General features: G+C 39.1%; 1 protein-coding gene and 2 long non-coding RNA genes across 4 annotated transcripts; 2 read left to right on the top strand and 1 right to left on the bottom strand.

Annotated features, from left to right (window-relative positions):
- The first annotated feature begins 43,383 nt into the window (after positions 1 to 43,383).
- Positions 43,384 to 48,164, top strand: LOC124868385. The gene is made up of 2 exons (XR_007038317.1): positions 43,384 to 43,458; positions 47,063 to 48,164. It is a non-coding gene; the product is annotated as an uncharacterized LOC124868385 (long non-coding RNA).
- Positions 48,165 to 51,467: 3,303 nt separating this feature from the next.
- On the bottom strand, positions 51,468 to 125,258 carry gcgrb (glucagon receptor b). Of its 2 annotated transcripts, none has more exons than XM_047365553.1 (14): positions 124,898 to 125,258; positions 76,177 to 76,324; positions 75,906 to 76,002; positions 75,708 to 75,815; positions 71,138 to 71,226; positions 70,837 to 70,943; positions 69,272 to 69,428; positions 65,980 to 66,139; positions 63,131 to 63,191; positions 62,920 to 62,989; positions 58,117 to 58,205; positions 56,948 to 57,092; positions 53,125 to 53,166; positions 51,468 to 52,837 (listed from the first exon to the last, which is right to left on the bottom strand). In XM_047365553.1, the coding sequence occupies exons 2-14, from the start codon at positions 76,228 to 76,230 to the stop codon at positions 52,418 to 52,420; spliced, it is 1,599 nt and encodes a 532-aa protein (XP_047221509.1). In that variant the 5' UTR covers positions 76,231 to 76,324; positions 124,898 to 125,258; the 3' UTR covers positions 51,468 to 52,417. The 2 variants fall into 2 exon arrangements, with proteins under 2 accessions (XP_047221509.1, XP_047221510.1); XM_047365554.1 differs by having other exon boundaries at positions 70,837 to 70,940.
- LOC124868382 lies at positions 87,641 to 112,707 on the top strand. The gene is made up of 4 exons (XR_007038315.1): positions 87,641 to 87,999; positions 110,851 to 110,989; positions 111,818 to 111,904; positions 112,583 to 112,707. It is a non-coding gene; the product is annotated as an uncharacterized LOC124868382 (long non-coding RNA).
- Positions 125,259 to 144,179: the final 18,921 nt, after the last annotated feature.

Here is a 144,179-nt window from a genome sequence, read left to right as displayed (position 1 = left end):
TTTCAAACCATAAAATTCAGTTTCAGTTTAGTGAAGTTAATTTTCAAACCAATGCATTTAATTTCAAATTACACAAATACAAATTCAGTCAGAGCAATTCAAATTCAGTTTCTGATGGCACAAGTTTCTTCCCATACAGAAGTCTGTCAAAAGCAGAAGTTCTGTCCATGTCTGTTTCCATTTTACCAATTCCAGAGGGAAAAATACGGCGACAGTGCTAGAAAGCTTCCTGCGAGAGGTGTTCAAAAAGGTCCCACCTATTTTATGTCCATATGTTGCATCAGAGATCAGTTACGTACATGCAGTTATTTAATTTGCTATACGTAAAAACGGAGTTATAGATAGGAAGAATGGCAATTATGGATATCCACAACTAAAATCTTCCTAGTAACGCTGCAGTGTAGCATTAATAACATTTTTACTAGTAAAAATATATTTTTTATGTTATTGTAGATATCTGGAATGTTTTCATTTTGATATCTGAAATGGTCATTTTGATTTTTATTAACTGGATTATGGAGATCTGAAATTAGAGTTAATCCTATTAAGAATTATATTCAAGACATCCGGAATCTTCATTTTAGATAGGAGGAATGTTGTAAAATGTTTAGAAGGCTTAATGAAATTGATTAACACAGAAATGAAGGGCATGTTATGTCTTATAATCTTAGTTTGTCTTACCCAGTTTTATAAACACACCGTACAGTTTCAGTCAACTATAAATTACACTTTGTATTTATTTCAAGTAACTAAAGTTTGTTTCAGTTAACTCAAGTTTTCTCCATTTCAGTCCAGTCCAGTAATTCTGTTAAGGAGCATTTCATCTTGTGTTAAATTTGAGTCTAATTTGATAATTCTGAACCTGACTGGAAAAAGTCCAAACATCTGTTAAAATCTTTTTGTTTCATCATAAAGAACTGACCTAATATTATTATAGTACTGTTGAGTATCAGACCTGCTCTTGTAGTCTTTAATTATTTTTGCGGCAACCCTTAGGTGGCATATAGATAATACCTTATTTAATAAATAACACTGAGAATCAGACAGTTTAACATGTTTTTACCTTTCAAGCAGGCGGTCCATGGCCAGGACTGCTTCCCCACCTCTTGTTTGAACTGTTTCCCCAGACCTAAAAACTCAAAATTAGTTTTGTATCAGAAAACAATTTAAATTAAATGTACCCTGCCACATATACCCTCATATTTACATAAAATGAAACAGACATTCATTTCACAAAAACAGACAGACAAAATGGACGGACATTGGCCACATAAAAGTTTGATTACCCTGTTTGTAAAAGAATTGTGAAAAATTGAAGACAGATCTATGAGCTTTCTTATGTTTATCAGTATTTTCAATACAATGAAGAACCATTGCTATCTTTGTATGATTTTGGAAAAATTCTGGAAACCTTATTGAGATAGAAGTTTGGCAATGATAATCAGAACATCAGACCTTTATTAGCACTTTTAAGGTCCCTGAAAGACACTCTACAATGAAATCAGTCCTTCCCATTCACATACATTCACACACTGACAACTTTTCCCAATGACTGTCATGAATATCCGCTTGATGGTTTTTATGATTTTGTGTGATGACTGATTTGCTGTGTACTTGATTTATATTTTTAATGATTTTATGTTTTTATACTGTAAAGCACTTTGAATTGCCTTGCCGCTGAAATGTGCTATACAAATACATTTTTACTTACTTACTTACTTCTCTGTCAGAGCAATTTGTATTTGCAAAAAATTGAATATAATTTACGTTTTATATTCTTATAATACACATAATTTACTCATAATCCTTTTTGTTTCCCCTAGGTCTCTTTTGAATGCTTCAACTCTTTTTTTATTCCACTAAGAATCAATAAGGTGGTCTTAGTGGGGTCCATCTTCTGAGATGGACCCCATGCATGTACGTAACTGATGGAACTGTTCAGAGCTTTACCTTCAGGCCGCCGCTACAGAGCACTGTTCACTAAAACCAGCTGCCACAGAGACAGTTTCTTCCCCCAGGCTTTTTCTCTGTTGAACATTCAATAGAGTACAAAACAACAGCATACAGATGTTGCAAATGCACCTTTTTATTATATATGTGTATATTGTACATTGTAAATATGTATATTCTGTAATATAAAAACAAAACCAAAGAGCAAAGTGTACCGGAGTCAAATTCCTTGTTTGTATGTACGAACTTCGCAATAAAGCTGATTCTGATTCTGATTCTGATCTTGAAGGAGTTGTATGTCCGGTTCGTCCAGTCTGGAGAAGTGTCATGTTATTACTGTCAGGTCAGTGAGGTTCACAGGTCAGTCAGAACCTTGGTCTTTTGGTCTAGGGTCGTTTGGTCATTTGGTCTGTGGTCATAATGTTTCATAGATCCAACCTATGATCAGTCAGCAAACCTTCCACACAGTGTGATGTTATTTCTGCGCTAGGTGAAGTTGTTAGTATATCATGTATACTGTTGCATTTGGAGAGTATCTCAGATTAAATAAACCTAGTTAGAGCTTCAATCCAGGTAAATTTTGTGTCTGCGGACTTTAGCCATTTTTTCTTTTTGTAGACATAGTTCTGTTAGCTCTCCATACTAACCCATGAGATGCTGGTTTGAAAACCTGCACCAATTAACGTTTTACTCCCATTCATCTTTCAACTTCCCCTGGATCTCTATTGGAGAAAATGAGTGCCATTGTCAGAACTCATGATTTTAGGCACTCCCATGGTGTGATTTTCTCCTCTTTCCCTTTTTAGAAGGAACCTTTTCCTTCAGTTTTGTGTTCTGCTCCCATGTTAGTGAAATTCATCATTATTTGCTTCCATGGAGCACTGTGGACTGGAATGCTGCCCAGTCCTGCTTTTAATGAAACCTTTTGATAAAACTAATTGCAGATTTGACAGGGTTGCACAATATATTTTTGACATTTTTCATATTATCCTTCAATTTATGACTTGAGAAATGTGACCTGTTGCTTTGAACCAGCACAGTGACTTCTGCTGTTTTCATACTTCCCCCTGTTGAGAGAGAAAAGGTTATCATGTCTAAGGTTCTACTTCTAGAGAATCACATAAACTTCTGGTGGGCTGGTTTTGGCCTGCAGGCACATGCAGGGTAGAGTTACAAACTTTATCAGAGCTCTCAGCAGACAGGATTCTGCAGACGTGTTATCTTTGTTTTCGGGCAGCTGCATGCCTGTCTCAAGGTCTAATGCTGCATTCAATTCACAGAGCTGAGGAGAGAATTTAACTTCTCTCAAACGAGGAAAAATCAAAAAAGCACACATTCTGTGTCAAATATGGAATTATTTCCCTGTAAAATGAATCTTCTGCATGTACTTTTCAACAGCCATTATGACTGTTAGTTAAAGGCTGCTCTTGCTGTTCTCTCTGTTCTTTAATTTTCAGTCTAGTCTGACACCATGCTTGAGTAGACTAGGTTTGTTTCGTGAGTTTTAACAGAAAGCGGGGGAGGCGCACACTGAGTTATAAAACGATTTTCTTCGCCTGTTGTTTATGAATTGCAGTGCCACAGCTGCTGTTGGACAGAGTGGGAGAAAATGATTTACCAATAAAATCTCCATGAATTTCCAAAACATTCCCACAACCTGCATGTATTTCCACCAGCTGTTAAGAGTCCAATTGTTGTTTTGTGGTTTTAGCTGGATTTATGATTTGCTGTTTGCCGTTTTCCAGCAGTGCCCCAAGGACGCTGGTGGATAGGGCTTATTACTCTCATTGATCCTCACTCAGTTTCTCATGGGGCCGCCCCCATAACTTACTTTTTATTCACAACACTCAGTTCTGGCCGACCAGGACGTATGACACGCTATGTTCCGAGCTCCCGGTCCAACTGAAAGCGCTCTAATCGACACCAGAACACTTTCACTCCATCAGAGGATGCATTCAGTGGCAGTCCTTGTTATCACCGCTAGGTTTCCAGACTACACACTTCCTCAATTCACCGATCTCTTTCACACAGTATGGCACAACAAGTTATGTAAAAACATTAATCATCATTCACAATACTACGCCGGAGTTTCAACCGATCTCCGATCATCCAAAACCAGTTCTCTGTCTTATTCAACCACTGTGAGAAATTTCCTGATTACTCTCAATCAACATCAATACTACTGTTTCACGTGAGGCGTGCCTGTAAAAAGAGGTGGAAACTTATTTTGTTTAACTTCGTACGCAAGTTTCTCGGAGTGTCAAGATCCTTGAGTCATCAATCAATTAATCAACCAATCCAAAGATTAAATCCATAGAGATCAATTCACCAATTAAATCAATCAATCAATCAATCAATCAATCAACCTTGAGGTCAACCGATCCGTGCTCCTCGAGCCGAACCCGCTATGTTATTCTAACCTTTCTTCGTTAACTCACTGATTAGTTTTTTTTTCTATCTCATTCATGAGTTTTCTATTTCTGACGTATTTTTACCTCTTCATCTTTTTCACCATTTTCCACAGCAATATAGACTAAGAATGTCACTCCATGGAAGTCCAGAAAAAGAGACGTGAGAGCCGAGCCCTGCAGCAAAAGCTCTGTACTGAAGGTCTGTACTGAAGGCCCGACCCCCCGCAGCCGCTGTCTGGGGTCTTCCTTGCAGGGTTGGTCTTGTTTGGAACCTGGACAGTCGGATGAGCCCCCACTGTTGTACCGGGCCCCCCTCAGCCCATCTTAGGTATGAACCGAGAGGAGCAAAGGATGGAGCGTGAGTCCTGCTTTTATCTATGTCTGTTCTTAACCCTCCTAAAGGGGGTCATCCGCTTGTATCAGTTTATCTTTTACTATGTGTTGCATCTTATGTGATATCAACAGTTATGTTGCGTAAGCTGTAGCATTGAGCGATGCAGCACATAAGCAACAAGGGCAGAGATATTTAATTAGGGCAGCAAAGAGATGATTAGAAAAGGCCACAGAATCATACATCCATAACAGGAAGTAATACCCCAATACACATGAATGTGAAAAGTGACGTTATTTGTGCTATTAATAATTATATTTAAAATATCAGGAATGTTAATTTTGCCTAGGAAGAATTATATTTAAGATATCTGAAATACATATTCAGTCAAGCTAATAAATGTCAAAACGGCCACTTAGAATTTTTAAAGATTTATAGGTATCTAAAACTTAATTCTTACCAGTACAGTTTTTATTTTTTGATATTCTGAAATTAAGTTTCTGCTTGTTAGGAATAACCTTTATTAATATGACTCATAGCTGTTTTTTCCATTTATACCATAGTAATATAAAGTATAAGTTCTAATGTATCCCTTTTGTTAGAATAGGATAAGAATGCTCATAGACACCCAGTACAAGGATAAATAACCCAAGGTTTGTCATGAACGGCCTGAAGCTGGGGCACTGGGTTTGATAGGGGAGCAGCTGGTATAACTGGTTTGATTAGAAAGCTACAACACACTTATTAAGGATGGACACCCGCTACTACACAACCTAACAGATAAACACCACAATGGTGACACATAGTCCACTGATAATCACTGAGGGAGGGAACATCCATTGCATTTGAGTGCCAGATATAAAACTACATGTGACCTTCTATCGAGGCTCTTCGTCATCCTTACACAGTCAGCGGCGGTCCGAGACGGGAGCCTCAGCGCTGATCTGTGTAATCATTCCTCTGCCTAATTTAGATTAAAGGAGCTAAAATTTAGAAACTGTTTGAGATTTGTTCATTTTAAGAGTCAGTGTTAGATAAAGTGTGTGATTGCTTCTGGGGACCAAGGACCGGAGGAATTCCGAGACGTCTGACCGCCAACAGGGTGCGGTAGCTCGGACATGCCGGCAAAATATTAATTGAGGACATCTATACTTACAGGTCTGACTAGTAGAAATTAAATTTTGAATCGGAAGAATACTATTTTAGTGATCTACAAATAGAACAACAGAGATGAGTGCGCTTTGAATAAATGTTAAAACGGCCTGCCATATCTTCAGTGTGCCGATGCTTCAGAGTACAGGTCCTTCTCAAAATATTAGCATATTGTGATAAAGTTCATTATTTTCCATAATGTCATGATGAAAATTTAACATTCATATATTTTAGATTCATTGCACACTAACTGAAATATTTCAGGTCTTTCATTGTCTTAATACGGATGATTTTGGCATACAGCTCATGAAAACCCAAAATTTCTATCTCACAAAATTAGCATATTACATCCGACCAATAAAAGAAAAGTGTTTTTAATACAAAAAACGTCAACCTTCAAATAATCATGTACAGTTATGCACTCAATACTTGGTCGGGAATCCTTTTGCAGAAATGACTGCTTCAATGCGGCGTGGCATGGAGGCAATCAGCCTGTGGCACTGCTGAGGTCTTATGGAGGCCCAGGATGCTTTGATAGCGGCCTTTAGCTCATCCAGAGTGTTGGGTCTTGAGTCTCTCAACGTTCTCTTCACAATATCCCACAGATTCTCTATGGGGTTCAGGTCAGGAGAGTTGGCAGGCCATTTGAGCACAGTGATACCATGGTCAGTAAACCATTTACCAGTGGTTTTGGCACTGTGAGCAGGTGCCAGGTTGTGCTGAAAATGAAATCTTCATCTCCATACAGCTTTTCAGCAGATGGAAGCATGAAGTGCTCCAAAATCTCCTGATAGCTAGCTGCATTGACCCTGCCCTTGATAAAACACAGTGGACCAACACCAGCAGCTGACACGGTACCCCAGACCATCACTGACTGTGGGTACTTGACACTGGACTTCTGGCATTTTGGCATTTCCTTCTCCCCAGTCTTCCTCCAGACTCTGGCACCTTGATTTCCGAATGACATGCAGAATTTGCTTTCGTCCGAAAAAGTACTTTGGACCACTGAGCAACAGTCCAGTGCTGCTTCTCTGTAGCCCAGGTCAGGCACTTCTGCCGCTGTTTCTGGTTCAAAAGTGGCTTGACCTGGGGAATGCGGCACCTGTAGCCCATTTCCTGCACACGCCTGTGCACGGTGGCTCTGGATGTTTCTACTCCAGACTCAGTCCACTGCTTCCGCAGGTCCCCCAAGGTCTGGAATCGGCCCTTCTCCACAATCTTCCTCAGGGTCCGGTCACCTCTTCTCGTTGTGCAGCGTTTTCTGCCACACTTTTTCCTTCCCACAGACTTCCCACTGAGGTGCCTTGATACAGCACTCTGGGAACAGCCTATTCGTTCAGAAATGTCTTTCTGTGTCTTACCCTCTTGCTTGAGGGTGTCAATAGTGGCCTTCTGGACAGCAGTCAGGTCGGCAGTCTTACCCATGATTGGGGTTTTGAGTGATGAACCAGGCTGGGAGTTTTAAAGGCCTCAGGAATCTTTTGCAGGTGTTTAGAGTTAACTCGTTGATTCAGATGATTAGGTTCATAGCTCGTTTAGAGACCCTTTTAATGATATGCTAATTTTGTGAGATAGGAATTTTGGGTTTTCATGAGCTGTATGCCAAAATCATCCATATTAAGACAATAAAAGACCTGAAATATTTCAGTTAGTGTGCAATGAATCTAAAATATATGAATGTTAAATTTTCATCATGACATTATGGAAAATAATTAACTTTATCACAATATGCTAATATTTTGAGAAGGACCTGTATATGTGAAGCGCGTATCGAGGTGTCCATGACGTACGTGGTGACGTTGGAGGCCTGATTGGAAGTATCAGGAACAGCACTATGCAGCTGATTCCCCAACACATTGGGTTCTCTTGGGATCATATTGTGCATTTGACATCTATCTGAGTGTATTTTTTCTCAACCACCAATCATGATTTGACGAACAAAATCAAGCGCAAATTAAGCGCAGCACCTGATTTGACGAGCATATTACTATGAGCGTGACTCAACCGCAACATATGATTGGATGATAACAGGAAGGGATTTTTTTAATTGACGTTTGCCACTGGAGTTTATTTTCTACGTATATTCTTCGATAAATAAAATAAGAAATTAAACCAAAATGTCTATCTACTGTTCTATTTTTTCATAATTTCAGTAGTTTATTCCCTGGCATCGGACTTTTATTTATTTGTTTATTTTCATAAAGTTGATCTTTTAATAAACAACGGTATTGATTTTTCAGAGATATTGTGAGGGCTAAAAGTACATATTGGGACAAAATGATTGATACCCTGCTATTATTTTCTAAAAGAATATCCGTTTTGGGTATGAAAATAATGTGAAACTTACAAAAGTAGTTTGAAACAAATCATAATGAAGACATAAAAATGTATCATTTAAAAAATAATAATTGTAACGAGAGTAGCTTGGAGACAAAGGATGGTACCAATGACTTCATTGTTCAACCTTTTAAAGCAGTCACCACTGATAAGTGATTACTGTCATTTCCAATTCAAATTCAATTAATTTCAAAAATATTTTATTAATCCCAAAGGGAAACTAAATGTTGTTGTAGCTCATATTATGCAGGTTTCTTCAAAGAGTCGTTGTAGATGCTGATGGCTGTGGGCAGGAAGGATCTCCTGTAGCGCTCCGTCTTACAGCAGATCTGAAGAATCCTCTGACTGAAGACACTGTTGTTGTACAACAGTCTCATGAAGAGGATGCTCAGGGTTCTCCATAATGTTCTTCATTTTATGAGGAATCCTTCTTTCCACAATGATCTCCAGAGGTTCCAGAGGAGTCCCCAGAACAGAGCCAGCTTTCTTTATCAGAATCAGAATCAGCTTTATTCCCAAGTTTGTACATACAAACAAGGAATTTGACTCTGGTACACTTTGCTCTTTGGGTTTTGTTTATGCATTACAGAATATACATATTGACAATGTACAAATATACACATATATATATATATAAAATAAAATAAAAAGGTGCATTTGCAACATCTGTATGCTGTTGTTTTGTATTCTATTGAAACTGTCTCTGTGGCGTCTAGTTTTAGTAAACAGTGCTCTGTAGCGGCGGCCTGAAGGTAAAACTCTAAACAGTTTATGTGCAGGGTGTGTGGGGTCGGCAGAGATTTTAGCAGCTCTTTTCTTGACCCTAGACCTGTATAAGTCCTGGATGGAGGGAAGGTCCGCCCTGATTATTCTCTCTGCAGTCCTGATTATTCGTTGCAGTCTGGACTTGTCCTGTTTTGTGGATGAGCCAAACCACACTGAGATGGATGAAGACAGGACAGAATGAATGATGGCAGTGTAGAAGATGACCAGCAGCATCTTGTCAGCTTGTTGAGCTTTTTTAAGTCCCTGGCTCTGATGCTGCTTCCCCAGCAGATGATGGCAGACAAGATCACACTCTCCACAACAGACTTATAGAAGATATGCAGCATCTTGCTGCAAACATGAGATTTCAGCAGCTGGAGCAGGTATTTTGGGTCACATCTCATTAGTAAACTGCTCTGGCTTTCTCGGGTTTGACAGGTCACTTCTTCCCACTCCATGTTTCAGCTAAAGCACGAGAGTAAGTTTAGTTTTAGCTTATTGTTCTGGGTCATTATCTTATGGAGGACTTATGACCTTTGACTGAGACCAGGCAGCACACTTTGCTTTAAATGCCATGATCTTTTATTGCACCCTTCACAGGTTCAAGCCAGCCTGTGCCAGATACATCCTACAAACCTATAACAGAAGTGAATCTTGTCATGTTCAACAAATAAGTTCTTTCTTGGAAAACTTCATTTGAACAAAGAGCTGGTGTAACTTGCCATAAGATCCAATGTTGTCTCACTTGTCCATATGATGATGTTTTAGCTCAGGAACCGCACCATCAGCATGAATATGAAAAAAAAAAGGCCTCCCCACCTAACTACACACACAACTCTGATTTTAACATTAGTCTACGATCTAATGCAAACAGGATGTGAAACAGTCTACATTTCTAGATTAGTGTGTAGTTGTCAAATATAAATATATATATTTACAAACAATCTGCATTTTCTTTAAAAGTTTTCATTGGTTGCTCACACAATTTTCTTTGCTGTCAGTCCGATTATTCTTTCATTAACATAAAACTATTTACTGCAGAAAAAATGCATTCCTGTGAACCTCTTGTAAATTTTGATAACTGTGCATAAACTATGTAAAAAACTTAATGTCAATCTGTTTTGTTCATTAATAAAAAATGTTTTTCACACGCATGCACTTAATGTACTTAGTTTTATGTCAGGGTAAAGGCAGATTATCTTTCAGATATATCTTCTAACAGTTATAATGACCATGCAGAACTGCCTCTTCATGTGCCAAAAATAAATATAGTGATAAAGCTATTTGCTCTACACTGAAAAACTGTAGTATATTATACACAAAGTCTAGAAATCATCACATTTCGACTCAATGACAGCCCACATCAAAGGCAGCAATAAGAGACAACATGAGGTTAAAGATGTTCTTTATTTTACATCAAAAAAATGTGCAGGCATCACTTGATACTTGGTGTACTTCTTAAGTATTTAACTTTTGAGGATATTCTGTCCCACATATCTTGGACATCTTCATAGCATCTATTATAAAAAAAAAAACAACAACATAGGATTAGGGTAATATACCTCAACTCAATACATAAAGACGTTTATGGTCCATGTCTCTCCAAAGAAAAGTATGAATGTCAAATGCCAGCTTATGTCTGTCTAAATGTTTGTCTAAATGTCTGTCCACATGTCTTTCCATCTGTCTGTCTATGTGTTCGTCTAAATGTTGACTCCTTCTATCATACATGTGGGATTATTTGTCACCAACATTTGTTTATTCAAAATTATTTTCCTTTTCTTTTTCTTTTTGACAATTTATTTACAAAAGAAAGACAGATTTTTAGTAACTTCTTGGGGTGTATGCCTCTTATGCTCACAAAGTCCACGGAGTGGTCTGCAGTTACCTTGGAGTATAAATTACCCCTAAAAATGCGCAAGAAAAACTAGAGTTTGGCAAGAGTTTGTTACCACTGGTGGTTAATACTCAGGTGTCAAAGTGCTGGCAGCTTCCTTCCTAAATACACCTCCAGGCAATTTTCAATGCGAAACACCTGTCACCTCTGCACCTGTGAGCTCCAACACCATCTAGTGACCAAGCAGAGTAAATAGCAGGCAAACACAAACAGCAAAAACTCACAGACCCCGACACATGTCCAACGTTGCCATGATCTTCTTTGAAACTGTCAACTATGAAACAACAACAGCAACACAGATGAATATTATGGGACCAGAGATGTTTCGTTGTGGAACAGATTCAGCCTCACTATTAGGTGACACAAACAGGCCCATGGTTTGATTGCATGAGTTGCATTTAAAATCTGATTAACAAATAACTAACTGTAATGCTTTTGAGTTATCTCCTGTTTTAGAAGCTGCTAATCCTTTGCATTATATCCACCTTGTTCCAATGGAAGACACCCAAATGTGCTCTGTTATTGGGGGTTAGGTAAAATCCAGAAACATTCATAACGTTGCTTCATGATTTATCTAATTGAAATTGGAGGTGGCCATAGGGATACCTTTAAGTAATTCCTACAATACAATCCATGTGTTGATTACATTTGAACAGTAAAGCATTCACATAGGCAGAAAAGTAAATGAAGGGACATTTTACAAACAATTTTCAGTTGCTGAGTAGACTAACTAGCAAACTAGGCATGGATCACTTGAAATATTTGACTTATTGTAAGCTTGAAGCATAGTTACCTTTACAAACGGAAAGCACATAATAGGGTAAACATAAATTAAAACGGGCTGCACGGTGGCGCAGTTGGTAGCACTGTTGCCTTGCAACAAAAAGGTCCTGGGTTCAATTCCCAGCCTGGGGTCTTTCTGCATGGAGTTTGCATGTTCTCCCCATGCATGCGTGGGTTCTCACTGGGTACTCTGGCTTCCTCCCACAGTCCAAAGACATGCCTGTTAGGTTAATTGGTCACTCTAAATTGCCCTTAGGTGTATAAATGAGTGTGTGCGTGGTTGTTTGTGTGTTGCCCTGTGATGGACTGGCGACCTGTCCAGGGTGTACCCTGCCTCTTGCCCATAGACTGCTGGAGATAGGCACCAGCTTCCCTGTGACCCACTATGGAATAAGCAGTAGAAAATGAATAAATTAAAACATCTTGGCATCGCAAGAACAGAACCTTTAATGGAAGTACGTCACTTTGGACATACATATTACTAGGTATATATTCAATAATTTAAATGTATTTCTTTTTTCCTTCCATTATTTAAAAAAAGGGGTTTCAAATACTATGGACCTACTTAACTTACACAATATGTTTGAGACAAAAAAAAACCAAAAAAAAACTCATTAAATATTTGTTGAGTTGCCAAAAAAAAAACTTTAACATACGTAACATAAGCAAATGCACATCACAACCATGGCCGTAGCTACCATTGAGGACACTGAGGTCTGGACCTCAATATTCTTCTGCTGTGTATATAATAAAAAAAATAATTAAAACAATGCTTTTGATCAAACTGGTTCTCTGAGTAGCTCCACCAGGTTACTGTAGGAGGCCATACAACTGCGTAAGGCAGCCAAACTTAATGTTGAAGAAGAAGAGTGCAGCTTTGCATAGCCTACCCAAAGACATTAATTCGTGGACACCCTATCAAATGCTGAACGACGTTCTAGAATTGCCGTCATATTTGTGGAGACAAGTTGGAGAGCCAAAATGCCTCTTACTTGTGCAGCATGGAATTGTTCGAACCGTTTAGTGTCAAAATCAAATCACGGAAAGCTTCACTTTTTTGTAAGAGTTCTCAGAAAAAATTCTGACTTTATTCTTGTAATTTCAACAAAGAAAATGTATCTTAGCCTGAGCCTGATTCTGCGTACTGATTCTTATTAATACGAACATAAGTGTGTATGAATAAATAAGGTGAGACATTAACGTAAATCTCTGTTAAAATGTGTTTTATGAAATATAGTCCCTTTACTTGTATTAGTTCACATTGCAGCCTTGCCACCAGCAATATGGCGGACACACAGTAATGTCTCAGCAGCGGGCCAACCCAGTCAAAGAGGCATCTACGTATTAATGTCTATGACCCTACCGCTAAAATAAAGACCTGAAGAAGAAGCGTGCAGCTGACGGTGAAACGTAACATTGGTAACTTGCTAAAAATATTCTGCTTGAATTTCGTTCTTCTCCAAATAACAGTTCACTAGTCTTCATCCTTCATAACAGTTAGAATAGTTACTGCCCATTGACGACGTTGCTTGATTTGTGTCATTTTTGTGAGCAGCTTTGACAGACTAATATTTCTATTTCAAGAGCTAATGTTTCCATCCATTAAATTAAGACATGATGTTTTTTTTTTCATTTTTCGTTTTTTTTAAGTTTGACAATTTTTTTTACTGGTTTTATAAATGAACACGGGTCCTTTGTTTATTTAACCCAAACGATAAAAAGAGATGAAATAGATGGCAGCTGTCCATCCGCTCCAGTCAGGATACATTGCTGAGACCCATGTCACTGTGTTGTTCAAAACAAACAAAAACTGACTGACCTTTATTATATTCATTCTAGACTACTATTGAGATAGATGTGTTAAGTTATTACAGTGATATCCAAGCTTAATTTGACTGCAAAGAATACAGTACAAAATTACAGTTCCTCTATTCCATGTGTGTTTTACTTAATAAAGCACACTTTATTTATGTTTGTGTTCTTTTAGAAAAAAATATTTGAGTGAGTCAAATTTAAAATGAATTCAGACATAAAGACAGACTAAGGCAGGTGGATAACTTTAGTCTATTTTTGATTTGTCAGGAGAGACAGGTGAGAGTGTGAGTACAGAGGTAAGAAGTATGCTCAAATCTTGTCTTTTGAATGTGTTTGTGCAGTCAACCTTCATATAAACTAATTCATGTTATTTCAGTGAGTCATCATGATTGTGTCCCGAGTCCCCGTTGCCTCAGATGATGTCGCTCCCCATACATTCACACGCACAACCACACACACACAATTGCATGTCGCATTCAAGTCACTCACCTATTTTTTAAATAAATGCTTCCATTTTAATTAAGTTTTGGTCTTCTTTATTACTGATGTGCAGGGGCATAATGAGTGGTGGACCTCAGTATTTTTTAAGTCTGGCTAGGGCTCTGATCACAACCCTCTCCCATATTTAATGACACCATATTCAGAATTGATTGGCGTCACACCATTCATTTATTTAGTCAATTTAAAGCTTTACACAACAAATTCATGTCATTATAATCACTGTCTGTTTTACATTTATGGTCCACCTGATGACACAGTAGAGCAAATGAAGCATCTTCATGCCTCGGCCCATGAGTCAAGCAATTAGATGGAAAGCCTCAGTGCTTCAAGAGGCTTCATCTCGCCACCACTAGTTGTTAGCTTCTCTTCAAATGTTCCTTTAATAGTTTCTGAACACTTAGAGCTCAGCTTTTGTCCAAACTCAGCAAAGCAGTTATATTACTTTATTCTTCCTCAAAGGGAGAAATAGCCTTCTGCATGCATCTTCTTCTTCTTCAGTTTTACTGGCGGTTGATAAATAACTTTTAGTGTGCATTGCCGCCACCTTCTGAATTGGGAGTGTGAATCTGAATGGATACACTATGTTCGACTAAAACATTTTGCTTTAATAAGGAACTGAAAAAAACGCTCTAACTAAATCATGATCAAACTTTAAACGAAGAAACGTAACTACATTAAAATGTATTTTCTGATACAGAAATCTATTTTGAAGAATATGTCATTTTTTGTGATATTGTATAAAAGGCTTGGACATTTCTGTTTTGTTGTTTTTTGTAGTATTGTTCAGCACAGCTAAGGGACATGATGTACAGGGGTTGGACAATGAAACTGAAACACCTGTCATTTTAGTGTGGGAGGTTTCATGGCTAAATTGGACCAGCCTGGTAGCCAGTCTTCATTGATTGCACATTGCACCAGTAAGAGCAGAGTGTGAAGGTTCAATTAGCAGGGTAAGAGCACAGTTTTGCTCAAAATATTGAAATGCACACAACATTATGGGTGACATACCAGAGTTCAAAAGAGGACAAATTGTTGGTGCACGTCTTGCTGGCGCATCTGTGACCAAGACAGCAAGTCTTTGTGATGTATCAAGAGCCACGGTATCCAGGGTAATGTCAGCATACCACCAAGAAGGACGAACCACATCCAACAGGATTAAATGTGGATGCAAGAGGAAGCTGTCTAAAAGGGATGTTCGGGTGCTAACCCGGATTGTATCCAAAAAACATAAAACCACGGCTGACTAAATCACGGCAGAATTAAATGTGCACCTCAACTCTCCTGTTTCCACCAGAACTGTCCGTCGGGAGCTCCACAGGGTCAATATACACGGCCGGACTGCTATATCCAGACCTTTGGTCACTCAGGCCAATGCCAAACGTTGGTTTCAATGGTGCAAGGAGCGCAAATCTTGGGCTGTGGACAATGTGATACATGTATTGTTCTCTGATGAGTCCACCTTTACTGTTTTCCCCACATCCAGGAGAGTTACAGTGTGGAGAAGCCCCAAAGAAGTGTACCACCCAGACTGTTGCATGCCCAGAGTGAAGCATGGGGGTGGATCAGTGATGGTTTGGGCTGCCATATCATGGCATTCCCTTGGCCCAATACTTGTGCTAGACGGGCGCATCACTGCCAAGGACTACTGAACCATTCTTGAGGACCATGTGCATCCAATGGTTCAAACATTGTATCCTGAAGGCGGTGCCGTGTATCAGGATGACAATGCACCAATACACACAGCAAGACTGGTGAAAGATTGGTTTGATGAACATGAAAGTGAAGTTGAACATCTCCCATGGCCTGCACAGTCACCAGATCTAAATATTATTGAGCCACTTTGGGGTGTTTTGGAGGAGCGAGTCAGGAAACGTTTTCCTCCACCAGTATCACGTAGTGACCTGGCCACTATCCTGCAAGAAGAATGGCTTAAAATCCCTCTGACCACTGTGCAGGACTTGTATATGTCATTACCAAGATGAATTGATGCTGTATTGGCCGCAAAAGGAGGCCCTACACCATACTAATAAATTATTGTGGTCTAAAACCAGGTGTTTCAGTTTCATTGTCCAACCCCTGTAGGTATAAGAGGGTGTTTTTTTTCTTAGTCAAGCTGCTTATTTAAGTGGTGATGTAGTACTCCCGGTTCAGATCATTCTCAACTCAACATGCAAGTTACGTTCCTGAATGCATTCCTAAATGGTGATGCTGTAGTGATGGCTAAATGAAGCCTCATGAAGCAATGAAGCTTTCCAGCACATTGCTTTGCCTAATGGTTCATTACTTGATGCTTCATTCATTTCTGACTAGTGACATCTGCTGCTGCTGCACAGACACTGTGTGTCATACTTCAAATATCAGAACATGGCAGTGTTTGTAATATTGTCACAATTAAGTTTTTTTTTCAAACCCATGTGTCATTTCTCCTTAGTTCTTAATATGATTTATATCCAAAGAATTGTGCTAATATGCTGACATCTGTGGTAATAGTTTTCTTTTATGAGATATGATTTTTATGTGGACTAATTTGACAATGAAGATGCACTGTATGCTTTGTGTTTGTGACTTCTTTCCTAAAAAACTTGAATTCCTTTTCTGGGACTTCTGGTTCAGGTCCTTTATAGTTAGCTGCACAAAGAATTTCACTCTTTCAATAACATTCAGTCTGTTTCTCTTGAGTGAGATTGATGTGTCCTTGCTGGTCAAACAACTAAATGTGAAATTGCTGGTGGATGGGTATTTGGGTGTGAATTATTTTTATTCAAGAACAAGACTTTTTCGCAGTTTGTGGTTGAAGGCGGTTTCTCTGTCGGTTGATGACCTACCCAGACTTGGAACACACTCTCTCGCATGGCACTGAGGATGCTGGTGAATATAGGAACCTCTGTGCCATGCGGTACAAGCAGGGATACACATATTTTTGGGTATGCCAGTACTCCAGGGGGTCCTAATGTCTCCTCAAGTTAACTTCTGCCAGGTATCGCTCCACCTTTACTATGGCAATTGCTGTGGCATTGGAGCTTCGTCTCTCCTGGTCCAGTGTTTCATCTAGCAGACACCACAGTTCACCTATAAATAGCAAAAAACATAAAATATAATCATACAACACCAACAGCTGAAATACAGCAGTACTAATATGTCATGGTCAAGGAAATTACAGCATAAATAAAAACTCGAGTTGATGGTGCCTTCTCCTGTATCTGATGGATGTCGAAGTGGAGCTTCAATGCTGCTAATAGCCAGCATTGAAGCAGTACATTTAGATTTTTGCCTCCTCTTGTGCCTTGTTTTGGCTGAGAAAGCCAAGAGTTTTAAACCTGGAGTCAAGTAATGTGGCCATTGTCATTATGTTTAGGGATTATATACTTGCAACATGTTCTCTGACACGCCTTAAAAGGTTGCTACTATATCTGCTGACGCGCGACCAAACCACTCCAACAACCCACGAAGCAACAAGTGTCATCACGCTTTTATTTTGAAATCCGACACGTAAAATGAAGCAGTGAGGGGTACTAAGTCATTTAGTACTAAGTACTAAATGACGAAATGTGAGTTTACTCGTTTATTGAGCTTTCTAAATACTTTCTAAATACACGAATGAGCTCTGTTAATCTAAATAAGTTTGCTTTTAAATCAGTTTGTTTGCAGCCTGGTTTACTTTCGCAGTGCCTTTAATGCAAGTAGCTGCGGCACATTTTCGAGTTGGTTTAAAGGTGTTTGCCACTGTCACTGTCTGCCGCCAAAGTGTAGTGATTTTATTTGACCACACGATGGCGCTAAATTCCCCTTTAATGACTCAGTCAAACTTTCCGTGTGCAGTTTAACACTGGGAACTAGCCAGACTTTAACAAATACTGAGACCCACCACTCATTATCCCCCTGCACATCAGTTACAATGAAGACCAAAACTTAATTAAAATGGAAGCATTTATTTAAAACGTAAGAGACTTGAATTCGACATGTAATTGTGGTTGTGTGTGTGATTCTATGGGGAGCTGAAATAACATGAAATAGTTTATATGAATGTTGATTGTTCATACTGCACAAACACATTCAAAACACAAGATTTGAGCATACTTCTTACCTCTGTACTCACACTTTCACCTGTCTCTCCTGGCAAATCGAATAGAGAATAAAGTTATCCACCTGCCTCAGTCTGTCCTTTAAGTCTGAATTCATTTTAGATTTGACTCACTGAAATATTTTTCTAAAAGAACACAAACATAAATAAAGTGTGCTTTATTAAGTAATACACACATTTAATAGAGAAACTGTAATTTTGTACTTTATTCTTTGCAGTCAAATTAAGCTTGGATATCACTGTAATAATACGTCTATCCGTGTCGAGTATTAGTCTAGAATGAATATAATAAAGGCCAGTCAGTTTTTGTTTGCTTTGAACAACACAGTGACATGGGTCTCAGCAATGTATCCTGGCTGGAGCGGATGGACAGCTGCCATCTATTTCATCTCTTGTTATCGTCTGGATTAAATAAACAAAAGAGCCATGTTTATTTATAAAGCCAGTAAAAAAAAAAGTCAAACTTAAAGAAAATGAAAAAAAGTCATGTCTCAATTTAATGGATGGAAACATTAGCTCTTGAAACTGAAATATTAGTGAACTAATACAAATAAAGGGACTATACAACATAACGCACATTTTTCAACCGTCAGGTCTTAATTTTAGCGATTGGCTATGCAAAGCTGCACTCTTCTTAGTAAACATTTAGTGTGGCTGCCTTACACAGTTGTAGTGCCTCCTACAGTGACCTGGTGGAGCTACTCGGAGAACCACTTTGTTTGAAAGCATTGTTTTGATTTTTTTTTTTTATTTTATACACAGCAGAAAAATACTGAGGTCTGGACCTCAGTATCCTCAATGGTAGCTACGGCCATGACTGGGACTGTTCAATTTGAATTATTTATGTTATGTTGAGCATCTGTTTATGCATACAAATGGATGTTTATGTATTGGTTAGATATGCTGTGTTTGTATCATTTATCCTGTGTTGCTGTAATGCATGTGGCCTAATGGAGTTTATTTATATTACAGACTGCTGGCAACACTGAGCGTTCACATGATAATAAACCAACTGACTTCATCAGTTCAGAAAAGAAGAAGCCTCATGTTACCCTTCCTGTATCCTGACCAATACACCATCTTGTTTGCTGTCAAAACATCAACTAGCCCTAATCTATAAGTTCTGAACAGATACAAAATAGCATACTCAACTGTCTCTTGTGATTGACCACACTTATAAACTCCTGTTGGGTGCTTTTCTATTCTTCTCAGATTAATATTCAGGCCTGTGTGGCCAAATCTGAGACTTTAAATTATTTTCTCTTACGTCTTTGTCATTGATGATTCCCTTATTTTACCCACTGTTTTTTGGATAGAATAAAAAAAATCTCCCTTTCCGATCTTTATTTCACTCTTCCTGCCATTTCTTTTTCACTTCCTTCTTCAAAATAAATTTTATTTCTGACTTACTGTAAGGTGACAGGCAGAGTGTTTTCTGTCTTTATAGCGTACCTATCCACAAGCTTATTGCCTACAACTCCTCTGTGAGCCCTGACCCATATAAGTTTTACTGAAACTCCTGCTCTTTTTATTGTCAGCATTTCCTGAAGGATTTCTATTATGACATCTGGGCCCGTATTCACAAAGATTCTCAGAGAGCTCCTATCTTAGCCTAAAAATTATTGGCTAGGACTCCTAACTTAAGACTGATTCACTTCGCTGCTCAGAGCGACTCTAAGCAAGGAGACGACATTAACTCCTATCTTAGTGAGGCGGTGTGGTTGACCCCGTTGCTAGGTGTGATGCTGTCTTCTAAGGACTGTGATTGGTTGTTAAAAGAAACAACAAAAAAATGCACTCCTAGAACTCAATGGAGAGAAATTAACTAATGATAGGATTTTGACTGGATTCAGAAATGTGAAAATCATGATGATAAAACTTAGCAAAATTTAATTATTTGTCACACAGCATCAAAATGATCATATGTAGCTTATTTTCATCCTCATCACTGTTCTAATTTGTTTATTATATGTTTTCTCGCCATACTGGTCATTTTCATTCTGCATCTATTTCATATTAATTAATTTAATGTTATCTCCTTGTATGAAGACATTTGATTTAATAAAATTACCAAAACAAAACGGATAAAAAAAGGTGGAGAAAACTGAACTGAACAGCGGAGCCGAGCCTGCTGTTGGAGGAGAACAGAGGAGTGTTGAAAGGTAGATTTGGTCCTAGGATCATGGTGCAAACAAACAGGCATTCCCATCAGATCAATGTGTTGTTCCCTCTGCTTTCAGCACCAGCCTGGAATATGAGCAGCTCTGGTACCTGCTGTAATCAGAAGCTACAGAGGAGATGGCGGCACACAAGCAAGCTTCTCCACACATGAAGAGCGTTGTAGATGACTATTTAGGCTTCGGCTACTGACATCGTCATGTGCAATACAGCAAATAGTTATTAACCTCATTTACATCTTCCTTCTATGTATAGAGTTCTTAGATTACTGCACTTTATCTTGTCTAGAGTTTATATTCATGTAAATACACTACTGGTCAAAAGTTTTAGAAAGATTTTCTCATTTAAAGGTTTTCTATATGTTTATGATCATTGACATTGTATGTAGATTCTCACTGAAGGCATCAAAACTGTGAATGAACACATTATGGAATTATGTAGCAAACGAAAAACTGTAAAAGAACTTTAATTATGTTTTATATTTTAGATTCCTTAAAGTAGCTGCCCTTTGCTGTGATAACTGAAGTATTAACCTTTGGCTGTCTCTCAGTGAACATCTGGGAAGTTCTTTCAAGACTCTTTGAAAAACCATTTCAGGTGACCACCTCATGAAGCTCATGGAGAGAACGCCAAGAGAGCAAAACAGTAATCAAAGAGTTAAGAGTTTTGTATACTACAGAGTTCCATGTGTGCTTGTTCACAGTTTAAATGCCTTTGGTGCTGTCCGAGCTACCGCACCCTGTTCGCGGACAGACGCCTCGGAGCTCCTCCGGTCCTTGGTCCCCAGAAGCGATCACAAACTCTGTCTAAAGACTTTTAAATGAATGATTCTCAAACAGTTTTTAACTATTTAGTTTATTTTAATCTAAATTAAGGCAGAGGAATGATTACAGAGATCAGCGCTGAGGCTCGCGTATGATTTAGAGAAAAGAGAGAGAAAGGATTTTATCTTATAGTGGGGGTTGATGTTTCGGGCACGGATCCTAAGGGGCTTATACGATTTAACTTAATGGACCCAGCTCAGCATAAAATGTTTTCTGCAGAACCCAAACAGGTGGGCCCAGTCCAGGCCTATGACATCGCTAAAATTTCACATCCAAAACAACTGCAACTGGAGACAGGGTACTCCCAGGTGAACACCTGGCTGAGCCTGGGACAGGAAGCGGCATACAAGGCGAAAAAGGGAAAAACAGCTATAAGTCATATTAATAAAGTTTATTCCTAACAGTGCCAATTTACAATGTAAATAGTCATGAAAATAAAGAAATCCATTAACTGAGAAAGTGTATCTAAAACCTTTGACCGGTAGTTTATATATATATTTTTTGAGTTTTTCCAATTTTTTCCAAATGTATTTTTTGAAAGCACTTTACAGTCTGTAAATATGTAAATAATTCTGTACTATATTGTTTGTAATTTTGCTCACTTTTTATTCATGGTTATTTATTATTGTTCTAGTATTTATTTATCTTTCCAAATATTACCTTACTAGAGGTGCAACTTTAAACTGTCATGCTGCTGAAAGTATTAAATTTTGCCCTAGGGGGATGATAAAAGTTTATCTTATCTCTATTTTAAGAATTGTATGGTTGTTATAGAAGTTTATGTGCTCATTTACTGTTAAGGGGCACTAGGTGGCACTGTTGAAAAGGGCACTGCAGGGTTTACAACCCACTGATCAGCTTTAAACTTGTTTGCTAATTCTGAAATTGTCCATCCAAAACCTCCGAACTGACCTCTTTTTCTTCTTGGCTTGGTTGCTCTATTGTCGTTGCAGGGTGGACATCCTGATGTCCCTTTAATTTGGCCCAATACACCAGTGCCAACTCTTCCCTTCTGAAGTGCAACAGCATCTCTCCCAACTCGACTTGTTGTGCAGTCACTGGTGTAGATTTAGCTGCACTAACAGAATCTCAATACTTGGTGCTGAATTACATCTAGTTTTTTAAGAAGGGAAAGGACTGCTGATTGATACACCAGACACCCATAGTCTAGAACTGATCTCACAAGAACTATGCACAGTGTCTTCATTGCACGCCTATCTGCACTGCGCTCTTAATTACTTTTTTAGATATATCAATTACTTTTCCAATATGAACTGCCCAGGTAAGCTTTTTATCAAATCAAATCCCAGGTATTTGAAAGACACTATTTCCAGCTGTTCCTCATACATTTTATGGTTTACTTCAATTGGTTTTATCATTTTAGTAAACACAACTGCTTTAGGTTTTGCCAGTGATAATTTCAACTCCCATTTCAAGGCCCATGTCTCCACCTCCATTAAAAGTTTTGTTGTTGGCACGCTGGGATTTTACACTGCCTGTTATGTTTGTGGAGGCGAAAATGAATGTTCATGTAAATCTAACTTAGTGGAGTATAAACACTATCATTTATCTTAGTTTTATGCAGACAGCTCTGCAGGGGGAGAGAACGCAGCTCCAGGTTTGGATGCCGTTTCCCAAAAGCTCCCAATGATCCTCTTCACCCCTGTGTCCTGCCATCTTCTGCTCCACTGTCTGTGCATCTTCTACTTTGTATAAATATTTAATTATGATTAGACAGTCAAGGTATCAATTCCCCGTATTCCTGGGCTGATTATCAATTTATGTTATAAATACATTTTTACTAAAAGCATTTTTCAGTTTGTGTTGTAGATATCTGAACGTAGTTTGCCTGATAGTAAAAGAAAACAAATTGTGTGTTAATCAGAGTTTAGTAGTTATTGTAATTGAATCACTTTGTTGAAAAGCAACAACCCTGGCCACATGCAGGTTGGTAAAAAATTAAATGTAAAATAATGGTTTAAACTTTTCCTACAAATGAATCCAGTGCATTTAGGGAAAAATGAAAGGACTGAATCAACTGTAAAACTCTGAAGCTACTCATCATCTATAATTTATCAATAAAAAACAAGTTTTATCAGCTAAGAGCTTTTAAAGCAAGTAAAGGAGTCATACACTGGACTTAAGGTGTTTTGCAATTTTCTTCCCAACTTTTGACAATTGTCAATAGGCTGATTAAAATAAATGGTCCATGGCCTTTTTGAGCAATGGAATCAAACACAAACAATTCCCTGGGATTCCTTTTACCCAGGCAAAACAAATCACGGGGCTTTAAATCCTGGGGCTTTCGGAGAGAAACGGGATCTTGTTCTTCTTCCCCCTCCTCCACTTGCCCCTTCTTTTCTTGTTTGGGTGGTTAGCAGAAATCTGTGCATTACTGCCATGTATTGGTTTGGAGTATGAATAGGACAAGTGTGGTAAAAAAAACAACAGTTTCCACCAAATAAAAATAATCTTACAGCTCACATCAAAATCAAGTTCTTAAGAGATTTATGAGATTGTACGGTTCTTTTTCCCTGTCCAAGACTCATTAATTCAGTTATCTCCTTTCTGGCATTTCCTAAAGTTAAACATGGTATTATTGTTGTCATATTGTTTAACAGCTTTGAAAGCAATCAGGAGACAGAGTTTGACGGCAAGGATTTTATTTACAATAATATTGAGGAATGCAGAGGTCTGGAACTAGGATGCAACTGTAAAATAAGTAGAATGGCAAGCAGGGGAAAATTCAAGAGTAATGTTCTAAACAATGATTTTATCTTACCGGGATGAAGGAGAGATCCGCCAGAGGAGGGTGGAGAGACCAAGAGGTTGTGTACCCGTATGACTGGAGATGGTGAATACTGGAATGCAAGGGACGGCAGTGGATCAGGAGCTTCTGGTGAAGGTGCTGTGGACAAAGGAGGGTGGACAGGGTTCGCTAGAGGTGGTCCGAGGAACGAAGGAATCAGGAGGCTGCCAGCTGATTTAATCCAATGAAGTAACAGGAAGCTTGAGTCTTTGTTCATGAAGCTGGAGAGCTCTTCTCCAGAGGTCAACAACCCAAACAGTGTTTGATGCTGAGGACAAAGTCAGGTTCAGGCAATATCCTGCGAGGTAGAAAAATCCAAAATTACAAGAAGGCAAAGACAAAGCAAAGTCAGTGCAAGGATAATTGTGGCTTGAGATATACCACTAAGGGCAACACTCTGGCAGTGAGTTGCTGGCAGCCTCCTCCTTAAATACTCCTCAGCAGATGATCAGGGAGATAGAGAACACCTGTCACCTCTCCTCCAGGTTCAAACACCATAGAGGCTAAGCACAGTAAACAGCACCAAACACACAGACATGGCACAGATAGTGACAATTGTTTCACTTTCCCTACAGAATTCATATCTTCCTGTTTCGTTTTTTCCCATTATGTGTAATGTTGAATTCAGTCCTGACCTTCCCAGCTATATTCTGTTTCTTCCAGTTCTTCTTCTAATTTCTCCAATCTTCCTTTGCATTCTTTAGAATCAACATTTTATATCACCTTCCCACTGTGTTTTTTTGCCATTTTCCATGTATGTGATTCTTATATCATTGCAATCATGGTTTATTACTTCTTTGGCTTTCTTATTTGCCATTTCATTTCCGTTTACCTCTATATGTGCAGGTGTGGTAGATAAAAAGTTTTACTGTTGTTGTTACTCTTTGTGAAAGGGAATTTGTAATAAATTGTTCTACCAGAATGATTCCTCAATTGTTGAAGTAAAATGCTTGCATAAAAAGAGCTCCTTGAGTAAAAGTGACTTTTATCCAAACATAACAAAGTTCTTGCCAGCATCCGGTAATTATAAAATACTGTATTGTATTTATTTTTAAACTTTATTGTTAGAGTTACTAGACATTCGGGGAAATGGTTGTTGCCGAGCCTTTTCTTTTCCTTTTCAGACTTGAAATTAGTGAAATGGTCTAATTTGTCTGTTTGGTTGTATATCTTTGTCTTTTCTCTCTTTATTAAAGCTGATAAACATCAGTCAACAGCTGGACAAGGCTTTGAAATCACAGATTTTATGAGTACAAAACGGGTAGGAAATGGCTTATGCAGTCTTACATGGATGCTGATGAGAAATAAATGCAAGCGTTTTTCAGCAGGTGCCGCACCAAACTTCCCTCCTCTTCAGCCTTTTTTGAAAAGACACATCGCAATGTTGTCAGCGGCGCTATATTGTTAAGCATAAACGGGTATTGTGTGATACCCTGTATGCGGTCGTAAAGATTGAGCTTTGTCCGGCGGACGTCATGTACTCGCGTCTATGTTTAGCCCTTAAATGTAGGAGGAGGAGGGAGAGGCAAGGCAGGGGCTTGTGCTTCTGTGATTGAGAATTGATTTGAGAGGGCCAGACATTTGTTTGAGGGGGCAGTGCCCCCTCTTGCCCCTGCGTAAATCCGGCCTCACTCCAACCTAATTATTGTGAACTGTGCGGGTCACTGGCAGACTTAATTCTGCTACAATTTCTGTAGTAACATCTGTTTACAACAGGGGTGATAGATATCTTTAGTTCCTCTGGTTTCTCTATATATATGCAAATAAAGAACATCACTAAGATCAGTTTACTGTAATCAAATTGTTAAAACTTAGTTCTGGTAAATTAGTTTTTCCAGTTTTAATTTTAAAATAAACCATTCATAAATCATTCATCTTTCTTCGCAACTCTAGTACAATTTCACATGATTTTTGAGGCTTGAAGATCTGAGTGATACTGTTATATAGGGATGTACAATCTCCAAGCCCACCTACAAACACCTTTATATTCTGACACATTAAGCATAAAAGGACAGGCCAAATATTTTCTTCTTTAAAAATGCTTCTGGATGTCATTAATTCAAAGCTCACATCTCCATTTAGAGTTAAAGTTATCCTATTTTCTCAGTCTTGCCTCCCACATTCCCATGGTGACCATTATTAACACTCCTCCTCCTCTGCCCTTCTTGGACTGTTTTCTGATTGGTAAAAACCTACACGGTTCCCCAAGTCTTTTTACTCCTCATAAATTTCATGGTTATTTATAATAAAAAGGTAACCGTGAGCTGAACGCTATTGCAGAACTTTGTCAATTTATGCCAGAAAAGGCATATTTGTTCCAGCCCATTAATGTGAGTCATAAAACCCAATGACCAGACCAGGACACTCTGCACTTTAAAGGACACATGCAAAAGTCACAATGAACACTCAAGAAAATGCAAGACAATCTTTTACAAGACAAATGGGACTGCAATTTTGATTTGTTGCTGCAAATAATTGTTTCTCTTTAAAGTTTATTTTAATGAACATGTCTGGAAACGAATAAAAGTTCAGTCTTGCAGAAATTAATAGAAATAATCCAGGAGCTTCCACTTCTTTAAATATATATTATATATATCTTCTTTAACTGTAATTTTGTATTCTTCAAACCAAAAATACAAGTTAAAAATGAACCTTTGCTACTGTTACCATTTTAAAGAGTGGGGAATTTTACTTTCATTGGTAATGCATTAATATTAAGTTTTACCAAACATGCTGGCAGACGTTTTTGTTTTTAAATGAAATGATTCGTGTTGTGCAAGGACAGTGACACAGAGCTTGTCCATTTGATGTCGTAAGCTCTGAAAGCATGTTACAGCCGCTATGGCCTATAATAATACAGGTCCTTCTCAAAATATTAGCATATTGTGATAAAGTTCATTATTTTCCATAATGTAATGATGAAAATTTAACATTCATATATTTTAGATTCATTGCACACTAACTGAAATATTTCAGGTCTTTTATTGTCTTAATACGGATGATTTTGGCATACAGCTCATGAAAACCCAAAATTCCTATCTCACAAAATTAGCATATCATTAAAAGGGTCTCTAAACGAGCTATGAACCTAATCATCTGAATCAACGAGTTAACTCTAAACATCTGCAAAAGATTCCTGAGGCCTTTAAAACTCCCAGCCTGGTTCATCACTCAAAACCCCAATCATGGGTAAGACTGCCGACCTGACTGCTGTCCAGAAGGCCACTATTGACACCCTCAAGCAAGAGGGTAAGACACAGAAAGACATTTCTGAACAAATAGGCTGTTCCCAGAGTGCTGTATCAAGGCACCTCAGTGGGAAGTCTGTGGGAAGAAAAAAGTGTGGCAGAAAACGCTGCACAACGAGAAGAGGTGACCGGACCCTGAGGAAGATTGTGGAGAAGGGCCGATTCCAGACCTTGGGGGACCTGCGGAAGCAGTGGACTGAGTCTGGAGTAGAAACATCCAGAGCCACCGTGCACAGGCGTGTGCAGGAAATGGGCTACAGGTGCCGCATTCCCCAGGTCAAGCCACTTTTGAACCAGAAACAGCGGCAGAAGCGCCTGACCTGGGCTACAGAGAAGCAGCACTGGACTGTTGTTCAGTGGTCCAAAGTACTTTTTTCGGATGAAAGCAAATTCTGCATGTCATTCGGAAATCAAGGTGCCAGAGTCTGGAGGAAGACTGGGGAGAAGGAAATGCCAAAATGTCAGAAGTCCAGTGTCAAGTACCCACAGTCAGTGATGGTCTGGTTGCCATGTCAGCTGCTGGTGTTGGTCCACTGTGTTTTATCAAGGGCAGGGTCAATGCAGCTAGCTATCAGGAGATTTTGGAGCACTTCATGCTTCCATCTGCTGAAAAGCTTTATGGAGATGAAGATTTAATTTTTCAGCACGACCTGGCACCTGCTCACAGTGCCAAAACCACTGGTAAATGGTTTACTGACCATGGTATCACAGTGCTCAATTGGCCTGCCAACTCTCCTGACCTGAACCCCATAGAGAATCTGTGGGATATTGTGAAGAGAACGTTGAGAGACTCAAGACCCAACACTCTGGATGAGCTAAAGGCCGCTATCGAAGCATCCTGGGCCTCCATAAGACCTCAGCAGTGCCACAGGCTGATTGCCTCCATGCCACGCTGCATTGAAGCAGTCATTTCTGCAAAAGGATTCCCGACCAAGTATTGAGTGCATAACTGTACATGATTATTTGAAGGTTGACGTTTTTTGTATTAAAAACACTTTTCTTTTATTGGTCGGATGAAATATGCTAATTTTGAGAGATAGGAATTTTGGGTTTTCATGAGCTGTATGCCAAAATCATCCGTATTAAGACAATAAAAGACCTGAAATATTTCAGTTAGTGTGCAATGAATCTAAAATAGATGAATGTTAAATTTTCATCATTACATTATGGAAAATAATGAACTTTATCACAATATGCTAATATTTTGAGAAGGACCTGTACATCCTTTTATAGCAATAAGGAATTTGCTGTAGTTTAGCCTGTAAGTTATGAGCCTTTGGTTTTCAGGACAGAAAAAATGTGTTCTATGTTTGTATTTTTGTATTCTTTCATACAAAAGTAGACAGAAAAATAAAAATTGAAGCACTGTGCAACTCTAAACTACACAAAACTGTTTCTTTAAATCTAAAGGGAAATAAACTGTGTTTTTGGACACTCCACCATGTCAGCTAACAAGTGTGTTTCATTCATCTAATCCTTTCGTGGTTTGAATGAGGAATTTTTTCAAGGTAAAGCTTTGTTTAAAGACACTAAAAAGAACCTATACTGTGGTTACCGAATGCTTTCACTGAAGGAAAAATCAAAGTTAAACAGTAATGACAATCTAAAGGCCTCCTACCTGCAGTGGAAGATTTATTAAGAAGCAGTGCAATTTTTCTTCAAAGGCTTGACAAAAATTAGTAGTTATTTTTAGGCCAGAGTTCTTTCCCCAAATCTTTCATAGTAACTTCGCAACTCACAACGCACAATTCCATAGATAGAAAAAGGGAAAATAATTATTTACAATTTATGCCCGATACCTAAACTGTTAACTTGGTCTTTTCAGTTTATAAAGGGACCTGTTTATTTGCTTTAAATCCAAATAAGCACATTTCCTGGACAGAGTATATTTTTCTTCTATTCTAATAAAAGTTTGCATTTTAATACAAATTGATATGAGGAAATCTGCAAAACCCTTCATTGTAGACATTTCAAACTGACAGCCCATCTACACCCATCACCGTTTGTTACTCAACCACAGCAGTAAAGATCTGCTAAGCCTGTAATTTCAGTTAGTTTTACAAACACTTTGCCTAACTAGACCACTATTTCTTGCTTGTGCAGACTGTTATGAATTATTTCTTCTAAGCCAGTGTTAGCTTTATGTTAATATTTTAGTTACAAAAGATTATAAAGCTGTTTTATTCTATTTTCAGTTCAAAATATTAATATGAGTTAAATTATTGGAAATAATGTCCCAAAACTGACAATTAAATTATTGAAATAAAAACTGACAGAAATTCAGAATGACACAACATCTCCTTTCTCTATAAGGATTAAACTGATTAGAACCCTAAGAACTGTCTTGTATGTCTCTCAGATGTCCTGAGGAAGATCATTATGGTGGTTTGGTTTCATGACCTAAGAGACAGAATGGCTGAAAGATGGGAAGAGCTGCGAAATAAAAAAATTATTGTTTTTTTTTCCACAAACACCAGTGAATCCACATTCCCCTCAGCATTCCCATCATGCCAGTTGGATCCAACATGTGCTTCAGTCTCTCCACAGATATTGGTTCCTCTTTCCATCATTTCTTTGGCTTAAAATGCACATTGATACCTTGTACTTTTTTTGTTTGACGTCTAGAGGTCCTGCAATTTCTCACAAAAATAAAATTTGTCTTGCGTAGAGGGATCAGTCCTGGTTGACAGGGACAGGTGGGAGTTCTGCTGCTTTGCATATTAAAGACATGTTAACAACATGCAATCATATCAGAAGATTAAAACTGTTTCGCATTCAAAATGTTTGACCCCCCACGCCACCCCTGGAAGGAAATGTCTTCACGTTTACTTGGCATAACAAAACAGAACATGCTCGTATAAAAGCATACAAAAGCTCAGAAAACACAAGGTAAATCATAAAGTTTGATGGACAAATGACTTAAAGCAAGTTCAGAAAGTCGGCTCAAGCTTTACTGCTACACACTCGTCATATGACACAGATTCCACATCATTGGCTCGGCGTGCCAAGATGAAACATTTGCCACGTTTCCTTATGTTCTGCCAGTGCTGCTGTTACTTTGCATCACCGCCCCGCCAATCACCTGCAGGCTTGGAATATTCACTCATCACTGTCCAATATATTATTGTACAAATGTATTCTGAGTGATCAAATTAGGGTGTTAGCAAAAAAAAACATCCTTTTTCTAGATTCTGCTTGGTAAAACTAGATATATTAAGCTTCAGTTAGGTTAAAGCTTTATCATGCATTTTAATAAACAAAATACTATAAATACTATAAATTTGTATAAACAAATGATACAAATATAGAATAAATTGCCTCTTTGTTTGGGGAGGGGGGTTGGTACTTCTACATCTCCAGTAGCTCGCAGCCATTTAGCTGTGTAAAATAATTTAAATTCAATGCAAGTTCATTGTCCAACAGGAACACCGCAGTGAACCTTGGTTTTGACTGTGTGTATTTTGATATTTTTCAATTTGATCAACAGAAAACAGTAAATTATTATGTAGTGGCTGTTTCTGGCAAAACAACAATGATTGCTCAAGGGAAATTGTGAAAGATTGAACAAAAAGAGAGATTATCTTTATATTTTCTAAATCCTTGTAAATCAGTTATCTTTTACTTGATGAAGTTAATGTCTTCACCAGAGTCTCCCTTCAGGGTCATTTTTGAACATATTTAGGGTAATGTTTCTGTTACTTTTTGTCTCTCCAGCAACAATATCCCTCTCTCCCACAGCATCCATTAAAATCACACGTGCATTGCTAAGTATGCAATGTAGAGGATTATGTTCCTTAGAGACTTTTGGCAACTTTTAGGATAGCGAAGTACTTTCCCACTTAGAAGCTGGAAAACTGAAGGGGCACTGATTCATTTGTAATGTCGATGGATGAAGTTCTTTGAAAGCAGATTGGATCAGCAGCGGAAAGAGGACTGGGCTGCCTGTGAGTGCTTTGGGAAGGTTGAGAGGCCTATGGTACTTGCCGTCTGTTGAGAAGAATCATAACAAAACATTATCATGTCAGTCTTCAAAAGTCTCCAGTAACACCACAAAAAGATGCTCGACTTGTCGACAGGCATTATTATCTAAAAAAACTGTCTCTAGAGAGGTGTTGATACTCTCTTTAATATATGAGTAATGAAACTGAACGGACCTGCACTGAATCAACTGCTGTCTTCCGTTATTTTTGTGAAAGTGAAATTGTGAAGAAACATATAAAACAAATCTTACCTTTACATTGTTGAGAACACATCTCCTGTTTATGTAGCCTTTTCTGTAAGAGAGTCAGAGATCAACCTTTTGGTATCAGTCGCAGTTTTCAGTGTGGAAAATGTTTAACTGGACAGTCAAAATTGGAAACTGCAGTTTGATAACATAAAACATGAACACAGAATACAAAGCAAAGAGAAGGAAAAAGAAATCAGGTGATTAAAATCACTAAATAGATTCTATAGGCTGTGTTTTAAAAAAATAATAGATTTTATTTGGTGCTGAATAGCTTATTTGTTTTTTTAAGCCAGCGGGTTTATTATTACTCCAGGCTATTGATAACAGACTGAATAACTAATGTCCATATGCATGAATAATGTAAGAGTGCCACTCTGAAGTCTCAGCAATGAAAAGTTGAAGGATGTGCATTTGTGTTTGTAAAATAGACTTGTGTGCATCTGTGCAACTAAAAAGACTAAGCACATTCTCTCATTTTCTCATGTGTTCTCTGCATCTGATAGAACAAAGTCACACTGTATGCCCAGGGATGTTTTGAAACACCCTGTTTGTAGTTTCTCAGAAACAGAAACAAGTAAAACAAAACGTAGGGCAGAGAACAGTGGATATCTGAGCGAAATATGTGAGGCAGCAGGTATTATATGACATACAAACATGACTTAAATGCATATTTTATCATGCAATAAATTCAATCTAGCCTTTAGCTTAGTTATGAATCGAATGCTAATTTTGTGTTGCATTCCTAATGGCTGTAATTATGATAATGGACTATTTTTGTAATTTGAGCTGGCTTTGTGTTGGAGGAATCCACATTGCCTATGTAAATATACATGTTTGTCCACATGTGAGCTAAAGATGCATTTAAGTATTGAATTTGTGATTTAGCTGTCCTTTCTTTTAGCTCTTGGTAACTCTTGAGCAAGAAAAACATACTGTGTCTGAAAGCTCAGATAGTAAGCATTGCAGAAGAAAAATATTTCACTTATGCAAGTTTAATTAACATTCGGACAAAATATGGAGAAGTTTAAGGTATCTGAATACTTTTACTTTTCAGATGCATAGGCAGTATGCAAAATGTATTAAATATAAATTTTGTGCAAATAGAAAGTACAATAAAGTGGTTATTGTGGTAGCAATGGGGATAAGATCTTATACAGCACCTGTATGGATAGTCTTCATCATTTAATAATTAATTTCATGCATTGTGAAAATTTCTTACATACGGTAGTTGCAAAGTCAATTCTATTTACACCAAAAGTGTTTCAATTGCACATGAAATATTAATATATGATTAATTCTTGCTTGAAAAAAAAGTTTCCAATAGCATCTGAACAAATTTTTTGAGGTGCTTACCTGTTTGGGGGTTTATTATATTATATTATATTATATTATATTATATTATATTATATTATATTATATTATATTATATTATATTATATTATATTATATTATATTATATTATATTATATTAGGGCTTTATTTGATTTGTTTGCTAAGTTTAAAGGCTTGATTAAAATATTAAAAAACCAAATCAATTGTAATTAAGTATTTTTGTAAAAGCAAAATTAATTCTAAAATAGGTGTTAAAACACTGAAGCCATTTTTTATTACTAAAGTTGTTTATAGTGATACTAAGTGATGGGCTACTAGGTCAGTTCTTTCAAGAAAACAAAGCCAAGGAAAATAGCTTGACCTCCCACCACTACCATAGTGTCTTCGTTCAGCTCACAAGATAAATAAATCTAAACTCTCAACTCCTAAAAAGAGTAAACCATAACTTGTGCTGTGGTACTATCAGATGGTTGGACTGCTGAACTGGTCATAGTATTGCATAAATGTCATTATATATTATTTTGAATTATGACAATCTGTAAGGTTTCACAAATCAATGAGCTATCTTTCAGCTGGTGCAGCCAACTAATACTTTGTATTTGTTCTACCGAAGGGCTGTGATAATCTGATTTGCTCTGAATTTTGCACGAAATGCTCTGAAAGCAATCAGGAAGCTCCTGGTTTGCACCTGGGTGCTCCACTAAAAGGATCTGGAAACCAGTTTGATGTCTTTTATATGGAAATGTGTGAGCAACTGGGGAACAACAACAGTTTCAATCCAATAATGAAACATAATTGTAGTTACAATAAACAAGTAAAAAAAAAAGTATTTTAGGTCAGTTGGTTGGGTTGTGTTTTTATTTAAAGCGCAACCTCTCATTCCTTTTTATTTTTACCATTCCTGTCAAGTACATCTGTGACACAAAGTGCAAGTCATCTATTTCAACAAGGGTGTTTAAGACAAATAATTGTTGTACTCTAAAAAAGGTGTACAGCAAAGATAGCATTCTGACAAATGAGTTGGCACATTATTAGCTTTTATGAAAATCTGAGCCAAATGTCAAAGAAACCCACATTTGTCGCTGTCTTTATTTGAAGATGTTACACGCATTACAAATTAATGAGCCATCAATCATCTAAATCTGCAATAGCAGCTCAGGTAATAACGACAATAAATCAGATTGTTGAACTGTGCTGTTGAGGCACGTTGAACTCGTCAGCAAAGAATAAGGCAGGGAGAACGAAGTTGATGAAAAAAGTTCAAACGCAGAGGCAGAGCTCAGGTGTTGTAAATGAAACACTATCATAGTTCAAAGTACTTAACATAAAACTAAGAGGAATTGCAAAAAGAACAGTTTGTATCAATTTATCTCTTAGAAGAATTGTTAACCTTGTTCTGAGAGCGATTATTGGAAAACATTTTACATTTGCATTAAATAGCCGGTAATTAACGATATTTTTTTGGCATGAGTGAGTGACTTTACAAAATATCTATTAAAAAAGGCAATTTTACTACCTTTAATGATCTTTGTAAGAGTAAACTTCTGTAATATGTAAATAATGTCATGAAATTAAGCAGTGTGTTTATCGTTTGCTTGTGTGTTTTGTATGTCGTGTTTATTGTGGCATGTGGTTCTGAAAAATAATTGATCAAATAATGCAAACGGTACATGACTTATGAAAAGATGTATCTTCAATGTGCTAGATAAAGTGTAAGGAGGCTGTTGAAAGGCAATCAGGATATTGAAACATTGGGGGGCTATCACAGCCTGGAAATTGTTCAGTTAACATTCAAATAATATATGTTCAAGTAATTCCAGACCAGAATTATTATAAGAAAGTAAATGCATCAAATGCTATCACTAAAGGAAACCAAAAAGAAACCAAGAAAATGAGAACTGTCTCAGGTCTTTGTCTCTGTTGCTTTTATTTAAAATTTCAGGATCTGGACAGACTGAACCCAGTGAGTCTTGATTGCATGTTGCTGTCATGACCCTGGGTAGTTTTCATTTTCTGTTCCTCCCCAAGCTTGTGCTTCTGATTCTTCTCTAGGGTGGGGCTGCTTCTGCAGCAATGTTTCCTTTTATTTCATCCAGCTATAGTTTAAGTTGATCAGTCAGACTTTCTGGATTTTCCAACTTGGTTCCAGTATCTAGCTCTAATACAAGTTGTTGCAATATCATTTGTGTGTCCTTGTACCCTGAAGCACCAGCCCAGATCTTAGCTCAGTCATCCACCTGAGCCTCTGTCAAGTCACTTCCTGGTTAAGGCTCTAAATTTGACACTCACCTGGGAAACAGTATTGATGTGGTACATTAAACCATACCTTAACCTTACTTCTTAGTGTATTCATCCATTTGGGTCACAGAAGAAAACCCTCCACCATGACAGTGGCAGATATTGAAATTAATTTAAACTATTTTCAAACCTAATTTTTCTGACACAAAGCCTTACTTTTAAGCCATTATGAAGAATACATTATTAATAATTAACTCCGTCTATTGAGTACCTTCCTCTTTCTTCTCCTCTCCAGCTCTCTTGATGTTTTATCATTCTGCAGCTCTCCTGCATCCCCTGCTGCTTTACCCCAAATCAGAGTGATCTCTATAGGTGCTTTAATATCCTGCAGCTAGACTTCCTCTCTTGGTTTTCTAGAAAGTGCTTGTTGTTTCTTTGTGGTTGACATTTCATTTTTCACCCAAAAGGCCATTTCTAGAGGCACTTCAGTTCTAATACCTAATGGGTTGCAGGTAAGTTACCATGTTATCATATAGCTTAATATGATGATACAACTTTCAAATTCACACCTCTGTTAGGCTTCGTGTAAGAAAGATTTCCATGAAAGATGTAACAGTGGACTTCAAAAGGGAAATATCATGCTTTTACGTCCTTCCTTTTCACACTTAAATTGTTCAGTTGTGTTCTATATAAAGCAGGGTTCTCGTCAGCGCATTTTTTAAAATTGTCACCTCTACGCTGAAAGGGCGGTTTTTTGCTGCACTGAGCAAAGCGCCAGCAGAGCGCACCGCTTTGCGAGGTCCTGCGCACGCAGCGGTCAAAGTTCAACATAGTTCAACTTTGACCAACTTTGACAAAAACAAGGACGTTATTTCTGCTATTGGAGTTGAAGAAACCAGGAGACCTGGCATTGATCCAGCATGGAAAGAAGCTCTTCAATGGCTGGAAGTAACTGCCGATGAAGCCGGTAGCCCTTCATATTGGGTTATCTGCGCTCACTTTAGAACCTTTGATTTTATCTTTATTCTAGCCATGCTATTTTAGCCATCTACATTTTCCGTGCATTTCTCTTTATCCCCCCCCCGACCGCTTTAAAACAAGTTTATCGTTTTGGAGCTGTCTCTTTAAATGCTACTGAGTCACTTCACACCCCATCCCCTTTGAGGTCAAGGAGTGCTGCACTTTAACCCATTCAGCCATTTTGTAGTTTGATAACAATTATCTAGCTCCACAGAAACAATTACAAAAATGGCACAAACAATGCAAAACTGTTTATGTAGTAATATTATTCAAAACACCCCTCAAGGAGCTAAAAGCATCACACAGAACTAACATAAGCAGAAGGCAGAATGCTATCAGAACAATAGCCTCATATCAAGACACAATAAATTCATGTCTAAAATAAAGTTTGTCATCATTTTAGTGTTATTTGCAGCTTACTGCTTTGCTGTGTCCATCGTTTCCATAGACAGAAGGAACTGACTGCCTAATCAGATGATGTATGTCAGCAAATCCTTCTTAATACGGGTGGAGGTTGCAGAAGGCATTCGTCCTTAAAGTGCTTCATGCACATTTGCCGAATGTCTCCCCCTCTTTCTACCCCTCTTTCCTGTCTGCCTACTGTCAAACAAAATAAAAATAACAAAGGCCACTAGAGCTGAAAAAATATCTTTAAAGTGCTTCATGCAGATGAAGAGGATTTTCTCTGAAAAATTAAAATTTAATCAGAACCTTCAAAGAGGTTGTGATGATGGGGAACGGTGTAATGAATTGTTTAGATTAATACACCCAGCAACCGAACCAAACGTGTCGTCTTTCAGCTTCAGCATACTTGAGCTTGGACTATAAAATTGGAGCGAGAAATAAAAATGGTGGGTATGCGAAATTGATCAGCCGGAAATCCATTAGCTGTTCCACAAGAAATACTGTGACGTAACAGTTGGAAAAACGTAACAGATGATAGAGACAACTGAATGTAATGAAAAATATGGACCAAACAGACTATAAAGATGTCTCTGCAACACCTGGACAGACTAAATATAACTTTTCTGGGCTCCTACAGACTCCAAGTACACAACAAAATGTATTCAAAGGCTAAAAAAGTTAATATTATCTCAGTACACTGGAAATCAAGTGATAAACACTAGATTAGGGTTTCTCAACTAAAACTCAATGAGGTCCATTCAAAGAAATTACAATAATTACAATAACAAACTTGCAGAACACATCTAATGTAGTTTAAGAATATTTTTGATTTTTCCCAAAAAATATGAAAATCATCCTAACCATTTGGAATTTAGGCCATGGTTTTCTTCACACCAAAGCAATAATATAACATCATCTTTCAAGTGCAATTTTGTCTGATCACTACCTTCATGTTGTTTTTCTATGTTATTAAACGGTAGACCTGTTGGTGTGCTTTGTATCATTATCATGGTGCATAACCAAAGTACATTTGAGCATTAAGTCCCAAACTATTAGCTGGACGTTCTTCAGGAGTTTTTAGTAGAGAGCAGAATGTATGGTTTATCAATTACAGCACCTTATCCAGGTCCAGAAGCAGAAAACCTACAGGACGAATACAAGGAGAGCAGAACAAAGAAAGTGGAGGATAGCAAAGGAGAAAATCAGCAATGAAAAATTAAAACCAGAAAACTTAAACACTGAGGCAAGGGTAGACAATTACACTGTATCCAGATGAGCTGCTGAGCAGAGGACCTAAAGGAAGGAGACTAATAAACACAGTGAACACAGATGGAGCTGAACCAAAACACAAGAAATTACAAGATAAGATAATAACCTAAATGCAACAGATCCTGAGAAACTAAAATGACAGGACCTGAACCAAAGTAATGGGCACAGAAATCAACTGATATTCTTGCAGATATTTAAGTATTTGTTTTCATGGGACAACAACGACAAAATGACACTTTTACACAATGAAAGTAGTCTGTGTGTAGCTTATATAACAGTGTAAATGTATTCTTCTCTCAAAATAACTCAAGATACAGCCATTAATGTCTGAACCACCGGAAACAAAAGTGAGTACACCCTCAAGAGACTACGTCCAAATTGAGCACTCTTGTCATTTTCCCTCCAAAATGTTATGTGACTCCTTAGTGTTACTAGATATCAGGTGTGCATAGGGAGCAGGTGTGTTTAATTTTGTTGAACGGCTCTCACATTCTCAAATACTGGTCACTGAAAGTTCCAACATGGCACCTCATGACAAAGAACTCCCTGAGGATCTTAAAAGACAAATTTCTGCGCTACATGAAGATGGCCAAGGCTACAAGAGGATTGCCGACACCCTGAAACTGAGCTGCAGCACAGTGGACAAGATCATCCAGCATTTTAAAAGAGGAGGGTCCACTCAGAACAAACCTCACATTGGTTGTTCAAAGAAGCTGAGTGCACGTGCTCACATCACATCCAAATGCAGTCTTTGAAAGATAGGCGCAGGAGTGCTGTCAGCATTGCTGCAGATATTGAAGAGGTCAGGGGTCAGCCTGTCAGTCCTCAAACCATGCGCCGCACACTACATGAAATTGGTCTGCATGGCCGTCATCCCAGAAGAAAGCCTCTTCTGAAGTCTGTCCACAAGCAAGCCCGCAAACAGTTTCCTGAAGACATGTCAACAAAGGACATGGATTACTGGAACCATGTCCTATGGTCTGATGAGACCAAGATTAATTTGTTTGGTCCAGTTGATCTAAAGCATGTGTAGCGGCAATCAGATGAGGAGTACAAAGATAAGTGTGTGACGCCTACAGTCAAGCATGGTGGTGGGAATGCCATGGTCTGGGGCTGCATGAATGCAGCAGGTGTTGGGGAGTTACATTTCATTCAGGGACGCATGAACTCCAATATGTACTATGAAATACTGAAGCAGAGCATGATCCCCTCCCTCTGGAAACGGGTTCGCATGGCAGTGTTCCAGCATGATAATGACCCCAAACACACCTCTAAGACGACCACTGCTTTATTTAAAGAGGCTGAGGGTAAAGGTGATGGACTGGCCAAGCATGTCTCCAGACCTAAACCCAATAGAACATCATTGAGGCATCCTTAAGCGTAAGGTGGAAGAGCGCAAAGTCTCCAATATCCGCCAGCTCCCCGATGTCGTCATGGAGGAGTGGAAAAGCATTCCAGTGGCAACCTGTGAAGCTCTGGTAAACTCCATGCCCAGGAGAGTTAAGGCAGTTCTGATAAATGGTGGCCACACAAAATTTTGACACTTCAGGAACTTTCACTAAGGGGTGTACTCACTTTTGTTGCCGGTGGTTCAGACATTAATAGCTGTATCTTGAGTTATTTTGAGGGAAGAATAAATTTACAGTGTTATATAAGCTGCACACAGATCCGCCGGAATGTGAGGGGTTTACTCCCTTTTGTGATACACTGTATTAATGAGAGTCAGATTGCCCAAATGAGAATTAGAACAACAATGAAAGTATAAAGTGATGTAAAATTTCCAACATAATGTAAACAGTTGTGCTCATACTTGTCGTCTTCCACTTTATCCGGGACCGGGTCAGGGGGGCAACAGACTCAGTAGAGACACCCAGACTTCCCTCTCCCCAGACACCTTCTCCGGCTCCTACGTGGAGATACGGAGGCGTTCCCAGGCCAGCCGAGAGACATAGTCCCTCCAGAGTGTCCTGGGCCATCCTCTGGGCCTCCTCCCGGTGGGACGTGCCTGGAACACCTCCTGAGGAAGGCATCCAGGAGGTATCCAGTATAGATGCCCGAGCCACCTCAACTAGCCCCTCGCGATGTGGAGGAGCAGCAGCTCTACTCCGAGCCCCTCTTGGATGGCCGAACTGCTCACCCTATCTCTAAGGGAGTGCCTGGCCACCCTACGGAGGAAACTCATTTCAGCTACTTGCATCCGGGACCTCGTTCTTTCGGTCATGACCCAAAGTTCATGGCCATAGGTGAGGGTAGGAACGTAGACCGACCAGTAAATTGAGAGCTTTGTTTTTCGGCTCAGCTCTCTCTTCACCACAACGGACCGGCACAGTGCCCCCATTACTGCAGCAGCCGCACCGATCCGTCTGTCGATCTTCCGCTCCATTCTCCCCTCACTTGTGAACAAGACCCCAAGAAACTCGAGCTCCTCCACTTGAGGCAGGAACTCCCCTCCTACCTGAAGAGGACAAGCCACCCTTTTCTGGACGAGAACTATGGCCTCGGACTTGGAGGAGCTAATCTACATCCCAACAGCTTTACACGAACTGCCCAACACATGCTGTAGGTCTTCGCTAGAGGAGGCCAGCAGGACCATTTCATCTGCAAAAAGAAGAGACGAAATCCACTGGTCCCCAAACCAGACCCCCTCCGGCCCTTGGCTGCACCTAGAAATCCTGTCCACAAAAGTTATGAACAGGACCGGTGACAAAGGGCAGCCCTGCCGGAGTCCAACATGCACCAGGAACAGGTTCAACTTAGTGCCGGCAATGCGGACCAACCTCCTGCTCCGCTTGTACAGAGACCGGATGGTCCCTAATAAAAGGCCCCCGAGTCAGTACTCTTGGAGCACCCCCCACAGGGCACCACAACGGACCCAGTCCAATGCCTTCTCCAGGTCCACAAAACATATGTGGACCAGCTGAGCAAACTCCCATAAACCCTCGAGTACCCTGTAGAGGGTGTGGTCCAGTGTTCCACGGACCAGCTCTACACCTTACAAAAAATTACCAGTCAGATTTAAATGGAGGGCAAAATATTTGATCATACATCCCCTAAGGAAAAAAAATATTTCTAATAATCCTTAAAATCTTTAACTCTCAAGAGAAAAAAAAAGATATCCATTGCCAAGCAGAAGATTAAATGATAAATTGGTGGATATTATTTAATTTGCAGCACAATGTCGAACAAAATAACCCAAACCTTATATAAAGTATACAATAAATGTGAAAATTATTTGTGGAGAAGTTTATTTATGTCAGTAACTCTGTTCACTAAGTGAAACACATTATATAATAATTACACACAGATTCATGTTTTCAAGCCTTCATTTATGTTAATGTTGATGTTTTGTCACTTACAGTTAAAGAAAACATAACATTTAAGATAACAATATTACATCAGACCGATAAAAAAAATAACAATTTTGTAGGCACCTGCTTACAGGTTAGTATTTTTAAAATGTGCTTTTAATCTGACAAATGAGCCTCATCAAGGCATATTTTCATTTATTGAATGTAACTTGTCTAAAGTCTATTGAAGTTGGTACAGTCTATTTGTATTCACATGCTTTCAGATCTCTAAGTTTCTACATGTGTAAATTAGAAGTATGTCAAAAAAATAGTCAGTTCTTCAGCATTTAGGCCTTTCTGAAAAGTGCAAAATTTTTAAAATGGTACAAATTTTTTACTTTGACAGAAAAATTTTATTGCATGTGACACAAATAGACTTTTAAAGTCCAAACTGTCTACTGGGAATATAACCATTACAGCCAAAAGTCCAATTTCCCACTTTCTTCTTACTTTCATCAATACCAGCAAGGTAGCCATTCTGTTTGAATTATCTTTATTGGCAATAGAGTGGGAGCTTGGTGTTGGCAGTAAGTGTTTGCTGTCTTTGATTAAACAATTGTATCTCTAATTTTCAAATCTGAACTGCACCTAAACAAAGAGAAAAGTGAAGTCTGAAGTTTGTCTGCTGATTACGGCTGTAAACTGTTATTTCCTTAAAGTGACAGGAAACCGATCACATTGCAAAGACTGATTTAATCTTTTTCTGTGGGCACTGCACTTAGGGGAAATGGTTGTAATCTCATTCTGGAATGTTTGATTGATATCACTGACCTGATTATATTGTGCTCACTAAGCATATCATGGTATTTGTGTAATATTGGCACCCCACCATTAATCTCTCTCTGTGCTTGCACAGATGTGAACAGTGTTTTTTCCTCTTCCTTCATTTCAATGGCTCTGTAAACCTCAGTCGGGGTTTGCCTGTTTTAGGACTTAAGTGCTTTTCACAATAGAGCTGTCACATCTGATTGATCTCAGTTCTACTGGGCTCCTCACAGTGTCTTTGTCCGGACTCTAAAATTAGATGTTCTAACTTATGCGGCTCATTTATGCAACTTCCCATTCAGTTCGACCTGAGAGGAAGTCAGGTATTCTATCGAGATGGAGAGGCAAAACCTGGAACTCTGAATCCACTCGGGAATCCAACACGTACACAGGAAATGATCACGACTGTAATTTCAAGGTTTAAATTTTCCAATTTCTGCTGCTAAAGGTCAAGGATCTTCTGAATAAAACTATTTTTAGCTTTTATCTACCCATTCAGACCCCATGCTTAATAATATATTCAATAATCGCACTGGCCTTTGCTTTTGAAGGTGGCATTGATTGATGCTTCATCTCAGTTCATTAAAAGCTGTACTTTCCCATCTTCCATTAAATTGAACATTTGAGTTTCTGAATATTTGACCATCATACATTAAATTAAATTCAAATTCCCCCTAATAAAAAAATCAGGAAAATTTTCTTCTCGTTTTTTCCTTTATAAATCCATAGCTCTGTCTTTAACTAAGATACTTTTAATATTTACAATCATTTTGATTGAACACATCTTATGGTTGTGGGAAAATCCTAACTTTCTGTGGAGAGCTGTCAGAATAAGGTTGCAGTGCAAATGTTTTCTCTGACCGAGTTGTATTCCTCTGATAAGAAGTCCATCAGACTGGATGAAAATGCTTCAGAATCCACGTCAGAATCTGTCCAAAGTTCTTTGTCCAGTTTTGGGTTTCTGAAAGCCAACAAATCACCCTAAATCTTGCTTCTTTGTGTCGACCCAAGTTTGTTGCTATTGTTCCTGCTACCTGCTGTTAGTCTATACAGTCCCCTGTGGCATCAGCAGATCTGGATGTTCACTATGCAGAAACAATTCTTTCTTGGTAGTCCTTTGAAAGACTTTGTCCTTTTTTTGATCTCCTGAAATGAAATTTATAATTTTTATTTAAATTGTGCTACTTTTTATTACAATTGTACAGGTGCTAAAAAGGAAATGCACCTCTGTCTGCTGAGGTTTTAGGTTATGTTTCATTTATGTTCATGTTTTTCAGCTATTTCCTGGTTATGTTATATAGGTCTTGCCGTATTCTTTTATTTTTGCTATTTTGTTTTGCCATATAGGGTAAATTTCCTTGTGCTCATTATTGTTAGATGTATTTATTTAGTTCATTCGTATGTGTCTTTTTTTTTCTTTTACATTTAGATTGTTTTCTGTTAGATCACTGTTTGGCAATTTCCCCATGATTTCTTGTTTAGTTCCATTCATGTTTATTTGTTGTTTCTCCCCTTTTCTGCTCTGCTCTTTTATTCTGCCTCAGCTGCTCTGATTGCTTTGCCTTCTCTCTGCCTCAGCTGCAATTCATTCCCTCTGATTAGCTCTTCTGGTTTGCTTGTCATTTCTCTACCCCTGCCTCAATACATATACTTGCTGGTTCTCTTTGTTCCTCACTGGTTTCTTCCATTTTTCAGTCATTCCGTCCAGTTCTCTGCTCCATGCATGTTTTCTCCATGACTCCAGTTGTTCCAGCTATTTCTGCATGAGTTCTGTAAGTTTCTTTCATTTGTGTTGTTTTCTATTAAAGGTTCTCACCTTTATTTTGCATTTAAGTCACTTACCATTCAAACATGACACAATCCTTCTACAAGTTAAAAACTAAATTTAAAATGTTTTATTTTACCTGTAAACAAAAGGTCTCATTTTTTACCTTTCAAAAGAATGATGGGCACATCATATTTAGAAGGGTGGATGGATTAAAGGATAATGAGAAGTTTGACCTTCAACACCTCCATCTCTATTTAAAACACCACTGACTGTACAGTATGCTCATATGGTACAATGAACATTATACCCACTTACTGTAATCCTTTTTAGAAAGGATAATTCTAGGCATTTTATAAATTATACAGAAATCTGGCTTTACATGTTTTAGAGTACATGAGAGACTGATTAGACATCACACAGCTGATAAATGAGCTATTCAAGATTGAACAACTTGTTGCAATAAAATCCACATTTGCTGTATGAAGGAACTAATCACATATTCAACCCACCTAATGTTGCAGAGCAGCATTCATAGCCTCTCACTACAGGAACTCTTATTTTAGGATAACAAAAGGGTGCCCAGGAATGAGAGAAAGGGAAAATGACAAGAGAACCATGAGTGTTGGCAATACCTGGAAACCATTTAGGCTTCTACCTGTTTCATTGAAATAAAATATAATTGTGTAATCCATGGAGGCCTGATCCTACAATAAACAGGAATCAAAGGCGCATAGGCCATGGTTCCAGATCCAGAAGCCACGTGAGATCTCTGGTCAGGACTGTTTTAATACTTTTGTGGACCAAGAGAATAAAGAACAAGTTTGGACCGTTGGAACATGTTGGTACTAGTTATCTTTATTTAAATATGTGGTAGTGGTTTATGTGCATGGGTCCTCTTAGTTTACATTTGGCCAATGTTAGCTTTCATGAATTGTGAATTAAAATGTTTTTGTATTTATTAAAGGCAAATGAGCTGCAAAACCGCTGAAGTTATGAATGATCCTTTTGCAAATTCTTTGTGCTGCAAATGCTCCAGTATTAAATGTGCAAATGGTTAAAGGAATTTTGCATTGGTTTAAAATTTGTTATAAGTGTTAAAATGGTTTTTAACCCTTTCTGGTTATCCTGAAACTGTGAAAATCATCTGCCTTTTAAAGAAATTACAGGCTTTACAAAATGATAAACTGGAGTAAACTAAGCATAAACTAAGCCCAAGTAAGGATTTCTTTTTTTTTCTTGTTGTAGCAATGCTTGTTGGCAATAAATCTTAAATCTTTCACCACTGGACAGCCTGTTTATTTTTCTGTAAATGGTGCTATGAGAAAAATGTGTTCGTGGGTTGAGCAGCAGAGAAGGGTACATGGACTGTATGGATAAAACCTTACCAACTCCCTTCATCCATCCATTTGATTCCAGCGGCCATTATGTTGACAAACAACTATGTATGTACACACAAACACCTAAGGGAAGTAACCAATAAATCTATTAATTAGGTTTTTGGTTTGTGAGAAGCAGCTGGAGTATTTGCCAAATCCTCTCTGTTAATCCAAAGCACTTTTAAATCAAGGTGGTGTGATTACTAGTATAGAAGTACAGGTCCTTCTCAAAATATTAGCATATTGTGATAAAGTTCATTATTTTCCATAATGTCATGATGAAAATTTAACATTCATATATTTTAGATTCATTGCTCACTAACTGAAATATTTCAGGTCTTTTATTGTTTTAATACGGATGATTGTGGCATACAGCTCATGAAAACCCAAAATTCCTATCTCACAAAATTAGCATATTTCATCCGACCAAAAAAAGAAAAGTGTTTTTAATACAAAAAACATCAACCTTCAAATAATCATGTACAGTTATGCACTCAATACTTGGTCGGGAATCCTTTTGCAGAAATGACTGCTTCAATGCGGCGTGGCATGGAGGCAATCAGCCTGTGGCACTGCTGAGGTCTTATGGAGGCCCAGGATGCTTCGATAGCGGCCTTTAGCTCATCCAGAGTGTTGGGTCTTGAGTCTCTCAAAGTTCTCTTCACAATATCCCACAGATTCTCTATGGGGTTCAGGTCAGGAGAGTTGGCAGGCCAATTGAGCACAGTGATACCATGGTCAGTAAACCATTTACCAGTGGTTTTGACACTGTGAGCAGGTGCCAGGTCGTGCTGAAAAATGAAATCATCTCCATAAAGCTTTTCAGCAGATGGAAGCATGAAGTGCTCCAAAATCTCCTGATAGCTAGCTGCATTGACCCTGCCCTTGATAAAACACAGTGGACCAACACCAGCAGCTGACACGGCACCCCAGACCATCACTGACTGTGGATACTTGACACTGGACTTCTGGCATTTTGGCATTTCCTTCTCCCCAGTCTTCCTCCAGACTCTGGCACCTTGATTTCCGAATGACATGCAGAATTTGCTTTCATCTGAAAAAAGTACTTTGGACCACTGAGCAACAGTCCAGTGCTGCTTCTCTGTAGCCCAGGTCAGGCGCTTCTGCCGCTGTTTCTGGTTCAAAAGTGGCTTGACCTGGAGAATGCGGCACCTGTAGCCCATTTCCTGCACACACCTGTGCACGGTGGCTCTGGATGTTTCTACTCCAGACTCAGTCCACTGCTTCCGCAGGTCCCCCAAGGTCTGGAATCGGCCCTTCTCCACAATCTTCCTCAGGGTTCGGTCACCTCTTCTCGTTGTGCAGCGTTTTCTGCCACACTTTTTCCTTCCCACAGACTTCCCACTGAGGTGCCTTGATACAGCACTCTGGGAACAGCCTATTCGTTCAGAAATTTCTTTCTGTGTCTTACCCTCTTGCTTGAGGGTGTCAATAGTGGCCTTCTGGACAGCAGTCAGGTCGGCAGTCTTACCCATGATTGGGGTTTTGAGTGATGAACCAGGCTGGGAGTTTTAAAGGCCTCAGGAATCTTTTGCAGGTGTTTAGAGTTAACTCGTTGAGTCAGATGATTAGGTTCATAGCTCGTTTAGAGACCCTTTTAATGATATGCTAATTTTGTGAGATAGGAATTTTGGGTTTTCATGAGCTGTATGCCAAAATCATCCGTATTAAGACAATAAAAGACCTGAAATATTTCAGTTAGTGTGCAATGAATCTAAAATATATGAATGTTAAATTTTCATCATGACATTATGGAAAATAATTAACTTAATCAAAATATGCTAATATTTTGAGAAGGACCTGTAAGTAATTTTGTCCAACTTGCTGATTTCTAATGTGGCTTAATCTATCTCTGCCCTAAAAGCCATCCGAACTTGTAGTGGGAGGAAGGTGTTTCCTCAGAGTTGAATCACGAGGCATTCAGAGCTAATATACACTGCTCACAAAATTAAAGGAAACACTAAAATAATCCATCCTAGATCTCAATTAATTAAATATTGTCATTGAAAAACTTTAACACAGTTGAATTGATTGAGCAGAAAATAACACAAATTTTATCAATGTAAATCACAATTATTACACCATGGATCTGAATTTGGATTCATACTTGATGTGAAAGTGGAATTTACATGACAGGCTGATTCAATGTCATTGAATATTCCTCAAGACAAGTCTAAATGAGGCTCAGTATTATGTGTGTATAACCTCCAGACAACGCCTGGGCATGCTCCTGATGAGACAGTGGATGTTCTCCTGAGGGATTTCTTCCCAGCCCTGGATTAGAGCATCAGTTAGCTCCTGAACAGTCTGAAGTGCAACGTGACGTTGGTGGATCGACCAAAACATGATGTCCCGGATGTGCTCGATTGGATTCAGGTCTGGGGAATAGGTAGGCCAGTCCATAACATCAATGCCCTCATCATGCAGGAACTGCTGACACACTTCAGCCACCTGAGGCCTAGCATTGTCCTGCATAAGAAGGAACCCAGGACCCACTGCACCAGCATATGGTCTCACAATGAGTCTGAGGATCTCATCCAAGTACCTTATGGCAGTCAGGTCACGTCTGGCGAGCACATGGAGGGCTGTGCGGCCATCCAAAGAAATGCCTCCCCACACCATTACTGACCCACCACCAAACCGGTCATGCTGGAGGATGTTGCAGGCAGCAGATCACTCTCCATGGTGACTCCAGACTCTGTCACGTCTGTCACATGTGCTCAGTGTGAACCTGCTTTCATCCATGAAGAGCACCAATGACGAATCTGCCAATTTTGGTGTTTGCTACCAAACGCCAATCGTCCTCCACGGTGTTCAGCTGTAAGCATAGGCATTAATGTGGATGTCGGGCCTTCATACCACCCTCTTGGAGTCTGTTTCTGACAGTTTGAATAGAAACATGCACATCAGTGACCTGCTGGAGGTGATTCTGTAGGGCCCTGGCAGTGGACCTCCTGTTCTCCTTGTACTATTCTCTGCTGGCTTCCTGCTTCCATGCTGCAAACTGCCTCCAGTGGTTTGTGTTTCCTCCTATATGTAAATCTACACCTGGTAGGGGAGATTGTGATAGAGATATCAGGATCATTCACACAAGCTTAAGCATAAGAACATACCTATGCATACATTATTGGACATGTGTGCAACTTATACATAATTCATCAGTTGACATCTTATTAGCTACTGTGCAAAAACAAACACATAAATCAGAGTAATTTCATGGTGCAGTGACCTCTGGTGATAACCTCCTTAATAATCACACATTTTCCAAGCATAAATAAAGAATGATGTATATGTTTTATTTTTAAAAAGAAAAGTTTTGTTAGGCTCTAGTGGCCTTTATTATTTTTAAGTAATTTTTTGACAGTAGGTAAACAGGAAACGGTGTGGAAAGAGTGGGGTACGGGATCGCAGAAAGCATCAAAGGGACGGGATTCAATCCCGTGACAGCCCGCAATGAGGACTGACGCCTCCTTACACGGTCGTGAGGTTAACCTCTTACACCACCCAAATTTATGTAGTTTATTTTTCATTAAAAAAAAACTTTCTTTTGGATTTCATGAAGTGGGGTTTGCCAAACAGATATCAGATGTCGGTATCATTTTTGCTACCAGAACAAAATGACTGGAGAATTGCTTTACCTTTGTACACAAGTTATATAGATTGACCTCAATGATGATTCACACTGTTTCTCCTCGGCCCATTCCTCTACCTTCCATGTAAAACAAATGTTCTGGATTGTGTTTACTGTACCTGGTCGGAGTAACTATCTGAAGCAAAAGTGAAGTTGAATGTTGAAGAAAATCTGTATTTTCAAGCCACTATAAAGTTTAGCATTTTTTACTGCACAGAACACTAGATTTGCAGGGCGATTCTGACATATTTTGTTTGGCATCCATTGTTATGCAGAACAGGTATTGCACTTAAATGCAAACTGAAAAAAACACACTGACTTTTATGAAAAAAAAGGTTAAAGCACAAACATTGTGCAAGTGTGGTGCAAACATAGAAGAGTTGTACATGTTGCTTGATTAATCAGAAATATTTAATTAAATTTTCCAAAGTTAGATGTTTCTAATAGTTGCAATGTTGTGAAGACATATTTGGCCTTTTACTTCTGTTTTTGCTTTTTTTTGTCCAACTTTAATGTTTCAGATTTTCAAAAACTTTTTAACATCAGACAAAGAGAACCTGAATAAGTATGAGCAATATATATTTTTAAATGGCTTCATTAATTAAAGAATGAACACTTTCTAAACCAACCTCTCACCTGGGGACAAAGCAGTTGCCCCCTGCAAATGGAAAAAAAAACAAAATATACCTTAATAAGCTCACTTAACAAGGAGATGGGTGAAAATCAATCAGGTGGCACTTTAATAAATTCTTGCAAGAATTGAAAATGGACAGAGAATACAAACGAGTGTCTTGGTCTGCCTGTTATGCCCCAAACAGGGAGTTACAATCTTTTTATATTTCTCACACAGCTGAAAACGTAATTCACAACACAGGAAAAATAAAATAAAACAATCCTTGAACTTTAGATATCTAAAGGGGGTCAGCACATTGTGAAGCCCTGAAGAGAAGAGAGGTATCTTCTCTTGGGAAAACAAAACCTCCATATCAGGGGAAGGTCCCGCATTTCAGGCGCCTCTGAGTGTGGAATGTTGACCTGACAAGAGTAGATATGGATATTTCATAGATACTGAGCTGATTTAGGGCACGCATAAGAAGAACAGATAAAATCCTGATGATATACAGAGGTAATCCAGTTCTGAAAGTGTTATCAGTTTTATCAGTGATGTTAACCAGGATGGCCTATTTGAATTTTTCCACTATCACCCCTCACCTAATAACTTCCATTAAGCAGTTATTGCTGTAATAATGAGATCACTGTGGGGGAATTTTTGACCAAATATTCTTTGCAGGACTTTGTATGAACAGGTATGAACAGTCTCTTTAACCACACATCTCAATTGGACTGACGTTTTCACTTTTTCAAGCCATTCAGAGATGGACTTGCTGGTCCACTTCAGATCCTTGTCCTGCTGCAAAACCCAAGTGTGCTTGAGCTTAAAGTCATTTACTAATGGTCAGGCATTCTCCTTCAGGATTTTCAGGTAGAGAGCAGAATTCATGATTCCATCAGTTATGCTTTCCAGTTGCCTAATGCAGCAGAGCAGCCACAGACCATCACACTATCAGCACCATGTGTGACAGCAGGTATCATGTTGTTGTATCAAATGACGTGTTAGTCTAATGTCGAATGTAACAGGGCACACCTTGCAAAAATTCTGCTTTTGTTTCATCGGTCCACAAAACATTTCCCCAAACATCTTGGGGATCTTCATGTTTTTTTAGCAAATGTGAGATTGGCCTTTGTTCTTTTTGCTCAGCAGTGTATTTTTTTCACTGGGAACTCTGCCAATTGTATTTAATCCCTTTCTTCTTAAATAATAAACCAGTTTAGTGAGGCCAGCGATACTTTAGATGTTGTTCTGGGTTCTTCTTTGACCTCCTGGATGAATCACTGAAACACCCTTGGAGTAATTTTAGTTGGTTGACCACAAAGCCTTAGAAATGGCTTTGTAACCCTTCACAGAGTGATAGATGTAAGTTACTTTGATTCTGAAATGTGCTTGAATTTGTCAAAATGAAACCATCTTTCCTCATCTGAAACATAAATGTGCGTCAGAAAAAGAAGAAGTTTGTAAGTGGCAAATACTTTTTCACAGGTTTGTCTCTACTCTGATAAGATGCTTGATGACATCTTCAGAGAACCTCACTTCAAAAAATCCAACCCAATTCATATCCCGAAACACATATCTTGAACAGGTGCACTTTTGCACTCCATTGAAAAAAAGTGTCATTTTCTACCTAAATGCCACAAACTTGACAAATGTATCTGCCAGTGTGCTGAGGAAGGACCAACATTTTGGAAGGACACAATATATTTGGAGCAATTCTTTGCTGACAGAATTTGTTTTAATTGGATTCACAGAAACAAATTATAAATACACAACCTATTGGCTTTTAAACAAAACTTTCTTATTTCATCTAAACTATGTAGAGTTTGTGCACATTTTGACAAATGCTTGTAGCTTAAAGTGGGAATTAAACACATCAAAAATGTTACCATTTTCAGTTTTAACCATGTGTGACTACACATAACAATTAGCCCCTTCACCCACTTGCCATTACCATTGTAACATTCCACACTTTTACTAGTATTTACAATATACATGCCACATTCAGAGACCCAAGATATAACACAAACTGTGGTCTGTCTTCTTTTGGTGGAAAACCTTTTCAGCTCATTCCTTATAGCACAACATAATATAAGTGGTTCTGTATTTGACAACATCCTGTTTCTGTCATTAAATATGATCCCTGACTCAAACTGCAGACAGAATAAAATAAATAAATAGAATTGAGACATTCCTAGTTGAATTGGTGCTCTTTCCATCACAACATACAGTTCAGCTTTTTAACTGGATGGAAAAACCGCCACTAGAATTTTTTCATTAAATTTAGCTTTATTTGGTGGTGGATACTGCTCATTATGATCCAATGTAAAAAACAAAATGCATTCATGCATAGAAAATAGCTGTGCAATTATAGCAATGGAGAGATACATTCATTTTAATAAGATACACCAAATACATTTTCTTAAAGGAAAGAGTTTTCTTTAGTAGTGAGAGTGAATCTTTGTCTGAAAATCACTGATTGGTCACATAGAAAATCAGGAATTTATGGTACGTACTATATGAATTTCACGAACAGCAAATTACATGTATGCAATTGCAAACCACTTTAAAGTCACCTGTTTTTCTCCATGTAGATTCAGTCAAACATGTTTGTAAAAATGGATACAAGGTTTTTATTAATATAAAAAACATAAGCAAGGCTTGCAAATTTGACTTAATACCAACCTCAAAATGTTTCTTATATTTCTATTGATATTTTTATTTATATTCCATTTTCTATTTGGCATCGGTTACTTTAAACCACCGTTATTTGAACACAATCACAAGGTCTTTTGAAAAATGAAAGATCCCATCTTCAGTGAAGTTCCCACAGTGTGACAGGCTTTTACTCTCAACATTAAGTGCAACAATTCATTTGTCTCAAGTGAATACCTCAGTCTTGTTGTTCTTATAGCCTCTGAGAACAGAAAATAGAGTCATGCTAGCTGCTGTCTGTGCTTATAAAGCCGCTGAGTACCAAAAGTAAGTGTCCACTGCTGCAAACAGACATCTAACCCATCCCCCACGATGACCAGCAGCATAGGTTTGATGTTCAAACGGTGGGCCTCCAAAATGTATGCATTTACTGAGACACACATGCTAAAACAAGCACACTGAATTTAAATTGTTAACTCATTCTTACTGTCTTCCAAAAATAATAAATATTACATTAAATGTGGGAAGCTTATAATGGCCTTCCTTTCTTCGTTTTAACAGTGAACATGATGATCTACACAGGGTGTTCTTGTGTACGTTTGCCACTTAGGTTGTTCTTTTGGTGCCCGATCTTTAAATGAGTTTTAGTGGTAAAAAAATTGTGTTATCTTTAGACACAAGTTTTGTCTCCTTCCTGTGGGTATGAGCGGTATTGCACCCGCTCCTCCAAACAGATGTCCTGTATTGTGGTGCTGGTCCTGCTGGTGGTGCCTCTCTGATGTGGGACGGTGAACTGCAGGGTTTGTCTACTTTTGGCGGATCGGCACTTGCCCGTCCCATTGCTGTAGGAGACCACCAGTCTGCGGTTCTCCTCAGGCACAGCTGAGCAGGACCGTTGGCCAGCTGCCTTCTTGATGCGTGGCGAGTCATTGCTTGGGTCGCTGGTGTTATCCTGGAGGTCAGGGAGGTTTCCGGTAGCGATGCTGCCGCTCTTAATGTGCGGGGTCTGGCTGTGAGTGTGGCGGTATTCCTCATCAATGTCCTTTCCCAGTTTCCACCTCTTCCACTTTTTCAGCATCTCAGACTGCACCTAAGAGACGATTGGAGTGGAAAAGCAGATAAAAGCGCAGACAATTAAGAACGACACAAAGCACTTCGTTAGTTGAAGAATATTGGCCAGCGACTGCTTTGAAATGTTTGATTTGTAGATGGATATTGTTGTTGCACAGCTTGTTTCAAGATCAGAAGGAAATAGCTTTTAGCTTTTATGAAAGAAACAATGCATGCCTGAAGCAAGACCTTGCACAATATAAAGGACTGCAACACTGGCAAAGATCAAATTAGAGTGTGTATGACATGAAAGCAAAGGCACCTCACCTCTTTATTGACGAAGCAATACAGGATGGCAACCAGTAGGCCCTGAAATGAAAGGTGTACATCTGCCTTAAGCAAACAGTTTAACATTAATTTAAACAAATAAGGGGAAGCTGATAAAATATACAACATTAATGCTTTCTCTGGTAATGCTACTGAGATCACTTCGGCAGCATTTGGTGTTTCTTGCCCCATCATTACTCACAACTTCATTCAACCAACCCTGTGAAGTAATTAAAGGAGCCTTTGCACATTGTGTTTGCACATTTAATCTAGTTCAGCTGTGGGACACCAGTTAGACACCAAACACTTATGGCTTTCTCATGTCAAACAGGCCTATCAATAGTGTGCCAAGTGGTTGTATAATAAATTGTACCAGCAAATGGAAGCAGTTCTGAACATCACTTTTTAGCTTTTTTAAGCTTATTGAAGTATAACACTGGTTAAGGGTTGAATTGCTCTTTTTCACCTGAAGAGACCAAGTGACAGCTGTAAATGTGAGTTTTAAAGTGCACACCCAATAACAAACAATTTAGTTTATGTGAATTTATTGCCAATTTTGCTAAGTAAAATGCTTATTTGAACTTCAAATAATTTCTGTCGTAAAATGTGGACAAAATTACATCTTGCGAGTGCTTCAAAAGCTAGAATAACAAAAAAGCTAGAATAACTATGGGAAGAAACTTGTGCCATCAGAAACTAAATTTGAATTTCTCAGACTGAATCTGTATTTGTGTAATTTGAAATTAAATTCATTGATTTGAAACAGAATGTTATTGATTTGAAACAGAATTTATTGGTTTGAAAACTGAATTTAATGGTATGAAACTGAATTAATTTGCATTGAAAATGTATTTCGTTGTTTTGAAAATTCAGTTTGCCTACTTTCACTTTCAGTTCTAAAATTCAGTTTTTTGTGTCACACATCCGGGTCCTTGAGGGTAGCCTTAGATTAATCAAACATAGATTCATCGATTTACTTTTCACATCAGGTTAAACCTCCTTTACGGCATTTTGAGATGGAGCAGTGCAGCATACATGAGTTTAGCGGGATGTCCATCACCAAGTCAAATAAATGAGCATCTATAAGAAGCGTCATGTAAACAAACAGCAACACTTATGCTACCTGTAGCTATTAGCTAAACATGCCAGATCAGTATGGTGCGGCCAGTGTTACGTCGGTCTGCGTTTCCGCTGCCTTTACCTCAGCGTAATTTATGTTGCCAAGCAACAGCGATAGCGTGAAGCACAGAGCTGTGAAGCTGAACAAATGGAGCCCTAATGGCTTATTTTCTTGTTTTATAATCTTGTTCATTTTTCAGCCATTTAAATTGTTAAAGTTTTGTGTTCATAGATAAAACAAAATGTGTAAATCTATTTGTAAAAACGTAACAATTTAAACACTAACATATTAACTTTAGGAACAACGTTTAAATCAGTTTATTTGTAGAGCATAAAAATAAAAGAACCAAACATCAACATTAGATATCATCTGACTGAATTATATCTGTGTTTAACTTCCATCCATTGGGGAAACCCAGCAGGAGCTTAAAAACAACGTGCCGGAAGTCAGCTGTTCTCTCAGGGTTCATCGCACCTCAACCCCCCGGGTCAGCGGTGCGCTGGCGAGGCGAGCCGGCTGTGAGCCCAGCGTCAGGGGAGCAGAAGCGGACATCTCCGAACACGTCAGAACACGTGTGGAATTAAGCGAAATCTTGATAAATACATCCTTCATATCTGGGGAAAAGAAGGACACATTTGTCGGCCCTATTTGGAGGAGCCTGCGACGCTGTAGATGTCATTGCCTCACAATCACGTAATCGGCCAACAAATGCGTCCTTCAAAGAATGCAGCCCCTCAATTTGGACACAGCAATAGTGAATGACATCCGTAAATCAGTGAATCTGTGTTTGATTAATCTGTGGCTTCAAGGACCCGGATGTGTGACACAATAACTGAATTTTTGAACTGATATTGAATTTTAGAACTGAAAGTGAAAGTACGCAAACTGAATTTTCAAAACAACTAAATACATTTTCAATGCAAATTAATTCAGTTTCAAACCAGCAAATTCAGTTTGTAAACCAATAAATTCAGTTTCAAACCAATAAATTCAATTTCAAACCATTAAATTCAGTTTCAAATCAATGCATTTAATTTCAAATTACACAAATACAGATTCAGTCTGAGAAATTCAAATGCATTTTCTGATGGCTCAAGTTTCTTTCCATAAATAACAAACAGTAACCTCATTTTATAGATTCAATACACACAGACATATATTTCAAGCACTTATTTCTGTTAATTTGGATAAATATGGCTCATAGCTAATAAAAAAAAAACATTCAGTTTCTTGGAAAAATGTAATGTATAAAACAATTATATTACAGCATTGTCATGAATTCCTGCATCAGTGTAGTGTAGCATTACGGCGATCAGCCCTTGGGTCTGCTGAGGTGTTAAGGAAACCCAGTTTACTTTAATAGCGGTCCTCAGTGTTGGTACTGGTCTTTTCCTTTTGACAATACTCTATAGATTCTCTCAGGGTTTTAAATCAGGCCAGTTTGCTGGCCAGTCAAGCACAATGAAACCATGGTCATTAAAGCTGGTATTGGTACTTTTGGCATTGACAGCAGGCTTCAAGTCCTGCTGGTAAATGAAATCAGCATCTCTATAAAGCCTGTCAGCAGAGGGAAGCAATAAGTGCTCTAATATTTCCTGGTAGACAGCTGTACTGACTTTGGACTTGACTTCACACTGGAGCTCAAGCAACTTGGGTCCTGTATCTCTCCCATCCTGGTCCAGAGAGACTTGAACACAATCCAACAATTGTAGCTCATGTCCTGAATATGTCTGTGTGTTGGATCTTGAAGCTTAGACTCAAGCTGCAGTCCATGCCTTGTACATACACTATATTGCCAGAAGTATTTGTCTGTCTACTTTTATGTGTACATGAACTTTGATGACATCCTATTCTTAATCAATACGGTCCAATTTATTGATATACTCACCTTTGCCATCAATAGCAACTTTAACTATTCTGTAAACATCTTCCACAAGGTTTAGGAGTGTGTTCATAGTTAGATGAGAAAAGCAGAACAAAATTTATCCTAAAGGTGTTCAAGAAGGTTGACGTCAGGACTCTGTGCAGGCCAGTAAAGTTCCTCCAAACCTGCAGCAGTGGAAGTGATTATAACACCAGAATTTGTTGATTTGGTGGTGGAACCTAATACTTTTGACTTTATAGTGAGTATGCCAAACTTAAATGGGCTTTGTTTCAAAATCACTGCAAGGCTGTGGTTTTCCCCTGTTGCTTGTCCACCTCTTACTACCACATTTTTCCTTCCACACAATAATCCATGAATATGGTGGGATACATCACTCTGTGAACAGCTAACTTCTTAACAGTTGTTTTCCCCATGATTGTGCAGAACATAACATGGGCATAACAACATTTCGTATTTATCTTATGCAATGATCAAAATGTCAGAGCCGCAGGCAATAATTATCAGAACTAACATAAATATTCAATTGAAATATATCACTTTGTGTGTAATGAATCTGTATCATACAAGAGTTTCACTCTTTAATTTAATTACTGAAATAAATTAGCCTTTTAATGATATCCAAATATATTGAGATCCACTTGTATGATAAATATAATTGAATGCGCAACCTTATATGGTTTCTAAAGGTACAGGTAAAGCAGAAAACTCCTTGTTTGTTAATCTTGTCTGCTTCAAAGATAACAAGTGACATATACAGATAAAGTATAAAAAACACTGCATTTGCAGAAAGGAGGTTACATGTGGTTCTGAGCTCAGACCTGGAAGGAGTTGAACAGGAGGTCACAGAAAAGGCGAACGAGGCGAAGCATGGAGCCCTTCGGGACAGACTCATCAATGACGAAGGTGAAGAGAATGGCGTGAATGCCAAGCAGCGGGATGAGAGTCAGCGTGGATTTTGCCAGCCTGCAGAAAATGAGGAAAAAGAAAGAAATCAAGACTTTTTGAGCATGACACTTCCCAAAAATGTCAACCCTTTTTTAAAATTCAACCGCCTCAACAGACTTCCTCTGGACAATATTTGGTCTAAAATTAAAGCTGAATGCAGAGTAAAAGTTTTAAATAAAAAAATGAAAGGATATAAGCTGTAAAAACAAATAGCATAAGAAAGAACATTTTAAAATTGAAAAACACAGTCTTCACTAAAGGCACGTGTCCACTATAGGTTCCACTACATTTTTTCCTTGGAACATTGTTCCTCTGAACCTTTTTTATTTATCTATACTGTTTTTTTGTGTGTTTTGAATCGCGGGCTGAAACCTGGGCTGTTTATTTAGATTATTGTAACATAAATTAATGATTGTTCAACAATCCTGGGCAGTTGTGATTGCTTTAACCTGTATTGCAGAACATAAACACAATCAAGAATTTTAACTTTATCGATTAAACTCTCTTAACAGAGAGTTACTTTCTGGTCATCTCTATGCTGAATGCAAAAGTCCACCCTTCCTTTGATTAAATATTTTCACAAAGGATGGCGGATTCACCAATGTGTTTGAATGCAAACTCTGTAAAAGATTGTGACATTCAGCAAAAGCTGCTGTGTTTAAATGTTTGCAAACAAAAATACAAAACTTCTGTTGAGATTTTAAATGTTAACAATAAATGTGATCAACAGAAGAGGATAAACTGGGAGATGACTGAAATAAATTACTGGGAATATTCAACCAGTGGGTTCAACTTCCTCCAACCAAAAAGCTACTCCTTTGGTTCAGGGTCCATCCAAAAAGTCCTACCTCCCAACCCGTTTTCGGGGCAGATTTCTATATGTTTTTGTCAGATTTGGCCCAAGTTCCTGCAGTGGAAATGCACCTTTTAAGATTTACTGTCTTTTTCTTCATCTCATCAGCACTCAACCTGTCAAGCAAACCTTTCCCTTGTATCTTAATTAATTGATCAATTCTTTTACAGAAAAAAGGTATTATCTCACCTGAATTTGTAGTCAGTGTATCTCATTTGGTGGGCTCTAAGTTTAGACATCAGGATTTTAATTATTCGGATGAAGATGAAGAAATTAATCTGAAATACGACGAGAGGCAGAACAAACATTTAAGAGAAATTCATTAAAGAACAAGGGGGTCATTTTGAAGCTACAGAACAATCTTTGTAAAGTTATGGCAAATGTAAAAATGCTTCAGTTTGTGTTTTGAGGATTTTCTTCCTGTCCTAATGGGAAGTGGCTATCTGAACATGCAGGGATCTAAATCTCTACAATAAAAGCATTACAAAAGTCTTAAGACCTACGCATGGTGATCAAGGGTAGGTCCATTTCTGAAGACACTTCATCAATACAGCTCTCAAGTAATTTGGTGATATTTATGTTGTATGGAAGCGAGTGTTTGTGTGTTTTCAAATACAGTTTCCAGAGGTGTGAATGTGTGTATTTCAGCTGTGCAGCAGTGCTAGGATTGTTGCCAGAAGACATGGGAATGTGTCTTTTACTTAGAGTGGTTTAGTTTCATGATTGTTTTACACCAAGGTTGGTCCTCTTTGGTTCATGTTACAGCAAATCAGCACTGGTTCTGATACTGTCATAAATATCAGTATCATAAATATTTGAAAGTCTGAGCCATTGCTCTGTTTATCAGTCCAAACTGTAAGTAATGTTATAATGCACCTTTCTGCACTAACATAAATGCAGGGATGACTCATCATGTGGAACAGAAGAGGATCTTGTTGTTGTAAACAGGATTCAAATTGTTTTGTAGTCAAAACAATCTGACTGTTTTAATATCCGAAGTGGACCGGTAGATACTTTTTAGCAATTCCAGAAAGAATGGAGTGAGTATTCCTACTTCTCAAGAAAATTGGGAGAGATTCCTAAAAGCAAATAGGCAAAAGATGTCTGCTCTTAAATCATTTTCCATTCAAAACACTTCTTGCCACACCATTATAAAACTATTGTTTCTGCATAAGAACTTTAGTCTTATTCTGTATAAGACTACTGTCTAAAATATGGAGAGTTTTGGCTTTAAAGGAAGGAGCAACACAAGGCTGAAGTCATTTACAACCATGTCATGCCACGGCTATGGGAGACAACTCAAGGAAAGTCAACAGCCAGACCATTGAGGCAACTATGTGTCTCAATTGTAAAGCTTCTCAGTTGATGCGTTTTCATTTTTTATTTGCTCTTTGTCATCAGAAAACCATTTAAAACATCCATGGATTGCATTTTTAAATTAAATCAACATTTCTCCCAAAATGTTTTTCATTCATGGTTTTCACTATAATTTTTCTGCTGGAGTGACTATTCTGTTTTAGTCTGTAAGCCAAATAAGCAGGGGAGTGTTTAATTGCATCTATATCTAAATTGGTATTTTAACATTTCTTCTATTCACCACATGTATTATTAGCTTCACGTGACGTTTTAGGGCCATATGACATGTAGTTGTGGGAAAACTAATTGTAGATCCTGTAGAGTTAATATGACATGACTGAGTGTCCCTAAACATTGCAGACAGCTGCATTACTTTGGTGCAGCTAAATACATAAAAACAAAACACTGACTGAAGTCTTATGCATATAACATATCAATGCTCACGAGAACCAGAGTGGAAACTGTGTCAACTGGAATGCCACCAGAATTTTAGATTCTTGAATATAATTATTTGTCAAAACCAGATCTCCACTGTGTTAAATTACAGGTAAACAAGGGTCACCACAGAAAGTGTTCAAAGCCTTGGGCACAGTGCCAGTTTGTCACTGTAAGTCTCTTAGGTACTGATTTCAGACAATATTTCTTCTGACTTTCTCCTCCTTACTAAACAAATACCACAATATGTCCTCAATGTATGAGTTCATATTTGTATGTTGTCACACTTCATAGATGTTCCTTGCATTATGCATTGGCACATGAGTTCAGTGGTCAACATGTAACATTATTACCCTTTGCCAACTTTTAAATCAGTTTTTAATGTAATGGGCTCAGTTTTTACGTACACAATTTGTTTTGCATATTTCACAGATCTAGACATGAAAATAAACATAATTGGCATCAATTACAAGGTTAAACACAATTGAAAAGGTATAATAATGGTTATTTTTAAAGCCCTGCAAGTTTGATGCACTGCTTTATAGAAATCCAAACTACAGCCTTAAACTTTAGTTCACTCAGGTCAACATAAAGGTTACACTACTGTTTGTTTAGCATCCTGACTTGGCAGCATATACACACTAGGTAATTAGTGTTATTTAAAGGGGTGGTCACACTGTCATAGCATAAAATATCAAGACGCGTAGGCCGTATAGGTGGTTGCCTTGGTCACCAACTGTTAGAAGACTGTTAGAAGTATAACAACACAAATAATAAGTATTGATGTCACAGCTTTTGAATTGAGAAAACAGAAAGGTAATAACTTAGTTTGAGAGAAATGTACGGTGGCCGACAGATGCAAATGCGCCGCAAACGGCTAAATGCACAACAAACTTATAAATGATGCAAACTCCATAATTCATGTGTTGTGGTCATCCATTTTGGGGGGAATAGACCAGCTGGGCTGCGCAGTTCGACATGTGCAGCTCAACAGACCTCGCAGCTCTGACATCACCCAAGATCATAAAACCCCCGGAAAATAAACTTTCATTGCCATTTCCAGCATGTCTCACGGGACGACGCAATGGAGGGGCATATCTGGAGAGGCAAAAGCTTGGAGGCGAACTTTTCCTCCACACGGCTATTCCTGGAAGAGCTTGAAAGCTGAAAATCTGTCTGATAGAAGAAGGTCAGAAGATTCATATACCGATCGAAGACCATGCCAACCTCTGTGGAAACCCATAGAGGTTTTATTTCCAAGGAGACCCCTTGTTTTCAGTTGACTAAACGGTTTCCCCGTTTTGGATGGATAAGAAGTTTACTGTTTTTTTTTTTTGAGTTGATCACGGATGCGTGATCCGCCCCTCGTTTTTCTTCAGACCTGACCCATCCTCACCCAGTGGAGAGACGAAATCAACGTCAAAGTAATTTCGTTCTTTATTTTATATTAAATTGGAAAGGTGCATTTAGAGGTCTGTGTAGGATGAGGCATACTTAAGGTGATTGCCTTGTTGCTGAAAAGCGCTATACAAATAAACTTGACTTGACCAGTAGTTAATCCATGGTATCAACTTGTTGCATGCAATAGTGATTGACGTGTTCTATGCTGAGCTGTTTTGATTTGCTGTGCAAGTGTGCTGAATCGCGGAGCGCGGATGCGATCACCAATTTGCGTTTTCATGTTTTTTCCGGCTGATCCCAAATCAGCCAGGAGTTAGAAGTTGGACTTTTAAAGTTTTTCCATTCAAAGCAGCCGTGGTCTGGGCCTCGCCTGACCACTCCTTTGTCCCAGTTTTATTACTGGAGTCTTTCCACTGAGTTCCCGCCTAAGAGTTTTATGACCCTTTGTTCACTTGGGGCCATTCAGACTACTGGTTTGATCTTCATGGACACTCAATGTGCATATATTTTCTTTTATTATTATTGTTAGGTAGTCATTTTTATCCCCTTTGTGTAGAATAGTGCTTGTTAGTGCAACACAAAAAGGCTGCAAAAGGAAATTGCTGCAATTACAGAAAATAGACAGAAGCTAAGGGAGAAATGCAGCAAACATGAAAGCAACATCAATTAGCAAAAATAACAGCAAGTAAGAAAAAGCTGCAATGTTGCTCCACAAAACAGAAGTGCACCAAACCACTAGAGGGAATTAACCACTAATATTACTGATGTAATATGCTTCTGTTTTCTAATATTGTAAAATATTATGACCACTTGTTTCAAAAAGACATGAAGGAACATGGAATTCCATAAGGAAAATGTATCTTTTCTTTCTTCCCTCCAAGTTTCCTGTTAGGTATTAATTAGTCAACTCAGAGGCAAGAACGATACAGAGTCAGTTTTACTTGCAGCGAGGGTAGCTCACTTTGCAGTGCAGCCTACAGTGTTGGCACCCCTCTCTCTTTATTTATACATGCTGGTTCACACAGAGTTCAACAAACATTCAGGGGGTTTGTGTACGTGGGGTCAGAAAGGTTAGGGTTCATGTGTCTTGATTTTAAACAGAGAGGGAGTGGGGACTTGGTACGAACAGTCCCTAGATGTTGCTGATAGTAGCATAACTCACTCCTGTCCCCCATCTCCCTTTCTGTGGCATGTGGGAGGGAAAAACACTTTGTCCAGACATGAGTGATAAACAATACAAAAGTTTTCAAACCCTAACATTTCCTCTGGACAATCCTGTTAATGTGTTTACTGAGGGTCTGGTCCCATATGAGTTGGTGGTCAACTCAGCCCAGTGGTCCGGTGCACTTCCGTTTTGTGCAGTGAGTTTGCAGCTTGTTTTAACTGGCTGTTGTTTTTGCTATTTACTGTTTTCGTATTTGCAGCATTTGTACTTTTGCTTCTGACTATTTCCTGGGATTGTAGCATATTTATTTTTCAATGTTTTTCTGTTGCATTGGTTGTTTGTGTTTGTGTGTTTTTGTATGGAGTTTGCATCATTCATGTATTTGCAGCACATTTTCGCTATTTTCTGTGCCTTTGCACCTGTTGGGCATTGTAGAAATGTGCCAAATGCTGCTTATTTGAAACATTACTCAAGGTAGAATAAAATAGGGAAGACCACAGACTCAAGTTACTGCACTGTTTTTCACCAAACCTCTATCAAGTCAGTTTTCCAATATTGAATTCAGCAGTTGTTCACATGTAAACTGGTAAATGAGAGGAGATACAACAGAAAAAGAGCAACAAAGACACACTTACCAGATAAGCAAACAATATGGGAGAACGAATAATCCACCAATATCCCATGTTAATATTCCTCTCCCAGCACCTACATTTATACACACACACATGAATATATTACAGGGCAGCTTACTGTGATCTTGTAAACGTTTCTATCCTCTGCAATATGAATAACCCTCTGTCACTAAAGCTTCAACACTGAAATGTCTTTCATATCACATGTACTTACTCTTCATTCTCATAGAGATATTTCACTGTGATCCATGGCAACACAAATATGAGAGGTGCACCTGAAAATAGGACATGGTCACAAATTTAGACACAATCAAAGCAGCATCTTTGGTGCACAGATCTAGCATTTATCCTTCAACTAATTTTATCAAGCCATTATGAGGCATTAGACTGGTTCCTCATTGCGAGATAAAAGTTCCAAGGCAACGATTTTTGTTTTTATCTTACTTGATGAATGCTTTAAACATCTCTACATAAAATAGAACAAGGTATGGACATCTGCAGTTGTTCCAGTTCACAGCAACATCAGGCTACAGAACAATAACTCAGTTGCATCATGGCCGGTTGCTGGTTTCCACTTAATACGTGGAATATCTTACAATATGTTTAATCTCCTTAGTCGATCATAGAGTTCATCATCACGACATCAAAAATCAGTAGAAACTGGCTTTGGTGCCGCTTCTCAGAAAATTGCTGCAGTGTTTGATCACCAAGACATATATTCTAATAAGAGGCTTAAAAGTTATACAAGTGTCTGCTTACCTTCATAATAAATCATTGGATTAAAAGTCACATTTCTTTGGTATTTTTATATAGTAGAGGACATATGCTCTAAATAAATCCTATGACATGATAAGGGATTTCTGTCTTTAAACTCATCTTGCAGCATATCATTTTGGACCATCTAGAAAAGTGTTCATTTAGACACCCAAAGGATTAATTTGTAACAAAAAAGAGCCACTGCTCTAAGCCTCCTGTGTGGGATTAACCCGAGTTGAGGATAAGGAATCATGTTAATTAAACATAAACTACACAGTATTAGTGATCAGCTAATATAAACAAGTTGGAGAGCTAATTATGAGCAGTTGTCAAGGACAGAGCTGGTGGAAAATTGGAATTAATAGGGCTTCAGTATACATTACCAGGTAGAATCATTAGAAAATAGAATAAAAACATCAAGGTAAACATTTAAATGTCAACATATGTAAATTTGCTTATAAAAAGGTGGATTACACACACAGCCTACATTTGTTCTGCTGATGCTTTTTTCCAAAGCAAATTGTAGGTGACCAATATATTATAAGAATAGAGCAATTTAGTACTGGACCCAAGAGGCTTACAGGTTTTACACGTTTTAATTATGAGGAAGATAAAGCTCAAATGTAAACTCCTAGTTGAGGGGTAATAATTCCTGAGCTATAACCACACTAGTACCCACTATCTATAAAAAATAAATAAAATTGGAATTTTAATTTACTTTGAATTTATTTAATTTTAATTAACCAGAAATCAATGTTATTTTGTGAAATATAGTGGGGGGTTAGACAATCTAACCCCAGACCAAGTCAAGATCAAGATCAGGGCATCCCAAGACCAAGACAAGGCTGCGAATGAGGGAGAGGTGAAACCAAGTTTAAGACCAAGTCCAAAACATTGAAACATAATTTTCAAGACCATTTCTGTAATCATAATAATGTAGTTGTTACTGCAAATATTTAAAGAAAGAATGTCTATTACAAGGCTCCAGACTACCTGGTTACACTGGTTTGCCTAACTTTTTCAGTAAGGTGCACTCGCATAACATTTAGGTGAACCCAAACTTGTAAGTAAGCTGACTCTCAGCTCATTCCGGTTGTCTAATGAATCTGACAAGCCAGTGACAAGATAAACAAAACAGACAACTTTGAAAAGCTGATAAATCCAGCTAAATGGTAACTGACACAACATTAGCTGCAGGCAGTGTGAGTGGAGGGGAAAGATGGAGGAGGAGGACTTGACTCTCTTAACGTTATTTCTTTCTCCATGTTGTGCAGTCTGAAAAAATCCCTCTTGTTTTGCCATCCATAGCACGTAGGGGCACAGGTGGCAGTTTTGAAATTTTCAAAGTAAAATCTTCATTGGTTGCCTCTGAATTCAGCCAGGCATTGCACGCTAAGCGTCAGTAAAAATAGTATGTTGCAAATGTGGTCTTGATTGGTGTTAAAAAAAAAACATTTGCTTCTCTGAGACCTGAGACACGAGTGAGCAAAAATCTAGCAGAAATCGAGCCAAAACCAAGACTTTGAAAATGTGGTCTTAAGACTAAGACCGGTCTTCAATACAACACTAATGAAATACACTTCTAACACCAGCACTGTCAATATTCCAATGCCTACTGGAGAACACATTTAAAAAGACCACCCTATGCTCTTTGAAGTGTCTAAATGAAATTCAGATGCCTTCAGGTAAAAAAGCCTAGTTTTTTTAATACAAATCCAGCACTCCCATATTCTGGAGATTTGCAAAAAGTTGTTATATTCAAATGAATTGGCATCAAACCATGTCCTATAGTTTTATAGACCGTATGTGTAAGTGTTCTATAGATAAAGTTTCATTGATGAATGATTGATTGACAAAAAGCCTTTTGGTAAGTCATGAAGTATCACCTGTTGATGGGTTCAATTTAAAAGATGTATACTGAGTTGTAAAAGCCCAGGGTGTTCAATTGAACCCCTGTCTGTTCTAGTGTTAAACATTTTAGAAGAGGGTTTATTATAGCATTTGCTACAGTAATGCCTGATACAATCTTATATGTTTTATATGATTATCTTCTCTAGTCACTCCGAGTTGTCATTTCAGGCATTCAATGCTTAAAACTGATGCAGGAGATATAATGCACCATTTGTTTCTTTTTCTCTCTTCAGTGTTATTCCACATACCACATCTGATTCTGACTAATCATTTTATCTTTTGGACCAACAAATACAAATTTTCCTATAACTTAGTTGTCAGGAAATAGAAAATCAAAAATTTTCCCTTCAGAATTTTGTTGTGTTAATAAGTGTATGTAATAGTTTGGGTTCTGACCCCATCCGATAGCCAGGTAAATGTAGAAATATTTCTTCTCGCTGAAAACTGTGATGACGAGGAGGCTGTGCAAGTAGATGCCTTCCACCAGCAGCCAGTAGTTGTTGGCCATCACGCTGTACTGCATCATCACCATGGCACCTCGGCACCACATCACAGCCTGAAATAAAACATGGTCAAAACTTAAGTAGAAGCATATTTTAGATTCTTCATAATAGCCACCGGCTACTTTAAGGAATCTAAAACATAAAACATAATAAAAGTTAATTTATATTTTTTTGTTTGCTACATAATTACATAATGTGTTCATTCACTGTTTTCCTTCAGTGAGAATCTACGTACAATGTCAATGGTCATATATGTATACAGTGGTTGGACAATGAAACTGAAACACCTGGTTTTAGACCACAATAATTTATTAGTATGGTGTAGGGCCTCCTTTTGCGGCCAATACAGCGTCAATTCATCTTGGGAATGACATATACAAGTCCTGCACAGTGGTCAGAGGGATTTTAAGCCATTCTTCTTGCAGGATAGTGGCCAGGTCACTACGTGATACTGGTGGAGGAAAATGTTTCCTGACTCGCTCCTCCAAAACACCCCAAAGTGGCTCAATAATATTTAGATCTGGTGACTGCAGGCCATGGGAGATGTTCAACTTCACTTTCATGTTCATCAAACCAATCTTTCACCAGTCTTGCAGTGTGTATTGGTGCATTGTCATCCTGATACACGGCACCGCCTTCAGGATACAATGTTTGAACCATTGGATGCACATGGTCCTCTAGAATGATTTGGTAGTCCTTTCAGTGACGCACCCATCTAGCACAAGTATTGGGCCAAGGGAATGCCATGATATGGCAGCCCAAACCATCACTGATCCACCCCCATGCTTCACTCTGGGCATGCAACAGTCTGGGTGGTACGCTTCTTTGGGGCTTCTCCACACCGTAACTCTCTCGGATGTGGGGAAAACAGTAAAGGTGGACTCATCAGAGAACAATACATGTTTCACATTGTCCACAGTCCAAGATTTGCGCTCCTTGCACCATTGAAACCGACGTTTGGCATTGGCATGAGGCATTTGGGTAGCCGTGGTTTTATGTTTTTTGGATACAATCCGGGTTAGCTCCCGAACATCCCTTTCAGACAGCTTCCTCTTGCATCCACAGTTAATCCTGTTGGATGTGGTTCGTCCTTCTTGGTGGTATGCTGACATTACCCTGGATACCGTGGCTCTTGATACATCACAAAGACTTGCTGTCTTGGTCACAGATGCGCCAGCAAGACGTGCACCAACAATTTGTCCTCTTTTGAACTCTGGTATGTCACCCATAATGTTGTGTGCATTTCAATATTTTGAGCAAAACTGTGCTCTTACCCTGCTAATTGAACCTTCACACTCTGTTCTTACTGGTGCAATGTGCAATCAATGAAGACTGGCTACCAGGCTGGTCCAATTTAGCCATGAAACCTCCCACACTAAAATTACAGGTGTTTCAGTTTCATTGTCCAACCCCTGTATTTATATATATATATATATATATATATATATATATATATATATATATATATATATACACTCACCGGCCACTTTATTTGCTAGTACCGGGTTGGACCCCCTTTTGCCTTCAGAAGGCACAAGAGGAAGCTGTCTGAAAGGGATGTTCGGGTGCTAACCCGGATTGTATCCAAAAACCATAAAACCACGGCTGCCCAAATCACGGCAGAATTAAATGTGCACCTCAACTCTCCTGTTTCCACCAGAACTGTCCGTCGGGAGATCCACAGGGTCAATATACACGGCTGGGCTGCTATAGCCAAACCTTTGGTCACTCATGCCAATATATATTAAAATCCAGGTCGCCAGTCCATCAGTCCAGGGTGTACCCCGCCTCTCGCCCATAGACTGCTGGAGATAGGCACCAGCTCCCCCGCGACCCACTATGTAATAAGCGGTAGAAAATGACTGACTGACTGACTGACTGATTCTGACGCAGTGCAGAAGAAGCTTTACACTTTAAATGAAAAAAATATATATATTAAAATCCAAATGAAGAAAAACCCTGGTTTCTTCATTTGAATGTCAGGAAGGATTTTTAAAGAACAAAGGATAGGCTAAGTAAACAGATTTTTTTGATTTGCGACCATAGTTGATGTGATATGTCTAGACATATAATCAATATCTAATAGGCTTTGTATTAGGCCTCAAGCCCTATGGGATGGGTGCCAAATCCTAAAACATGGAAATTATGGGCTGCAAACTCTAAAAGGTTTTACTGTGGGAAATGTATGTATTATGTAACAAGTCAATGTTTTCAGCAGCTGATCTATTCATCTTTTCAGACTAAGTCTGGAGTTGCTCAGATCTGAGAGTAGCATCTAGTAGCAGCACGTACCAGTTATAAGTCAGAAAAAAGTGGAATTTGATAACTACTAGCAGCAATGCAAGCTACAATAAAATGTCTCTCTGTTTCAAGAAGGGGGAGGGAGGTAGTGGATAAGGGAGGTAGCCTTGTTGCCTTTAAAAAGGAAATCTCACTAGGAAAAAAAGGAATAGGAGCTGTACTTGTAATAAATGTTTAATGGCACTGTAACCACTGTAATATCTAACTTGAACTGATATGATATATGTTTTATATCACTATTAATTACTGTTAATCACTGTATAAATGGTTGCAGCAAGAAGATCCTGGGTTCGATTCCCGGCCGGGGGTCTTTCTGCATGGAGTTTGCATGTTCTCCCCGTGCATGCGTGGGTTCTCACCAGGTACTCCGGCTTCCTCCCACAGTCCAAAGACATGCCTGTTAGATTAATTGGTCACTCTAAATTGCCCTTAGGTGTATGAATGAGTGTGTGCATGGTTGTTTGTGTGTTGCCCTGCGATGGACTGGCGATCTGTCCAGGGTGTACCCTGCCTCTCGACCATAGACTGCTGGAAATAGGCACCAGCTCCCCCGTGACCCACTATGGAATCAGCGGTAGAAAATGACTGACTGATGACTAAAATAAAATAAAATAAATAAATGAAAATAAAAATGGACCCCCTTGTGTCATTTCTGACTAGAAACTCCAAACAAAAGTTAATTTCCACTGCAATAGCGCAATAGGTCATTCACATAGTTGTTGTAATTATTTTAGTAAGTAAGTGAAAAAAACTAATATGCTAAATACTCGAAGCTTTATCGCTGCTGAAAAAAATCCCTGCTTCTCCCAAGGTGTCATAACAAATAAATAGCATTGATTTGACAAATACAAAGTAAATTTGTGATGTAGTGTGGATGTTCTTACTGGTATGTTGACCCAAGCCTGTGTCTGGCCATTACTGTCACTCTTTGGGTCGAGAGTGAGATTCAACAGAGCGTCTTTGACCAGAATGGAAACAGCTCTCAGGATGAATGAGGCAAACAAGTTCATGTGGATGTTGTTCCTCATGCAATGAAGCTTCCTAATGAAGAAAGAGTTGGATGTGTGAGACATATTGAATTTTTTTTGTCATATTTATAATTCAGTCCTCTATCTCTCTTTCCCTCAACCCCTTTACCATTTTTAGAGTGTGTATACTTTGCACCTTTTCTATCATTACTCTTGTCTCCTTTCTTGTTTTGTCATGCCTGGGGTACTGTGAAACTGTTGCCTCCTTAGCTTTCTTCTGTTTTTGGATCATCACATTTTGATATTAAGCCTAGATACCCTAAGTAAGGAGAACAGTTAGTTTTCAAATGATGATTTTATTTAAGGGGACAAACCCATACAAACCAACCTGGTTCTATGTGAAAATATACTTCCCTTGTTAAATAATTAATTACAGTTTTTTTTGTTCAGTTTCACTGGCATGATTACTCCCTGTCCTGTGGAAACCACCTAAACAGAACCTGCCAGAAACTAGAAACAAAGAACCTGACTTCAGCTTCATGCACTCACAACCTTCAATATATATTACTGGATTGGACATTGACTAGTAGCCGCTATAGACAAAACCATGCTGTTCCAATGCGGGATGAGCATGCATCTGTCACGTGCCCTTATTTCTTGTCCGATTTTTATCAAATATGGCCCCAATTAAAAGTCAGAAAATTGCATTTGTTATGATATGCCCAAATATGTACTTTCCCTTAACAAAAATCTTTAAGCACTTATGGTTTTGACAGGTATATCTACAGTGGTATAAAGATCGTCATGCTGTCAATTGATTTTTTAACAGCTTAAGCTGTATAGTTGGAATTATTGTTTTCTTCATTTGACTCTAGAAGAGTGAAACCGAGACATTCTAGTCATATGTTACTTATTCCTGACTCAATGCATAGCAATGGCAGCAGTTACGTGACCTCCAATCCAGTAATGCTGTATATATTAATGTTTACAGCGTACAGACATTAAAAATATTGTCTGTACTCCGTGAGCACGTAACAACATAACATCTGAAGCACTGGGACGTAAAAGACCTTGGCACCTGGCAAGCGTGGCACGGCCACTTACTTGTTTAGAGGGCATTTACTTTTTCACACAGGTCCAAAGCCATTTTTCCTTAAAAATGTATTTACTAAATGTATATTCTTGTGGCTTCTAATTTGACAATCTTGTGGAACAAAAAATCAAAGCAGGAGGAATCTGTAAGGGGTCAACTACTTTTCACAGCAATGCATGTTTAGCTTTCTATAAGTCTTAAATTTTCTCTTTTACATTTATATTATGTCATGGTTTCTTTCTTTACAGTTATTTCTTGTTTCACATACCAATTTTATTCTTCATGTTTTTCTGCCTTCTTAGTCTATTTCCATTGCATTTTGTTAGAAATAAATTGTATCTCTTCTTTCCATCCCTCTGCCTGTTTCTTTGCTTTATCCATATTGTACCTGAAGCTGATGAGAATCCCCAGGGCCAGGAGCAGGGCTCCGAGTGAAAGAGAGTAGCCCACTGTGTACATGATACGCAGGTTGCTGAGAATGCGACCGTAATGCTGCTGCACACACAAAAACACACACAACCGAAATTATTTTGGGGGCAAAACGTAGAAAAGGGTACCATGTGAACAGATGTGAAGATTACATATTTTTAGCTTGTGTCAAAGTCACAGATTTACCCGACTATCTGTCACAGCAAGCGGCTTTGAAACACTTTCAGAGCTAAATATTTACAGTCAGAGATTTCACACACCTCACCAAGATCGTCCTCACACTCACTGGTATTCCTTTGTCCCCATTTACCATCTTCGTTGCAGACCCTGTAGACCAGACCCCGCTGAACTGTTCACAAAGATATAATATGTCTTATGAGGTTGGGCTCTGTTCTGTACTCTCCACTGTCTAAAAAGTAGTCAAGAAAAAAACATTTAGTTCAGCAATTCAACAAAATATCTTCATGTTGTGTGGGAATGTCTACACCTGGAACTGTACTGTACTGTATTCTGCTTACCTGAACTTGCTGAGAAAACCAAATATACTTTATCACATAAATAGAATAAATGTTTATGAAACCTTAAGCTGTGTTTTTTATGTAATTGGTGCAGAATAATTCAGTCCAGTTTTAACCAGCCCATATACTGTGGCATGCATACTTGTCTCAATCTACTGTATGGATGTCCAAATGCCAGAAAAGCATTGAAAATGCTCTATTTTTGGGTTTTTACAAATTAAAAAAGGTTCCATAAATAATAAACCGGTTTCATTAGTCTGAGTAGTTTAGATTTTGAATTAGAGGGATTTAGAAACTGTTCCGATTCCTAAGAAAACAGTAAAATAATCCTTTAGTTTAGCCCAGATAGGACTCTAACCTTGGCATCATTAACCTGCCACAGTGAGCTGTATTTTTGTGAAGAGCTTACAAAACACCTGTATTTTGACTTCATGGTGTCACCATGGCTGTCGCTACCATTGAGGACACTGAGGTCTGGACCTCAATATTTTTCTGCTGTGTATATAGTAAAGAATTAATCAAAACAATGCTTTCGAACAAAGTGGTTCTCTGAGTAGCTCCACCAGGTTACTGTAGGAGGCGCTGCAACTGTGTAAGGAAGCCAAACTCAATGTCCATAAAGAAGAGTGTAGCTTTGCATAAATATGTGTATTACTTAATAAAGCATGCTTTAATTATATTTGTGTTCTTTTAGAAAAATATTTCAGTGAGTCAAATCTAAAATGATTTCAGACATAAAGACAGACTAAGGCAGGTGGATAACTTTAGTCTGTTTTTGATTTGTCAGGAGAGACAAGTGAGTGTGAGTACAGAGGTAAGAAGTATGCTCAAATCTTGTGTTTTGAATGTGTTTGTGCAGTCAACCTTCATATAAACTAATTCATGTTATTTCAGTGAGTCATCATGATTGTGTCCTGAGTCCCTGTTGCCTCAGATGATGTCGCTCCCCATAGAATCACACGCACACACAATTACATGTCGCATTAAAGTGACTTAGGTTTTAAATAAATGCTTCCATCTTAATTAAGTTTTGGCCTTCATTGTAACCGATGTGCAAGGGGATATGAGTGGTGGATCTCAGTATTTTTTTAAGTCTGCCTACGGCCCTGGGTGTCCCAATTTCTTTTTCTACTCCATACAGAAAATGCCACCAAACACACAAACCATTTACAAAGTACTTAATAAAGAGTATCTTAAACGTTCATGTAACTGTGTGTGGCTGGTCAGCCAAAGTAGCTGTCTATATTCGTTTACTCTGTCAACACAACAGGAAAACTCACAAACTAGCCTCAAACACTGATGATGGGTGCAGGATTTAAAAACACACCTACATATCCAGGACTCCTAATATTAGCTTATACTTATTTTAACAGGGCTAATCAATTTGATTAGAAATGATTTGCTGTTTTGATTGCGGTGTCACATCTTATTGAAATACACTAATGCTGTCAGAGTGTGACATTTTTGGACTTTGTGCCTTTGTTGTTTATTCTTTGCTTAGTTGTTCTATCTTGGTTTTTTGCATCATGTTTTCTAGTCCCTCTACCACCTCCTAGTGTTTCCCCTCTTAGGTTTCTTTATGGTGGTTTCCTTATTACTTAGTATGGTTTTGTTATTAGTATTATTGTAATTGTAATTATTATAGTTCATTGTCTTCCTTTCATTCTCTAGTTTAATTCTCTCTCTTAGTATCCTTGTGTTTTTTATGTTTTGGTAATTTGTTCCTTGCACTCTTCTTGTTTACTAGTTTCTTTCCAGTTTATTCAGTCTGTGTGGTTAGGTTTGTTTACTTTGGTATTCAGGTTTTCTTAATGGGTTTTTTGTTGGGTCTTAGGTTATTTTTGTTTCTATGTTCCTTCTAGTTTCTCTGTTTACTTTAGTTCATGGTTATTCTAGTTTCCTTATGCTTCCTCTGATTAATTATCTTGCTTATAGTTTTGCTTAGTCTGTTTTTTCTGGTTATTCTTATTAGTCCTTTTCCCATGCTCAGCCTTTGTATTCGTTTCTCTGCCTCCCTGACTCCTTGTCACACCTGTTCCCTGTTCCTTTGATTACCTGCCTTTGTTATCCCACAGTATATTAGTTGGTTTGGTGTCTTTGTTCGTCACTGGTTCCTTGTGTTCGTCACAACCCCGTTCCCTACGATGACTATGCTTTGTTTATGCTTCGCTTGGAAACCTATGCTACGTTTTCGCCATGTTTTGTAGGTTTCTTGGATTTTGACTCTGGTTCATACCTGCAGTGTTTTGTTAAATGTTTGACCTTTTGAGAATAAACTAAAGAATTACTTAGATGCAGCTGCCAAGCTCTTGTCTGCTCTTTGGTCCGACCCAAAACCCCATCTTGACAAATGCAGACAGAATGAAACCCTTGACAAGCTAAGATTTCCCAAAAGAAACAGGAAACTCAAGTGTCTCCTATAAAACACTACTTTAACACCTCAACATTGGTTTAGCAAAAATCTTCAAGGGAATACTACAAGGCCCGACATTGTGAAATCCACTGTTTAACAACAAAACTTTTTGTCTCAGCACCACTACAAAGCTGACCTTAAAACATAATTTATTTCTGGCATACATGCAAAAGAAAACACCCTGCACAACATTTTACACCACATTCTAAATGAGTGGACAGCTCAAATACTACGGCATATTTCAGGAGATTAGATTGCCATATTATATTTCACATTTGAGTACATTATCTAGATTTGTGTAACTTTTTATGTTATTGACTTTTTGATCACAAACTAGCTTTTTAAACACAGATAACGGCAAAGCACCTCCTGGCTGTGATCAATCAATTCACGTTGACCTGAAAGAATGAAGTTCCTGTAAAAAACAATCTATGGTTGAAGTTTGTTTCGTCTTACTCTGCTGTGATCATCAATGTTAGGAGTGTCTCAAAATATTTCTTGAGTAATATAAACATAAAAGTGACTAACGCCTCAAAACCAAAATTACATTGTTTCGATGGACCATTGAGATCCTCATGTAGCCTTTTAAAAGTCTGGCAGTGTGAAGTTCAATTCCTTATTATTTTATGAGAGGCATGAGACTAATCTGACCTTCAGAGTTTAAACTACAGTACACTTCATTTAATTTATCTCTCATCCAACAAATTGCAGGTTTCACTTCATTCATTCTTTTCTTTCATTTAATTAAATTGCAAGGACACACAAAGAGCTAGGTTTTCATTACGAATCCTTTTCCATTTAATCCAAAGTATCGACACTGGATGAACACCACATCCTTGATGTGATTTTCTGAGAAGTTCTGACGTCACATGACAGAAAAACCTCTTAGGAAATTTGGAAAAACTCTGACGTAATACTGTCCTGTTCGTATGGAACTTTAGTTGAAAGACTGGAAATGTTTTATTAGTACCGTGGACTAATAAAAGACCTTAAATTTATTATATTGTTGATTTGGAAAAATCCTTCTGCTGTAACAAAATTGCTCACTTAACCTTTACCTTCATGAGTGTTTGTGTAAATCCAGATCTCTGCACTGGATGTTTGATATCCAGTGCAGAGATCCAGTTTTAGCTTTTAGCAAAACTTTTCATTTTAATGGGTGCATATTATACTTTCACAATTGCAAATTCCTAATTTAATGAGACAATACAACTTTGTAATGAATCGTCCGTACGCTTTGATTTTACCTTCCCTTAAACATAAGCCATTATGAGTAATGCAGTTCTCCATGTGACAGCAGCATATTGCAGTTAGAAATAACTGCACTAGAAATTTCTGAAACTCCACTGATCAGCATGTGCAGTACCATTACAGTACAATAATATCTACATAGATGACCAGAGTTTAAAAGATGCAGACGTGCTGATAAATAAAGTCTAGTAATTTATCAACAACACATATAATATGATATGATATTAGATGTTATTTTTTAAAGTTCACCAGTGTCCTTGAACCTGCCATTAACAATCCATAACTTTCTGATTCTTCTCACATAGAGGGCAATTTCTTAGCCACAACTAAATATTGGAAAGACAAGAGAGCATACAATTATGTGAGGCAAGAAGCCTGTTGACCTTCATAAGTCCGGAAAACATAACAACTGGAACGTATAACTGGAACTGTGACAAATAAGGCTTGATGAAATTTAGCTACCCACCCTGCATAGTGATGAAGGTGTTAGCAAGGGTTAAAGAAACTAAAACTTAATGTTAAACAACTGCAGAAAATTATTTTACTATTTTATGCATCTTTTCTGGAAAAACTGGTGTAAATCAATCACCACATTCTTTTCTTTTCAGTGAGCATTATCATTCCTCATCACTGAACACCCTTACTGACCTTTACGATACCACGGCAGGAACCATGGGCAGGAGACATTGACAGTGGTACCTGGAAGTCCATCAGGCCAGCAAGCATACAGATCAAAGGTTCTGTTACACACCAACCCTGTAAGACACATGCAATAACATGTAAATTGTTGCTTGGAGCCCATATAGATCAGATATTTAATTAACCTCATGCAGTTCCTTCACTGACCTGTGGCAGGGGGTGTGGAATTGATAAAGTCCAAGCACTGGTCCTTATAGCTGCTCCACTTCTCCTTCACAAGATCCAGAGAGTTAGCAAAGGACCCCTGCAAAGAAGAGGCTTTGTGTTAAATTCCAGCAACACAAAAACAACTTTTTTTTTTCATTCTGTGCCTTTTCAGTTTCACTCAGCAGTACTGGAGAATGAGGGATTAGGGAGGGATTAAAGTTGAGTTTTGATTTTTGTGTGGAAGAGAGGGAGAGTATCAGTAACACCATACCTTAGTGCAGCTGGAGAGCGTAAGCAAGGCCAAGAGGAGACACACCTGGGACATCCCACCGATGCTGGGAAGATGGGGGTCGGTGGGGACCAGAGCACAGAGGAATCCCAACACATGAGGCAGTCTTCGCCCTATTTTACCCCACAACCTGTAAACACAACATGGGGAGGCTTTTGGTGGAGGTAGATTGAGCTAAACTTGACAGATTTTCAACATAAAATTTCACAGCTTTCACAAACACACTGTTCCATATCAATGTATGGAAAAATAAAGACGCCCAAAAGAACAATTAACATTGTAATTCATTTTAGGTTACTGCACAGATTTTTAGTAAATGAGCAGTCCATAACAAGAAGCAACACTGTCACTGTCACTACGACTACTCCCTTGTTAATATTGCAACAAAAGATAATGTTTTTGCAAACATCAGCTTATACAATACAGCAATCACTCAATCTTAACTTACTTAACAGTGCCTTGAAAATGTATTCATGGCTATTGACTTTTTCCTCACTTTTTCTTGTTATATTCCAACCACAAATTCATTTTTGGGGGGATTTTATGTGATAGACTAACACAAAAAGTAGCGCACATTTGTGAAGTAGAAAGAAATGGATACAAGGTATTCAAACAGTTTTACAAACGAAACTTTGAAAAGTGGAATATCCAAATGTAATAAGCTATCTTTACTCTAACACCATTAGCCAGGCCTGGGGTCGAGACTCGCCGGAGAGCGCCGGGTGGTCGGGTTGCTCCTCGCGGGACCTGGCCAGGCCAAGCCCGAACGAGAGACGCAAGGCCATCCCCCAGTGGGCCCACCACCTACAGGGGGAACCGTGAGGGACCGTGGCAAAGAGGATTGGGTGGAGGAAGATTGTGGAGACCTCAGCGGCCCGATCCCCGGATGCTTAGGATGGCTCTAGGGACGTGGAATGTCACCTCACTGGGGGGGAAGGAGCCTGAGCTTGTGCGGGAGGTCAAAAGATATCGACTAGAAATAGCGTTCCACAGTGTGGGCTCTGAAACCCATCTCCTCGAGAGGGGCTGGACTCTCTTCTACTCTGGAGTGGCCCACGGGGAGAGGCGGCGGGCTGGTGTGGGTTTGCTTGTTGGCCACCAGCTCAGCCGTCTCATGTTGGGGTTTACCCCAGTGGATGAGAGGGTCGCATCCCTGCGCCTTCGGGTTGGGAATAGGTCTCTGACTGTCATTTCGGCCTACGGGCCGAGCAGTAGTGCGGAGTACCCGGCCTTCTTGGTGTCCCTGTCGGGGGTGCTGGATAGTGCCCCTCCCGGGGACTCCATTATTCTGCTGGGGGACTTCAACGCCCACGTGGGAAACGACAGTGACACCTGGGGAGGCATGATCGGGAGGAATGCCCTCCCCGATCTGAATCTGAGTGGTGTTTTGTTATTGGACTTCTGTGCTAGTCACTGATTATCCATAATGAACACCATGTTCAAACATAAGGGTGTCCATCAGTGCACTTGGCACCAGAACACCCTAGGCAGGAGGTCTATGATCGACTGTCTTGTCGTATCATCAGACCTTCGACCGCATGTTTTGGACAATCGGGTGAAGAGAGGGGCTGAGCTGTCCACTGATCACCACCTGGTGGTGAGTTGGATCCGCTGGAGGAGGAGAAAGCCAGACAGACTTGGCAGGCCCAAGCACATAGTGAGGTTCTGCTGGGAACTTCTGGCGGAGCCCTCGGCCAAGGATGTATTCAACTCCCACTTCCAGGAGAGCTTTGACCAGATTGCAGGGGATGTTGGAGACATAGAGTTCGATTGGACCATGTTCTCTGCATCTATTGTCGATGCTGTTGCCCGTAGCTGCGGCCGTAAGGTCTGCGGTGGCTGTCGCAGCGGCAATCCCAGGACCCGGTGGTGGACACCGGCAGTAAGGGATGCTATCAAGCTGAAGAAGGAGTTCTGTCAGCTATGGTTGGCTTGTGGGACTCCTGAGGCCAAGCCTGCTGCGGCTCGGGCTGTGGCAGAGGCAAAAACCTGGGCCTGGGAGGAGTTCGGTGAGGCCATGGAGAAGGACTACCGGTTGGCCTCGAAGCGATTCTGGCAAACTGTCCGGCACCTCAGGAGGGGGAAGCAGTGCTTTGCCAACACTGTTTATAATGGGGTGGGAGACTGCTAACCTCGTCTGAGGACATTATTGGGCGGTGGAAGGAGTACTTCGAGGATCTCCTCAACCCTGCCATCACGCATTCCCTGGTGGAAACAGAGGCTGGGGACTCGGGGTTGGACTCTTTCATAACCCAGGTTGAAGTTACCGAGGTGGATAAAAAGCTCCGCGGTGGCAAGGATTGATGAGATCCGCCCTGAGTACCTCAAATCTCTGGATGTTGTGGGGCTGTCATGGTTGACACGCCTCTACAACATTGCGTGGCGGACGGGGACAGTGCCTCTGGACTTACAGACTGGGGTGGTGGTCCCCCTTCATAAGAAGGGTGACCGGAGGGTGTGTTCCAACTACAGGGGGATCACAGTCCTCAGCCTCCCTGGTAAGGCCTACGCCAGGGTATTAGAGAGGAGAGTCTGGCCGATAGTCGAACCTCGGCTTCAGGAGGAGCAGTGTGATTTTCGTCCCGGCCGTGGAACACTGGACCAGCTCTATACCATCTACAAGGTACTCGAGGGTTCATGGGAGTTTGCCCAACCGGTTCACGTGTTTTGTGGACCTGGAGAAAGCATTCAACTGTGTCCCTCGTGATGCCCTGGGGGGGTGCTCTAGGAGTATGGAATCGGGGGCCCTTTACTAGGGGCCATCTGGTTCCTGTAAGAGCGGAGCAGGAGTTTGGTCCACATTGCCGGCACTAAGTCAGACCTGTTCTCGGTGCATGTTGGACTCCGGCAGGGCTGCCCTTTGTCACCAGTCCTGTTCATGGTTTGGGGACCAGTGGATTTCGTCTCTTCTTTTTGCAGATGAAGTGGTCCTGCTGGCCTCCTCTAGCGAAGACCTACAGCATGTGTTGGGCAGTTCGTGTAAAGCTGTTGGGATGTAGATTAGCTCCTCCAAGTCCAAGGCCATAGTTCTCGACCAGAAAAGGGTGGCTTGTCCTCTTCAGGTTGGAAGGGAGTTCCTGCCTCAAGTGGAGGAGCTCGAGTTTCTTGGGGTCTTGTTCACAAGTGAGGGGAGAATGGAGCGGAAGATCGACAGACGGATCGGTGCGGCTGCTGCAGTAATGGGAGCACTGTGCCGGTCCGTTGTGGTGAAGAGAGCGCTGAGCCGAAAAGCAAAGCTCTCAATTTACCGGTCGGTCTACGTTCCTACCCTCACCTATGGCCATGAACTTTGGATCATGACCGAAAGAACGAGATCCCGGATAAAAGCGACTGAAATGAGCTTCCTCCGTAGGGTGGCCGGGCACTCCCTTAGGGATAGGGTGAGGAGCTCAGCCATCCAGGAGGGGCTCGGAGTAGAGCCACTGCTCCTCCACATCGAGAGGAGCCAGTTGAGGTGGTTCGGGCATCTATACCGGATGCCTCCTGGACGCCTTCCTCAGGTGGTGTTCCAGGCACGTCCCACCGGGAGGAGGCCCAGGGGATGGCCCAGGATACGCTGGAGGGACTATGTGTCTTGGCTGGCCTGGGAACGCCTTGGGCTCCCCCCGGAGGAGCTGGAGGAGGTGTCTGGAGAGAGGGACGTCTGGGTGTCTCTGCTGAGTCTGCTGCCCCCGCGACCAGGTCCCGGATAAGCGGAAGACGACGAGTACGAGTACTCTGAGACCTCTGAATAAAATCCTGTGCAACTAACTGCCTTCACAGTCACCTATTTAGTAAATACAGTCCACCTGTGTTTAATTAAATCTTGACACAAAATTCAGCTGTTCTGTGCAACCTGCTAAAGCTTGATAGAGAACCCTACTGAACAAACAACATGATAAAGACCAAGAAACACAGCAGATAGGTCAGGGGAAAGTGGTGGAGAAGCAGGATTCCGTTATAAAACAACATCCTGAGCTCTAAACATCTCATCGAGTACTTCCAGTCCATTATCACTCCATTTTCCAAAAAATGAAAGTGCAAACCTACCATCCAGCTAAACTGACAGGGCAGTCAAGAAGAGCCTTAATCAAGAGACCAGCCCATGAGGACTGAAGGAGCTGCAACCTTCCACTAGTCAGGTGGGAGAATCAGTTGACATGACAGCTATTGGTTGTTCACTCCACAAATCTGACCATTATAGAGGAGTGGCAGGTAGAAAGACATTGTTGAAAAAATCCAGAGGACATCCTGTTTAACCTTTGTGAGAAGCTCTCTTAAGGAAACAGCACATAGAAGAAGGTGCTCTGATCAGATGATCCTAAGTGCTTAGCTAGACGGCAACTGGACTTCTCTTGTTTCTTGAAGACATTTCACACCTCTTATTCAAAAGGCTTCTTTAAATAATTTTAAAAAGAAATAATTAATTTATTAATTAATAGTTTTAATAAATTTCCCTTTGGGATTAATAAAGTACTTTTGAAGTGAATTGAAATCTGAACATAGGTTGGAAGTATAATGTTTCTAAGATGTAGTCAGAACAATCACACTAATTGGGCCATTAAAGTTGTTTGAGTTACAGGCACTTCAAGAAAGCACTCGGCTCACACCACTAAAGGAGAAAAGTAGAATTGGAAGAACACAGTCACTCCATATGTGGCTGGAGGATCCGAGAAAGTAAGAAGAATATTTTCATAACATATTATTTCGGTACATTTTAAACCTAACAATACTCTTAGAGAGAAATTGGTTCACCCCAAGGATAAATCACCTTAACAGAAACTCAACGATGCGCGAATGCAGTCCAGTGTAGGAATGTTTAGACCTCTACACTGGACTACCAAAGCAGCAGCTACACAAAAATATGGCTCAACACAGAAGAGCCAGCTCACTCAGTCAAGACTCATTTTGTCAAGGACTTAAAGCGGCTCAAGGACAAGGACACTCTTTTGAAGACAGCAATATGTACATCTGGGACTGAAAAGACAGGTGGTTTGAGAGAGGAATGAAAGCAGTCCTTGAAAATTGATTTTCGGACAGTTGCCATGCGATCTGACTGAGCATCAACTATTTTGCAAAAAAGAATGGATTAAAATTTCTAGGAGGTGGGGGGGTTGCTAATTATAAATGTGCGGCACACTTTTCAATGTTTATTTGTTAAAATTGTCATCATTCAATCTTTTTTATTTCAACTTCACAATATTTCACTACTTCACTACGAATATCATATAACATATGGTTAAAAGGCACTGAAATTAGTGGATGTAAATTGGCAAAATGTGAAGAAGTTTACATGTTATGAATACTTTTGCAAGGGGCTTTACTTAAATTATGTGCAATTAAGTTCCTATTTCCAGGGTGGAATCCTGTAGCATCAGTTGACCGTCTGTGCCCACGCAGTTGGAGAACAAAACGAAATCTGAAACGTTTCTGCAAAAAACACTTTAACCATGGAAACATTTTTGGCCAAAACGTTTCAAATTCCATTCTGTTCCAGTCCATTTTCCTTCAGATGCAGAGGATCTTAAAGTGAGCAGTCCCAGCTTCTGACAGAAATCTGAGCTGAACATCAACAGCCTGTCATGCAGATTAGGACACTGCTTTAAAAAAGCAATACAGCACAAACAACAATAAAACAAACTGCTGGGATTTTCCCATCCTGTAAAAGACATTATATATTTTGATGCTGCAGTGTTAATCCTCTTTTTGAATAAACACATTGGATTCCTATTACGTTAGCAGATAACATGCAGGGAGTAGGAACATAAGTTGTTTCAGATGTAAATACTTGGTACAAAATCAAAGGAATTGCATTTAGGGATTAAAATATACATTAAAATATATAAATATTCTGAAAAATGTATTTGTTTATTAAATGAGATAATGAATTAGAATCTCCTCTAAGTTCAAAATATTTATGTAATGATTTAGTCACTAATTTGTTTCAGACCAGCATTCCTGAAAAATTGGAACCAAAATATTCTATAAATATATTTAATCCATCATTGGATTACCTTTCCCATATTTTTAGAACTTCACATTCTGAACAACAGGGTTTAGGTAGATTAAAAAAGATAAGCTTCAAAATACGACAGGTTTGAAAGCCAAACTAAACACTGTTGGCTTTGCTCTTTACATACATTTGTTGATAATAGAAAAAATAAAAATCTGCTTTTATCCTTTAAGCTGCTGCAGTTGAGAATATGAGCCATGCCTCTATTCCCTCCGCTTTGCTGATTGTGCACCCCACAGAAGATTGCATTATTTGTGAGTGAAAAGATATAACCTTCTACTGCAAACACAACAGCACTAGACACCATTGTTGTTTATTTACGTAATGAGCTGCAAGACACTAATTTTGTCTTTTTACCCGCACTTGCTCTCACGGTGTGAGATTTTTGTAAAGCTCTTCTCTGTAGTAAGATTGTTAAAAATGGAAAAATGAGGGACTATGAGAACAATCTGAAATAATTTTGTAAAACCGTTGAAAACCTGTATAAAATGACTGCTCTAAAGCTCTGGCAATATGCGTACAGTGCTGTCGAGAAGGATTTATTCAGAGTCTATATGCATAAGACATACACACAATGGCCATGAACACACCTGGATATTTAAAGAAGATAACATTTCCGGTAAGAAAATGCACATCTCAGATATCAGACCAGAACAATGTATATTAATCCAGAAAAAATTGTGGAAATGGAAAGAAAAGAATACAGTTTATCTTTATTTCATACATTTCACAAAATCTGCTCCAGGGTTATTACAGTTAACCAAAACAAATGAAAAAATTTAAACTGAAGTTAAGAACACATTTTAATGAAATAAAATTTTTTTTTTAATTTTTGAAAAGTGTTAAAAGTGTTTGAGATGCTGCATCAATATACATAAAAAAACTCGCCGTTTCTCAACAGTGGGGAAAAAAAAATATGGTTTCATTTTAAAGTGTTTAAACCAAGTATTGGATGTTTTCCCATATATACCATCAATAATAATAATAATATTGAGATGTATTTGGTTACCATTAAAGGTGCTAACAATTTTATCCCAAGATTGATTTCATAGACGGCATAAATAATAGTTTCTATGTGCCACTACCTCCGTCTTCTCTATTAAAAAAACGTGACTTGATGCAACCTGCTGGGTTTCCTTAGAGAGAAAAACTTTTAACCAACTGAAATAATAAACTGAACTTGACTGTATTGTTTTAAAACTAGGATCAACTAGGAATGTTTGCAATTTACTTCATATCTGTCTATTACTGGAATGAATTGACCATTTCTGTATATAAAATGTTTTTGTAAAGTGCCTTAAAATAACATTTGTTGTAAACAGTCGCTCTACAACTAAGCTAAACCAAATAAAAAATAAATATATATTAAATATTGTCCCAATTTAGCTTCTGGTAAAACTGTGCTGCAGTTTACCATTTCCTCCCATGACATCATTAGCTGTAGTATAAATGAAATTATTCACATATTCACTTACAAAGATTATCTGTGCACATGGTTTTAATGTATCTTTCTGCTCGGACTAATAAAGAGGCATAATTGCTACCAATAAAACAAAAACATATAACTCAAAGTCACTCGAAAAGCAGCATCATAACAGCATATTCGTTAGTGAAGCCTTGTTCATGTGAAACTGAGACTAAATATAAATTATTCTTAATATTTCCACTGCAGGGAGTTTTCACCCCATGTTTCTGGATATTACAATTAAAAGTATTGGTATATATACTTCTAGAATAATAAAACAAGGCCTGAAAACAAATTTAGTTTGAAAAGACGAGTAAAACCTTTTAGAGATGGATATCCATATCCCAATCCTCATAAAACACATGGGTTAATGGAGAGATTCATTGGACTTGGACAGAGAAGTCTGTATAAACAGGTTAATGTGTGCATGTTAATGTCTATATGTGAAGTGAGTCCATGTGAGAGTTCCAGTACTCAGGCTTAGTGTGTCTGTTTTCATCCAGCCAGAATATGCAGCAAAGGACAACGGGCAGAGGACAGAAGGTCACGGGGTCCTCTGTTGATAGTACATGACAGACTGATAAGGCTATCAACTGAAAGCCTTATCGACCGCACAGGCAGGTTTTACATTAGGCACACACACAAACACAGATAAAAAAATGCTATAGTTTGAGGATATCTGAATATAATTTACCATCATATTTGATTCTCTGCAGAGGAGCTGCGGCTGAAAGCCAGACATTAAATCCTGAGAGCATGTTTCTAGATCTTTAATTTGTCGCTAAAGCAGAATCTTAGGTTCTACAAGTTTACCTTAATGCTGATGCACTTTAGAGCTTTTCTGGGAGATTGTTTTGTTATCAAAAAGCCTAGCATGAAATTCTCAGGATTTGTTATAGTTTTCTTTCTCAAAACTGATGCCTCAATCATGTATATTCAGATTTAGTGCTTTTTAGTATGGTGTTATAATGATGCATTAACCTTAAAAACTGCATGACTCATTCATTCTCGTGATCTCCTTGTATTAATCTGCGGTAGTATTTATCGTGTTTGTTATATTTTTTTACTCTTTGAGACCCCACTGTGAACTCACTGATTGGAGTATTTATCTTCATATTTCAGATTAAATGTATGTTACATCACAATTCTACAGAAAAGGCTCGGCATCCCTGTCCTACGGAGATATGATGAAAACAGGATGCCGTGAGTCCTCTTTGTGGGTGTTATTAGGGGGCGATAAAAAGCGAGAGACACGAATAAAAAGAATATCTGATGATTGTTGTGCAAATAAGTCACTCTGTGTGTTTCATGTTTCCCTTTAGAATACTCTGACCAATGTACACCCAGTGTAAATTACAACACATTACCAATGATCCCCAGTGATAGTGTACACTGTGTGTGCATCTTGGAGCCACGAATAACGTTCACTCCCCTGTAGTTATTTCCTATCAAAAACTGTGTAGACCATCATTTGCATTTTTTTCACTTCTCCTCACACACTCACACACACATGACCCACCCTCTGCGCACACACACACACACACACTTGTCATTTTCTTAAATGGGGTTGCAGCGGTGAGTTAATGATAATCCTTCCTGGTCTCTTTCTATCTTTCTATGCTACAACATGTTGCTAAGAATAAGTCCCGTTTTACAGCATGTACTATCAGAGAACACCCTGACCTAAACTTACGACCTAATTCACGCTATGCATCAACATGACATTAAAATGTCAGACATATTTCACCAGAAGTTACTGGTGAAACATGCCTGAAGTGGCTTGCTACTTATCTGCAAAGAGCCTAAAATCACTTTTATTGTTTTATGGACTCAGTTACCAGGGATGTTTTCAAGATGTACAAAAGAGCGTGAAACTACGGCTCATTTCTGTAATTAAAACAGTGCTTCTTTATATTCTTTGAATATTTAAATGTATTATGCATGACACACACAACTAAAGTTCCTGGGCACCTTGTGTTGGAATTTGTGTTCCAAAAAATAATAGCTGGGTTTCTTATTTTCACGTTTCTGAAATGTTGCTGCGTAAACGTATATTCCTGTGCTCAGATATAATAGCTCTTGCTTAAATATCCCCTGCACCTGTTTGAACTAATCTTTAAACATTGATAAGACACACTTTTTTGTTGAAATAAACATGTATTTCTTCAAAGGTTTATATATATTTTTAAAAAGTAGTTTTTTATTACAACAACAATTGAATTTGTTGCATACTTTCTCTGCAAACTGACAAAAATTTTTTTTTATTTTTTCAGCATGAAATCTGGGCTCGCTGCTCTGGTTTCTCTACTTACTGTTTGTCTTTGCCGTCTCTTGATCTAAGAAGTAACTTTGCACAGCCAACAGTTCCAGCCAACAGAAAATCAGTTTGTCTTCGAACTTCAAATTTATGCTTAAATCGAGAAAACAGCACAAACACACAAACCCAATTCTTCTGTGCATCTCGATCAACTGAGTGCACATAAAGTGATACCAGTCCTCCCTTGACTCACCTCCATTTTAATAAGCAAACAGGTGTAAACATGCCATGTATGTTTAATTATTTCCTCTGCATGAACAAAACTGATGTCTACACATAAGAAGAAAAAGTACGTCTTATTGTAGACACTCCTAACTGATGTAGAGTCAAGAAAACAAAACAACAAAAACCATTGAAAACTCAACCATTAGCTGTGTTTTATGTGCAAAAATCAGGTGCTGACCCATTAGTATTATAATATTACACAGATCATACACATTGATTGTAATTGAATGCTAGATTGTGCCAACGAAAGGATGAAGCTGAGGTATTTCAAACCTCATGCATGTGTTTATTGATAACTACTGCGAACACATGCTACTGAAACTGAATGTTTAAGCAACAAAAAACAGGAAGTCACTCACTTTAACCACTAACTTGCAATGGTGCCACAGAGACAGGGATATTGCTCTTCGTCCCGCATTTACATGCTATGTATCTGCTCACACTAAAGACACATTAAAGCTGAATTATTAGTCAGTCTCATCTATTATCATCTCTACAACATTAAACTGAACGGCTTTCCTCTCATCTTTCCCAGACTGTACCAGTGTGTCTGCCGTGAGACCATGCCTGTCTTCTCTTCTTTCACACACTTTCATCAAAGTGCACAAACTTGCATCCTGGGAAAAACATGAGGGAGACAAACCGTGAGAAGAGCCAAGGAAAGTTGAGTGAGTGTGTGACTGCAGATCCTTTTGAAGTTTTGACCCTAAATGATGAAATGACCAAAGCTGATGTCGATTATCATCACATCACATCGGTCGCTCGTGGGTGGGGCGTATTGTTACTGAGTAAACACATTACCCACAATGAGCACTTCCAAATTCTGTTGTTTAAATCAATCAAGCCTTCCCTGGGTGACAAGGAGAAGGTAATTAGGCAGAGTGTAGGAGGTAATAGAGACAAGCAAGCAGTGGCTGTAATTGGACTAACCTGAGAGGTACTCATGCTGAACAAAAATATAAAAGCAACAATTTTGTTTTAGCTTCCAATTTTCATGAGCTAAACCCAGACATCTAAGACTTATTCAATGAGCACAAAAGGCACATTCTCTCAAATACTGTTCAGAAACCTGTCTAAATCTGTGTTAGTGAGCACTTGTCCTTTGCCAAGATAATCAATCCACCTCACAGGTGTGGCATATCAAGATGCCGATTGGAGAGTGTGATCATTGCATAGGAGTGCCCAAGGCAGACCACAATAAAATCAACTCCAAGCAAAGGAGATGTGTTGCACTGCGTGAGGCAAATGGTGGTCACACAGATACTGGCTGTTTTTCACATCCCCCCAGAAACCCCCAATACAGTAAAACTGAACATTTTAGAGTAGCCTTTTATTGTAGCCAGCCTGAGGCACACCTGTGCATTAATCATGATCCCTAATCAGCATCTTGATATGCCACACCTGTGAGGTGGATGGGTTGTCTTGGCGAAGGAGAAGTGCCCACGAACAGATTTATAGATTTTTGCTGTTGCTTTAAAAAGGTTTGACATTATCAAATAACCTTTTAATATTAAACACCACCTGAGTACATACAAGATGCTTCTATTCCTTGGGCAAAATAAGCTAAAAAGAAGACATTTACCATGTTCTAAAAAGTCAAAAACTGTAAATGCAGCACTATTGAACTTGCAAAGATATTGGGAACTATTTATTGAATAGTCAACAGGGTCACAAGAACATGTTACAAAAAAGAGGAAGCAAATTAACAACCAAAGGTTTGAGAAGAGTCAAACATGAAGCTACCAGGAAGCCATTCTACTTCACTGCTGTCATATTCCAGAGCGGCACCCTTCCTGGAGTTCTCAGGTAAGCCAGTCATTAGGCATTGGTGTTTCTTCTATTATTTACCCCAGCTGCCCAAAAATGTGGTTAATCACAACTGGTATGAATAGCTTTTTTCCCCTAGTAAAATAAATCATCATTTGAACAATGCTTTTTGTGTTTAGTTGGGTTTCTTTTTTGGATTTTAAAAGCATTTTGTACCAAACAACAATTTCCCACTCAGCTCATCTGTATGGAGGTAGCGGCAGAACCTTTTTAATCTGTCCCATTTCTTTCACATACATGCTTTTCATATGAGAGTTACTCAAAGTAACTCAAATGTAATGGAGAGACTATAGTCCTTGAGGCATCCGTCTTGGGTTCGATTCCGACCTTGAGACCTTTGCTGCATGTCTTGCCTCCTTCTCTCTCTGCTCATTTCCTTTCTGGTAACTGTCAGCAAAGGTAACTAGTGGCCAAAAAAATCGCAAGCTAATTGTAACACAGAAGCGAAGTATACAGCTATTTAGAAATGGCATCTGGGCATATGCGTAATCGGTACCGAGCCCTTGAGTTGGCTGAAACAGCAGGGGGTATAACTCTTACGCCTAACACCCCTTAACCCAACAAACCTAATATACATTAACACCAATTCATAGCTCCCAGACCGCTCTACCGCCTGCTTGCCTACAACACCTTTGTAACATAAATTCTGTCATTGTACCTGCCCACTTAGGTCTGCCAGGACCATCCTAAGAAGCCCACTTGCAGCCCAGGTTTTAACGACTATGCTAACTGTAAGAACAGCGACAATTAAACTCTATTTTAGCTTTGGCAGCAAACACATATGGGATAATAAAAAAACTGACGTAAAATGCTTGCTTATAAAAATAATACTATCATAAAGTTTGCTGTTTTCTCTATTTGGTTCAATTATCTCTCTAAAACAGTATTGATAAAGTGGCATCTTTGGATATGGGTGAAATGGATCACCACCCAGTGTCGCATGGCTGTAAAGGAGGCAGCACCTCTCAACAAAATAAAAAGAAGTTATCTGGCAGCTGCACCCTAAATGAGGTTTATTTAGCTGTTTTTTTATGAAAGAATTTGAGTGTTTATTTACAGGTCTAATTAAAGGGCAATGAGCTTCAAAAAGGAAATATGGCCACACACTGCAAATGGCATGTCGGTATCTGAATTTCTGCTTCGGATTTGGGTAAATTTGCTGTTCTCAAAATCTAAAATACTGGTAAAACCTGAGTTCAATAATTCTTCACTAAAGATTATTTTGTCTTAAGATTTATGAAACCTTTGTTCTGTCTTTTAATTAATGCTTTCTGACATTCAGACCAAAGACTCCACAAATGAAACATCAATCAAAAGCCTCGTCTAACCTGGACTGAAATTTTCTGTTCTGATTGAAGGTGGAGTGAATAGGGATAGAAGGACCACTACTGAATTGATATGAGAAATTGTTTGCTTCTTTCTTTTCAGTTCTTCTATTCTTTTTATGTTTCCTCTTCTGATTGGACAGTTGACATACCAGTGCATTATCACCTCCAATAAGACTGTACTGAAAAACATATACCTTCAAATGTAAAGTCCTGTTCATCTGAGCCAAAACTAATATTAATCTGGGTTTATGTGTTAGCTAGGTCCAAGTGGTGTGCTTTTGCAAAGAACTCTGGGAACTTAATGGGGACGCACCATGAAGGTTAACAGGTACATACAAGCACACTTGATTTCTCCATGTTTGGACCTTTGCAAAAACCCTTCTAGATATTCCAATAAATTTTTAATCTACAAGCAGTGTGAGTTTGGCCTAAATATCTAAGTCCTTCCCAGCAAGCAGGATAAAAGAAAAAGGGAGAGGGGATGATGAAAAGAGGTTTAAAGTCAGACAATCTAAAACCTTATTTACATGTAGCACACTACCCTCATGCTGTATAGAGGTATCCAAATGTAGTTCATTCTGTTAGGGATTTTTTTTTAAAGTAAATAAAATCTGTGCCCTCGACAGCCAACATTTGTTTCATTCAGGAGCTGTTTCTCATGAAACATAACAAATGACAACCTAATATTTTCTTTAATTGGATTATTTTCTGCTTCTTCTGTGCTCATAGTTTTCCATACTCTTTCTCCACTTGTTTGCTTTATCGCCCTTCAAACTCTCTGAAGTAAACTGAATTGTGAAAAACCTGAAAAAATAAAACATCAGCAAAAGCTTTTGAAGAGCCCAATACTCTTTGTGCCAATAGGAGCATCTTGTTTCCTGTTGGATTTGGCCTGTAAGAGGTCAGAGGAGTTGTAAGCACACAGAAGGTCTGACAGGAACAGGTTTCAGTCCCAGATGTCATTTATGTTCACATCAGTAGATACAGAAACTTCCCATGCCATCCTGGACCATAAATGTGTAGTTCACAACACCTTACCCTGTACTGATATATATATATATATATATATATATATATATATATTTGTTTTTTTTATTTTAATATCATGCATTAGTAATTAAGATATTTCTTTGCACTTTCTGTTAAAAAGAAAGAACAGAGCAATAAGTCGAGCCATGTATTTTCTTCAGGGTTAACACTTGAAAATAGTTGAAATACTTTCAACAACCACTGTGTTGAAATTGTCATCACTTCCACTCAGGGGACATCTGGATTGGAAAGAAACTTGGGAATCAGTGAACTACTGGCAGATGGTTAAGAAGGTGACCTAATTGCTACTTTCAGTATACATTTCTGTCAAATTAGATGAGCACTGCACAAAAAGACGAGCGTCCAGTTGCAGCTTTGGATGACTGAAGCAGTATCCAGATGGGGTCGTAAAAGTTGTGCGTGAAAGACAGTTAAAAACAGCACAATAAGAAGCAGAGTAGTGGGACACATGTGGGAAAATGGCCAGGCCAGCACATACCATTCTCAGTGTCCCGTGGAGAATGCCCAGGGCGAGACCCTAAATCCTCAGTCGTGCTCTTTGGGCCCCATAAATCTCCTGCCACCCATATCCTGCTCCCTTTACATTCTATTTTAGCCCTAAATTCATCTTCAGCACTCCGCGGCCTCCAGTAGAAACATAACATCTAACAGTTTCTTTCACCAAACGGAGCTCACACGGATGTTTATGCTCCATTATCTGAGTATATAAGACAAATTATATGATATACTGTTTTTTTCAACCCAGTGACTTAAACCATCATAAAGTTAAAAACTCACAGATGCTCCAGTATGAGAGAGCTCTGGGTGAACTTAAAATTATTGTGTATTTTGTGCTGTCTGTAGAAAAAGGCCAGAGGAAGTCTACTTATGATGACGTGGTGGCTGCTGTATGGGATTAACTGCTTTCTGAATTCACCATGAAAAGTAACGCAATTTCTGGGTTTTATATGAAAACAATTATTAACTATAATAAAATAATCATTTTAGGACAATTATGAAAATACCCCCCCCCCCCCCCCCCTAAAAAAAACTAAAAAAAACCCTGCTTCAAAAAACAAAGACTTAAAGCTCTGTTGAAATTTGTAGCTGCTCACATGAATGGACCACAAAAGGACAGACAAGACAAAGATTGACAAAAAGATGACAAGAAGGATGTTTGAAAGTGTCAAGGTGAGGCTTTCACACCGATGTTGCACACATTGTCAGGCATGGTGGTGGTAGCATCTGTTGAGCTGTCACTGCTAGTGGTTCAGGTACATTGAACAAGGTGGATGGAATAATAAACTACCTACGAATTCTTCAATTCCATCTTTAATCAACAGCAAGGTTGAAACTTGAAAATTAAAAAGACAGATCATATTTCTCCTATTTTAGCTTCCCTTCATTGGCTCCCTGTTAAATCAAGAATAGAATTTAAAATTCTCCTCCTCACATATAAAGCCCTTAATGATCTAGCTCCATCATACATCAGAGATCTGATTGTTCCATATGTTCCTAACAGGGCACTTCGTTCTCAGACTGCAGGTTTACTGGTGGTTCCTAGAGTCTCTAGAAGTAGAATGGGAGGCAGATCTTTTAGTTATCAGGCTCCTCTCCTGTGGAACCAGCTCCCAGTTTTAGTCTGTGAGGCAGACACCCTGTCTACTTTTAAGGTTAGGCTTAAAACGTTCCTTTTTGATAAAGCTTATAGTTAGAGTGGCTTAGTTTATCCTGAGCTATCTTCCCTATTTTTTACCCCCATCTTCTTCCCTCCCTGTTGGATGGAGTAAGGGGGAGTCAGGTTTAGCCTAAACCGGCTCAGTTATGGTTGAGGTGCAAACACACCCTCCATTTCTGCTACCTGTATGACCCCTTCTCTTTTCCAATGGTTATGGTCAATCTGACAGAAAGAGGTATCTGAATCCTTGTGGTTTTTAGTATAACAATGGCCATCAGTGGGCTCTAGATGGACAAACTGTCTACTTTTAAGGCTAGGCTTAAAACTTTCCTTTTTGATAAAGCTTATAGTTAGAGTGGCTTAGGTTATCCTGAGCTATCTCTTTAGTTATGCTGCTATAGGCTTAGGCTGCTGGAGGACATAATGACCACTTTCACCCTCTTCACTTCATTCTCACACTACTCTCTAATTCTGCATTATTTGCTGCTATTTCAGCTTTTAACTTCGTCTTCTCTTATCTCTCCCTAGAAGCTACACCTGGCCTGACTCTGTGTCTACCTGTGACACCTTTCTAGAAAGGGGTATCGTCCAAGCTTCTGCTGGCAACAACTTAATGCTCACCCTCTACCGATGATCCACATGACCCTGTCTTTCAGTATTTAATCCTTTCTCTCTCCTAGACATGGCAATTGACTGAGCTTCTACTGTGACTAACTCTATGTGCTCTCTTTCAGACTCTAACCTTGAAAACTGGCTCAAAGTTTATCTGTTCTTTCTTTCTAGATGAAACGACTAAAGGAGCTACATCCATTAACATTCACTTTTCCTTCCCATAGAAAGTACTCCTGGATCAGTACTTCTTTGTTCTCTTTGTGTTTCTGCTCTGTCCTCTCAAACCCCCAGTTGGTCGTGGCAGATGGCCGCTCACACTGAGCCTGGTTCTGCTGGAGGTTTCTTCCTGTTAAAAGGGAGTTTTTCCTCTCCACTGTCGCTACATGCATGCTCACTATGAGGGATTGCTGCAAAGTCAACGCCAGTGACTGTCCACTGTCTCTACATGCTCATCCAGGAGGAGTGAATGCTGCAAGTCACTGACTGGATGCAATCTGCTGGGTTTCCTTAGATTGAAAAGCTTTTTATCCAATTTGAATACATAACTAACTCTGACTGCACTGTTCAATGATGAGGATTAATTGGAATGTATGTACCTGACTTTTGTGAAGTGCCTTGAGACAACATGTGTTGTGAATTGGCAATATATAAATAAACTTAATTGAATTAAAAATAGTTGGGAAATCCACCAGCACAAAGATCTCAAACACAAATCAAAACTGGTTATAAAACATTAAAGGAAAACTTACACTAAGCCTCTGGAAAACTCTGACCGCAGTAATGGATGGACCAGGTCATTGCAAGTAAATTAATTTAAACTAACTGATTCCAGTGACAAATGTCCAGCAAGATTTAGGCAAGAGATGCATTGATAGCTAACAGCTAAAAGCATGCTAACAAGCTTTTTTTTTTTTTTGCCAAAGGGCTAGGAACAACAAATAAGTTTATACATTTAAACTTTGTATTGAACCTGTGTGGAATAGTAAAAGCAGTAGATTCAAACTTGTGCATTTGAGAAAAGTTTGTCACAAATGTGACAGACAAGAAGGTGGTCTGGTCAGATGAGACCAATGTTGAACCTTTTGGTCTATATGAAAAATACCAAGTGGCAAAAGCCTGACACCCTGACCACACCTTCCCCACTATGAAATAATGGTTGCGGCTGTAAGGCGCCTTTTTTCAGTAGGGACATAAGTTGGTTAAATAGGAAGATGGATCTTCTTCTATCAACAATAAAACACAAGAAAAAAAACAAAACTAAAGAGCATAAAGATAGCAATTACGACCAGATTCTCTTCAAACAAACTTATGCCTCTGTGTCAAAATGTCAATTTGCGTGTTGCAGTGTATCACATCGGCTGACACACATCGTCTCCCCGTGACACTTGCAAATATGGGGGACACAAACCGATGACACAACACACCCCACTACAGTAAAATTCCACAATAAAAACACAAAAAGCCAAGAACAACGTGAGAGAAAAAACTAATAGCACTCAAATCCATGTTATAATTTTGATCTACAAGGAAGTACAAAGAATAAGCAACTAGAGGAACTAGTATTTGTGAAAATAACCCCCATGTCTCACTTGCCAGCGCTATGTATAAATACCTGCATAAATCCATGCCTGAATGTGTGTTTTTGCAATAGGCATAAAGAAAATCCTGGCACCATCACTCTGACAGTAGTACATTAAAACAGATAACATGATGGCTGGTGGAGCTCAGAAACACACTGAACCAGAGGGATGCCGCAAAAACATTTAAAATGTGGTTGACATGCAAATTAGTACTGCTGTTATTTTTACAAGTTTAAGAGCTCTGCAAGCTGAAGTGAAACAATAAAATCATCAGTTATAAGCAACAAAGGGCAGCCATTGTCCCCAAGTGAACTTTAAAAAACTAACCAGCTGAAAACACGCTAAAATCAACTTACATTAGCTGATGTTTTTGTGAGGACACAGTTTGGATAAAATAAGGTTTTTATCTAGAGCGGATGAAAAAACAGAGCCTGAGGCTGTCGAAAAGAAAAAAGGGCAGTGTTTGGTAAAAGTGAGAAGAACTGCGATAGGGTCAGAGGAAAAGCAGCTATGCGGTGTCACTCTAATCATGTTACAATGCAGATTTTGCCAAACATTGGAACTATTCTTTAACTCTCGTTATAGTATCAAACCTATCCTTGAAAATGTACTTTTTTGACACTGATGTGAGCACCTTTGATGTACTTTCTATAGCAGCAATAGATCACAGGTACAGAACCATCTATATAAGGAATTACAGTGAATGCAGTATAGTTCTCCAAGGAAAAGCTCAAACTGCTTTGAAGCTTAAATAAATCATGTTTCAATAAATCAATCTTTATTGATTGCTTTTTTCAATCTATTCAATTAAATTCAATTTTATTTATATAATGCCAATTCACAACACATGTTGTCTCAAGGCACTTCACAAAAGTCAGGTACATACATTCCAATTAATCCTTATCATTGAACAGTGCAGTCAGATTCAGTTATTTATTCAAATTAGATAAAAAGTTTTTCTGTCTAAGGAAACCCAGCAGATTGCATCCAGTCAGTGACTTGCAGCATTCACTCCTCCCAGATGAGCATGTAGAGACAGTGGACAGTCACTGGCGTTGACTTTGCAGCAATCCCTCATACTGAGCATGCATGTAGCGACAGTGGAGAGGAAAAACTCCCTTTTAACAGGAAGAAACCTCCACCAGAACCAGGCTCAGTGTGAGCGGCCATCTGTCACGACCGACTGGGGGTTTGAGAGAACAGAGCAGAGACACAAAAAGAACAAAGAAGCACTGATCCAGGAGTCCTTTCTATGGGAAGGAAAAGTAAATGTTAATGGATGTAGCTCCTTTAGTGGTTTCACCTAGAAAGAAAGAACAGATAAACTCTGAGCCAGTTTTCAATGTTAGAGTCTGAAAGAGAGCACATAGAGTTAGTTACAGTAGAAGCTCAGTCAATTGCCATGTCTATGAGAGAGAAAGGGTTAAATACTGAAAGACAGGGCCATGTGGGTCATCAGTAGAGGGTGAGCATTAAGTTGTTGCCAGCAGAAGCTTGGACGATGCCCCTCTCCAGAAAGGTGTCACAGGTAGACACAGAGTCAGGCCAGGTGTAGCTTCTAAGAAGAGAAAAGAGAGAGAACAAAGTTAAAAGCTAAAATAACAGCAAATAATGCAAAATTGGAGAGTAGTGTGAGAATGTAGCGAAGAGGGTGAGAGTGGTCATTATGTCCTCCAGCAGCCTAAGCCTATAGCAGCATAACTACAGAGATAGCTCAGGATAGCCTAAGCCACTCTAACTATAAGCTTTATTAAAAAGGAAAGTTTTAAACCTAGCCTTAAAAGTAGACAGTTTGTCCATCTAGAGCCCACTGATGGCCATTGTTATACTAATCTCAGAATACATAAATAGATTTACCTGCTTCATTGTATTGGTTTTTTCATAAATAAGTAAAATAAAGATCTGAATTCAGTGATATTGTTGGTCAGCCACGGGAATTTTTATTTAATAAACAATCAAAGTCCAAGTGTGAAAATGTTTTTTTGGTTTATTTCTAGTTTTCTTCGCAAGAGGGGTGAATATAACCAATTAACCCACAGACTTACTATTAATACAGAGGGTTTATTGCTTTGTAACATGATCTTTAGGAAAATTAGAAAGATGCGTGTCTAAATCCCAAATGAGATCAGCAGTTAAAAAGTTGGGTATGCAGCCTATATTGTGATGTTATGAGGCTTTATCAAGAATGTCCGCCATACTGTCTCACTGTCCCTAATCACAAGATGCAAAAGTATCATATTTGAACTAAACTGGGTTAAGATAAGTATTTCTTTAAACATATCAGCCTTTATTTTTCAGTTCTCTTAATTTTCACATTTCAGAATAAGCCATATAAACTATGGAACAAGAACAACCAATTTTTCTCTGTCAGGTGACATATATTTCATATTTAAAGCATAAACCTAATTAGATAAATCTGTTAAAAGTAAAAAGACTCATATTTGCCAGCAGCACTGAAACACAGAGACACAAAGCCTAATCTTTCTGTGTGGCTTGGAAAGGCTCATGGAAAAGACCGTTTGTAAAGCTGCGCATCCCAAGGAGTGCCTGGATCATAACTCAGCTAGTTTGGCTTGGTTGCAGTTGTTATCCTCGTTAACCACATTACAGATAATTTAAATTGTTGGGTTGTCCACAGAGAAGGTAAAAGCAGTCAAAGAATATTAAAAACTGAGTTTCCCCTAAATTCAAGACTATAATTCAAACAATAAATGAGTTTCTTAAAAATAAATTAAATGTTTCTATAAAAACAAATAAAAATAAGTCACACAAATGTAAACTAATCCGTTTCAGTGTTACAGAAGCTTGAAACTCTCTTCGTTTGACAAGGACGTCAGATTAGTTCTTTTAAAACCTGAAGTTAAATACAAAGAAAGTAAAGGGTTACATTGCCATAATGGGAACCTAATCGGTTATTTTCTTAACATCCAGCTTAAAGAATCCAAATTAACACACTCCATAGTACAGGGCATTGCTTGGTTGATGGCTGAGAATATAAATAAATTATTGATGTCGTGACAGAGATAATAAGGCCGGGAGTGGGTGCGTGCCAGCAGGATTTCCACTGTCACGTCTGGGGCTTAAGCTGGACTCCCTGGGGCCTCGGAGCTGAGGCTTTTAGACCAACAAATATCATTGGGCCAGACAAGGCGCACATTTATTTGAGGTGGCATTAAGGCAAGTGGCAGGGTCAGCCTGAGTGTTGAGAAGAAGAAATCGGGTGCTGACAAAGTTTCACAGTTTAACTGCTCCGTATTTCCTTCAGCTATGACCCGGTTTGAAAAGTAATTCATCAACACAGAAGGTTTACTCGTCATATGGAGATACTAAGTCTCTGCTAGATAGGTGGACAGTAGTTAATCAACAAAGACTGTCTCCTGCACTGTAAAACCTGATGAGTACATTTAACTAAACCTTTTGAAGAAATGGGGTAAAACAGACTGACATGTCTGAATACAGTTACTCTGACTGATGCAAGCCCTATTTTGGCCTTTAACTTCCCAGGGGGCCATGGCTGTAAATCTTTGAATAAAATAAAAAATAAACATCTTAATAAAGTTTTGATTTAGAAATCCCACATGAAATATAAATAAAGCATAGTGACATTTATATAAACTGAACTCTTAATCAGGACAGAAATAATCCCTGAATGCCAGTTTACTTGAAAAAGTTTATTATTTTGGTGAATAATGTTAGCCATATTTACCAGGCTTTATTTTAGAAAAATGTATATTCAATTCAATTTCAATTAAGTTTATTTATTTATTGCCAATTCACAACACATGTTGTCTCAAAGCACTTCACAACAGTCAGGTACATACATTCCTATTAATCCTAACCATTGAACAGTGCAGTCAGAGTTAGTTATGTATTCAAATTGGATAAAAAGCTTTTCAATCTAAGGAAACCCAGCAGATTGCATCCAGTCAGTGACTTGCAGCATTCACTCCTCCCAAATGAGCATGTAGAGACAGTGGACAGTCACTGACATTGACTTTGCAGCAATCCCTCATACTGAGCATGCATGTAGCGACAGCGAAGAGGAAAAACTCCCTTTTAACAGGAAGAAACCTCCAGCAGAACCAGGCTCAGTGTGAGCGGCCATCTGCCACGACCGACTGGGGGTTAGAGAGAACAGAGCAGAGACACAAAGAGAACAAAGAAGCACTGATCCAGGAGTACTTTCTATGGGAAGGAAAAGTAAATGTTAGTGGAAGTAGCTCCTTTAGTCGTTTCATCTAGAAAGAAAGAACAGATAAACTTTGAGCCAATTTTCAAGGTTAGAGTCTGAAAGAGAGCACATATAATTAGTTACAGTAAAAGCTCAGTCAAATGCTATATCTAGGAGAGAGGAATGGTTAAACACTGAAAGACAGGGCCAAGTGGATCATCTATAGAAGGTGAGCATTACGTTGTTGCCAGCTGAAGCTCGGACGATGCCCCTCTCCAGAAAGGTGTCACAGGTGGACACAGAGTCAGGCCAGGTGTACTATCTAGCAAGAGAAAAGAGAGAGAACATAAAGTGAAAAACTGAAGTAACAGCAAATAAGCAAAATTGGAGAGTAGTGTGAGAATGTAGCGAAGAGGGTGAAAGTGGTCATTATGTCCTCCAGCAGCCTAAGCCTATAGCAGCATAACTACAGAGATAGGTTCAGTTTCAGTTTATTTATTTATATAGCGCATATTTACAACAATGTCATCTCAAGGCACCCCACAAAGGGTCTGGAACGGTGCGGGGCCGCCGGGGAGGCAAGACCAAACCACCAAGTGCCAGAGCATGGCCACCCCAGAACGGGCCACGTGTAGGGGAACTAAATAAAATAATAAACTGATAAAGTTTGTCCATCTAGAGCCCACTGATGGTCATTGTTATACTAAAAACCACAAGGATCAGGATACCTCTCTCTGTCTGACTGAATATAACCATTGGAAAAGAGAAGGGGTCATGCAGGTAGCAGAAATGGTGGGTGTGTTTGCACCTCAACCATAACTGAGCTGGTTTAGGCCAAACCTGACTCCCCCTTACTCCAACCAACAGGGAGGGAGGAAGGCAGAGGTAAAAAATAAGGACAATAGCCTGACCTTTATCAAAAAGGAAGGTTTTAAGCCTAGCCTTAAAAGTAGACAGGGTGTCTGCCTCACGGACTTCCTCTTACTACTTTGGCAAACTGAAGTATTCCTTCAGTTAGTCAACAGTATACAGTAAACTATCCTGATGAACAGCGCTATTCACCACCAAATCCACAACACTCCTGACTTCTTTAGCCAAATTACAGAAGTTGGCCGCTGCTAGCTCCTTTTTAGAACCAGGAAGGCAGCCATAATGGGACTGAGCAGCAACTTCCTACAAACCTGACCTCAAACAATAGGAGAGAAGCTGAAGCTGTGATGCTGTTCCAAAAACCGTCTCAGTCCTGTCCGTTTTGTATTTACGTTAACAGCTGCATGTTGAGGAGGAAAACACAATACAGCGACCAAGGAATGTAAAAAAGAAAGACGTAAATAAATGGGCTCAGGGAAATCTGTTTGGAAAATACAACTGAGAAATATTAGAGGGGAAAATATATCAGTGTTTAACAATTAAAAGAACGGTAAAAAACATGTTTAAAATATATTTGGGTGGTAGGAAAAAAAATAGCAAGAAATACACTAGTACAATAGAAAAATATAGTTATATTTGTTTAATTGATCAATTATTCAATACATCTTTTTTTTATTATTTTATTGCATTTAATGGTGCATTAATTTATATTTCTAGCTACTTTTTGGCCCAGTAATTATTTTATTGAGTAATTTATTTGTCTGTATGTATTTATCATTATGACAGCATTGGTCCTCGACAATCTAGAAGACTTTCAATAGATTTGGCAAAAGGCAAAGGTTTAGGTGTTCCAGCTTAGTCACAGTCTCTCAGGTCAGCTGCTCTCATACTCAGCTTGCCCATTCTCAGATGGTGTAAATGGTGATATATCCTCCCTTGACCTGTCATCCTGATTTGAGCAGCAGCTTTGTTGTACCTCACCAGTCTCTTGCTGCGATAGTAAATTCTACTTTTGTCCATTGTAACAATGGGTCAAACGTTTTTTCTTGGTTAGTCTGGATGTGGGGTTTGAAAGCTTTACAAGGACCATTAGAATTAGTAGCATTAAAGCAGGTTGAGAACAGTACGAACACTCAGCTTCAACATTAGTAAAATGTCAGAGAGGTGCACTTCAAAGCATATCCAACGAGGCTGGGCAAGAAAGCCTGTTTAGCCTGGCTTGACAAAACCCAAAACTCCACTGAGCTATAATGGTACTACAAATCCATGGTGGTTATGATGTTACTTTGTACCCTTAAGTTTTGCTTTTTTGCATCTTCAAGAAAATATTTTTCAGAGAGCAGAGAATTTTGCAGCAATTAAAACTGAAGCATTGGCCTCACAATCTGTTTCTAAACATGTAACAAGTTCAGCCCATGTATCCATGGTGATCTAGCTACAGTAGAATAGATTCCTCTTTGTGGTCGAAAACCTTCCTTATAGAACAGCCTCCAGGTTAGAACTGGATTAACATTAATTCTTTTACCTCTTGTATTTATGCCCCTGGTTTTAATATCGTCCACTATGTAGTAAATGTATTTCCATTTACAAGAATGAGCTCACAATAACTGTTTTGAGCTAGATTTAAAAATGCAGTTTGTCTCTCAGTTCACCAACTACTATAGACTGATGTGTATAAATCCAATTTAAATTGGTGTGTGTAACCCCTTTTTTTTGCGCTGTGTAAAAAGTATTGATTTGCACTAGAACATTTGTGCTGAACACTTACAAACATTGCTACATGGCAACATTTATATATTTGACCTGTAATATTATTATGTGCTTACAGGGATAACAAAATAAATAAAGTAACTATTATAGACGATCTGTCTCACTGTAATGGCATTTGTACACAGGAAATTCAGGATACAACAGAGGGACGAGGCCGGTGCCCTGGACAAACCTCTCCTTCTCAGCCCCCTGAACTCCTGCCATGTTCTAGCCATACATTTGTTTTACAAAGTAAAGGCTTCACAAGCCATGAACAGTGACAAAGATTCTGTGATAAAGAATCTGTAATCAGAATAAAGCATTTAAGCCAAACTCAGTGACATTTAATTTAGCAGTAAAGCTCATTAGCCTTTCAGGGTATTTGACTTTATTTTTTTTTATGCGTTTACTGGAAGGTCAAATAAGCAACAGAAAACTTGTTAGGGAACAACTGACAGATAGCAGCCCTCAGGCTGTGCCGCTCTGGGTGGTGATCCACATGACATCTATATAAAACCACCATTCACTCCCTTGACCGGTCATCAACACTGGAACCATTTTGGAGGAAAACCCTATAAGTGATACTCATAGTTAAGAAGCATGAGAAGCATTTGGAGGATAGGACAATGCACAATATTATATGCAGCTTTGAGTAAACATTCCTCAGCCGTGGAGACTCGACTGAAATCTTAAGAGCTTTTTATTATCTCTCATAGTTTCATACTTATGTGCAGACTGAAAATGGTAGATTCTATGATGGTGGGTTTATTGAATAGTTTGGTCAAGATCAACACACAAATTCTAAGGTTGCATTCAACATGTTAAATTTGTAGGTGTCATTAATCAATAGAGTAAAATACATGAATAACTAATAAAAACATCTTGTAGGATGGTGGGACAAAGGAAAGAACTTTTTTTGGCTTTTACATTTCCTTATTCGAACAATTTCAATGTTGAAGCATTTCTTTTTCCTTTTCTTAAAACAATCACTTTTCTTTGCAGCTTATTTTGTCTTTAGATGCCAGTCTTCTCTCTGCAAAAACTGTGATTTAAACAAATTATTTTAGACAGACAATTTTGTTTTCATATCTACATTTGAGTAGAACTAACAAAGTAGTTGGGATTGAGGAAATTTATAGCTTTGCTATTTAAATGCCACCTGGTTAACAACATTAGACCTCATATTGGTATTTTCTAGCATCACATAGGGTGATTTCATCCTGGAAACCAAGTAGGAACATGCATTAAATTCACCACACATTGTAGCCAGTTGAAGACAAGTCTGTTTTTGCCCTTTTGAGAAATATTTTTAACTTATGGCATGCCTCCAACATGTGATGCAGTGACAAGAAGTCATGCTTATTTGAGTGCATGGGCTCTGAGGCTAGGTGGTTTGTGAATGACAAAAACACTGCTTCAGGAAATGAAAATTAAATAATAAGAACATAAAATTTGATGTATAAGATCAAGTTTACAGACTCCTTGTCTGTTTTTCTGACCAATAACAATGTTAGAATCTTTATGAAAAGTGAAAACAGGAAGAAAACACTTTTTCTGTAAATGTTAGTGTGGACACTGCTAAAATTAAAATAATCTTAATGCCATTTCTAACATTGTGGCTAATTTAACAGAAAAAAAACTTACGCCATCTGTACTGCTACCAACTGTTATTTCTGAATGAGTTGCATTCAGTCTAATATTGGACTCAAGTGACTTAATTAGAACATACATTGTTTCACATTGGCAAGATTAGCTGACATGTGCAGGGACTCTTGGGGTAGCCAATATAGTGTGTATGATGATGAAATGTCAGATAGAGGAGAGGTTCATCTGGTCTATCCAACTGTTCACATTTGTTCAAGTGAACTTAAATTTCACCCCTTACCAGCATTAATAATGCATACGCTTATTGACCAAGCTGTGCAAGACACAGTAGAATAAAAATAAACTGTAGACTATAATGTGTTCATGCATGTAATACAGCAAATAAAAATGCATACACAATATAAAGCTTCTCACTTATCAAAGGCATAATATCTGTGCAGATACTTTTTTTTATTTTTAAACGGTGTGCACTGCATTTTCATATGGCGTAATGGGCTAAAGCACTAGTAGGCACTGGTAAAAAAAAAAAAACACCACCTACTCCAGCTATTTTGATGGTTGGTTGCTCTGTATTTACAAAAAAAGAGTTACATAATTCATTAAAGATGAGATGTTAAGGTGACAGGAAGATCTGAGTGTAGCTTTTGTAAGAAATGGATGGATTTATTTTACAGAAAGTGTAATATATCCAACTTTATTCACAGCTTTTCTCTCTTCTCCACCATTGCCACTTCTGTTTGAACAATCTGCTTCAGCCCACAATGAATCATGGGAAAGCGTGGGCCACAAAGGATACACCTTCAAATCTGGACACATTTGTCAGCCTCATTTAGAAAGCCTTCATCCACCACCGTGACGTAATTGCCCTACAAACACTGCCTTCGAAGGATGCAGCCCCTGACTTTGGACACCATTGACTGCATGCTGAACAGGTTATTCAGCGATTGGATTCAGGTGTGACACATCTAAAAGTTGCAGGACTCTGTCCTCGAGGACTGGAGTTGGACACCTCTGATCTAGAGACATCAAAGTATAAATTGGCTTCAATCCAAATGTGTAGGTTTGTCAAACATTTCAAATGTCATATTACATTTCAAATAGACATTTTTCCACAAAGCTGAGGTCTGCTAACTTAATATGCACTGTTTCTGCATAATATTATGACCACCTAAAAATAGTGTGTTGCAATCAGTTGATAAAAGAGTGTACATTTTCTTGAACGCTTCTAAGGTTAGTGTTAAAGAAAAAAAAACATGGCAGCACCAACAGATTCCTAGTTTAACATTGCCCAAAGCCTCACACTGCCTTCAATACCCAATTAATCCTATTATGATAGAGGAAGTGACTGCTCTCTATCTCCAAATCAATTGGCGAGAGGTGGTATAAACCTTGGACTGGTCACTCAGAACAATATTTCAAAAGTTTAAGCCAACTGAACCTGTAAAAAATAAGACTGGGTAAGGATCCCAAGCTGTTCTTGCCACGTGGCAAGAACAGCTTGGGAGGCTGACGGAGGAACATCTCCAAACCTGTCAAGAGTGTTGTGACAATGTTTTCAGAGTGAGATTAAGAGATTATGCAACGGCAATTTAAATACATTTATTTTAGGGCTTTTAAATATCTTTATCTCGATTGCCAAAAAGTCAAGTGTTATTGGTCCTGAGAGTAAGCCTTAACACCTTTACCAGCATGAATTTACAATGATTTAATAACTTAAGTGCTCTCCTTCCGATCTGTTTATAAGGTGATGGATTTTCAATAACAGTCTGTGTGTGCAATCACTACGTCCCTGTGAAATCACCCTCCATGCAGAGTAACCCCAGTGCAGGCGCTCATATGTTCAATCCCATCACTCCTCCATAATGTCTGTGTACACTTCCCTGTCTCAGGTCCAAGCATCATCTTGAGCTCTGTTATTAATGAAGCTCAGCCCATGCTACAGAGAGGCAACAGCTATGACACAGTAAATATTGAAACTCAACAGCCTCAAGGATATACTATAACTGTACAACTGTACAAGGATGTGTCTATATGAGAGTACTTTTATTTGTGCACTGATATGTGGAGTCAGACTCAGTAGGAGTCATCACAATGGATTAAACCTGCCCAGACACCTGGTGATGAGACATGTCTGCTCTTGTCTTTGTTTGTTCAAGTATTTTTAAAGGTGATGAAGGTACCCAGACCAAGGAAAGAAAAGTGTTAATGGAACTAAAACAGATCTGGCAGGTGTGACTGACTGTACTTTTCCTTCCTGTCAAAGACAAATTGACAGAAAAGGATATAAGGAGAAACTCTTCAAAAAATCAATAACATATAAAGTATAGTGACAACAAACACCCAGATTTGACCTTTCACATTTTAAACTAGCTTCCTTTCTTCAATATTTTTGACAGACTTTTTAGATCAAGGAAGACGATCTCTGATTCCACATCAATGGCTTCCCTGAATCTTTAAAATCCGTCAGTGTTGTTATGAGCCAAGAGTCTTATGCTCAAAGTTGTCTGAATGCCTATCAAGGTATCTCTACTGTGAGTGATCATATATTTATAACAAATTCTTTATATAATCCTTAATTACCTAGCTCAGTTAATTTTAAACAGTATTAATGTCCAAATTATGATTTCTTCTACAATATTGTTTACATTCTTCTCTCTCTCTTGATCACATTTCCAAAAATACGCTAATGATTGGTTGATAAGCATCTTGTGATGCCTCTTCCCCAAGAAGCGGAGTGTGATTAATAATAAATACTTGTTTATTTGTAATTTTTTTAATGATCCATATATTTACATTTCAATATATATCCAGAGTCTTCTCACATTTTTAAATGTGTAATTGAATTAATTGGGATAGGAATTTACAAATTTATAACTGCACTAAATATTTATATGTATTTAGACATGATTTAAAGAGCAGAAACAACAACTTACACAATGCTATGTTTTAATTTACCTTTTTAGCATTGCAGCAGATAAAATTGGTTCTTTTTATGTCTTTGCCAAAATTTAGTCTGCTGGTTTTGGCCTTTATGGTTCATAAATGAACAGCAATATTAACAGTTTGGACATGAGCAGGCATAGATATATATGTTATCAAAAATAAAGCTTAAAAATTACTAGACTGCAACACTTCTTTCATTAAACTGTTCAGAGACTGCTAAAGATGTCCGTCATCTAGTTGAAGCATCAACATCAAAACAGAAAAGCTTAGATGAGTGGTCTCATAAAAAAATCAACATAACTTAGCAATCCATTCAGCCAGCTTCAGACTCCCTCTTGGGAAAGATTTAAAGTTAACATAATATGATATAAAAGAAAGTTAATTATGGAGATGATAGATAAGGGGAAAAACACACACAGGGGGACTAATGCTGTGAACTGACAGAAACAACACAGACGAAAGCAGACGTTTAAAGGACAAGAAAAGACATGAAGACGTCTGTTCTTCTGCAACTCTTTTATATACACGTTGAAATAATTCATTGTATTTGTTCCAAGTATCTATAGACACTAATAAAAACATACATTTAACATTTAAATGCTTGGTGGTGTGCTTGAAACATGAAAAACAACTTTAGAAAGGTTTCAATATGTTTTTAAAATCCTGAATCTCCTCGATCAAAACTACTGCACAGGAAAATAAACATCTCAATACAAGCTAATAGAGATGTAAACTGTGTCTTTGTGTGTGCATTTAAAAGTCAACAGCATAGATGAGTATTTGACCCAGAGTCACACTAACAACATCTTTATCTTGGGGGAAAAAAAGTTTTCGTCTCTCAAAAAAATACCATCGGTTCTACAAAAGTAATGCACCCAAATTTTGATTTTAATACTGTTACAACTAATAAACAAAATCTAAAGCTGATATAATGTTCCCACACAGAAATACATATCATCTGAGGTATTTGCTAAAAAGTTGGAGGTTTTTCCTTAGAAATTCCTTGGTGCCCTGATAACATTACTGTCAGTTACACAGATTAAAAGCAGACATGACACTTTCAGGTATTAGGTATCTCACAAGATCTCGATTAGTTACAGAATTGCTGCTGTTTAGTAACTTATGAGGTCCTCACCAAGAGTTATTGTTATTTTATTGTACCTTACATTTTAATAAAACATCTCCAATGAACAATAGACATCCAAATGATCAAAATATACAAGTAATAACTAATTGTGTATTAATAAGATCTTAATCTAAAACACAACAAAACTATCCCAGACTGGACTTAGCCAGATGAGCAAGCGATCATAAATTTACCATTTAATTTAGTTTTCATAAACAATGTCTTAACATTAGGAAAACTGCAACCTACCTTATGAAACAATGGAAGAATGATGATCCCTAACATAAGTTAGTGCAGTTAGACATTAGTGCAGTTTTTGGCAAGTTCAGCTTCTGGATAAAAAGTATTACAATAGGTATTCTTATTAATGACCAAACCTCAATAGGAGTTGATAGGAGTCTTGAATGAACAATGCAGAAAACTCATCCCATTGATATGACCAGACTGAAAGCAGCCAGAGATGTGAGTACATTTGGTCGAACAAATAGCATCATACTCAACAAATACAACATAAGGGTTAAAACTCTTATAGGTATGTATAGGATTCTAAAATGAATGTAGACTATGTAGTCATTTTGTCTACTCAATAAACATGTCTCATTTACTGAAGTTAGTATAGGGTAGTTGCCTTATGATGTTGTGTTCATGCCATAACTGAGTTCCTGATTTTGTGTGAAGGTTTCTGAGCAGATTCTATCAACAAGAGGCTTTGGAGGTGTCCTTGGCAACAATATTCAGCCAAATCTGCAGTTTGTTGAATTTATCCTGTCAAGGCCAGTGTGATTAATTGCCAAGTTATATGTTTCACACAGCAAAGACTTAATTTCAGCTTGACTGGTACTGCACCAAGATTACAGATATTTTTCTGTTAAATACTGATATGATGGCTGTGCAGAACATCTTTTTCAGCTCTTTAATCTATTATTTAAACCCACTTTCACCACCCAACTGAGAATTTTGTTACAGCAACTTCTGCTCCAAATGTCTGACAAGGAAGCACAAGATGAACTAGATCAGGATAATGTTCAGGTTTGTACGTCATAGAAATAGTATGTCTTATAGCTCCAAATTCCACCCTGATCGGACTCATCTCTGATGGTGACGAGTCCGCGTACAGATGGGAGGTGGACCATTTGTTGGACTGGTGCAGCCAGAACAACCTTGAGCTCAACGCTCTAAAGACAGTGGAGATGGTTGTGAACTTCAGGCAGAACCCAGCCCCACCTGCCCCCATCACCCTCTGTGACTCCACAATTGACACTGTGGAATCTTTCCGCTTCCTGGGAACCATCATCTCCCAGGATCTCAAGTGGGAGCCAAACATCAGCTCCCTCATCAAGAAAGCCCAGCAGAGGATGTTCTTCCTGCGGCAGCTGAAGAAATTCAACCTGCCAAAGACTATGATGGTGCACTTCTACACAGCCATCATTGAGTCCATCCTCACCTCCTCCATCACCATCTGGTACGCCGCTGCTACAGCCAAGGATAAGGGCAGGCTGCAGCGTGTCATTCGGTCTGCTGAGAAGGTGATTGGCTGCAGTCTACTGTCGCTCCAGGAACTGTACACCTCCAGGACCCTGAAGCGGGCAGGGAAGATTCTGGCTGATCCCTCCCACCCCGGTCACAGACTCTTTGAGACTCTCCCCTCTGGCAGGAGGCTGCGGTCCATCCGGACCAAAACCTCACGCCACAAGAACAGTTTTTTCCCATCTGCCACCAGCCTGGTTAACAAAGCCCGGAAACCACCCTGACACTGTCCCTTTCCCCCACACCCCCCCTTTTTTTGCTGACAGGACACTTGTAACTTGTAACTCTATGCGTTACATTAACGCTCAGCTTGGACTCTCTTATACTGGACTCATCTTATACTGCTCTATATTTACTCTCACTCACTTAAAACTGTGCACTTATATTTATATTATATTGTAGATATGTTTGTACTGTTTAACTTGTACTGTATTGCACCGACTACGCCAAAACAAATTCCTTGTATGTCCAAAAACGTACTTGGCAATAAAGCTTTTCTGATTCTGATTCTGATTCTGATTCTGATTCCCAGGTAGTGGCTGGTAGATATTTTTTCCACCGATGGAAGACTGATGATGTGTGGGAAAGAAGTGAAACCAAAGACAAAAATGGTTTTGATATTTGCATGTGAGATTGTCCTATTTAAAGTCCAGACCTAAATCCAGCTGAGAATTTGTAGCAGAATTTAAAAATCAATGTTCAAAGACACCCTTCATCTAATCAGACAGAGCTCTGTCTATTGTTCAAAGGAGAATGAACTAAAAATTCAGTCTTTATATGTGCAAATCTGGTAGAAACATAACCTGAAAGAGTTGCAGCTGTAACCGCAACGAAAGACAAAGTATTGACTCAAGGGGGCTGAATGCAAATGCATGCCACATTTATAAGATGTCTTTGTTTGTAACCATGTGCACTGGTTTTGGGGATTATCAATTGAAATTCCAATTAAATACTTTGAAGTTGTTGGTTGTAATTTGGCAAAATGTAAAAAACCTACAGGGGTAGGAAGGCTTTTGCAAGACACTGTATGTTTGCATCCAAATGAACCCATATGGGCAAATGGGTTTTAAAGCAATAGTTTGTCATACGCTAGGTTTTCCTCAGTTGTTATTAACTAATGATTAAACCTGAACCCAAATCTTCTTCAGTGTCTTAATCCACCCCACTCAGAGTCCACAGCATAATGAAGTGAGCTGGGCAGGCACTAAACCTACTGTTCATGTCTGCAGTGAGCTTTGCTCCCAGAGCTGATTGTTCTCATTAAGGAAGACATTGGTTTAAGATGCAACCTAGTGGGTAAATCCAACCTCACAAATACCTAATAACCCTTGAAAAGTAATTTATGTTTGCAAGTAGATGACTTCTTGTTATTTAAGATCAATACTGGTTGTTGCTGTCCTTGAATACCTGCTATCGACCTGGATGTTCAAAGTTATTCAGACACAATGGGAGCCACACCTGAGCAGCTCGAATGGGGATGACACTTTAATCTGCTTAATTTTGTTATACTTTGGTGACAAGGACAAAAAACTACATTCAGGTTTTCAGCAGATATTTACAGACACTACAGAATAGGTGTATGAAATAGACAAGAGTCTCTTGGGCTTTCATTTCTTTGTTCCTAAACAAAACAGATATTTAATAAAACCCACTTCCCCAGTAGGCTATAACTGTCGTTTCTTCCTTTTTCCATTTCCAGATCTTGTCTTACAGGAATTTATTTCTTCTGAAAAGCATCAAGATAAACAGCAGTTACAAAGGAAGACAGATTGACAGGTTTATGGATTTAAAGTATGCTAGAGAAAACACAAACTTTTAAATGTTTCCCTGCAGTGTAACATAAGCACTGTGTTTTGCCTGTCACTGCTCTGTTTTATCTCATTATCCCCTGTGCACTAAATGAATCAATATTTTTTTATAAAAAAAAGTACACCTTACCTGATAATGATTGAATGAGATTAGGTGCTCACATCTTCTTAGAGTCAAAATTAAAAATGTCAACTATTATTATATCAAAGAAGGGATGTCTTTGCAATACCAACATGAAACGCAGTAAAGTAAAAACTTTTCTTAATGCTATAGTTTTGACTAGAATAATCTGAAAAAGGTATGACAGAAATACTGACTGATTGTAACAATGTTACGAGATTTTCATTTGTCACAAGATTCAAGTATACACTGACAAAATGTAATGTAATTACAAAGGCTCTGTCTTGAGGTCAACAAACATTTTCGAGTTTAGGAATATTAATTGGTCAACATTACAGGCTTTCACTGTGTGATCCATCTCAGATGCATCTAAGAATGGACATTTGTATGCTGCCTTGAGATCGGATCAGATTTTCTGGTCTTAGAGAGAATATGAGTGTTTCTACATAAACAGAAGGACTCTCAGTTTCCAGTGTTTTTTTTTTTTAACATTTATGCATAACTTGTTCAAGATCAATGGTGCATCTGCAGAACCAAAGGTGCCAATATCCCTTAATGAACACGGTGTGCCCTTCACATCACTGTTTCCAGCAGGATGGCGGACCATGTCACAAAGCTCAAGTCATCTCATGCTTATTTTAAGAACATGACCAGTGAATGTATTTTGTTACTGTCACTTTCAGATACTTTTAAAACCTGCAACAGAGTTATTACGTTGCAGCTGCTCCCGAGTCCTGAGATTATGGTTGTCCCAATGAAAGGAGCCATGATGATGGAAAAGCAGCGTTTAAGGCATAAGTGCTTAAAGAAGAGTGCAGTCTGGTAAGTCTAAATTTACAGGATAGTTGTTTACCTATTGAATTATAAATATTCTACCTCCATCTCACCTGGCTATTGTATATTAGTTTAAACGGAACACCTGATCCAACACGCACGTCACGTTTTCAGCCTAAACATCTTTCAGCAAAGATTATCTGCACCAGTGTGCCTGAAGGATCTCAGCGCTGACAACACCTGTTTTACTCCTTCAACTGCAGTCATTTGTGGATCTCTGAAAAATGGAAAATTACAGACTGAAAATCAATCCTGTACCAACACAGGACTGCATAAACTTCCAGCGATGGGTTATTTTATCAACAATTCCTTGTAGCCACTACACACATTACTCAAAAAGAACTCTAATTGTTTACTTCCTACTTTTTTATTTAATCATGATACGGGCTGTGGATAGCTTTGCATAATTTACTGCTTTATAGCCATTATTTTATATTGAATAAGCCCTCTGCTGACCCTGTACCTTTTAATTAAAAGGATCCGTGTGTAGATGTTGAAACTCCAAGTGACGTCTGCTTAAGATTATGTTCATTTTAGGTTGCAATTATGTTGGAGCAGCATAAAAACTATTATGTTTGCACAATGAATGGTGAACATATGTCCTTCCTGAATAATCTAACAACTTATTTCTTTAAAATAGTAAAAAGTGAAAAAACCCCTGATATCTGATATCTTATACCTCATTAGTTGATAGATTTAACGCATACAAAGCCGTCTATTGATCTTTCTGTTGTCTCTTATTTGGGAAAATCTGAAATTCACAGACAAACAAAACCTGAGCTTGTATTTTATAGGAGGTATGCATATGTTTTACAGAAACACCAAACCCGATGAGGACAACAAAGGCACATCCAAAAAAATCCACTGGATTGAGTGGCAGATTGAGAAAATCAACTGTGGAAAGTAAATCCCATACAAATACTTTTTCTTATATGTAGCATTTCATCTACACAGCCCCTCTTCTGACTTGGTTTGCAGATCTACTTGGATAATTTAGAGATGCACCAGGAAATCAGTTGGATCTCTGTTTTTCTCTGTGCATTCAGGCAGCTAACAACTGACTTGGATTCCAACAGAGAACTGAAGGCCGGTGGACTTTGCTGCTTTTGAAAATGTTTGACAGTCTTTAGGAAATCTTACAGTTAAGATCTACAGGGACTGCTGTTGGTAATGCTAGTGAGCTCATTGTGCTACTCGTGCTAATCATTGTAAACACTGAGAAATCATTGTTTTTATGTTACTAGAAACATTATATTGTTAATTAATGTTCTATTTATTCAGAAAGTAGAAAGAAAATTCTTTGTTTTTGTTATTGATCTTATAGAGAAATTGGATCTGGCTGAAATCAACTCTGCATTTCATCTCTAATATATTTATCTCATATGAAATTATATGCACTTAAAATAGCTGAAAAAATATGCAGAAAAGCATAGTGGAGTAGATTGTAAGATGGGGATTTATTGTTGTCACAAAATGAACAGGTTTTCTGTGTTGTGCAAAAAAAGTTGAGGTGACTCACTTCAGTGTCAGACAGAACAAATCTCACTTTTTTTTTTCTCTACTCTTCTATTTTTCCTCCAGGCGATGCAGAGTGGATCATAACATAAATTACCTCCTCATGTATAATGGATATGCTCAGGGGCTGTGGATTGCTTGCCAGCTTCAAATCGCTTTCCCCCCCCCCATTTGTGTCTACCGGTCCATTGACTGCACTTGCTGAAGAACATTTTTGAGGACACTTAGAAATGTAGGGAAAGTTCTCTTGTCCCCTTAAAGGATGTCTACTTGCTCACTTGAGAAAGCAACCTTCTTTGCAATGATGCTACATGAAATTAAATCACATTCTTCCATGTTTCCTCTTTATTCAGTCACGTGTTTCCCCTAAATCTTTTGTGTTCATTCATTTTAATATAGAAGTAATTTGCACATTTCTAACGAAAGAGGATTTTGCATGTGATGTTTTTGCCTAAATCTCCCTCTCTAAAACCCACTAACTGATCACAAACTGTTTAAGTAACTTTGAAACATAGAAAACTAAAATAAATATCTGAATACATTTGGCACTTGGATGAAAGTAAAGGAGAAAGAAGAATGTTAATTTAGCACTTCTAACGGATAATTATAACAGTCTTGGGGAGGAGTGGCTCTAGATCCAGTGTATAAACTTCATATTCAAATTTTAAAAACAACGATTAAATTTAAGATAAGTAAACAGTAACTATGTATATAATCTATGTTTATAATGCATGAGTATTACCTTTGGAACTAAATGACAGATTTACATGAACCTTTCAATTATATTTTAATAAACTGAGAGGCAATTGCATGTAAAGTGTTTGAGATCTGATTACTCTAAGTTGCCTCAAAATTACTCCTGGCCAGTTGCACAACCACTAGCTTTTGCTCATCACAAAATTCAGCTGTGACAGCAATTCACAGCAGCTGAGATGCTGATTAATGAAAGATTTACACAATCGAAGCTTGAAAAAGCAATTCTCTATGAAAACAAAAATAGTTTTTTATCTCAAAAGTTCACCCCTCCTGGATAACACTAACGCTTGGAAGCAAATAACTGGATTTGGCAGCCTCAACCTAATTCCCCTTGTGTTGGCTTTAACAATTACAGTCAGAGTTAAACAGTGGGATTACATTTAATTTTCAGATTTCTCTGGTGACCTGTTTCTCTGTTCAATTTGCAATTTGCTATCTCCTGGTGTTTTCTTTTTCTTCTGCGCAGTCATTCTCCTTGCGCCTCAAATATTGTCATATTAAATCTTATAACACATCAGTTGTTTTAAATCACTTAGCGAACAATAATCTTCACAAATATTCCAAAAGACTGCTTTCTCCCAATTGTGAGACATTTAATTGTAAGGTCAACCAAAAGTTAAGACCAAAAACTCTAAATAAAATTGTTAAAACCGCAACATTTAGACATAGAAAAAGGCGAATACACACTCTCACACATACATACATGCGTATAGTGCACTGTGTGGAATTGGCAGAGAGATTTGATTTTACGCTTCATGAATGAGACAGATAAAATGTGGGGAGATTAGGACTGAGGTAATTCGAGAACAGGCCTTGCAAGACGAGTGGATGGGCGTAGTAAAAGGTGGAGAGGTGGCTAATGTGTAAGGAGTAAAGAGATAATACAATAAAAGGGAAAAGGATAAAGAAAGACATACAGCAGAACAATACAGGTTTAATGGCAAGGATTTTTACAATCTCTATTGTGAGCGAACAGGGTGAGACAAAGATGTTCAATCAGGAAGTGTTAGCCAGGAGGAGAAATGACGCAGGTACAGGGGTTGGACAATGAAACTGAAACACCTGGTTTTAGACCACAATAATGTATTAGTATGGTGTAGGGCCTCCTTTTGAGGCCAATACAGCATCAATTTGTCTTGGGAATGACATATACAAGTCCTTCACAGTGGTCAGAGGGATTTTAAGCCATTCTTCTTGCAGGATAGTGGCCAGGTCACTACGTGATACTGGTGGAGGAAAACGTTTCCTGACTCGCTCCTCCAAAACACCCCAAAGTGGCTCAATAATATTTAGATCTGGTGACTGTGCAGGCCATGGGAGATGTTCAACTTCACTTTCATGTTCATCAAACCAATCTTTCACCAGTCTTGCTGTGTGTATTGGTGCATTGTCATCCTGATACAAGGCACCGCCTTCAGGATACAATGTTTGAACCACTGGATGCACATGGTCCTCAAGAATGGTTCGGTAGTCCTTGGCAGTGACGCACCCATCTAGCACAAGTATTGGGCCAAGGGAATGCCATGATATGGCAGCCCAAACCATCACTGATGAACCCCCATACTTCACTCTGGGCATGCAACAGTCTGGGTGGTACGCTTCTTTGGGGCTTCTCCACACCGTAACTCTCCCGGATGTAAAGGTGGACTCATCAGAGAACAATACATGTTTCACATTGTCCACAGCCCAAGATTTGCGCTCCTTGCACCATTGAAACCGACGTTTGGCATTGGCATGAGTGACCAAAGGTTTGGCTATAGCAGTCCGGCCGTGTATATTGACCCTGTGGAGCTCCTGACGGAGAGTTCTGGTGGAAACAGGAGAGTTGAGTTGCACATTTAATTCTGCCGTGATTTGGGCAGCCGTGGTTTTATGCTTTTTGGATACAATCCGGGTTTGCACCCAAACATCCCTTTCAGACAGCTTCCTCTTGCGTCCACAGTTAATCCTGTTGGATGTGGTTGGTCCTTCTTGGTGGTATGCTGACATTACCCTGGATACCGTGGCTCTTGATACATCACAAAGACTTGCTGTCTTGGTCACAGATGCGCCAGCAAGACGTGCACCAACAATTTGTCCTCTTTTAAACTCTGGTATGTCACCCATAATGTTGTGTGCATTTCAATATTTTGAGCAAAACTGTGCTCTTACCCTGTTAATTGAACCTTCACACTCTGCTCTTACTGGTGCAATGTGCAATCAATGAAGACTGGCTACCAGGCTGGTCCAATTTAGCCATGAAACCTCCCACACTAAAATGACAGGTGTTTCAGTTTCATTGTCCAACCCCTGTACATAATGAGAGTGATTTTCTAATTTAAGTCTTTCAATTTCGCTAAACTAAATTCTTCCAAATAACCTTCTTTGAATTGTAATAAGCAGCTCCTCGGAAGCTGGTCACTACAAATCTGTAGAGCTCAGATGCCAAGAATGCAACGATGACATTTTATGATTTTATAGGTGTGTCTATTCTAACGTCTTTAAAATGTCAGTTTTAATTTTAATGCCTCAACTTTTAATAGCAGTATTGAAAGAAGCAGCGATTACATAGCAACAGAGGACAAAAGTTGGGTCTTAGGGTGATGAGAAGTATATTCATATTTCAAATAAATTAAATCAATTCTCATTCTAATATTCTAGACGTTTTTTTCTAAACGTACTTTTAACTATACTTCTAATATCAGATGATTTTTGAAAATGCTATTGCATCAAGATAAAGACATAATAAATATACCTTTGTATAGGTCTTGGGATTAACCTAAACTGGTTTAAGATGCCGAAAAAGCATTTAGCATTTAAGGAACTATGTGCTTTGACAATAGACATGGTAAAACACAAACTGGAATGGCTTATATGCAATGTACAAGTGTAAAGCTAAAAGATGTCGATACATTTCTAAATACATTGAGCTTCAGGGAGGGGACTGATACATCAAAAATGTTTGGTTTTTGGTGGGAATGATCTTAACAATTAGACATCAGTTGTTGTCCCGATTTCACCAATCCATCCCCAGCTTAATGTTAACATTTCAATTTGTTCATATAGTAATTTTTGTCTAACATGTTTGGAAAGGTGTAGATTGAAGTACAAACCTATATATTCCTACCCCATTACATGACTCAGTTTAAAACTACTTTGCCTCATTTAATTATTTAAACGATTTGCCGTTTCAAATTAATGTTTAGTTTCCCAACTATATTTTGGTGTTTTTACAGTGCCATTCCTCTCCTAGATTAAATTGTAAAATGATTTATAATAACAATCGCTACTCAATCTACAAACATGTTTCTACTGTAGTTTTAGACAATAAGCGGTTAAGGGATGCCTTAACCGACTCACCTTCACACTCTGAAGGTGAGTCTAGAGTGTGAAATCAACCAGAATTTTCCCGACTAAGAACCTGCAAGTAGGGCTAATGTCAGGTCAGTTCTGATATGTCTGGCAAAAATGAGTAAGCATTACTCTCTCAACGTCTTCTGTTGTAGACATAACACGTTGCAACTGACCTGAGCCGTTGCTCATGTTAAATCCAGTTTAAACAAATAGAAAAAAAGCTAATGTTAGCAGTATGGCTTTAAAACAAAAGTCCTCTGCTACAAAAAGTACTGGCAAAAGCAACACATGAGTTTATCAAAAACATACCTGGTCAGAAAATGCCACAAAGCCCAGAGTAAAGGACCAGCAGACAGTGGTCCCTGTGTATCACCTCAAAACAGCAAGGCCTTTGTTCTGGCTTGTTGTTAACCCTCTGTAAACCCAATTCAATGTTGTAGAAACATTGATGGTTTGGATAAAATTAAAAACTGCCACATCACACCTTTAGTTTAAAAGTTGCATGTAAACTGCAAACATATGACCCCCAACCTCCAATGGTAACATAAACGGCCATTTAAACATCATTCTTTTGGGTGTACTTTAATTTAGCCATCTCATAAAACTAATAATAAAACAAAAAAAATAAAATATATAATTGCAGCACAAATTATAGTCTTCATACATTGTTTTTTAATAAAATAGGGGCTGCTGTTATGACCAAAAAGCATACGATTTTAAAAGCTAAATACAGTCAATAATTTTCTGATTAGAGTCGAAGCTCGCTTAAAGATTGAAGTTTTGCAGGTGATAAAATATATAGAAATAAACAAATAACTTTTCAACCTCCACCCATTATTCTGGCAGACCTAAATCGAGTGAGTCATAATACAAGATACACAGGCTTGGTAAAAAAAAAAAAAAAGACCTATGAAATAAACAGCACTTTAGAAAAATAAGACCTACTGTACTCCTTTTTTCAGTTGACATTATACAAAAAAGACTGGGATTTAGCATGATCAAAAATACTTAAGAAAATAAACATTATCCAAAAAGCAGCCAGAAATGGCTAGGTTTTTTAGAGTGTTTTGATATTAACACCAGATGGGTCTTAGGCTTGATCATGCCATGCTTGGCAAAACCTGTTTTAGCAAAACAATGCAGCTCCCAGCTCAGGGAGTTTGACAGAGAAGCTTCAAAAACAACCTGTAAATCTAACACCTCGATGTCCTTGTACCCTGCAGCCATTTCACCTGACAGCCACCATAGCATGTCATGTCACTGACATCAGTATCAGGCTGGGGAGAATAATTAATGTGATTTTCACACACAGAAAACATCCGTATTTAACCAGGCAGAGGCAATCCGCTCAGAATGGGTTCTGAAGACAAGTGTGTGTGTGTGTGTGTCTGTGTGTGTGCATGTTTGAGTGGATGGCTATTACTACCATGTGGGGGCCTAAATCAGTTGCAGAATCATTAGGAGGACCTGCCTGCTTTATTATCTTAGATTGTGTTTAGTGTTTATTAGTTCTGACTAAGCAAGGAGTTTTTTTCTAGTTAAGGTTGGCTTTGGTAAACAAAAAAAGATCCTCTAAAGTCACAGAAGCCTGCTGTCCCAGGGCCGAGCTCCATTCGTGGCAGTGCCAGAAGACAGCATGCCGGAGCTGCTGCCGCCAGTGCTGCACCATGCCGGAGGGAGCTGTTTTTGTGGAAGCTGTTCATGCAATAAGTCTTGGTCATCCTTTCAGCACGTCATACACACACATAGTGCTATTTATTTTCCATCTCAAGTCAATATAGCCACCTTATGATATGTGTCTAACGCTGTTTATTAAATAAAAAACAATAAAGACATTATCATTTAAAAGTAACAGGCTAATGACATCCCGTTTGCCGATAATCAGCATCGGTTTCCACAAAAACAGTGGCAGGCTTTTACGGCCGGTCTGGCACCAGGGGAGCCAGGGGCTTTCTCGCAGGATCCCCTGGCTCCCTCCGGCATGCTTCTGCCGGCCACTGCCACAAACTGAGCGCCCCACAGATAAAACTCCGCCCCCTCATTTGAATATAAGAACATGAAATTAAAAGAGTTTAAAATGAAAAACGGGGTTAAAAAGTAAAAGTTGCTGAAATACATAAAGTAGCTTTACAAAATCTTTAAGTAAATTAAATAAATCTTTAAGTAAATTAAATAAGTCTTGAAAAGATTAAAATTTCTCTTACAATAATTATTTTGTTTTATTTCATGGGCATATTTATTTATTTCATGGAATATTTATTAATAATTTATCAATAACGGTATTTATTTTTTTATTTAATTTTGAATGAAACGGCTCTCCATACTAGTCTAGTTAGAGATTCAGTGGTATGACCTTAAACAGGCTGGTCATGCTTGAAAAACCTCCAACATGGCAGAATTAAAACAATTCTGCAAAGAACGGGTACAATTTCCTTTAAAGCGATGTAAAAGACTGACTACCAGTTATCACACGCTCAGTGTACAGGTGCATCTTTACTGTTTATATATGAGGATGTGCAGAAGACATCCCTATGTAATTCAACCAACACTTATAAATAAATAACTAGCAGATCAAAGGGAGGAGCCCACAAAGGAAAATCTGCATTAAATATGCACATCTGCCTTTAAATATATGCCTATTTTATAGAAGGATGGCCACACTGTTTGAAACTGTAGAGTTTCTGAAAGAAACACAGATCAGCTTTGCACAGATCAAATTTCTCATTTTGACAAAGTTTTTAGATGCTTGTGTGTGCATATGAATGTGTGTTTCATTTTTTTTTCTTCATTTTTGAAACGGTACTTTGATCTGCACAAGGCTGGCTGCAGAGAAGAGTTAAACTCTGCTCAGGCAGCTGATGTACTGAAGAAGTTGGAGATATCAATCTTTATGCAAGACGTTCATTCATTAATTACACTGCTATCACTTGGCTTTATTTCCGCTCTATGATCAAAAACCCACATTGGGAGTCAATCAAAACTGTCCACTCAACTGAGCGCCTGTCATGTCAGTGTGTGTTCACATCATCCTCCCTGTGTAGCTTACAATGCCAAGTTTGAATGAAAATTAGCAACTAAGAATAGTCCTTGTGCTTCTGTAGTGGAGTCACTGCTCTTATGGATGCACTTTTAATTAATTTCTACCAGTAGAGTAGTTTAAATCTACCCTGACCATTCCAGCTTGAAAACAAAAATCCCAGGGCTCTCAAGTCACACTTGTTTTGTACTAAATGAAAAACCAACAAAAAATCCACACATCTTCCAGTAATGAAAAACCACAGGTGTTTCACAAGAAAAGGAAAGCAGATCTTGGCTTTAGGAGTGTGAGCTACTATCTCAATGCTTTTGTGTAAAGAGTCTAAAATGGTGAGTAGTACCTACAGTTGATCATGAAAGATGTCAGGTGGAGCCACCAACCCTGGTTTTATTGTGCTTAATGCTAGCTTACTTATGTTATCATTTTTGTCACCATGACCGGCGGTTTGCTTTTCGTGCGAGGAAAGAGACGAGGCTCAGGATGCAGTTTGAGATGGCGTTTATTCCAAACTGCCGATCACATGTTCAACACACCTGTAGTGATTACAAAAGCTGGCTTTCTACCTTAAGGTAGTTCCAACTCATACCAGTTGAAGGGGTGACAAAATAAAACAAGACATAATACACCACAAACCATAAATAATATTAATACACATTACATACATGCAAATTATGAGACTAAACTAATCTACAATCAATCTAACTTTAACTTAATCTAACTCTGCAGAGCATTTCCCTTCCTAGTTGATAATGGTATGCTCCACTCCACCCAGGAGACACACCTGTCGTGAGACTCAACAATTAACGTGACATTTCCCCACATTCCCCCTGTCACAGAAAGATGGCCAGTCCCTCTGCCTGAAAGAATGTTTTACCTAAACATCACTATAAATGAAATGAACTAAACAAACACATTTATTCCATACATAAATATAATATCAATAAATAGTATCAATAAATAACATCAATAATCAATTATAGGAATGGAGCCCCTAATCTCTATCACAATTCTAACATGCTGTTGTTCTCAGTCTGGAAAAGTATGAAAAAATATTCATGTCTCTCCACTATCTAAATATCAAATAATGGAGAAACACAAATATTCTTTCATACTTATCATACATACCATTTAGATTCTAAATGTTCCATCCATCCATCCAAACAATGTCTGTAAAGACCCTCCATTTGAGAGAAACAAAGTCAAATGTTATTAACTTCTGTACATTTCTTAAGCTAGAATTAAAAACTACTGTGTGTGCAGGCAAGATAGTGTCGTGCATGAAAATTGCTTTATTTACGTAATTCCCCAAATATTTTAGGTAACTAAAGCATTGCATTGACAAATGACTCAAATGCATATAGGAAATCACATTTAATGCGTATCATAGATGCCTTTTAGCAGCAATATCATAAGACTCAGTATATTTTGTGGCGTAGCCACATTGCCCCCACCTAATTTTGAAGCTGCTTATTTTCCCCTTCTGCACAAACGTGGACTGTAAATTATGCCTAAACTGATTAGGCGACCTCGAGTACAAGGTAACCTATTAAGCTTGGCAATTAGATCCTGGCATCATTCTCAATGTCATTGGTATTTGCAAGCTGGTAGCTTGAAAGTGAAGAAAGCGGGTTTAATGCACCATTACACTCCTCATAAGATCTATCTGTGCAGATCATCATACTTGCAGTTGTTAATCAAAGGATTTTAAATGTTTCAAAATCACTGAGTAAGACGCTAATTTTACTCTCAACTGAATACAATTAAAACATCCCAAATTTGTTTGTTTAAGTAGGTATGATGCAAGTTAATGGCACAAAGTGCTGAGCAGAAAATTAATTTGGACTAAAAAATTTCTCTAAAGTGTATGTAGTAGCAAGGTAATATAAATTAAAAGTCAGATAGCTGATTACGATTTGTCTAGTTTTTATTTCAAAAGACCATGTTGTTTTTGTCCATACGTGACTGAAAACCTTCCATTGAAACCTTGAGCTTTTGGGTCAGTTGGTAGAAGTTAATGGAAAAAAGTCATTATCTCATTTCAACCCCTTACATGTTTGTAGACCAGCCACTTTGAATCAATATCTGTCCTTTGCAAATGTTCCCTCTGTTGGCCCATCCTGACCAGATAAATAAAATCCTGTGAGTATGACGAATGTCTGAGGGAAAACAATGAGCCTTCAGGCAAGAGAATTCAGTTTACTAGAAAGTGAAGGAAACCAGACAGAGAAGGGCAGTCTAAAGGGAGGCGGAAGGGTTTCATTTAAGGAAAACACAAATACGGATCAATTTTTGTGATCAAGGAATTAAATTGTTCACAGCAGAGAGAGATAACAGATTGCTTTTAATTGACTTTTGACGAGAACCTTGAAGGAGAAAATAAACTCTGATATACACAGTCTTTGTAGCAAGAATAAACATATACACTAAAAATGGGTGGCAGTCATTTCTCCCCTTTGCCATTCAGTTTAATTGCAGTTCTTGTATATTTACACCCAGCTTTTTGGGAAAAGGAACCATCTTGAGAATGGAGTCAATGGGCTGGTCTGTGGAGAAGAATGTCCTCTTGGGGACAAAAAAGTCTAAAGTTTTTCACAGGAGTTTGCATCCACCACAGGGCATTTCCTACACACTTTTCACAGGCAATTAATTTAAATATATTTTCTGTTTATCTATTCATAATTTACTCTAAGGTAATGTTGTTATGAGAATCTTATAAATCATATCCACCAGCAGGAGGCCATTCAGAGTTTTTTTTTTTTTGTTTGATCATAGTAAAAATGTCCCATATTTCTTTGAACCGGACGGATATCTTGAACAACACCAGTGGAAATAGAGTTTAATATAAAGTCTCCAGTAAATAAAGTACATTTAATTTGAATGATACATTATATTTCATCATTTGTGTCATAACTTATCATAATAACTAATTCCCAAGAGAAATAAACCTGTGCACAATTGTTTAAGGACATGGGTAAAAAACGGTTTGTCTGCAGATATGAAAGTAGGTTGAGACAAACAAAAACTGTGCAGATGTGAAATATTACAGGAGTAAATATAAATGGCGCCCATTGAATAGACCAGCAACAAGTCAGTTTAGGCTAAACTGGTATTGTGTAAATAACTATGTGTTCACAGCTAAAATTGTCTCATAATTATGTTTAATCTGTATAAAAGTTTGCAACTTTTATAATCTCATGCAACACATCTACCTAATATTAGGGTAAATTAAACTTTGACACATTGATAGCCTATTTACTTTGATTGCTAGAATTTAGAAATTATATGTCTATTCTTTTTCTTATTCTTTTTGTGTCTCTGCTCTGTTCTCTCAAACCCCCAGTCGGTCGTGGCAGATGGCTGCTCACACTGAGCCTGGTTCTGCTAGAGGTTACTTCCTGTTAAAAGGGAGTTTTTCCTCTCCACTGTCGCTACATGCATGCTCAGTATGAGGGATTGCTGCAAAGTCAATGCAAGCGACTGACTACTGTCACTACATGCTCATCCAGGAGGAGTGAATGCTGCAAGTCAATGACAGAAAAATGTTTTAACCAATTTGAATAATAAATCGAATCTGACTGCACTGTTTGATAGTTAGGATTAATTGAAATGTATGTACCTGACTTTTGTGAAGTGCCTTGAGATGACGTGTTGTGAATTGGCGCTATATAAATAAAACTGAATTGAACTATATTTTTTTCATTGATGTCATGTAACATAAACACATAGCAACATGAAGAAAATGTAGGTTTTATTAAAAAAGACATGCAGAAAGAGAAACTACATGTACAAATATACTGTTTTATATTTATGCGGGAGTAAAATACTGCCACAAAATTTTTCCATCGACAGCCCATGACCCCTTACTTTAATTACTGAATTAGTTTAAAATATGTTAAAGATTGGAAATAAGATGCTGCCCATGTATGTATGTGTACAGCTTGCTTGCATTATTAAAAGGAAAAACATTAGAAACCAGTGGGCTCTAGATGGACAAACTTTACCAGTTTATTATATTACCTAGTACCCCTACACATAGACCATTCTAAAATAGCCAAGCTCTAACACTAAGTAGTTTAATCTAACCTCCCCAACAACCCCGCACCATTCCAAACCCATTATAAACTGCCTTGAGGCAACATGCGTTGTGAATTGGCGCTATATAAATAAAACTGAATTGATTTGAAAATAAAACTGTATTAGAAACTGGAAAGGTACTCAGCTATTACACATTTAGTAACATTTTGTTGAATGTCTCAGTATTATTTCCTAATAGTTGGTTTTTCACCCTCAAGACTGCATGCTGTTTTATGATAAAATCATATTTTTAATTAATAGAACATTCCAGAGAACTTTTGCTTGAAATCTCTCATTTCTGCTGGCTATCACCTACTGTAAAGACCTTCAAGGGAACATTTATCATTTGTTTTATTGTCCGTGGCTGCTGCTGCACTGTCAGAACCAGAGGGTGGCCTACACTGCAGATTCTGTTCGCAGCTGAATGCATAACTCTTCCCTGCACGGTCCAGATGAGAAAAGAAGAATGGCAGAGATTTCCAGCCGTGACAGATGAATCAGTTGTGGGTCACAAGACATTACATCTGGAATAAGAAAGCAACTCGTTTTTATAGAAAACTGAAAAAATAAATTCAGAAGCCAGCAGAAAATATGCATAAACACACATGAATGCTTATAAGTTCATTTTAAGCCTGTAAGTCCTTCAGGGAGATAAATGTAAGCAGCAAATGTGTTCATAGACTAATGAAACAGGTTGCAGCACCAACAATGGACTCGTTAAAAGTCGAGCATCATATGTTGGGTTGTGACACTCAAGAGTTCTTTGTAGCATTAAGGCACACCGTTAAGTAATAAAGATCACCTGCAAAAAGTAACATTTAGAGATTTATACGTTTTAAAAATAACAGTTGATGGACCGGTTCAACTTTAAGACGTTTAAAATCTAAATGCGTAAAGAAAACTGCACATATCCAGCTGCCCATCGCGACAATCATGAAGTCAGCAACAGTGAGAGGAGTTCTGCTACATGCAGAGATATGATTCATAATTGTAGAGTTTGGATGGAAACACCAGAAGAAACACCGCAAAAGAGTCCAGCGTCTTCGTTCGTGATGATGGACAGAACAAGGTTCGGGAAAATAAACAACATGTCAGCTCAAGGGCGCACACTTACACAAAGAGGAAAGAATGAGTTGATTTTAGCAGCGCAAAGAACAGGTAAAAAAAAGTTGTTTCTTTACCTTTGGGATCAGACCTCTTCATGCGCATCTGGCAGCCCCACCAAGCCCACCGTTCAGCTCCCGGGCCGGTCCATTACAGCCGGCAGACTTCGCCAGAACCAAAGTGCATCCAACCGCGTTTAATATGAATTAGAAAGAAAGAAAGAAAGAAAGAAAGAAAGAAAGAAAGAAAGAAAGAAAGAAAGAAAGCTTGCGGTGGTGCAGATTCTCTCTGATCCAATCAGATAAAGTCCGATCACTTTTTTTGTTTTGTTTTGTTGCTCTATTTATGATTGAAGATTTTCTTTTCCAATTGAATTCTCGCTCCTGTTGGTGATCCGGAGACTGGAGTAAGTCTGACTGAAAGCGCCTGCATGCTGAGGTGTCGGTGCTCCTTGAGCGCACAAAGTCTTGGAGAATAGACGGAGCAATTTCCGGCGAAGCTTTTCAAAATAATACCCTTAATTTCGTAGAATAAAAACAATACTGTACACCGGGTATTATTAACCATAGATCTATGTAAACAGAAGTACAAAATAAGTAGAAAGGTGTAACAGTATGGAGGTTAGCCAGAGATTTAGCCGTTGAAAAAATAGATAATTGAAACAAGTATAGAAGGTAAATGTTTGTCATTATTCGTGTTATAATAAATTACTTTACAGTCATGAATAAAAAAAAAACCAGAAACAAAAGGTAAAATTGGTTAGGATGCCACTAAGTGAGTAGAACGTAAAAAAATGCATGTTTTGTATGAAGTTAGTTCCACTTTGAACACAAAATATAGCACATAGTATGTAAGAGGTGTTTGCATGCTGTCAACAAATAGCTTGGTATGAGGTGGGGGCATTAGAGGGTTTTGGAGTTCAGCATTATGGCCTAAAGTGTAAATAATGTGCTCACAATTATGCACATGCAAATAAAAATGCACTGTTTAATCAAATCTCCATCTGATACAGATGTCTCAATGAGCTGCAGTTAAGATTCCAAGCATATTATCACAGTTGCCATATTTTTACAACTAAAATAAGAGCAGAAACCTTAAAGGAAAAATGATAACAATTAGAACTCCAACAAGTAGGATATCCATTAAAAATCACGTGGTGAATCAGTCCATCAACAAATTGATCTGAAATCTTGAAACTCAACTTGATTACCTTACAGCTAAAGAAGACAGCTACTCTGCTACTGACACAAAATAAGTACATACACCCTACTGCAATATGCCTTTCTTTTTTAATTTAAACAGTATATAAAAAATATTTGCACATACAAATACATGTACATGTTGTTCCTTTATCCTCATTTTCAATTCAATTCAAAAATACTGTATTAATCCCAAAGGGAAATTAAATGTTGTTATAGCTCATATTATGAAGGTTTCCTCAAAGAGCCGTTATTTTATTTCCTCTACAGATTATATATTTATATTAAATGCTCGTACACTGTGAGCGTTTGAAACCGAAGTCAAATTCCTTGTTTTTGCTCACAATCTTGGCCAAAAAAGCTGCTTCTGTTTATTGTAAGTTTAGAAAGCCTGCAGCTGGGAAAACCTGCTGTGAAATGTGATGTAACTGAAAGCAGCCAAAATATTTATTTACTATTCCTACTGTAGATTTGTCTTAGTTATCGTTGATCTCTTTATTGTGAAACAGGTGATTTCAGCTTCCAGTGAGGTTCCTAAAGGCAGCAAGCTTCACATTACTCTGAGCTTGATCCTAACTGAATATAATTGAATGATTTATTTTCACGTTTCTGACTGATGAGAGGTAGTGTTGTGCTTCCCATTGTCCAACGGAATTTTAGAGCGAGTGATCACCGCATAGGCTTGTATTTTATGTTTCCTTGACTAATAATACTAAAAACAAGTAGTCTGAAAATGAGTCTTTATGCTAAACACAGGTTATAGGGTATACAGTATATGGCAAAATGTAATGAAAAAAGGAGAAGATGATGTGGGTTGGGGGCATCTTTGAAATGCTTTTTCCCAGGTGGGTGTAAGCTGCAATCATCAGAGCACAGTAAGCAGAAAAAAAACTAAACTAAAGCAGAAGCAACAGCAGGATCCACATAAACTCCTACGAGCTTAATACGGTGTAGTGTGATGTTTTCTGAAAACTCCTGGCAGTATTAAGCTTGCAGCAGTTTGCGCAGCCATTGAGGGGGAACAGATGTTAGCCATATAGAAGACGAGGGGGGGTCACCTGTCAAAGGCTCTGATCGTGCTGCAGGATCATGCATACTGCTTGGTATATCCATATTGATGTGTTTGAGAAGGTACAGCAGAAGGAAGATGACAGTCTTGCCTGTTTGGTTGAAGAATATGAAGTCAGGTAAAAGCAAAGTAAACCACAGTACCAAGATTTTCTGCATATGCCTCCAGGTTTTTAGCTACGATATTGTACAACTGATAGCAATATCAAAGAAGTAAAAAAATAAAATAAAATCTAAAGTCTCTTTTATATAAATCTTAAGATGTTTGTGTAAGAAAATAAAATGAAGTGTTTGACAGACTATGCTTTTTCTCAATATATTGAAACAGATTTTTCACTTATATTTTTAGACAGATTCCTTTTAATAACTTTGTTCCAATAAAGCGGCTTTGAACTGTCTGATCTTGTCATCTGCATCTTCTCAAAATTCTGCACCAACATGAAGACAGTGTTAATCCATCCTGCACGTAAATGTGCTCTATGTTTCTAGGCAGAATATTGGATATCATGAGGTTTTAGGATAGAGTAGACATAGTTGAACAAAGAAAAACCATCAGAACTTGGGGATAGACGAAAGACACTCTTAGATAACTGAATCACTGGTATGCAAAGTCGGATAAGGAGGTTAAAGGTTATATCTTTTTCAGATTATCAATACATCAAGCTTTTGTTCAGCATCAAAAAGAAAGCCCAGCAAAGTCTGTGAAATCAACACCATATGACTCCTATTAGTAATAGAACTCTGCTCAGTGCTAGTTTGGGGTAATATGTTACTGTGTGCAATGGTAAGAAAATTATATAGCAGTACCTAAGGGTGTATATAATTAGAATGACATTTGAAAATGTTACACTAGTGTGTTTTAAAGCCAGGATTTACAGCAAAGATATTGAGGTTTTATTCAAAACAGGTACCTGCAACATAAATAAGAGAACGAAATAACAAACATAAAGGATGGTAAGTGAGGACCGACTGTAGTCTTAGAATTTGTGTTCACAGTACCCCTTCCACTAAAAAATTTCCTTAATGTCAAGTTCAAAGATTTTTTGACTTGCTTGAAATATGAAAAATCATAGTATCATGGCACCCGAGAATCACCTGTTAAAACAGGGTTTCAGGCAGCTGAAAATGGCGTGTGATGAAGAGAAGTCAACTGTAACACGGGCTGCAGAGTACAGCCTTTAATGCTGAGTATTGCAAAGTGGTTAAAGAAGAATGACTAGATTAGATGAGGACAGTGAGGTCAGCTTCCTCATAACGCCTGCTAATTTTCAGACTTTTCACAGAGCTTAAGAAGTAAAAGGCACCTTCCTAACATGAGCAAGTATTGTGCTTCTTTGATGCAGCCCAGCCAACAGGCCATGAAATTATGCTTCTAATCTTTCCAGGTTTAGGTGTGGTGTTCATGCAAAAAAAAAAAAAAAAACTCACATGAAATCAATGCATTTCTTGCTGTGAGAAATTAAATGTTTGTAGAATGAAGTTACATGTTGGAAATTTCTAAAACAAATTCCTCAATTAATGCAGCAGTATCTAGTAAAACAATGAGGCTGCTTTACCAATGAGCCAGTGTATCAGCTGAGGCATGACAGCAAAATGAGGACAAAGTAACAAAAAATCCCCTCATGCTGATAAAACAGAGAGACTCATGAGGGAGTTGATACAGGACACCCTGCCTACCATCGTCTTAATCTTCTTTCTGTTAATTGGCTGTGTGCCTTCAAACCCAACAGACAAATCTATTTGGGAATTTAGTCTGCTGCATCAAAAAGTAAACTGAGTTTTATTTGCTTGCTTCTGTCAACAACCACTGATTTACTTTCAACACTATAACAATTTGCTTTTCCACCATTGCATCAGATTTGCTGAAGAAACTAAAATGTTAGTATTTTGCACTTGATTTCATGAAAAATAATTTTGAAGTACTCAGAAAATCCCTTGATTGTAACCAGTAAATTTGAGAAAAGAGGAGTAGCTTGTACAACAGCCTCAGTAAATTCACAGAAAGTTTAGGAAAGTAAACAGGAAAAGCACCTCAAGCTTTTATTAAGAACCATGCAAATTCTGGAAAGTAACCAATAAGTTCTGCAATAGTCCCATGAAGTTACTGAATAAGATCCAGGAAATAACCCTGTAAGCTCCAGGAAAGTTTCTTGTAAGTTCTCAGAAAGTACCATGTAAATACCACGAAAGCTTGGACTACATTCCATAAAAGTTCTGGAAAGTAACCAGCAAGTTCAGGGAAAGTTCTGGAAATTTTACAGAAAGTACCCGATGCATTTCAGGATGGTATCCTGTAAATTGTCAAAAGTCACCAGTAAGTAACAGGTGATTTAGATGTACCTTTTTTTTTTTTTTTGAAAAGTTACAGGAAGTACATTGTAACTGTCTAGGAAATGTCCAGTAAGTTCAAGAAAGAAACCAGTAAACTCTGGAAAGTAATCTTTACGTTATGGAAAGGTTCCAGGAAAGTAACTGGTGTCAATACAACTTTTAGAAAGGAAATTCTATGTTCCAAGACAGTAAAAGCTGTATCATGTAGTACTCGTAGTCGTACTCATCGTCTTCCGCTTATCCGGGACCGGGTCGCGGGGGCAGCAGACTCAGCAGAGACACACAGACGTCCCTCTCCCCAGACACCTCCTCCAGCTCCTCCGGGGGGAGCTCAAGGCGTTCCCAGGCCAGCTGAGAGACATAGTCCTTCCAGTGTGTCCTGGGCCGTCCCCTGGGCCTCCTCCCGGTGGGACATGCCTGGAACACCTCCCGAGGAAGGCGTCCAGGAGGCATCCGGTATAGATGCCCGAGCCACCTCAACTGGCTCCTCTCGATGTGGAGGAGCAGCGGCTCTACTCCGAGCCCCTCCCAGATGGTCGAGCTCCTCACCCTATCTCTAAGAGAGTGCCCGGCCACCCTACGGAGGAAGCTCATTTCAGCCGCTTGTATCCAGGATCTCGTTCTTTTGGTCATGACCCAAAGTTCATGGCCATAGGTGAGGGTAGGAACGTAGACCGACCGGTAAATTGAGAGCTTTGCTTTTCGGCTCAGCTCTCTCTTCACCACAACGGACCGGCACAGTGCCCCCATTACGGTGGCAGCCGCACCAATCCGTCTGTCAATCTCCCGCTCCATTTTTCCCCCACTCGTGAACAAGACCCCGAGATACTTAAACTCCTCCACTTGAGGCAGGAACTCCCCTCCAACCTGAAGAGGACAAGCCACCCTTTTCCGGTCGAAAACCATGGCCTTGGACTTGGAGGAGCTGCTCCTCATCCCAGCCGCTTCACACTTGGCTGCGAACCGCCCCAGTGCTTGCTGTAGGTCTTGGCTAGAGGGGGCCAGCAGGACCATGTCATCTGCAAAAAGAAGAGACGAAATCCTCTGGTTCCCAAACCAGATCCTCTCCGGCCCTTGGCTGCGCCTAGAAATCCTGTCCATGAAAGTTATGAAAAGGATTGGTGATAAAGGGCAGCCCTGCCGGAGTCCAACATGCACCGGGAACAAGTCCGACTTAGTGCCGGCAATGCGAACCAAACTCCTGCTCCGCTTGTACAGAGACCTTACCAGGGAGCCTGAGGAGTGTGATCCCCCTGTAGTTGGAACACACCCTCCGGTCACCCTTCTTATGAAGGGGGACCACCACCCCAGTCTGCCAGTCCAGAGGCACTGTCCCGGGCCGCCAAGCAATTTTGAAGAGGCGTGTCAACCATGACAGCCCCACCACATCCAGAGAGTTGAGGTAGTCAGGGCGGATCTCATCCACCCCCGAAGCCTTGCCACCGCGGAGCTTTTTAACCACCTCGGTGACTTCAGCCTGGGTGATAAAAGAGTCCAACCCCGAGTCCCCAGCCTCTGTTTCCACCACGGAATGCGTGATGGCAGGATTGAGGAGATCCTCGAAGTACTCCTTCCACCGCCCGATAATGTCCTCAGTCGAGGTCAGCAGTCTCCCGCCCCCACTATGAACAGTGTTGGCGAAGCACTGCTTCCCCCTCCCAGGCCCAAGTTTTTGCCTCTGCCACAGCCCGTGCCACAGCACGCTTGGCCTCACGGTACCCGTCAGCCGCCTCAGGAGTCCCACAAGCCAACCACAGCCGATGGGACTCCTTATTCAGCTTGACAGCATCCCTTACTGTCGGTGTGCACCATCGGGTTCCGGGATTGCCACCGTGACAGGCACCGCAGACCTTACGGCTGCAGCTACGGACAGCAGCATCGACAATAGATGTGGAGAACATGGTCCACTCGGACTCTATGTCTCCAGCATCCCCCAGGATCTGGTCAAAGCTCTCCCGGAGGTGGGAGTTGAATACATCCCTGGCCGAGGGCTCCACCAGACGCTCCCAGCAGACCCTCACTATGCGCTTGGACCTGCCAAGCCTGTCCGGCTTTCTCCTCCTCCAGCGGATCCAACTCACCACCAGGTGGTGATCAGTGGACAGCTCAGCCCCTCTCTTCACCCGAGTGTCCATAACATGCGGCCGAAGGTCTGATGATACGACAACAAAGTCGATCATTAACCTCCTGTCTAGGGTGTCCTGGTGCCAAGTGCACTGATGGACACCCTTATGTTTGAACATGGTGTTCGTTATGGACAATCAGTCCAATAGCACAAAAGTCCAATAAAAAAACACAGCTCGGATTCAGATCGGGGAGGCCATTCCTCCCGATCACGCCTCTCCAGGTGTCACTGTCGTTTCCCACGTGGGCGTTGAAGTCCCCCAGCAGAATAACGGAGTCCCCGGGAGGGGCACTATCCAGCACCCCCGACAGGGACACCAAGAAGGCCGGATACGCCGCACTATTGCTCGGCCCGTAGGCCGAGATGACAGTCAGAGACCTATCCCCAACCCGAAGGCGCAGGGATACAACCCTCTCATCCACCGGGGTAAACCCCAACACGAGACAGCTGAGCTTGGGGGCAACAAGCAAACCCACACCAGCCTGCAGCCTCTCTCCGTGGGCCACTCCAGAGTAGAAGAGAGTCCAACCCCTCTCAAGGAGATGGGTTCCAGAGCCCACGCTATGCGTGGAGGCGAGCCCGACTATTTCTAGTCGATATCTCTCGACCTCTCGCACAAGCTCAGGCTCCTTCCCCCCCAGCGAGGTGACATTCCACGTCCCTAGAGCAAGCCTAAGCATCCGGGGATCGGGCCGCCGAGGTCTCCAACTTCGTCCGCCACCCAATCCTCTTTGCACCGGTCCCTCACGGTTCCCCCTGCAGGTGGTGGGCCCACTGGGGGATGGCCTCGCGTCTCTCGTTCGGGCTTGGCCCGGCCGGGTCCCGTGAGGAGCAACCTGGCCACCAGGCGTTCTCCGGCGAGTCCCGACCCCAGGCCTGGCTCCAGGGTGGGACCCCGGCGTACCGGGCGACGTCACGTGCCTCGATATTTTTGTCCTCATGAGGGATTCTTGAACCGCTCTTTGTCTGACCCATCACCTAGAGCCTGTTTACCATGGGAGACCCTACCAGGGGCATTTAGGCCCCAGACAACATAGCCTCTAGGATCATTTGAGCACTCAAACCCCTCCACCACGTTAAGGTGGCGGTTCAAGGAGGAGTGTATCATGTAGTGTCATGTAATATTTTCACTTCCTGTATTATGTAGTATCATTTTCCATTTTCAGTCTCCTTTTAGTCATCTTATAATTTGATAGGTTTTATTTTTCTATATGATGATACTGTCTGTTTTCAGTCTAAATACATCATTGTGGTCATTATTAACCATTTCCCTATGAAAAAATAAAATAAATGATCTCATCTAGAGAATTATTAAAATATCCATAGAGATGTGTATGTGTGTATGACTTGTTAAACCACTCGCTGTGTTCAGGAAGGCGAGTATAGAGCTACATACAGCCTTTTTGTCATAAATCCCCACAGGGACAGAACGTCTTTGCAAGTCTGAGAACCAGCTGAAAATTATGTTAAAAGAACTGATGTTCCCATTTGAATTTTTCCAATATTAAAACAGAGACGGAGGCAAATATGAATGAAGACAAGAAGTGTGGCAGCACAAGAAAATTTAATGCAACATCACAGGGAAGAGACTGAAGCATTCCTTGCAAAACAACATTTTAGGTAAAATATATAGAAACCGGGGCATCTGAGGTTTGTCTTTTATTTTTGTTTTTTCTTTAAATTCAGCATTAAAAAATATATATGTTTATGGCTCACCCTAACTGAATTATTAAACTAATATTGTTTTAACTGTACAGAAAATGTCATGTTGTTGACATGGATTGTGATCCGCTGAATGTGTTTATTTGAAAACGTGATTTAACAGAGGGAAACCTTGAGCTGTAGATGAGTGTCCGAGGCTGAAGTGTTTATTGTTGTTATATTTGTTTCTTGGAGTGTTTTAATATTTGACGGTGGATAGCGTTTTCAAATATATTTGCCAGAAATTACCTGTGGTAGTTCAGTTTGACTGAGATGTGATGACTGAAGCTACAACCAATCATTCACGTCATTTTCAAAATCACTTTCCTCTGAGGTGATAAGGTGAACCGACCCATTAAAGAAAAATCCCCTCCACACGTCATAACAACATGAGCCCCAGGATAATTTAATCCACTGTGGAGGTCGAATATTCAGATATGGGGCTCATTCTCTTGATGTATACCACAATTACACTCAGGCATTGGCTGAAAACATGATAAAGGATAACTTATCTGACTGTGTTTTACATCGATGCTGACCACCTCATACTGTTTCTGAACCAACATACATTTTATGATGCTTGTTTACTTTGAACCAACAGTAAAAAGTCAGATTTTTTAGTAGATTTAAAGGAATTGCTGTTGAAAAAGACAGAGATAGTGAAGGTATAAAACATAAAACATAGTTTAAAGCTCTCAATCTAACAACAATAAGATAAAATGGAATCGCAAGGCATTAAAAACCATGGAACATACAGTCAAAAGTATTGGTTCACCCCTCCAAATGATTGAATTTGGGTTTTCCAAACACTTCTATTTCCACAAGTGTACAGAAAACTAGGCATGCAAACCGCTTCTACTAACATTGGTGAAAAAAAGGGACAATTTCGGGACCTAAACAAATTTCTATGTGAAACCATGACAACATGCCACCTGTGTAATCAGTTCAGTTGAGCAATTTTCAATACTAATTATTCCACATTCAACTGCTAGGGGTATTATAACTAAGTAGGAGTGATTGGGAACAACAATAATGCAGCATCGCAGGATATTTTAGGAATATTATGCTCCTCACTTTTTTAAATTGGCCTCCTCTTGTTTCAACTGTGCACCAGTGCACAAAGCAAGGTCTGAAAGACACGAATGAGCAAGTGTGGTGGAACTGGTCTGCAGAGAGTCCTGACCTCAACCTGATAGAACACATTTGGAATGAATTACAGCATAGACTGTGAGCCAGGTCTTCACATCCAACATCTGTGTCTGATCTCACAAAACCAATTCTGAAAAAATAGGTAAAAATTTGCATGAACTCCTGAACCTTAGACAGTCTTTCCTGAAGATTGTAGCTGGAAAACGTCGGCCGACCCTATTTTAAAGACTTTGCATTAAAAATGGGATGTTATTAAAGTATTAGTTTGTTAAGTGATGATGCTAATTTGGCAATACAGTGTATATATAAATGTGTTGATGTCTCTTCTGTCACGTTTCACAAATAGCAGATGCTACTTTTGTATTATTTCTCCTGGAAGCGACAGAGAAAACATTTTACACTTAAAAGTATCTGATACATAACTATAAAATGTGGGATGATCTGTTTATAAAGATTTAGATAATAAAAAAAAATATTGATGTTTGTATTCCAGTTAACACCTGAGCCCTTTTTGAACTGAGTTGTTATCCCTTCTCCACATGAATTATGATCCTGAGCAAAAATATGTTAGTTCTGTTTCTCTTGTTATTCTAAGTCAGAATAAAGTAAAAACTCAACCTTAAACACATTTCTTATATAAGACAATATGCCTCAGATAGGATATTTATTGCATTTTCCAACAAAATTAAAAATAAATTCCTTAGATTGTGTTTAATTTGGTACTCTTTTGCATTGATTTGTATTTCCAACAAAATAGTCAGATAGTTTGATTGCAGTTTATTAGACAAAGAGATTTTCAGGTTAGGAGCATAAGTGTGAGCAATACATTTTATGTATAAACATTAAGCTGACGGCAACAGCATAACAGTATGACCAAGACAATATCTGGTACACTGAATTAATTGTTTTGAACATACCCCAGCTAGTTAAGCCTTTTCATGTCTTATGTCTCTGTGGGGTAATGCATTTATTCATGAATACGTGTGAAAATACTTTCAGTGAGTTTGAGATTAAGTGCCCTTCAGGACTCATCGCAAACAGTGACTTAATGAGTCCCCAAAGTACAAGGAAAGCAAATACCAAAGACTAGTTAAAATAACACAAATGATAGAATTAAATACAACAGCTTATTAAAATCACGTAACACTGACTGTTTATTTTTAAACAATATTCAGATCAGTGCGTCTCAGACAGTGCTGGGAGAGATCTTGAGACTAGATCAGTTGTTTGTATCGACCAAAACAACACTTTCTGCATGGATTTTGCATATTTTGGAACCTAGGATCTTCTTGTTGCAAGGCAGAAGTGCTACCAACTGCGCTACCATGCTGCCACAATACATCTTCTGGAAAAATGTCCTTTTACGTACAGAGGTTTTTTTTTCCACTGTCACCACTTGTTTTGCTCATACTGTTAAATAAAGATTTTCTCCATGTGCTGTGGCACAAGATAGCTTTAATTTTGACTCGGGGTAATTGAACATCTAATCAAATACAAAATTATACATCGAACCTGTAAAACTGCAACAATTCGACAGCAAATCCCCACAAATGCAACACATTAAAATTGGTTTTAAAGTTTAAAGTGTTTTTGATGGGAGATCGACAGACGGATCGGGTCGGCTGCCACAGTAATGGGGTCACTGTACCGGTCCGTTGTGGTGAAGAGAGAGCTGAGCCGAAAAGCGAAGCTCTCAATTTACCGGTCGGTCTACGTTCCTACCGTCACCTAAGGCTATAAACTTTGGGTCATGACTGAAAGAACGAGATCCCGGATACAAGCGGCTGAAATGAGCTTCTTCCGTAGGATGGCCGGGCACTCCCTTAGAGATAGGTTGAGGAGCTCGACCATCCGGGAGGGGCTCGGAGTAGAGCCGCTGTTCCTCCACATCGAGAGGAGCCAGTTGAGGTGGCTCGGGCATCTATACCGGATGCCTCCTGGACGCCTTCCTCGGGAGGTGTTCCAGGCATGTCCCACCGGGAGGAGGCCCAGGGAACGGCCCAGGACACACTGGAGGGACTATGTCTCTCAGCTGGCCTGGGAACGCCTTGAGCTCCCCCCGGAGGAGCTGGAGGAGGTGTCTGGGGAGAGGGACATCTGTGTGTCTCTGCTGAGTCTGCTGCCCCCGCGACCCGGTCCCGGATAAATGGAAGACGACAAGTACGAGTGTTTTTGACCCTCTGAGAGAGCAGTGCATTGCGAAGCTCTCCTATGCATTGCCTCCCATGCAATGCATGGCAGGCACCTATTATTATTCACCTCTAAACTGGACTCTTTATTATTATTATTATTATTATTCCGTCTCCGTTAATGCGGCCCGAACCATAGTGCGCAACCCCACAATATATAGCAAAACGTCCGGCTCAGTCTCGGGAGGTGTGCTATTACTTTTATTGGCGTTTCGAGTTACCATGGCGACGTAATTAACGAAAAGCAACCCCCCAAAATCCCATAGGAATGAATCTAGTCAGGGGAGGAAGGAATACTCAAAATTCACTGTTTTTGAGGCTCTGCTGTATTGCCATACTTTCACCTAGAAACACAGTTGAACTTTCAGTTTGTAGAGAAATCGGCCGGCTTTTCAGAAGTGAAAACGGTTTGTTGATAACTGCTACGGTTTCTCTAAAATTAGACTCCAAGTTATACAAAGTTTGCAAGAAAATCCCACTCCTACAGTGGAGATGGCAGTTACTAGTGTAGAAAGCGGGCATTTTTTCAGGAAAAATTATTTTTAACTTGCCCTCTGTCGAAGCCGTCTCTGCTTCCCCAGGTCTGTTGTTTTGGGCACAGGTTTCAAAAGAGTGAAATAAACACAATGTACAATCAGCTTCAGTTCGCCTCTGCGCAGAGGGAGAGAGATGCCCCAGCCAAACACCTGCGAGCAACAACTCTGCTCTCTCTCTGCTTCCAGCTCGATTTATTAAGTCTCCAGGTCGTGTTCAACATTTCCTTTTTTACATATATCATATCACTTAGTTGTACAACATAACAGTTCCTTATGTCCAAATAAGGAGTGCTTCCTGTTATTACTTCCAGCAGGCTCCTATCTTGTCTCCTTCACTCCCTATCCGCTGCTCTCCTGTCCTTCATCAATTTATGACCTCTATCAGCACATTCCAGTTACACACATAGATAGTTTATATTCTACAACCCCCCTTTTGAACTCTCATAAGAGTTCACACCCTAAAATGTCCTTCAACCAAGTACTTCTAAGAATAAGTAGAAATAAGTAAAAATATTACTGTACCACCTGTAAAACGAGAAAATCATTAAGAAAACTTGCATCCATCTTATTATGCGTCCATGAATTCACACTCTGAGTCCTCATCCTGGTTATGGTCAATTTGCAACAGTGGCATCGTTATTTTTGGATCCCTCCGTTCAATTGTGGAGGTGATGAGGCGCACCATCAGAGAACGAATGCATGGTACACAACAACATCCACAGGTCACCATTATCGCTACAAATACTGCAATAGAAATCATCAAAGACATTATCAAACCCTTCCAGTGTCCAAATAGGCCTGTCATCCACTCCTCCAGGGGATTATCAATTCCAGAATGTTCATGCATGGTGGCAGAGAGGGTCTTAAGTCCCTCTAAAGCCTTTGACACTGAACCATCCGGTGCAGTGTTATTGGGAATAAAGGTACAACACATATCTCCAAACATGGCACACACACACCCTTTTTCAGCTAACAACATATCCAATGCCATCCTATTTTGAACCGCCATGAGGGAAGTTGGGGCCAATTGTTCAGATAAACCTTCTACAGCGTCTCGAGTTAGATTGGCCAGACGCAAAACATTATAATGAATATAATTAATGCGGTCTACGTTTTTGTTGGGCGTTACTGGGAACAAGGCAGCTATAATAGGGATGTTTTCAAATCCAGCTGATATTTGGTCCGCAAGTTTATACTCATTCAGGACTCCTCGCGGAACTCCAATTGCATCTATATAGGTGGGGGAACCATGACTCAAGTCAAAAGTGGTTGGAGCGCTTCTTTTCATAATATGCCTTCTCCTCCTACGAGTGAGTGCCAGTGCCTTATTTAGTTGATATGTCACAGAGGTAATATTAGGGCCAATAAAAATCAACGGGGCCTGCAATCTGACCACTGCACATACTCCTATGGTGTTATTTGGTATATTAGTGAGAAGTCTATGTCCTCCGCAGTAGTAACATAATCCTGATCGTGCCCAAAGTCCTATCACTTTCCCAGATGTGGTGGTATTACACCAGTCCGAGGGAATTTGTCCTACATTCACCTTTGGGGTGTTTGAGGTGAAATTGAAACAAGAATATGTCCCATTCAGCCTCTGGAGAGTGAATGGTCCTGTCTTGGTATTGTTTTACAGGTCCTTCTCAAAATATTGGCATATTGTGATAAAGTTCATTATTTTCCATAATGTCATGATGAAAATTTAACATTCATATATTTTAGATTCATTGCACACTAACTGAAATATTTCAGGTATTTTATTGTCTTAATACGGATGATTGTGGCATACAGCTCATGAAAACCCAAAATTCCTATCTCACAAAATTAGCATATTTCATCCCACCAATAAAAGAAAAGTGTTTTTAATACAAAAAACGTCAACCTTCAAATAATCATGTACAGTTATGCACTCAATACTTGGTCGGGAATCCTTTTGCAGAAATGACTGCTTCAATGCGGCGTGGCATGGAGGCAATCAGCCTGTGGCACTGCTGAGGTCTTATGGAGGCCCAGGATGCTTCGATAGCAGCCTTTAGCTCATCCAGAGTGTTGGGTCTTGAGTCTCTCAACGTTCTCTTCACAATATCCCACAGATTCTCTATGGGGTTCAGGTCAGGAGAGTTGGCAGGCCAATTGAGCACAGTGATACCATGGTCAGTAAACCATTTACCAGTGGTTTTGGCACTGTGAGCAGGTGCCAGGTCGTGCTGAAAAATGAAATCTTCATCTCCATAAAGCGTTTCAGCAGATGGAAGCATGAAGTGCTCCAAACTCTCCTGATAGCTAGCTGCATTGACCTTGCCCTTGATAAAACACAGTGGACCAACACCAGCAGCTGACACGGCACCCCAGACTATCACTGACTGTGGGTACTTGACACTGGACTTCTGGCATTTTGGCATTTCCTTCTCCCCAGTCTTTCTCCAGACTCTGGCACCTTGATTTCCGAATGACATGCAGAATTTGGTTTCATCCAAAAAAGTACTTTGGACCACTGAGCAACAGTCCAGTGCTGCTTCTCTGTAGCCCAGGTCAGGCGCTTCTGCCGCTGTTTCTGGTTCAAAAGTGGCTTGACCTGGGGAATGTGGCACCTGTAGCCCATTTCCTGCACACGCCTGTGCACGGTGGCTCTGGATGTTTCTACTCCAGACTCAGTCCACTGCTTCTGCAGGTCCCCCAAGGTCTGGAATCGGCCCTTCTCCACAATCTTCCTCAGGGTCCGGTCACCTCTTCTCGTTGTGCAGCGTTTTCTGCCACACTTTTTCCTTCCCACAGACTTCCCACTGAGGTGCCTTGATACAGCACTCTGGGAACAGCCTATTCGTTCAGAAATGTCTTTCTGTGTCTTACCCTCTTGCTTGAGGGTGTCAATAGTGGCCTTCTGGACAGCAGTCAGGTCGGCAGTCTTACCCATGATTGGGGTTTTGAGTGATGAACCAGGCTGGGAGTTTTAAAGGCCTCAGGAATCTTTTGCAGGTGTTTAGAGTTAACTCGTTGATTCAGATGATTAGGTTCATAGCTCGTTTAGAGACCCTTTTAATGATATGTTAATTTTGTGAGATAGGAATTTTGGGTTTTCATGAGCTGTATGCCACAATCATCCGTATTAAGACAATAAAAGACCTGAAATATTTCAGTTAGTGTGCAATGAATCTAAAATATATGAATGTTACATTTTCATCATTACATTATGGAAAATAATGAACTTTATCACAATATGCTAATATTTTGAGAAGGACCTGTATATGGGTGGAAAGATGCTAGCTAGCGTGGTACAGTTGGCTGGGGTGGCTTCTTTAGTTAGTTGTAACATGCAACTGTACCCCCAAGCATCTTCCGGGTACAAAGGGGCTGGGTCAGTGGTTAAGTGTGGTCTTGCAGATGCACATGCAATGCAGTCAGACCTACTTTGTTCCTTCGCAGTTTGGGCCATCCACTGCAACCAAAGATTATCCTCTGCATAACCTGTGGCCATCTGTATTATTTCTAAAGGTTGCAAGGTGGAGTAGTCTACTTTTACTACCCCTCCTTGTGGGACCGGTGGTTCTGGGACAGCAGGAGCCCTGGTGGCCTGCACCTGAGAAGTTTCTTTATTCAAATTAACTTTTATTATTGCCTTAGGGTCTGTTCCTGATACCTCTACACCTATGGCAAAGTAGATTACTTTATTTCCATAATGTGAGTCTGGCTGCAGCCCGCCCTGTAAAGCTTTTAGAGATAGCAGGAGAGGATTTACTCCCCCCTCTGTCATGGGTTAATGCCCGTCTTACCAAACTAACTTGTTTTCCTCGTTCTACCAAACCATATCCATGTTCGAACTGCGGGGACCACCTTTCTGTGTATGCTACAGCCAAACCCCAATGCTGACATATGTTAGGGCACATCATAAAATCGCATGCCCTGCCTTCGTAACAGTCAATGTGTAGGGAAGGACCAGCACAGAGATATACGTCATATCCTCTCCATGCTGTTGGATTTTTACCGCAATCTATGACTTCACACAGGTCGAACTGAAAAGTGGTAGTTGCCCCTAACATGTAATTTAGTTCTAATCCCCCATAATATTTAACGCATACGTCCTTGGATGGAGTTACCCTAGACCTTTTGGACATCTTCCCGGAGTGGTTTTCAGAACATGTCTGGAATGGAAGTTCACAAAAATACCCTAAGATAAACGTAACAATGAATACTGAGAGAAACACTCCACCTATGATGAAACTCCTAGAGAGTCTAGTTCCCTTGCTTTGGGTACTCATTTTTCTTAAAACTTATGAAACTTAAAACATAAACATATAAAGTTAAATCATAATCTGTAAAAGATACAGAAAAATCAAAATGTAGTATAAAATATAAAATGTTCACCAAACAGTGTCTTCTGGGGTGGGGGGGAAGCTCTACCACTCCTAGTGAGAGGGAAACTCAATCACTTCCGCCTCTTCTTCTGCTGTTCTTCTTCTGTCTTCAGCTCTCAGGGCAGACTAACCCTGGGCTAATTTCTCTCACCCGGGGATTATTCTGCCCCTTCTTGCGTGGGAGAAGTGAGATTGTCTTTTCTTGTGTTTTCGCTCAGATCTTCCTGGACCTGAGAAAGGGATCGTTGAAGTGGTTCTGCCCCTGCACACTGGCTCCAGTGATACCAAGTAGCACCTTTGCCCTTCAGCCTGACTGCATGGGTTGTCCTCTCTGTGACCTGAAATGGACCGGTCCACCTTGGCTCTGACCACTTTCTTTTGATGACTTTCAGGAGGACCCACTCGGCTTCCGAGGTGGTGGTTCAGACCCTGGTCTCTGGTTCTGCTGGGATCTGTTTGGAGAAAGCTGTAACAAGACTGTGGAGAGGTCTGTAATAATCACGATGAGACATAGATTGTTCACACTCAGTGAGAAACGGTAACCTTGTTTGGGGGCCTGGAAATGGCCTCCCTGTTTGCAGCTCATGTGGGGTCAAACCATGTTTCTGATTTATAGAACTCCGTACAGACATCAGAGCTAATGGTAAGGCAGTAACCCAATTCATTTTGGTCTGTGCACAGATTTTAGTCAATTTGGTTTTAAGGGTTTGATTCATTCTTTCAACCTTCCCCTGTGACTGTGGATGGTATACAGTACCAAATGAGTGTTTCAGTCCCAGGAATTTTTCCACTTCCTTGAGTTCCTCATTTTTGAAATGTGTTCCGTTGTCATACCTTATTTTAGCTGGAAAACCGTGTCTAGGGATATAATGATTTATCAAACACTTCACCACAGATTTGCTGTCTTCCTTTTTTGTAGGCCATGCCTCCGGCCATCCAGTAAATGCATCCACACACACCAACAGATATCTGAACCCATTTACTCTCTCAGTCATGTCTGTATAATCAATGATAACCTCTTTTCCTGCTATTGGGTCTACTGGGAACTTTCCAGGTGCTGGCTTCAAGGTTGGTCTGACATTGAACTGCCTGCACATCTCACATGAATTAATCCAATGCACTGCCATTGGTTTCAAAAAAGGGTGCCACCAGTGTTCGAGATTTTTCAACATTTGCGTTGTTCCCACATGTCCTACTCCGTGCGCTTCTTCTAGGGCTACTTTGGTAAGACCTGGTGGCAAGATGGGATGTCCGTCTGGGCTTCTCCAGAGACCACTCTGATCCTCTGAGCCCCCTCGGGCCTTCCAAACTGATTTTTCCTCGGGAGAGGCCCCCTTTTGTAATTTCATTACTTCTTTCAGGGTGGGTTCTTGTGTCCAGTAACGAGTTGAGGCGTGAGGTGCTGGGAGCAGTTCTGCCTCGGACCCCCGAGGTAGTCTGTCTTCTGGCACCCGGCAACAACTTGGAATCCAGAAGGACCATCCAGCAGTCCGGTGTGGACTTTGAAGGGTTGCTACTCACCGTCGGTAACCTCTGCCCTAATGTAAGGCTAATATTCACTGCATTTGTTCTTAAATATATATAAAAATGTAGTATGTATGTTAATTTGTGTTATTTACTTTAATTCAATCATACAGGTGGTTGTTGTGGACTTTCCTTCACGTCTCACCGTGGAGGAAGACCACCAACAGCTGCTGCGGCAGGAGTACCACCGTGTGGCTGCTCGGAGAAGTAAGTGATGTTCACGATTTATTTTTATACTAAAATTTGTATCTGTCCCAAGTGCAATTGGCCAAACGTTCCCAATTTTTTCTCAGCTCACTGCCAAATAAAGTTGAAATTATCACAAAAATTTAGTGAAAAACAGAAGTACTAGTTGTATCTACTTTATCATTAAATCACTACAGTGTTAGTCTGAGCGGCATTAGGATTGATTGTTGTCTTCCTCTCTCCTTCAGATGTTCGCTACCTCTCAGTAGTTGAACATTTCCCCCGGAGCCGCCTGGACCTGTGGAGCAGGGATGGCGTAAGTTGAATTTATATTTGTTGCTATCAAAATGTTACTAGTGCTTAATGTTGATGATTGAATGTGTTATTTGACTTGTGTGTCGCAGGTTCACCTGAGCGACCATCCTGGGATGGAGGTCCTCGCTCAGTTGCTGTGGGCTGCGTCCAACACACAACTTGAGTGGAGTGCACCGACATCTCCAGCTCCACCTCCTGCTCCGGTGACGCCTCCTCCCCCCGTGGTGAGACGTTCCCCCCCCCAGGCTGGTTGTGGTCGGCGAGGTGCCAGCTCCATGTCGTTCGGACCATTTTGCTTGGACTGTTGTCCGTGGTGGCCAGAGGGTAAGTAATGCATACTTGATTTTTTTTTATAAAACTTAAGCATTGTTTTAGGGAATTTGTAAGCAGTGTAAATCTTCTAATCAATACAGACGTCGCGCCAGGTCCAGAGGGGTGATGGCTGTCCGCACATCACTGGGAGGATGGTTGACCAACAGGTACGTTTTGCGTACGTTTTGCTTCACCTCAAATGTGATCATTGTGTGTCTCCTCAGTGAATGAATGAAAACATTTTAACCATTATTTTATTTATTTTTTGTTCTATTTTAAAGGGAGACCTGCTGGACTCGACCATTCCCCCGAATCCTGTGTGGTTCAGCCCAACGGTGCTGGAGGAGATGGACCGGATCGTTCCTGCGTCTG

The sequence above is a fragment of the Girardinichthys multiradiatus genome, chromosome 5 (genome assembly GCF_021462225.1).
Source record: "Girardinichthys multiradiatus isolate DD_20200921_A chromosome 5, DD_fGirMul_XY1, whole genome shotgun sequence".
NCBI classification, from domain to species: Eukaryota; Metazoa; Chordata; class Actinopteri; order Cyprinodontiformes; family Goodeidae; genus Girardinichthys; species Girardinichthys multiradiatus.
Note: the sequence above shows the minus strand (reverse complement) of the source record. Positions and strands in the feature narration are given on the sequence as shown.

Coding starts and splice junctions, on each gene's coding strand:
- gcgrb (XM_047365553.1), bottom strand. CDS start 76,230: ATGTCCCAGGTGTGTCTCCTCTTGGCCTTGCTTACGCTCTCCAGCTGC. Junction 71,227..75,707: donor CCTGCCGTGGTATCGTAAAG/GTCAGTAAGGGT, acceptor CTTTGTGAACAG/TTCAGCGGGGTCTGGTCTAC. Junction 69,429..70,836: donor GGGATTCTCATCAGCTTCAG/GTACAATATGGA, acceptor TTTCTTCATTAG/GAAGCTTCATTGCATGAGGA.